General features: G+C 33.5%; 1 protein-coding gene across 1 annotated transcript; it reads right to left on the reverse strand.

Moving 5' to 3' along the window:
* Positions 1 to 97,021: 97,021 nt before the first annotated feature.
* On the reverse strand, positions 97,022 to 99,401 carry LOC149580033 (protein ASPARTIC PROTEASE IN GUARD CELL 1-like). Its single transcript, XM_089788605.1, has one exon. The coding sequence runs from the start codon at positions 98,772 to 98,774 to the stop codon at positions 97,308 to 97,310; it is 1,467 nt and encodes a 488-aa protein (XP_089644731.1). The 5' UTR covers positions 98,775 to 99,401; the 3' UTR covers positions 97,022 to 97,307.
* Between the last annotated feature and the right edge of the window lie 44,778 nt (positions 99,402 to 144,179).

Consider the following 144,179-nt stretch of genomic DNA (forward strand, 5'->3'; position numbering starts at 1 on the left):
TGTGTGGATTACTTGAGTAGCAAGTGCATCAAGTGGTAGAGTACTAAAGCTACAAAGAAACTATCCTACAAAGTTGTTCATCAAAAAAATAGATGTAAGCTATGTCCAAAGGACTGTAAGAAAATCTTAGAAATTAGTGATAAAATAATCAATTTCATACCCCAAAATTAGACATACATAGACAAGCATGTGATTCTTAAGATAAAAAGAAGTATATCCAAATTGCCACCGCATTAATTAAAGACATTAAAAATAAAAAGTGATTACAAAGATATCTTAAGATAATTTTACAATAGATAATGTAGAAAACTTTCTGGTAATGTATAATAAAAAATCAGGAGCTCCTATAGATATGTGTATTCTAATCCATACCCAAAACCAAAAGAATGAAGCCAGCTCAAATGCATTCTACAAAATCACACACCTAAGAGAACACATTGTTATCCCAACCCAATTCAATTCCATAGGGACTAAGAGTAAACACAAAGCAATATTTAGTATTTTATACCTAGAAAAGTATGAAATGGATTAGAGAAAGAAGCAACTCTGGCTTGTTAAACCAAAACAATTCATCCTATGGCTTGATCTTTGAACCAGACAAACATCCTCTTCCAGTCACATTCTCTAGTGCAAGTGTTACAATAACATGCTACAACTTTGTCTCCACAACAAGAACAAGCTACAATAGACACATAATATGTGGGAAAAGAATTAATTACGTCAAGAAGCAATATTTAAAAACCTACTTCCTTGTACTTATTAAAGATATGTTGTATTTGATATGCAATAAAATTTCTCATTTAATGGTACCATTCCAGCTATTGATATTTAGATATAAATTTTCCATATTATTATATTCTTCATTAGAGATATAACAATCAAATTAAAACACTTTTTCAGGTTGAAATTTATTAGTGAATTCCTCCTTATTGATTCAAAACAGTATGGATTTAAAAGAGTATGCAGTAGATCTTATTACTAACTCATTATTAATCTTCACTTTTTGGTATGTGGGGAAAGATTGGCTCATCTTGGATTTATTTATACTCAACATTATTAAGATTTTCTCTTTTCACTTTTTGAATAACCCCAGTCCCACATATGTGTTTCCTCCTTCTAGTAGTCCATAAGGAGATATTTAATCCTACTGATTTAAGAACTAATAGGATGGTATGTTTTCATCATTTCTATTACCCTCAACTTGTGCTAGCTATCATTTTGTTGTTAAGAACTCACCATTTTTCCAATGCTTATACATGAACAATAAACCACTAAAACACAACGTAGGCAAGATCTGAGGATCTTCCTATTGTGAAAACTCTAGAGGATTACAACTAATAGTATATCTGAAATACACATGCAAACATAGTCACACCCCTTTTCTTCCAAAGGAGGAAGAAAATAAGTAAATTTCCTTAAGGTCTAATCACCCAAAAGGTTTTCATCATCATCTTGCACCATTTTTAGTCCAATATTTCTTGTTATTTGGGAAAATAGAAAGAAAAATGAACCATAATTTAAAACTTCATCACACTGAATGCTAGTTCACATTACTAAGAATCCTTAGTGGACCTTACAAATCAAAATTATAGGCCATTGGAAAGATTTAACTTTTGAGTCCTTTACTACAAATTTTGTCAAAGGGTATTTGTGTTATAATACAACGCTAAAACATTATCAACCAAGTTCATACCATTATAGTTTTGGAACAGAGATATAGCTATGCCATATATTATATCAGTTATGATAGTTATAAGGAACTACTATAAATACAACAGGTTCTCGAATTGATTTCACAACTTGGTGGGAAACCAAAACCTTCTTTCAAGTAATGAAAATAGTCTATTTTTATGTAGTAAGAACCATTGATTAAAATCAAGTAGTCATAGTATTTTGTTTTTGATATAGCATTAATGAAATGTTTTAAGTCTATTTCAATAGATGCATTGACCAACATTTACTTTGCCAAGTTTGGTGACTTTACCCCAGTGGATTTTCTTTTCTCATACCATTACAGTTTTGAAATAGAGATATAGCTAGGCCATATATTACATTAGTTATGATACTTACAAGGAACTACTATAAATACAATAGATTCTTGAATTGATTTCACAACTTCGTGGGAAACCAAAACCTTCTTTCAAGTAATGAAAATAGTCTATTTTTATGTGGTAAGCACCATTGATTAAATTCAAGTATTCATAGTATTTTCTTCTTGATATAACATTAATGAAATGTTTTAAGTCTACTTCAATAGATGCATTGCTCAACATTTTCTTTGCCAAGTTTGGTGACTATACCCCAGTGTTTTTTCTTTTCAGTTTAAAAATAAAATAAAATATGAGAAATTTATTAAGTGTATTGGCAATTATAATACAACATTAAAGCATTATCAACCAAGTTCATACCATTACAATTTTGTAATAGAGATATAGCTAGCCATATATTACATCAGTTATGATACTTATAAGGAACTACAATAAATACAATGGATTCTCGAATTGATTTCACAACTTGGTGAAAAACCATAACCTTCTTTCAAGTAATGAAAATAGTCTATTTTTATGTAGTAAGCACCATTGACTAAATTCAAGTAGTCATGGTATTTTCTTCTTGATATAGCATTAATGAAATGTTTTAAGTCTACTTCAATAGATATATTTATCTCACATGAATTCACCTCTAGACTACATATCATAACCAACAACTTGTTTACTCAAGAATTAGATAAGGAGAGAAATCATTAGTGAAAATAAGAAATAAATTTAATCTTCTTTTATCCTCTCTTCCTTTGCTATTATGAAGATAATTGTAAGTCGTACAAAGATAAGTCTTTCTAGTTCCTTTCTCATCCTCATAGAAAATGAACGGAGGGTGTGGGAGATAGAGGGGAAAAAGGGCCGGCATAGATGGATAGACAACACATTGAATTTTGGGATCCAATATAATTGAGGAAACAATTTATGAAATTAGAGCATTGCTATAGTTCAATAGATGGAAGAACTACATTGAACAACTAGATTAATCAAATGCATGAGCTATCCTTTTGTGAAATTTATCATTGAAGGATGAGAAAGGATTACCTTGATCCTTTCTCATGACTTAGTAATTATGTTGTCTATCATTGCCATAAGATCATTATTTGGAGTAGGATGATTATTATTTTTAAGTCTTTCTCTTTGACAGTTGGAATTGGTCATAGGAATACATAGCTCAGCTCCATTTTTCTTTTTGTTTGTTTTCCATATCAAATTCTTGCCATTGTTTATGCCCTATCATTCCACTCACCATAAAGATAGAAACGTCTTTATTTTCTCCATATCTTGATTCCTTCCTTGCTATGGCATTGACATTAACTTGTCATAATTTTTCAACCTTGGATCTCCTCCAATATGTTGAAAATAATTTTTTTATTAAAATTCATTACAAGTTTTGGCTCCAAGGTGGACATGAAAAGAGGTTGTCCTATTGCTAGTGCCACAATCCTCAGCTTTAACACCTATATTTATATTGGAGGTGGGAAATGGTAGTGTTGGGTCTCCCACAACTTTACACAACTCCAGCTCTGACAAGGATGAAAAACAAGCAGATGGTGGAACTGAAGAGACACAAGATGGAAATATAAATGAATCACAAAAGTAATAATGTAAGGTGTTGCATCTGAATTATGCTAAGAGCAACTTGATTATGTAATACAAGATTACAATCAAAGAAATAAGTTGTTGCAGCTTTGATTTTCCTATATTACAGTTTTTTAACCTCGATGAACACTCTTTTTACTGATATATTTTTCCTCGAGTAAGATTTAATAAAATCATGCCATCATTGAATGCATAGTGTTATTTATAGTTTCCGTAATTAGTGCAATCAACTTTAAGATAGTTCTTTGGTAGTTTCTCCAAAATGTGGATAGTCTCAAACCATTTTTAGTAGTAACTAACATCACAATGTTTCATTTTACAAGCCAAACATATGTTTCAAATGCTTGTAATTAAATACCAACCACAATGTAAAGGTGAAGTCAACAACCCAAAGCATAATGAGCATAACTAAAGCAATTGAAAGTTAGACCAGATAGTGCATTATTCAAATTGGTTGAGTCCAATCTACTCTAGCTGCATGTGGTCCAAGTGTTTGTATGCAAGTAACTAACATTTGAAGTAGTAATAAATCAATTGAGCTATCTTTCACAAGATAAGATGCCAGAAGATTGGAATATAAGAACAAAAATAGAATCAATTGCTAAAAAGGAGTTGAATCTTGCATCACATAGCCAACTCACAGATCATAAAGCAAGGTATAAAATTGCAGTAGTTAGCTGGATGAAAGCTTTCATCTAAAAGAAACAAATATTAAACTAGTCAAACATGGACATTGGAGAAAGCTCAATGTTTCTCCATGTTTGAAAGAATTTCCAAACAATTTATGATGAGGCAAATCATTAATGACTTCAGGGCAATAGGGACCAAAATTTTGCTTCTTTAAAACAATCATCCAAGAATGATCGAAAGGCAATTGACACTGTTCTATATACCTAGATCAAAACAAAGTGAAACACAAATATAAGATGTCAAATTTAGTGCAAAATTTCCAAATAAAAATTAGCTAAAATTTTTTTTGGAAAAATCAAGATGCTGGATTATTTTCATCAACGTCAACACAGATCAATAGTAATTTTGAATTTAAATCAATCTTGGAGAAACACTATTCCTAGCCCATTTTCATCAACAAAAAAAATAGATCCATAAAAAATCTAAATTTCTTGAACTGAGTGGCATCAAAAGAAATTAGAATGAACCGAGGCATGTGTTATGATTAGAAATTTAAACTTGTAGCAAGTTTACTAGAAAGTCACAGTTGTATTTCCATAAGAATACTAAACTAACTATGTACATGTAGACTGCAAACTAGAAGAGAGATGAAACACTAGTACACATCCAATGACTTAGATTGGGTGGTCATAGAATCTAATTTTACTCGTAATTCTTGAACCTAACTTTCCATGTAGTGGTTAGCTAGTATCCTAGAAATTTCAACATAAATTCATAATTAGGTGGAGCAAAAACCTAAGCTTTCTTAATGCCATCAAATTCAACACATTCTATCAATATACACAAAATTTCACAACTACTTGTACCATAAAAAGTATTGAAAAGAAATCAATAATACAATTGATGAAACTAAAACCAAAAGCTAGAAAAGCATAAATAAGAGCAACCAAAACTCTTAATTTAGTAAAATTAAGCGACCCATATGTCTCTCTAGTCTAAAAGAAACTTGGTCAGAATAGTAGATACCTTAGTTTTTTGTGAGCTTTAACAAATCAGTCAGTCTACAGTGTTTTCTTCTCATCCCTACCATGGTTCCACTAAATTCTAAAGGTATGAAAAGATGAGCTTGATTTTAAAGTCCCTACCAAGGGTTACAAGTAAGAATTGTGCTAAAAACACTACTCGTTATGTGGTACGGTTACAAGTATGTAGAAGGCATGGCACAAAAATAAAAACACAGGATATTAGCAATTACAGTAAGCACACTATATAGTCATCTTTTACTATGCAAGCTCTACCCTAAAAACTTATGAATGGTTAAAACAATTTTATAAATCTAAAACCCTCTAAATAAAATAAACCCTAAAATGGGGAAACATGGGATGCCTGAAAATTACTAGAAGACCTTGACCCTAATCCAAACCCTATGTCAAATCTCCATTTACAAAATTTCTAAAATTCCAATGCCCACGACTTTGTGTTGTATTCACATAATATTTTCACCAAGAGAGGAGGAACTAAGAATTTTTTCACATGCGGTTCATCAGCAGGGAAAATTCAACACTATATAAGGGCCCAAAGACAACTGTGGTGGAAAGAAACTAAACCCCTCATCACTAGGCATTCACCAAGCACTCATCCTAAGTCTTTTCTCATGTGTTCCTTCTAGCTCATACAAATAGCCCAAGAAATCTAACATACCAGTCATGTGCCATGAGAGCAGCCATGTTATGAGATTGCCACAGAGACTATCACTCACACAATATGAATGAAACAAGATGTGAATCCTTGTGGTCATGAGTCTTCAACCACTCTTAGCACTCGAAAATAGGCATCCGTGAACCATGGGCCTGAGAATATTACAGGGAGAAACACTCATATAATTGAGCCACATATTCACAATCACGACCTAATTAATTATAAGGTCTCTCTCTTAAGTCAAGTAAATCCAATAACCCATGTTGAATAAAGACCTAATTAAGGTCTCAATTAATGTGTGTGAAATCAAATGAAGCTAGTGTTGGTAAAATTTAGACCAACACTTGTGTTGGTCAAATTTTCAACCAACACGAGATGAATTTTTTAAAAAAATATTTTCATTGCATATTTTGACCAATTTGACCCCATTTTAATAGATGGTCAAAAAATTTGGTCTAAAAATGAGGTCAAATGTACTGGTGAACTCTTTTGTCATGTTTTTTTTTTAAATATTAAATGCCACTGATGGTGCCAGATATAATTAAATGCTTCCAAGTGTCTTTTTGTCTAAAACATCCCATTTGTCATTTGACATAGATCCCCTATTCTTGGTTTTTCCTTCCAACAGCTTCCATAAATCCTTCTAATAAATATAGTCTTCCATTTGCATCTTCCATAACTAAAAGTTCTACCCATTAAACTTGTCAACCCTCAACTTACCCTCATCTAACATCAGTCCCACTTAACCATGAGACTCCCACTCAACCATGAGACTTTCCTGTAGAGGATAATTGAAAAAAAACCTTGCTCTGATATGACTTGTTAGGATTAAACCATAGATAGAAATAATAATTACATGCAAATATAAGTTCAATATCAGAAAATAATAGATCTCACAGAAAAGAATAGAAGATACCAAGATTTAACATAGTTCACCCAATCTCCAAGTTCCATCCACCAAACAGAAAGTCCAATATTATTACAATCCATTGATTACAACCTGATTACAATCTATAATCCCTTATTACTCAATACTACCACAAGAACCAATTTTTGCATCACACATTATAAAATAATCCCTAACCCTAAGCCCTTTTATAGAAGTATTTTTACCGCTTTAGGGTTAAAACATGTAGGCCATAAATTCTCAAATATAAGCAATAGCCAATTGGCTAATAGTAGAGTAAAATTTTGTGCCATTGGTGAATGGCGAATAGTAGCCCAAAATTTTGTGTCATTGGAAAATAATAGCCCAAAAAAAAAATTTGGAGTGATTCCTTGAACCCCAAAGAATTTATGAAGTATGTACAGTACTTCCCTGATCAATCACCAAAAACTAACAATCACTTCTAGCATCAAACTTACTAGTATCATCATCTCTTTTAATATAAAACTTACTGCCAAAAATTTTGAAATACTTAACTGTAGTTGAGTTACCAAACCACAATTCATAAGGGGTCTTGTTTGTGTCTTTCCTAACTTGCACTATGTTTATAGTGTAGACTGTTGTATTCAAAGCTTCTCTCCAAAACATCTTGGATACATCATTCTCAGCTAACATAGCTCTTGTTGCTTCTGTTACTAATTTGTTTCTTCTCTTTGCTATACCATTTTATTTAGGGGTTCTTGGAGCTAATAACTATCTTTTGATTCCATTTTCTTCACAGAAGATGTTAAACTCATTTGAAGTAAACTCTCATCCTCTATCTAATCTTAAACATATAATCTTCATACCTGATTCATTTTCAACTCTATTCTCAGATACCTTGAACTTATCAAATGCCACAAATTTTTCTTTAAGAAATGCAAACGACTTCATTCTATAAAAGTCATCAACTAAAATCATGAAATACCTTTCACCATAGAATCCTTTAGTCTTCATAGGACCATTGAGATCTGTATGTACAATCTCTAATTTTTCTACAATAGTAAACTTCCTGCTGGGAAAAGAAGGTCTATTATGCTTTACCAATACACACTCCTTATAAATTGTGTTAGTTGGCTTTATAATCTTCAGGAAATCTCTAATGGCAAACATACTAATAGTCTTCATAATACTATCAAAGTTTATATGACAAAATATCTTATGTCATAACCAATTGTCATCTACTTTTGTAACCAAACATGTCATTTTAGTAGGATTCAACTTAAATGCATTACCTCTAAATTTGGTTGATGTGTCAATTACTTTTCCATCTTTGTCTCCGATCATGCATGTCTTCTCTATGAACTACAACTAATAACCTTCATCCACTAGTTGTCTAACACTCAAAAGATTGTGCTTCAAACCATGAACAAAATATACATCCTCAGTGTTAGTCTTACCATCAAGAGTTATAGATCCAATACCTTTAACTTGGCATGTTGCATTGTTTCCAACTCTGAAAATGCCTCCATCATAACTTTTGAAGTTAACAAATCTATTCATATCACCAGTCATATGATGTGAACAACCACTATCAATTATCCAATCAGATTTCTTTTCAACTTGTGATACCAAAGACATTTTCTCTGGACTTTCTTCTTTAATAGCTACAAATCCTATTTCATCATCACTATCACTTACTACTTGTTCATTAGAATCATCTTCTTCATTTGCATATAGACATTCTCTATCTCTTCTAGGTTTGAAATTTCCTCTATACTTTTTCTCTCTTTTAGGACACTTAGATTCATAATGAGAAAATTCGTTACAAGTCCAACAATTAAATATTTTCTTATTGTTCTTTTCTGTTCTAACCAAAAGGGCTACTCCTTCAATCTTTTTATCTTCAACAAGTCTATGGCTGCTAGCAAAGTCTCCTCTAGCACTTATGCTCCTTGATAAACTAGGTCGAATATTCAAGGCACTGAAAGTTTTTTCTATTTAGGTAAATTCTTTAGACTATCTAAGCTTATTCTCAAGTGCTTCAAGTCTCCCAAGCAATGTCTCCTTTTGAAATATTTGGTACAAAAGATCAACAACTATATCATTTGAAGTGTTGGCTTAAATGGTAGTATTAAACTCTTCAATATTTTCCATATCACCTCATCATCTTCTTTGGTTCCTCCTTGAGATCTAATACTTGTAGTAATTTTTGATATCCTGCCTACATATGTCCTTATAGATTCATCTTCCATCATTTTAGCATCTTTAAATGCACAAATCTAGCTTTGTAACCTCAATTTATTATAATGTTCATCACCTTCAAAACTATTTTCCAAAGCTTTCGAAATCATATGAGAAGTAATAAGTGACTTTACCTGGTTGTACTCAATTTCAGGAAGTGTAGAAAATAGTGCTTCTCTAGCTCTCATGTCACACATAAAAAGATCTCTCTCTTCCTCAGTACAAGTTTCCAAATCTTTTTCAGCAATGGTCTTGTCTTTTCTAATTTTGTCAAATTCCAATATCCTGGACACATACACAGCAAATGTGTCTTCATATTTTCCTTCAAACTATCATAATTTGTTCCATAAAACTTCAAACTATCCCTTTTCAATATGTTGACCATGGATCTCCCAAAGTTGTTAAACTTTATCTTCAAGGACCTGAATCTCTAATACCAATTGCTAGAAATAATAGTCCACTAAGATATCTAGGGGGGTTGAATCAATTATCCAATAATTAAAACATTTATCAACCTTAAATAATCTTAAACATTCAACCAAATTAAATAGAAACCATAAAAAGATGCACATACACAATTACACTAGATATGTTAACTGGGAAAACCCTTGATCAGAGGGAAAACCCTGATGGGAATGATGACTATAAGATGATATATTAATATAAATATTCCTTGTTAGAGGATGGACCCTATTAGGAGTCTATTACAACATTTAGTACATATGAGTCCCTATTAGGAGAGTTTGAATCCTTGTTGGAAGATTCTAACCCTGGTAGGAGTTGTAGAAAATAGAAGGACCCACTGTCCAAACAGCTTCTGGGGCAAGATCACCAAACTCACTATCCAACTGATCTCTAAAATATTCCCTATAAAATAATTATATGTACTATACTTTAGCTTCTTTCCTCTATCCTATCAATCAAACCAATCATTTTCTAACCTTGTAGACTAGGTCATGAACCTCAGATCAAAATATCCAACTTCAAATCACACAATAAGACCTTGGCAATGAAGTTTTCTTCACTTTGCTCTACTCTGATTAACTTTTCATTTTTCTCTTCATGTTGCTTACAATAATTTGTACATCTCATACATCCATCATACATGATAAAGGAAAATGTCCTTCCTTTATACCAAATCCATAAAATAATTCCCTGAGTTAGTTGTCACACCTTCTCAATTAATTATTGTAGGACCACATTAAAAACACGTTACACTTAGCAATAACATTAATCTTTCACCTTGCAACTTAAATAAATTTATGTACACATAAAATTATGACGAGAAAGCATAGCTATGTCATTAGCAAAATTTCTTCTTCACATCTTTGACTTCATCTTCTCAGAATAACAACTCTGCTAAGAGATATAACAAGTTTACCAGAACATGCCTCTCTAAACTCTATCTCAGAATAGTCTTCACCAAAATTTTCATAAATTTTTTCTAGACTTAATATCTTATGCTTTCAAGGTTAACTATGTATACTAGACACATAGTATAATCTCCCTCTAACCTTTCTATTGAAAGTACTCAATGATATGTCTGTACCAACTTGATCTTTATCATTTTTCTTCTATTGTATACCATAGAAAATGGCTATGTTGACATCAATGAAAAACAGAGTCATGAATCTAACATATCATCATGATAATAAACTAATCATGTTTCTATAATACTCCCCCATAGGAATATCATCATCATTTATGCTTACAGTAGTTAAGGCTTATAATTGACCACTTCTAGTGATCTACCCTACTAGGAGCAATAAGGACTGTGAGGTCCACCTTGTTAAAGGATCTACAAACATACAATTAGTTATGCACTTTGTTAATAGATTTAGAAAAAAATTTAAGTCTACCATGTTAAAGGATTTGATTGATACACCTATTAGGATGAACCAATGGTTGATCTCTAATCTACAACTCTAATTTTTTGGTTGAGATTCCTTGTATTGTGATTATCACCTGACTGTGATAGATAAATCTGTGTTGTCCCTTATACTCCTTTCAGCCTTATTTAATTCACACTTCTTCTTAACATATATTTTTTGAATTCATACATGGATATGATACAATGCATTACATATATACCAATCCAAATCATAACTTATTGGAGTTAGATACAATACCAATTTCATCATAATTCACAAAGTCAGCCCAACTATTGTAACTCAGGTTCTGAAGACAAACTCAATGATGTTCTGATACATGGAAAAAAATTTCAATGCTCAAAAAACTTTTGCACTCAATTGAACTTGAAGCTCCGTCCTTACTAATCACTTCCAAGTAGCTTGAACTCAGTCAGCACTATGTGACTTGTTGAATAATGAGAAACTATGTGGTAACTAGATCACTTGGTTGACACTGGATGACTTGGTCTACACTAGATCCACTTTGTTAACCCTATGATCTTGGTAGACACCATTGGACTTGGTTAACATTATAGAGCTCAGTTAACACTGATCTTCTTTACTTCTACTAACTAGCTCAGTAGCCTCTGTATTTTGACTACTTGGCTTAGAAACAACTAAATCACTTGGTTAACACTACAAACTAAATGATAAGCTTGGTAGCAAGTATAGAGCTTAGTAGCAATGTAACTAATTGACTAAATGTTGAGTTATGGATAGACATATTTATGTTAATTTCAACAAGGGGTAGCATGAACAAAGCTCATGAAGGCTCGAACGATGAAGACTAAGTCAACCTCTTAAAATAAAATAGATTAGAGAAATACATTTTAGTTAATAATTTTTTTTAAATGTTGAAATAAGATTATAATGATAGAAAATTAGATCATCCTCTAAAAGAAATGAATAGACTAAAGCAATTCTAAAGAAAATGAATAGACTATAGCAATGCATTTTAGTTAGAAATGGATTTTAGTTAGGGGAGGGGATCAATAGTTAAGATGTAAATATTCTATTTGAAAATTTTAAATTACTCCTATTTTTTAATGATGGTTTCTTATTTGATAAGTCATTTACTTATAACTAAAAATTAAACTCATAGCCATCAATTATGTTGAACGTACATTAGCATTCCTTTTGTGAAGGGGTCCAAAACACCCTACATAAAAAGCCAAACCAAAGATTGTGCAAAAGGAGAACCCATACTTCTGCACTTGATGTGGGCACCACATTATTGGTTTTGTTGGTACCCTCAATTACCACTTCAAAAAAGCCCCAAAAAATTGATAACACATGTACTAACCAATCACACATGTACTAATAGTTCATCATTTCTTAGCTTTCTTTCTTTCTAATTGCTTTATTTGTGCCTAAACTATTGTTTTTTAGTAAGCCACTATTGAGGGGTGAGCATAACTAGCAATTTTTTTCAAAATGACATTTTTCAACTACTTCACACTTCATGGTCTCTACACCAAACCTTAACTTTAGGCTCTTGAATCACTTACAGGGGTACACCAAAAGAATCAACATAATTCAACTTACATATAAGAGATCTAATCCAATAGTTGGAGTACCCCCATTGCTAGTTTTTAATAATAGGAAAGGGATAATTTAGAATGTATCCCTACTTTAAACATGGGAGGCTAGAATAAGAAGCAACTGCTTATTGAGAAAAAAGAAAAATGAGTGCATAACATTTTTTCCTATATTTTATTATCTCCTACTTTTTCCAAAGAAACTTATCTACAAAATTTTTAATTTTTTTTTTATTTAAACATTCTATTTTAGATGGATGCTAGGAAATAAGTAGAAAACATTAGAAACTATGGGGCCACCAACTCCTTCCTAAAAATGTTGAGCAATGGCTACCCTAAGTGCACAAAATTAGTTTGGACAGCTACTAATCTCTTCCCCTATAGGTCATCCTCTAAAATAAATGTATTTTAATAAAATTAAAATTAAAAACACACTAGTCGTCATTTCTAGGATTAGAATGCAAGAATCACATTAATTTATTGTACACCTCCATCTCCAACTTAATATAGCTACTAAAAGCCATTTATTAAACCAATTTTCAAAATCACACTTTCTTAACTTATACAATTTCTAGAATTGTTTCCTCTTTCATTTGTTGCTCATCTACTCGATGCATTCAAAACTCTTCCTCATGTAGATCTACCTAAGCTTTTTGTATGAGCTTCCTCTCTTAGAATTACACCAATAACATCATCAAATAGTACTAGAACCAAAAAGAAAATTACTCACAATCATTACCAAGTCATTCTAACTTTCAAGAAAAGAACACAAAATCAAGAGATCCTTGATTTCTTCATCAAAATTTACATTTACAAAGGACAATTAATGACTAGTAACTATATTAAACTTGTTTAAATGATTAGTAATAGATCCACCTTCTCCCATCTGCATATTGAATAAATATTTCATGAGAAATACTCCATTTGAAGAAGAGGGCTTTCCATACAACTTTTCTAGGGTTTGCATCAACTCTTCACTTGTCTTAGCTTTCGTAATATTAAATTCTATTGATTATACCAGGCATAAACAAATACTTCCAAGTGCCTTTCTATCCAAAATCTCCTAGTCCTCATCTATCATAGCTACCATTTTCTCGACCTTTTCTTGCAATGAGCTCCACCAATCCTTGTGATAAAGATAGTCCTCCATTTGCATTTTCTATAACTTAAAGTTCTTCCCATTAAACTTCTCAAAATTCAATTTTTCCTCATATGCCATTGTTCCCACTTAGTTGTGAGACTATCACTCAACTTGAGAACTTCCTACAGAAGATAACTAAAATAACCTCTGTCTAATACCACTTTTTAGAATTAGAGAGACATAACTAACAATTACATGCAAATATAACCAATATCATAAAATAATAAACCACACAGAAGAGAACACAAGACACAAAGATTAAACATGGCTCACCCAATCCCTAGGCTAAGTCCACCAAATAATGACTCAAATAATCTTATTATCTAGTGATTAAAATCTGAAATCCCTTATAGCTCAATACCGCTATAGCAAGCTACTAAATCATACATTATAAAATCCCCAACTCTAAGCCATTTTATAGAATTTTTTTGTCACTTACAAAATCAAGGTGAGAATAAGTCTAATAGATATCAGTTGACATCTTTTACAATAATAAAGTCAAGGGTAAAAGCACAAACTTGTGTCACCTTTTATAAAGGAGAAGTGATATCAAAATTTAAAGTCTTCAACTTTAACAAAATAAAAGTGGCATTTGTGCTTAGAATTTGAAGATGATGTAAACTAATGAAATGTGTAAAATTGGATAAAGTTTATGTCTCCAATTTTTTTTAAAAAATTTGAGTTAAAATTTTATTTATTTTTGAATTTATAAAGTGTATTTTTTAATTTTTTAAAAATACTAAAAATATAGAGTTTTTTTCCCGTCAAACAAATATATGCAAATGTTCATATTTTGGTTTGATTTTGGAATATGTTAGAGTTAACATGTATACCTGGTGCACCAAAAAAGAAAAATTGAAATTTGGCTAATATTTTTGAAGTTATAATTGGTCAAAGTCAAAGTTATCAAAAATAGATAGTTTTTTTCTCCCGTCAAACTTTTTCCATCAAATCTACATTTTATTTTTTTTAAATTACATATTCTTGAAGAAGACTCTCTCCTCTAGTGCACCATAAAAAAAATTAACTTTTTAACATGATTTACTATTTTCTTCTTATTTTTGAATAGACGTCTTCCTGAATCTTAAGATACCTACTTGTAATATTTCAAATTATAACATATTATTCATAATCAAAACTTTAAAAAAATTATACAATCATAATCGTGACTCCAAGAACTAAAAAAGTATATTTTTAGTTTTAAAAAATACTTCAATTTAGTATGTCAAATTGGCCTTCAAAGTGAGATGTTTACAGAAGTTCTAATTTTTGCTTGTTTGGCTGCCACATAGACTATTTCGGCCGTAACTATTTCAGCCGGAAGAGTTTCGGCCAAAACAATTTCGACCAAAACCCCTGTCAACAGAATAAACCACTAGCAATTAATGCTACTATTTGATATAAAAAAATATTTTTTTTTCTTTTTTTTAAACTTAAATACACAGAGACAGCGGAAATTGGAAGAAGATTTTCAAAAAACAATTAATTTTGAAGCAATTTTCAACAACTATTCTGCGGATTTAATCAATATTGCAAAGGATCGAATATTTTGAAGGTGCTTTTTTTCTCTTCTAATTATTTTTATTTTTATGTATTATATATTGAACCATTAGCTGATATTTAGTGAAATCTAATTTTATTTTATTTTTTCTATAGATTGAAATATTCAATGGGTAGTAAAAGGAAAAGATCAAGGAAATATGATAGAAAAAGAGATGACAAAATGAAAGGCCATACAAAACATGCTCAAAACCAACCTACTAAAATTCCTGAACATGATGAGATTCATGAAGAAAATGAAAGTAATCAAAAGGAAGAAATTGGCAGTTCTATTGATAGAGACAAATTAGAAAGCATAAAAAATTTGATGGATTTGGATGAAGAACTACTTTTTAACCAAATTCCATCTAAAGATATGATAAATGATAACAATATCAGAAAGCATTGCCAGAACATGTGGGATGAATATTTCAAAGATTAAAGTATATTTGGACAGGCACAATTATTTGTCAAGTTATTTAGGAGAAAAGATATGAGACCTGTTTTAGAGTTGTTGGGTGTTGATAACAGGAAAAGCCATGCCCATAATATTAATAAGACAATAGTTGAAAATTTGCAAAATGCTTATAACAAAATTGACAACACAACTCGAGAAGGTGATTTGAGTAATGCACGCAGAGCATTGATGACTACTATATCTAGTAGAAAATTGACACATAGAAAATAGGTACGTGCAATTTCTGATGTACTACATATATCTAGAAGAACTGTCCCGAGATACATGAAGAGGAGAAATATGCTAGATGATAACATTGAAAATAACTGGGTGAATATTTGTAGAGTTCCTCAAAAAGACAGGATTTCTGAAGAAGTAAAAAGACAAGTTATTGAATTTTGGACCACACATTCTCATGTTTCTTTGAACAGGTGTGATACTATACAAATTAAAGATCAAGAAATAGGGGCCAAAATTGAACATCCAAAACATTTCATAGATATAACTCAAAGCGAACTTTTTGAAGCATTCAAACAAGAATTTTCAAATGTCAAAATATGTCAGAGAATGTTTGAGAGTTTACGTCCTTCCTTTGTATGCATAAATAAGATGCGAGAAACTTGTTGTTGTAGAAATCATGTTGAATTTGGTCTACACTTGCAATCATTTTAAAAAGTTATGGAAATACTTGATCCTAATTTGGTCATCCCTAGAAGTACAACACAATTTGTGAGGTCCATATTATGTGATAAATTAGAAGATTCAGATGAATTCAAAGTGCAATGCATCAAAAATCAGTGTGAAGATTGTGCAGATTTACAAAAAAAAATTGAAATTATGCAAGTTGAGAATATTAATGAATCCACACCAGTTTCATGGATGAGATATGAATATGAGACATACCAAAATAATAGAGGGGATGAATCCAAAAAAATTGTATTGAAGGAGAGTGAATTGCATTATGATGAGTTCATGGCCAAGTTCTATCCATTGATATATCCACATATCCAACATTGTCATGGTGCACAATGGCAAGCTAAACAGTTTCGTGATTCCAAAAATTGTTTTCCATCTAGTTGTATACTTTCAGTTGTAGATTTTTCTAAGAATTATACATTTGCACCTCATACAGAGCTCCAAAGCCAATATTATCATTCTGAACAAGTTGCAATATGTGTGCAAGTGACCTATAGACATGCACAAGTTGAGGTGGATAGGATAGAAAGATTGGATGAAATTGAATGCATCATCATCAAAGAGGTTCATTTCTATATTAGTGATGATAGAGTTCATGATAGGAGTTATGTGGCTCATTGTTTTGCAATGTTCTCTGAAGATCTTAGAAATCGTGGAATAAATGTTTTAGAGCACTGGATATGGTCTAATGGATGTGCAGGTTAGTATAGAAAAAATAATTACACATTTATTTAACTTTATTTTAACTTATATTTATTTGGACATGTCTATTTCTATTTGATATATGTACACCAATGTACATATAGAAAATAACTATACATATACATGTAAACTTGTTTATTGAAAATATGAATAACCTATAGAAACATGTGCATAACACATACATAAGTTACATAAAAGATGAAGACATGAAAAGATCAATAAAATAGACGTCTAATTAAAAGATCAATAACATACATGTGCATATATCTGGAGAATATAATGTACCCATATCAAATGTATAAAAATAGATCATGTATCAAATGTCTAGAAATAACATATATAAAACATCAAAATCTCCATATAAACATGTATCTAGAAATAACATATAAAACATCATTTAGTGTCCATGATATAAACAGTATCTAGAAATAACATATAAAACATCAAAGTGTCCATATAAACCATGTATCTAAAAATAACATATATGACATCAAAGTGTCTGGATATAAAATGTATGCATATGGAAATAACATATAAAACATCAAACTGTCCATATAAATAAAAAGCCTGCCACATATGATCTAATCACCTACATTCCCCCTCCTGATCCTGGGCCTTGTCCCCAAAAGGGTCTATCAGCTGCATCTGAACCCTGTGTCAAATGATAACTTGAACCATTTAATTATGTGTACAGACAAATTATATCAAGATCTACATATATATATATATATATATATATATATTGTAACATACCTGGGAATCACGACGTGTAGGATCTATTAGTGTCTGCAGATTAGCAAAACATAACATACTATCACTCAAACCCTATAACACATACACAAACACACACATATACATTAATTTAAACATATAGACATATTATTTACCATAATAAAAATAAATCTAAACATATAGAGATATTTACCGTAGCATTATGTAATGCTCTGTTGATCTGACTGATATCTGAATCATGTATTGAAAAAATAGTATCAGCATCCAAGTTAATAGTGTGGCCCTAATCTGAAAGCATGGAAGTAAATAGACCAAGCTGTATGGTGCCACTGAGATCCTGAGTAGCGAGGGTGCTGTAGGGTCCTGAGTAGTTGGGCCTGGTGCTGTAGCCTGGGCATGTGTAGCAGTAGGAGTAGTAGAAGGTGCAGGAATGTCCTCCTACCTTTGTGAATCCTCTGGGACTACTATACGTGAAAAAATATGTCTAATCTGAGAGCTCATGTCACAAAGTGGAATCTCTAATAGTGTAGATAATGCTCAATATGCATCTAAAAGATCAGATGCTAAATATGATGCCAAATGATGCAATGCATCCACCTCTAAGACTGCAAAAATGTCTACAAGAGAAGGTATGTCTACAACTCCATAATCATCATCAACAGGTGTGCTAGATGATGCAACTGTGGGAACGATACCTCAAGACCATAGCATATATCGACTACATCGATCAGAAGAAATCTCGTGTAACTGTGTGGTGATGGTGGCGATGCTCGAAAAAATTTGTGTCCTAATTGTGTCATCAGGAACACTCTCACCTACAATAGCCATCTATGGACCTCTCGGCATAACCAAAAGGTTTGGACCCACCATTGCCCATTTGTTAACGGGTGCAGGAGTGTCCGTGGGTCTAAATCTGTCAGAAAGTCTCCCTTGACCCTGTCCAACATGCCCTGGATAATCTATATAGTCAACATCATAGTGTAAATGAAATTTTGCAAACAATTTTTTGCAAAAATATAGTGGAAACTCATCCTTCTGTGGCCATCTATGATGAGTAGCCAACCAATGAGGATAAATCAATGGTGCGATGAGTGGATCAGTACACTTCATTGCAGAGTAGCCTCTAACTCTGTGACGATCTGCATAAGATGGAAACATGGATTTCACCATGCCGATGGAAACCTCAGTGTCAATCTGTGTGTACTTCACAGTGCCAGTGACACTGTGAGATAAACAAGAATAAAATGTCTAAATGCTCATATCATCAAAAGGTTTGTATGATTAAACTATCTAAATCGTATGAAATAACTCCTCTCACATCACTATGACCTTCTCCCTATTAGGGAGGGTCATAGAAGAGGAAAGTGAGGTATCCAATACCTACATAGCACGAGATAATCTTGCAACTATATCTCTAAATAACTATTGTCTATCATGAGTGGAGGAGTTCAATCTACATGATGTACTAGACTCAGCACTATGACCCCCACCACGAACACTAGCATCCCCTGAGGATGCAGAAGCACGATCCCCAGAACCAGATGTCATAATGTATATATGAAAATAAATATGAGGATATGAATGTGATAAATATCTAGAGATCTGCACATGCATATATATCAAATATAAAAATACAAGTGTATTTAAATTAAAATAATTAAAAGTTAAATTTAATTTGAAACACATGTACATATAAATACACAACATTAAATGTATGGTGCTAAATTCAATCATGTAACATACATATGTATTTTAAAACAAATAATCTTAGAGACCATATCTAATGTACATTGTAACGTGCTCATGCAAATGTGAAAAATAAATATTCATACATGTGCATGTATATGCAATAAAAATAAAATAAAATTTCTTGATTAAATGATAACTAAGTGTACACATGTACATACATGCAATAAAAAAATATAATTCTTGACTAAAATCTAGATTTTGATGTAAATGCTTTGATGATTATGGGGAGTGTAGATGAGAGTTAGGACATAGGGATAGAAAAATTTGTTACTAGATAAGTAAATGAGTTTAGTTAGCAAATGTTAGTTTACAATTTAGAACTCATGACTTAATTTAGTAGTTTCAATTAGAGTTAAGAATGTTAATAAAGTAAATGGGATATAGTTTTATTAAGGTTGATAGTAAGGTCAGTCTATTATGTGCTAGTAAACATATGAATACCTATTACAACCTATAACAAACGTAATGACCTAGTAGGAGTCCTTAGGTCCCCTTAACATATATATGGATAAAAATACCGAGAAATGTATCATAAGAAGTCGTTATGTGTCATTTGGTAATGTAAGAATTGTCATTACCTAATAAGACCTATTATATCCTAATAATACATATTAAGACTTATTAGAACCTATAAAAAATAGTATGACCTATTACGACTCCTATGTCCCCTTAAGACACACATGTATGGATAACGTATTGAAAAATGCAGTTGACATAAGTGATCTTAATGTGTTGTTTGGTAATGTAAGACTCATTATTACCTGAAAATACCTATTATGTGCTAGTAAACATATGAATACCTATTACAACCTATAACAGATGTAATGACCTAGTAGGAATCCCTAGGTCCCCTTAACATATATATGGATAAAAATACCTAGAAATGTATCATGAGCTCGTTATGTGTCATTTGGTAATGTAAGAATCATCATTACCTAATAAGACCTATTATATCCTAATAATACATATTAAGACTTATTAGAACCTATAAAAAATAGTCTGACCTATTACGACTCCTCTGTCCCGTACCTAAAAACATATCATTTAACTAATCTTAATGTGTTGTTTGGTAATGTAAGACTCATTATTACCTAACAATAACTAGTTGTTAAAATGAACATCATCAATATCTAAGTGTGGTTCATTCGGTTAGTAGAGGGCCTATGTTATGGTTAGAGTGTGGTATGGGTTATGATTGTAGTTAATATAGGGTTATGTTAGAAGGTTTATTTAATGTCAAAATTAATTTCACCATGAGATATTATTGTTTCACCTCTAGATCCATCAGGTTATATTAGAAACTGAATAATGTCCCCTAAAGGTTTGCTACATTTTTTACTAATATTTTTCTACATGTTTACCTCATGTTTTTCTAAATTTTTAAACTAATTTTTTTGACATTTTAACCTAATATTTTTATATGTTTTAACCTAATTTTTTTCCTAATGTTTTTCTATATTTTAACCTAATGTTTTTCCTAATGTTTTTCTATATTTTAACCTAATGTTTTTCCTAATATTTTTCTATATTTTAACTTAATATTTTTCTAGGTTTTTATCTCATGTTTAACTACATTTTTGCTAACAAATTAATTTAAATACTATTCTAAAACAATCTAAAATAATTTAAATAATTTAAACATATTAAAAAAAACAATTTTAAGCATTTCACTCACAAAATAGATCAAAAACAACTATTTTAAGTATAACTAACATCTATTAATCAAAAAATACATTTAAAAACTATTAAAAAATGGGGAGGAAAAAACCACTAACCAGTTACGACCGAAACCCTTGACCTGCTCTCCAAAAATCTAGGAACAGCTATAGTAACAATGATAGCCACTAGAGGTTTGCGGAAATTTTTATACCGGCTCGGGGTTTCGGCCGTAACAGTTTCGGCCGAACAGGTTTCAGCCGGAATGGTGTGAGCCACGTAGGCGCGCGAAATCGCCATGTATGTTCAGCTGGAACCATTACAACCGAAACTGTTACGGCCGAAAGGTTTTTGACCAAAACAGTGAAAGATATCACAAAGGGTGACATAGGTTTGTGCTTTTACCCTTCCATCCAATACTACATCCACATAAAATAATAATGAAAAGTCCAACGTTCTTAAATTACATTTCTGATTGCTCAATCATCCACTGTACAAGCCACAGGGTATGAAAAGCTTAAAAGAATATACATATGTGAAAAGTAAGTACATCATCCTGATCTAATCCATGATGCAATTGTAGTAAGTAAATGAAACCACATGTCATACATGATACATCATCATAGAAGATATAAACATCCATCATAAAAGATATCGATATAACACAAACATAACTAAATAAGTGCACGGTTCCTCCCAACCGTAAATAGCATCATTAAACCATCGTGGGCTCTAGCCATCCCTCCATGCATAACATTCCAAATCACCGAAGAGATCATCGGTATTATCATAGTAGGAATGTCACTCCTAAATCATACTACATCATATGCAGAAAATAAATCTAACATGCAAAGTAAAGCATAAGATAACATCATCTAACATATGCAAATCATCAATGTAAGGATACGTGTCCACCATCATAATCCATGAACAGAATGAAGATAGATGCCAACAAAGAGTGCATCAACCACAGTGTCTCAAATGGATATCAAATGGTAAGAGTGAAAAAGCACTACCACCCGATCGTGTGGAACCTAAATGGTCCACTCCCACCATGCTGAGGAGATAATCTCAAGTCCCAAACAGGCTATCAAATCACATAGCACAAATACTCTCTAAGTCCAGGAATTCTAAAAGTATACTAACTCAAAGGTTTCAATCACAAATTGACATCTAATTCCAGAGGCACACAAAGACATGTAGGGAACCTACTATGCAAGCCGAAAAGTGTCATCGCACGAATCATGCTAGAGTTACCCTAGTAGTCACCCAATAGACCTCAGACCCCTAGTGATCCCTATGCGGCCACTAGTATCCTCTCATACAGACGAGGCATACTACGGAATACAAGGTCGCAACCAAGCATTCTCTCTACTCCCATCCTAGTCTGTACTAGCACTCGAGGCATGGGCGAGAACAAACAATTATCTTATTAAGTCCATTTAAGTCAGTATTAGTTGTGAATGTTTTTTCTTATTAGAACAACTTATAATGAGTTACCCTGGCAACCACTTAGGGCCGCGACCCCCATTGCAAGCCACTCCTTGACACTACAAGTAGATAACCTACCCTAAGCTCATGGAATCATAAATCACAAAATCACCACAGTCCTATACAAGCGACTAGAAAAATACCAAAAAATAATCCATAATAAGAGCATCAAATTTCCATGAGCAACTACAAAGCATCCATCTATAATCATGACCATTAAAGTTCTCTATTGGCAACTAAAGGTATCACTGATAATTACAATATCCATTGGTTCTCAAAAAACAACCAAAAGCATCTCAAAGTAATACTGATCGAAGACTCCAAAAATGGTCAAGTTAAAACATGTCACAACATGACATCATCAAGATCAGATAAATAATTCAATCCCATCAAAGTGACTAGAAAGTAATCCAAAACACAGCTAATCGTTAACTAATAAATGGTTACATAAATCATAGCTTACACAAGAAGATTGAAGACAATATCAATCAGCATGCCATCACATAACCATGGTTGAGTTTAAAAAGATCAAGATCAAAAGACATCATCATGACATCACAATCATAACCCCCGAGCCTCTGGTAGACGTCTTATAACTGGTCAACAATCTAGTCAACTCAAAAACCCAAAACAGATAGCATAGAGAAAACACAAAATGCAAGCACATGTTTTGGTTTACTAAAATTACATAGTTGAATTAAGTGTGGAGGTCTCAGTTTTCCTTTTCAAATTTAGAGATCGAGAGGAGAAATTTATACATTTTACCTAACCCACGTATTTGTTTGATAGATAGAAGTATTCTCCCCAAAACCCATAGACTCAATTTTCTAATTGTTCTAATAATATACTGTTTATATAAACGTTGTTTGAAAATGACCCCCATCATGTTCCAATAGGACTCATTGTAGATTTTAACATGAGTAATTACCAATTCTTTTTCGTTAACATCTTTCCTTCATAATTCAAGTCAATTAAATAATTAAATTAAATCTATATCATTAGACTATAATATTACAAAATGATTAATTATTAAAAAAATGACCTATTAATACAATTCATTTATCAAATATAATAATTATTAATTATAAATAACATATATATATATATAATTATTAATATTCAATAATAATAATAATATTTTAAAATTATTACATAAAAAAATTGAAATATAAAAAATTTGATTTCGCAACACATAATAAATTTTTTTATAACAAACATAACTTATATACATATTATAACTGCTATCGCTGACGCGATACACGGTACCCTGCGGTCACAGGGCCTGCGACGACAGCGGTATAGAGTACTTGCTATCAACACAGTACGTGCGACACAGGTACTCTACGTTCAATGTAAATGGGGTACGGGCTTGCCCTCCCAATTTTAATTTTGTTTAATTTTTATTTATTTATTAAAAAACATTTCCAATACACATTTTTTTTAAACAACTTCATTAAAACGCTTTTTCAAAAGCAAAATCGCATATTATAAATGTTACTCCATTCTGTGTTTTATTAAAATAATATGTAGCACATTTTTTTTAGTAAACACACACACACACACACATGCAAATTTATAAGCATATATGCATATTTCAAACAGGAAACATTTACAATAATGTTTGCAAATAAAATATAGTTTTTCAAACAAATAGGGCTTTCCAATTTTATAAATAAAAACTCTCCCTATAATGATTGATCTCTAGATTTACCTATTAATCTTTCTAATAGGTTTGCCTATAAATTTTTAAACCCTAGCCCATAGAATGTTTTGATCTACGCATGTAGGGGTTTCTCATATGACAATTTAGATATCCATGACAAAATTGCATATAACTAGAACATTCATGCATAGAATCCTCAAAAAGCATTTAGAAGACACAAAGAAGACAGGAAGTGCAAGAAGCGAAATATCATATGCCAAAATCACAAGTGTCTACTTGGACACTGATGCTAAATCACTTCTCCTCAGAATCCGTAGAGCAAGCTCCTTCCTTCTCCAACGTTCTCGGGTTCTCCAAACATGCTCTCTAAGATTCTAAGAGTGCCTGAATATAAAAAACTCTCACGAAGCACCTAGAATGTCTCTAGAAACAACCAAAAAGTGTTGACAACTAAGCACGAGTCTTTTCCAACCTTCTAGATGAGTCACAAGGTTGTAGACACCATGTGCTTAATTTGTGCACTAACTCCTGTGTTGTTGACATATGTGCAATCAAGAGGTGTGTTTACTCCTAGGTAGTCTTATAACTTTTATTTTAATTCTTTTATTATTTCTATTATTATTATTTATTTATTACTTTATTATTAATAATTTTAATTTCTTTTATTTAATTCTTTTTCTCAATTGATTCCCCATTAATTAAAATCAAAATATCAAAAGATCATGATATTATATTAAATTTTTTCCAAAATAATTAAATTATTAATTAAATATTTTAATTTAAGACTTAATTAATAGAAAATTCACCATAGACTTCCAAGATAAAATATGAAAACCCATCATAGAACAATCCATGCAAAATCAGTCTAAAGGGTTTAAATCACGAATTATTCATTCGACACATTCGAAAGGTAAAATATCTCAGATACTTGTCCTACCTCTCTAGGACAAAAAGGTTTAAGGGTTTAGGATTTGGACTTGAAAATTTATCTCCCCTCTCTTACCATTGAGATAGTGCGATAGGCTACGCTCATCCTGAAAATTCAGGGAATTCGATACCTAGTACCTGCAACTTGCATAAAATCCATGTATGTACATACTATATATATATATATGCTAAGCTAAACAAGCAATGGCAAGAAGTAGTGCATTATGTAGATCCCGACTAGTAGGTGACTACGACTCCCTTCCTTAACCACATCAGAAATGCCATACAATAAGAGAACAAACATGCACACCATACACATGCAAGTATGGGGTAAGTATCCATAAGAAAACATGTGATAATAACCATCTAACTAATCATCATCAATAACTGAAAGTAAAGTAATAATCATCATGCATACATGAAATGTAGAGTCTAAGTAATCTCATCACATATCAACTGAATCCATAGCACAATATCTGATAATCTCAAAACAATGCTACTAACCATCAACACAAGACTAGCCCTAAAAGAGTTCAACAATGATAACAAAAATGCGACCTAGGGGCAGGCACTACATCTCACATAAGAATTTTGCATTTTTGACATGTGAGGAAGCATCTATAGACTTCAAAAATATGGTGGATTTTAAAAGTGAAATTTTTTTTTAAATAATTATCATTGAATAGTCAATAAAATAAAACTTTAGTTATTTAATAATACATTAAATTTTAGACTTCAAGAAGTAGAGAATGATGAATTACTTTAGCTAAAAACAAGAAAATTTAGGAGAGTCTTATTCCTCCTATCTGCCCATCCATCTGTCATAATGGTACACCCTCTTTGGCTCCAAATATTTCTATGGTCCTCCAACTCAAGTTTCATCTCCTCAACCATTTCTAGTTAGAGAGGGCCACTCAACTCATCTTTAGTGGGGGCTTTAAACCACGCACCATAGATGGAAACAACATCAATCATCCCCTACCAATAAGGAGTCTTGTTACATTTGTAAAAATATTTTAATTAGCATATTTCACCATCAAGTTAAAATTATAAAATTTTATTTAAAAATCAAATTTAAAACTTAAAATGTAAAACAATCAAATACAAATATAGTTGAAGCACCTGGCTGCTATAGATGGAATGTTGGAGAAATACTAAAACTTGCAAATCTTTCTTCTTCTAGCTTCATGGACCTCCCTATTTCAGGCCAATCTCTCAAGTGAGGGTTGTGCATCACGAGTGGAATGCGGTATAAAAAAATTATCCAACCTAAATTTTCTGACTCTAGGACAAAAGGTAACACTGGTACTATTAGTAGGGGCAATGTCACTAGCAGTGCAAGGAATAGATGTAGAAGAAATAAAACTAGCAAAAGCACTAGGACAATAGGGGGGAAGGGAAGCACCTTCTCCAACACAACCTATTGAACCTAGGGGTGTAAAATTGGATACATAAGTAGTTCCAGATCAGCGTGGAAGGGAAGTGGAACCAATCTGAACTAACTCTGCTAATTTTTTTTGTTTTAATTTCTTTTCTTGTTCATATTTTTCTAAAGAAACATAACAAAAATCTTGAGCCTCGAAATTTGCAACTTTATAAAGCTCAATATCATGCCAAAAATATGGTATTTCAATCTATTTATCCCCCCACTATTAATGACCTTACAAAATAGGCATTTTGTTTGAGTTTTACCTCTACCTAAAAAATCTATGGTGTACTTCCAACACTCATCTTTTTTATTACCTTTAGAGAGCTTGGGTTTTTAGTTGGAGGAGACATTATGAGTAAGAAAAAAATGTCAATGTTGCTATAATAAGACATTTTAGACCAAATATTACCATTTAAGCATTGTATTTTATGAAGATCTAAAGTAAAACAAAACCCATAAACATACAAAAAAAAACATCCAAAAATTCCACAAGCATAGAGAAAAAAATCAACAAAACCCAAAAAATCAACTCTTACCTCTTTGAAATGAGTTGAGAAGTGTTGAGAAGAGGTCCTATAAACTCCATGATGATCTAAATGCAAGTGTATAGTTGCTCCAATGTCACAAATGCAAGCTTTTCTCCTCTTCCTTTCAATTGGTTGCAAAATGATGACCCTCTCTCTCTCTCTCTCTCTCTCTCTCTCTCTCTCTCTCTCTCTCTCTGTGTGTCTCTCTCTCTCACACACACACACACACACACAATAGAGTCTTATGAAAGCCCTTTTAGGGTCTTAAGGATAAACAAGAACCAAAAAATATATTTTTAAAAAAGCATTTTTTAATGTTTTAACTCACCCAAACTTTGACTGCTACGGTCGAGTCATGACTGTTATGGCCTGTGAGTCATGCCTTCAGTCACAAGTCATGTGAGTTAGACGAGTCACCAACCCTGACCTACTGAGCCTGTTTCACCAGTCATTTTGACCCAGTAAATGCTCCCTGACTAGTTGACTCAGGAGACTCGCCCAATTTGCAGCAAGTCTCATTACTCTGCTATTATCCTCTCCCCTAACTAAAATGCATTGATGTAGTCAGTTCATTTTCTTTAGAATATCTCTAGTCTATTCATTTTCATTTAGAGGATGATCTAATTTTCTATCATTAGAATCATATTTCAATATTTAGAAAAAAACTATTAACTAAATTCATTGATCTAATCTATTTTCTTTTAAGAGGTCAACTTAGTCTTCATTGTTCGATCCTACACAAGATCCCTTCATGCTACCCCCTCTTTGTCAAATTTGTTCTGAAGGCTCAATTTCATATAGGAATGTGCTTTCTTCAACAAATGGGTTTTCAACAGTTTAAATGTTGAAAGAAATGGGCCCTTGTGTGTGTGTGTGTGTATATATATATATATATATATATATATATATATATATATATATATATATATAGTTTGTTTGTTTGTTTGTTTGTGGTGACTGATCAGGAAAGTATTGTACATACTTCATAAATTCTTTGGGGTTTGAGGCATCACCTCGAAAAAAATTTTGGGCCATGGCCGATGTGGTTGACATATTGTAACCCTAAATTGGCATAAAAATACTTGTATAAAAGGGCTTAGAGTCAGGTATTTTTCATTAAGTTGTGATGCAAAATTGGTTCTTGCAGTGGTATTCAGATGTAAGGGATTATAGATTTTAACTAGGTTTTAATCACTGGATTGTAATGATATTGGACTTGCTATTTTGTGGACATAGCCCAAGGATTGGGTGAACCACGTTAAATCTTGGTGCCTTGTGTTCTTTTTCTGTGTGATCTATTATTTTTTGTTATTGGTTATATTTGCATGTAATTGTTATTTTTTGTTTGTGGTTTAATCCTAACAAGTGATATCAGAGCGAGGTTGTTTTCAGTTATCCTATATAGGAAAGTCTCACGGTTGAGTGGGAGTGATGGCATACAAGGGTAAGCTGAGGGTTGACAGGTTTAACAGGCAGAACTTCCAATTATGGAAGATACAAATGGAAGACTATCTTTATCAGAAGGATTTATGGAAGTCTTTGGAACGCAAAGCCAAGAATTAGGGATCTATGTCAAATGATGAATGGGATCTTTTGGATAGAAAGGCACTTGGAAGCATTTGATTATGCCTAGCACCATCGGTGGCATTTAATATTATAAAAATGAAGACGACAGAAGAATTGATGAAAACCCTAGTGAAACTGTATGAAAAGCTCTCTGCTTCAAACAATGTATTTCTCATGAAGCATTTATTTAATATGAAAATGGCAGAAGGTGGATTTGTTACAGATCATTTAAATGAGTTTAATACTATTACTAATCAGTTATCTTCTGTGGATGTCAATTTCGATGAAGAAATTAGGGCTCTCTTAATTTTGTGTTCTTTTTCTGAAAGCTGGAATGGCTTGGTAATGGATGTGATCAATTTTGTTTCTAGATCTAGTACCCTAAAATATGATGATGTGATCAGTGTTGTTTTGAGTGAAGAAAACTCATAGGAAAACCTTAGGTGGATCTACATCAAGAAGTGCTTTGAATGCACAAAGTAGGGTGAATGACTGAGAGAGGAAGTAACTTTGGAAATTGTGGGAAATCAAGAGGAAAGTCAAAGGTGAGGAGGTCTCAGTTGAGAGGACCAAACGATTGTTGGTACTGTGGGAAACCAGGGCACAAAAAGAAAGATTGTTGAAATCAAAAGAGAAATGAAGGAGATAAACCAGATGGATACAAGGAGGCAAATGTGGTAAGTGACAAATCTAAAGATGATGCTTTGCGTTTGTCTTTAGAAAGTGTTGATGATTCATGGGTTTTAGATTTCAGTGCTTCATTTCATGCTACACCTCATAGAGGTTATTTCATTGATTATGTCCAAGGGGATTTTGGACTTATTTATTTGGGGGATAATGAAACCTATCAGATACTTGGAAAGGGAAAAGTTAAGATTAAGTTGCAGAATGGGAATCATTGGCTACTACATGAGGTAAGACATGTTCCAAGGCTAAGTAAGAATTTAATTTCAGTAGGGCAACTCAGTGATGAGGGTTGTGTAGTTACTTTTAACGATAAAAATTGGAAGGTTTCAAAAATTTCCCTTGTAGTAGCAAAAGGTGTGAAAGCAGGCACCTTATATCTTTGTATATGTCATATTGTTCCTACTACTTTAATTGTTTCAAAGAAAAATGAATGTTTAGGAATAGTTGTTGCAGTTGAGCAAGGAGAACAAATAGCTATTATAAATTTTAATATAGCGTTGTGGCACAATAGGCTTGGGCACATGAGTGAGAAACGTATGAAAGTACTTCATTCAAAGAAAGTTTTACCAGGTCTAAAATGTGTTAATATGGATTTCTATGAAAGTTGTGTGTATGGAAAACAAAAGAGAGTGAGTTTTGTGAAGACTGGGAAGCAAATCAAAAAGGAAAAATTAGAACTTGTGCATACCAATGTATGGGGACCAGCTCAGGTATCTTCCCTTGGAGGCTCTCATTATTATGTTACATTTATTGATGATGCAACAAGAAGTGTATGAGTTTATTTTCGCAAAGATAAATCTGATGTATTTCAAACTTTTAAGAAATGGAAATGCCTGGTTGAAAATGAGATTGGTAAGAAATTAAAATGTCTCAGATCTGATAATGGTGGTGAGTATTGTAGTCATAAATTTTAAGATTATTGCTCCACTAATGGTATTTGTAGACATAAAACTATTCCAAGGACTCCACAAAAAAATAGAGTGGCTAAACATATAAAAAGGACTATAATGGAGTGTGCAAGGAGCATGAGGTTGCATACTAGGTTGCTCTTACACATGCGGGCAGAGCCTATCAATATTGTTGTATATTTGATTAATAGAGGTCCCTCTACTCCTTTGGGTTGTGGTATTGCAGAGGAAACATGGACTGGTAAGAAGGTAAGTTATTCTTTTCTCAAAACCTTTGGTTGTGAATCATTTGCTCACATAGATTCTGAAAATAGAACTAAGCTAGAGGCTAAGTCAAAAAATGTGTATTTGTTGAATACAAAATTAATGAATTTGGTTATAGGCTTTGGAATTTTGAAAATAAGAAAATTGTAAGAAGCAGGGATGTCATATTCCATGAGAATGTGTTGTACAAAGATTTGTTGCAGCAACATCAGAAGAAAGAAGATGATTATGTACTGCTAGATGATACTCCACAAGATGATGTTCTAGCCATTCCTCATGATGTGCAAAAACTGCAACAACAAATACCACACACATTGGTGAATGCTAGAAAGTCAACAAGGCAAATTATACCTCTACAAAGATTTTCTCCCTCTTTGTATTCTATTTTACTTACTGATGCTGGTGAACTTGAATTATGATGAAGTTGTGTAGGTGGATACTAAGATTTAGTGGGAATCTGCAATGAAATATGAAATGGACTCTTTACTGAAGAATAAGACATGAGATTTATGCAAGTTTCCTGTCGATAGAAGAGCTTTATAGAATAATTGTGTTTACAGGTTGAAAGAAGAGGAAGGAGGTAAGACAAGATTTAAAGTCAAGTTAGTTGTCAAAGGATTTGCACAGAAAAAATGCATTGATTTTGATGAGATATTTTCTCATGTTGTTAAGATGACTTCTATCCATACTATTTTAAGTCTTGTGGCTACTAAAGACTTGCATTTAGAGAAGCTTGATGTTAAAACAACCTTCCTTCATGGTGATTTGGATGAAGAGATATATATGGATTAGCCATAGGGATTTGAGATCAAAGGTAAGGAGAACTTAGTGTGCAAATTGAAGAAAAGTTTATATGGATTGAAGCAAGCACCTCGGAAATGGTATCTAAAATTTGATAGTTTTATGCATGAGCATGGTTACAGTAGGTGTCATTCAGATCATTGTGTCTACCTTAAGAGTTTTGATGATGATAGCTACATTATTTTATGTTTATATGTTGATGATATGCTTGTAGCTGGGTCTAACATGGATCACATTAAGGGGTTGAAACACCAATTAGCACATGCATTTTCTATGAAGGATTTTGGGGCAGCAAAAAAAATCCTTGGTATGAAGATTTGCAAAGATAGGAAGAACATAATATTGATGCTATCTCAGGATGATTATGTTGAGAAGGTGTTGCAATGTTTCTCTATGGAGAATGCTAAAGCTGTCAGCACACCTTTACCTAGTCATTTGAAGTTGACTAAGGAGATGTGTCCTACTACATAAGAAGAGGAGGATAAGATGTCCAAGGTACCCTATGCTTCAGCTATAGAAAGCTTGATGTATGTTATGGTATGTATCAGGCTAGATGTTGCACATGCAGTGAGAGTTGTTAGCAGGTATATGAGTCATCCAGGAGTTGAGCATTAGAATGTAATCAAATGGATTCTCAAATATTTGAAAGGAACATCAATAAGTGTTTACACTTTGGGGGCTCTACTACTGATTTACAGGGCTATGTTGACTTAGATTTGGCAGGGGATATTGATACCAGGTGAAGTACTACAGGTTATGTCTTTACTATTGGTGGGGTAGTTGTGAGCTGGGTTTCTAGGTTAAAGAAGATTAATGCTCTATCCACTACAGAGGTAGAGTATGTTGCTGCTATAGAGGTAGCCAAGGAGATGATAAGGCTTTAGTTCTTCTTAGAAGAATTGTGACATCCTCAAAAGGATAATTATCTATTCATAGATAGTCAGAGTGTCATTCATCTTGCAAAGAATGCAACTTTGCATTCAAAGACCAAACACATATAGTTACAGTACCATTTTATTTGGTTAGTTTTGGAGGATGGAAAGTTAAAGTTGGATAAGATACATACACATGACAATCTAGTAGATATGTTGAAAAGGTAGTAATAAGGGAGAAGCTAAACTCCTCTTCAGCTTCAGTTGGTCTTCTAGACTTATCATGAAGAAAAGAACAATAGAGTCTAGGGTTGTTTGATCCAGTGGGAGCCTTATGGAGTAGCGGCATAGCTACTAGATCAGTCTCCAAGTGGGAGATTGTTGTTTAGTGTGGAGCCTGATTAGCCCTCAATTGGGAGATTGTTAGTTTGTGGTGACTGATTAGAAAAGTACTGTACATACTTCATAAATTCTTTGGGGCTCAAGGCATCACCCCAAATTTTTTTTGGGCCCTATTTAATCAAGATTCTAGGTTGATGTGTAATTATTAATTATAACCATAAAGTGGTAAAAATACTTGTATAAAAGAGCTTAGGGTTATGGATTGTTTCATAGTTATAATACAAAATTAGTTCTTGCGGCGGTATTGAGCTATAAGGGATTATGGATTGTAATCAGGTTGTAATAACTGGATTGTAATAATATTGGACTTGCTATTTGGTGGACGTAGCCTAGGGATTGGGTGAACCACGTTAAATCTTGGTGCCTTCTATTCTTTTTCTGTGTGATCTATTATTTTTTGTTATTGGTTATATTTTCATGTAATTGTTATTTTATGTCTGTGGTTTAATCCTAGTGTGTGTGTATATATATATATACATATATATATGTATATATATATACATATATATATATATGTATATATATATATACATATATATATATATATATGTATATATAAATACATATATATTTATATATATATATACATATATATTTATATATATACATATATATATACATATACATATATATATATATACATATACATATATATATGTATATATATATATATATGTATGTGTATATATGTGTATATATATATGTATATATATATAAATATATATGTATATATATATACATATATATATATATCTATACATATATATATATATATATATATGTATATATATGTATGTGTATATATATATATGTATATGTGTGTGTGTGTGTATATACACACACATATGTATATATATATGTATATATGTGTGTGTGTGTGTATACACACACACACATATATACATACATATAACACATATATATACATATATATATATATATATATACATACGTATATATATATATACATATATATATATACATATATATATATACATATATATATGTTGAAAGTTATCTTTCTCATTATATAACAACTTAATAAAAGCAATTGTGTCTTGAAGATATTTTAGTTGGTGTGTACTTGTTCCTATAGTTTTTCTATTAATTATAAATTAGATTAGAACATAGTTTACTATAGTTAAAATTTGGTTTGCTTTGAAATGTTGAGTTTAGCACAAATTTTTAATAGCAGTGAATTTATTGTTTGCCCATCTGTAACTCCATCAAAAATTTTAAAAAATTACTTTAATATTGAATACAACCATTATTTTTATATATACTTGAAATTCTTTGTTAGAAATAGGAACAATTGAATTTCAAAATGGTAAGAGATTAATTTGGCATTCATGAACTACATACAATATATCAAATAATTGTAAATAGAAAAGAAATATCTATATTAAATTTGAGAAAATCAATTGTTATAATATGTTAAGTTTATAACTAAACAAGTATGAGTGGCATGTACTTTCCATAATAGTTTTTATAATAATTAGAAATTTTAATTTAATATTGAATATTGTGAAGTATAATCAATAATTTACTTTTAGAAATATAAAGTTGTGATAATTAGAGTACTAGGTATGTAGTATATAATAATATTTTTAAGTATTTTAAATTGTGATAGTTTACTAATTTATATATAGAAAGAGTTAATATAATACTAGATATATATTATTTATTAATATTTTAAAGTATTTTAAATTATCATATTTTACTATTTTGTATATTATAAGTCTAGTATAAGAAATAGTTTAGAATGTATAATAGTTGTATATTATATAACATTAATATATTATTTAATTATCATCATATATCATAAACTTATAGAATTAATCATTATATGTAAATTGTTAATAGAGATATATTATTATATATAGTTCTATGAAATATAGTTATATATTTTAATAAAAAATTGTCATTTATAAGTTATGTACTAAAATTTTAATTGCATATTATTGTTCACATATAACTAGAGTATATTATTTAGGCAAGAGCCTACAACACAACGGTAACTTGTGAGCCTCTCATCCAAAAATATAGTATATTGCCAAGATAAACTATATTATTATAAATAAATGTGTGAAGTGGTGGTGAATGTAGTGAATACAATGTTAACATTGTATAATATATATAGTTTTGTATTTGTAATAGTTATCAAAATATTAAAATAATTACCTAACATGGGATTATACATATTTTATCTTAATGATTATGTTAAAAAATAAATCAAACTTAAAAGAGAACAAATCAGTTTAACATAAGTTTATATTTACATTCATTTTTATTTTACTTTAATTTAATTTAAAATTTTGGGTCAACACTTCTTTCATCAAAATATTAAATTATCATACATTTCTCTTTTTCCTTTGGTTTAAAATTTTGGTTCAACACTTCTTTCATCAAAATATTAAATTATCATACATTTCTCTTTTTCATTTGGTAAATAACATTATGCATATTTTCTTTTTCAATATTTTGGAAAAAGAGGGGTAAGCATTTATTAAGTTAGAAAGGATTACACCAAGGAAAGTTCAACAAGGAGCTCTTTCCTGAGCAACAAGTTCATCAAATTCTTGCTCTAGGTCAAAGGGAAGCTACCCCCTATCCATAATATTCTAGCCTGAAGCATGACCAAAAACCCACTTGACCAAACAATCAACAGCTTTGCTCCATTCACAAGGAATACAAGTAAACCTAATGAACTCAAGAGAGGTACAAAAGAGAAGAGTTTGATTAACAATAGTGGCCAGATGCCAACTAACATTCTCAAGCTCCTACAAGGAAAACAAGTTCACCACCACTTGGGAGTTAGACTCACAAATAATCTTGTGCCATCCCTGCAAACAACACTGTTCCACAACATATAAAATGGCTTGAGCCTCCATGAGATTTTTAGTGTAGTCACCCTTATGCATTGAGAAAAAGAATTTAACTTCACCAGAACTACAATGAGCCACTCTCCCAATACCAGCAGGGCCTGGATTCCCCTAGGAAGAGCCATGAGGAGGAGTCAAATGCTCCTCCTGATTCACACATCCTTTCCTCTACTACTGAGGCTGCTTGGGCACTCTTTGGTACCATTAAGCTATAACCCCATCCTGAAGATGAAAATTGAGGCGATTGCATATAACAAGATCAATCAAATTTGTACCCCCATCTAGTACACACTTCACTTGAATAGTGTGAGATTTTCCCTAGGAAAAAATTCATCCAAGATCATAGAACTCAAATACAAGCACAAATGTAGACAAAAAATGAGTATGATCAATATATCAGAGTATGTCCTCATGCATTTCTCTATATTGTATATGATCAATGTATACACTAGGAGTGGCTATATATAAAGGCCTCTTAAGGAGCACCTAGAATGTCTATAGAAAGAACTAGGAGATAAGATAAGAATGACAACTAAGCACACATTATCCATCATTCTAGATGAGAGGATAAGAATGACAAAGTGTATCTCAAGTAGAGATGTTGTAGACACCATGTGCTTAATTAGTGTGCTAACTCCTATGTTGTAGACACTATGTGCATAAAAGACTTGCGTACTTCTATGTTGTCAACATGACAACTCACAAGAGTGCACATACTCCTAGGAGACTAATAAATAAATATTAAAATAATGTATTAACCTAAGTAAACATAAGTAAGTGTAAATAGTAAATACTTATTTACACCAAAAAATAGTTTCTTAAAGAGAATGTGAGATCTTCCACCAAAGATGCATAACACCATTCTAAACGTCTTGGAAGATTCGACGATTCCTCTCTAGCTAGATATGCCAAAGAATGAATGATGGGCCAGCAATCCAAGTAGCATGGAGAGGAGAAGACCTAGAGGGAGTGCTACCCAGAACTTAGGAAAAGAGGAAGCATGCCTGTAAGAGAAACCCCAAGCACTCCACCAAAGGTGCCATAATTAAGTAGAAGAGATCCAATGGAAGAATAGTTGGGAGAATGACTCCTCCCCATTACCATACAAAACAAAATAAGAGAGGCCTTAAAATACACATTTATAAAGATTATCCCACATAAGAAAATGAATGTGAGCCACTAGCAACATGAAAAAATTGCACTTGGACCAAAAAACTTCATTTCAAACTTGCTTCCACCAAGGAACCTGAACATCCCCAGATAATTGTCTAGTTATCTCTTGATACCGAATAGAGAGATGATGTTTACTAGACATGGTACATCCCCAAGCCAAAAAATTTGGTCCTAGAAAAGAGAAACACTCCCTAGAGGCCAAAAAATACCTGATGATCCACCTCTATGCCTCCAAGAGGCCAATCAGAAGAGTGCTTCCATCTATAACCAACAACAGGTCCCAATTGATAAGGAGTCTTGTAATTAGCCATTTTATCCCATCCAACATCATGAAAAGAATCACAGAGAGTTTGAAGATGAGGGTACATGGATAATATGGATGGGAATCAATCCCAAGCATCAGACCAAAACAAAGCCTCAGAGCCTCCCTTACATACCCAGAACATACCTCTCTTGATTAACAGAGCACCAATCTTCAGAGTATACCAGATCACAGAGCCACGACCTTCAAGAGGAAGTGTAGAAATAAAGCATGGATCAACACCACTAAAATATTTATGGGTGATAATACAAGCCCAAAGTTGATGTTATTTAGAGCACCATTGCCAATAAAGCTTAGCAACCAACACTTGATTACTGAAGAGAGCCGATTGAAGACCATGACCATCCTCCCTTTTAGGCATGCAAAAAGTCTCCTAGCTAATCAAACTCCATTTAGTGCTACATAAATTACCACTCCAGAGAAATTTTCAAGAAAGAGCATCAAAATCCTTGAGAATGTAAATAGGAGCAACTTGAACCATGCTTTTATTAGTAGGAAGAGCTTGAATAATAGATTGACGAAGAGTAACTTGAGTAGTAGTAGAAAGCCATCTACAAGTCCAATGATTTACCTTATCTTGAAGCTTGGTAATCAAATTTTGCTAGAAAATTCATGGCTACTTAGGAACAACAATATAGATGCCAAGATACGTCAAAGGAAGCAACCCAATTTGAAACTACAAGATATCAGCAATCCTTTATTGAATAGATTCAGGAGTGTCAAAAAAGTAAATGGAAGATTTGTGCTCATTAATTTTTTGGCCTAAAGTTACCAAATAAATATCTAGAGTATGTTGAAAGGCTTCAACTTCCTTGATCCTAACAAGACCCGCAAGATTAGAATCATCAAAAAATTGAAGGTGAGAAAGAGTAGGTGAACCATTACCCCACTGCCACCCTTGAATAAAATTCTAGGACACTTGATACTTAATGAATCTACCCAAGCCCTGAGCCATGATGATGAAAAGATAGGGGGAGAGTGGATCACCTCGACGGAGACCTCTAGAGGCATCAAATAGCTGGGAAGGTTGACCATTAAGAAGAACTAAAAAAGAGGCAGAAGTAACACAACTCATAGTCCAACTCACCCAATCAGAGCTAAAGCCAAAGCTAAGAAGAATATTCCTCAGGAAACTCTATTTAACTCTATCATAGGCCTTAGCCATATCTAGCTTAACAAACATTGATCACTCTTTGAACTAGCCATAGAGTGAATAGCCTTAGTAGCAATAACCACCCCATCCAAAATTTGTCTTCTAGAAACAAAACCACCTTGTTCCTCTAAGATAATAATGGGGAGCCACTTTTAATTTTCTAAGCAATCAACTTAGTTATGACTTTGTAAACCACATTACATAAGGCAATTGGTCTAAAAATCTCCAATTGATCAGCCCCCTCTCTTTTTGGAATAAGAGTCAAGAAAGTAGAATTTAATGCCCAAAGCATCTACTTTCTAGAATAGGATTCCTTAACCACCTCCAACAAATCATGATTAATGATGTCCCAAAATTCCTAAAAGAATTCAACTACATAGGCATTAGGACCAGGAGCCTTTCCCTTAGGCATGCCAAAGACCACCTCCTCTAGCTCTTCCAAAGAGATAGGTCGCATGAGATAATCATTCATTTCTTGAGTAATAAGGGAAGGAATATAAGACAAAATAATATTTTCTTCATTATTAGTAGTAGGGGACTCCTCAGAGAAGAGGGTATAAAACTATTGAGTAGCCTCTTGGAACAAAGCTGGCAAGGAAGTTAGTTGGATACCTTGAGAATTAACCAATGAAGAGATATTGCTCTGATTCCAGTGAGATTGCATAATTTTATGAAAAAAAGCAATGTTCCTGTCACCTTCTTGGAGCCAATCAACTCTAGCCTTTTGCTTCCAAAAAAATTTCTCTCAAAGTTCCCATTCTTCTAAAACTCTAGAAGCTAGGGATGCAACCCTTCTAAGATCCTTCAAGAAACCTCAATCTCTAATATACTTGGTGATGACATCAAGATCTTCCTTAGCAAGCCTCTTCATAGAGTGAAGGTTCCCAAAACATTGTCTTTTCCATATCCTGAGCTTCCTTTTAACATATTGAAACCTTTTAGAAAATGAAAACATAGTAGTACCATATGCAAGAGCACCATCTCTCCACCAACATAATAGAAGATCACGAAGAGAGGAGTCATGAAGCTACATCAACTAGAACTTAAAAAGTGGATGCTTCAAAATAAAAGCCCTAGTAGTAGCAAATTTGATCGGCCAATGATCAAAACCCCTCCACTCCAGAATTTTCAAAGAGAGAGTAAGGGTGTCACGAACCTAGAAACTAGAAACAAGAAATTTTTCCAAACATTTTGAGATAGTTGTAGTGCCTACCCCTAGTTCGCATTTCTGTTATCATTGTCAAATTCTTTTAGGCTGATTTTATGCTTTGATTAGTTTTAGAGATACTAGATTTGTAATATTATGATATTATTTCATGATTTTGATTACAAATGTATCAGTTATTATTGCTTAGTTGATTTCATTCATGTGTTGTTAATGATATTTTGATGATCCTAGTTAGTAAATGTGATTTCTTTCATAAAAATGTTAACATGATGTCTTTAATGATGATTATGTTGTATTGATAGAGATGCATTATTATATGTACACATTTGATCTTAGATTTGTGATTTTTATACTTACCCCATACTTGCATGTGTATGGTGCATGTGTTTGTTTTATCTTTCTATCTGACATGTTTGATGTGGTTAAGGGAGGGAGTCATAGTCACCTGCTAGTCAGGATCTACACGATGAACCACTCCATGCCATTGTCTGTTTAGTTTAGATATATTATATACATGTAAATGCTCATCTTTTATGCAGGATGCAGGTACCGGGCATCGACTTCCCTGAATTGCCAGGATGAGCGTGCCCTATTACAAATACTCAAATGGTGAGAATGGGAAGATAATGATCAGGTCCAATCCTAGCCATAGCCTAAAATACTTGTCTTGCACGGAGGACTCGTAACAGACTGTCTACCCTTTTTAAACCCGTGAGTATTTTGTGCGTATGTTGTTTTGTGAGTCTTTGGTGAATTTTCTGTTAATTAAGTCTAATTAAAAGATTAAATTAATAACTTAATTTAATGGAAAATTATTATGACATTTTGAATATTTAATTATATTTAATTAATTGAGAAATTAATTAAATATAAAGAATTGAATTTGAAGATAAAAGTTTTAAGAATAAATTTAGAACATGATAATATTTATTTAATTTAATAATAATATATTTAGAGTTCATTTTTAAATAAATGTTAAATATTATTGTTATTTAAGGTAATAAATATTTATCAAATTAAATGTTCAAAAAAAAATTAAGAAGTTAAAAGATATTAATTTATGAAAAAGATCTAAGTTCGCATGAATGAATTTAAAATATAGAAAATTAATTAAAAGATAAATATGTGAACTTAATAAGGATATTTTAAAGTGTGCATGAGATTTAGAAAGTTAATAAATTAAATAAAGCAAAGTCTAGTGGAAAAATTAAATAAAGTAATTTAATAATTCACTTAAAGTGCATTAAGAAATAATAAAATAATATTTTAATTAAAAGAAAATTAATTGTGTTAAAGAATTAATTAAATAAAATAATTGTAATTTTAGAAGTGGTGGTGACAGAAACCCTAAAAAAGTAATTAGATTCTATATTAGAGGGTTTTCGGGTCATTATTGCACACACAGGTTTATGGAGAGCAACTCGAAGGGTTTGGAAAGAAAAGAATTTTACGTGGCTTGAAAGATTTTGCTTGCGGTAGGAATTTGCATCTAGTTGTTAGAGGTCAGCATCATATCCAGGTAGGATCTCATGGCTTGACTGTATAGTGGTTTTCACTCTTCAAGTTTCTATCTGCTCCATGTCTTTTGCATGTGTTGTTTTTCTGGTATACAATATTGTTCTTGTTTGAGAAATATCTATTCATGGCTTAGATGGATACTTTGTTGAGTATATTTTAGAGAATTGTATTTTAATATGAATAAGACCAAATAAGAAATCAAACAAATATGAGAATCTATTGGATATTGAAATCAGGCTTGAGGTTTAAAAGATAAACGTTGTCCATTTTCAATAGATTTTAAGAACATAAATTAATTTGGGAAAAAGTTTGAAATAAAAAGAAAATCGTAATTAAATATGGGGAGGGATGGAGATTTCAAAGAAAATTTTAAAATATGAAATTCGATTGGTTGAAAGTAATTTTTCTATCAGATTACATTTACAAATGATACAAAAGAAAAAATATATATATATATATATATTTGAATTTAAATTCTATTAATTTTTAATAAAATTTAAATTTAATATATATATAAATAAATTTATGATGTAATTTCAATGTTCATTAAATTAAATTTTTTAAAAATATATATATAAATTTAGGGGGGGAGGCAGGGCCACCACATCCCCACCTGCCACACCCTAGCCGCAGCCTTTAAGGCTAAGCGTGGTAGGCATGACTGCTACGCAGCAGCAGTACATAGTACTGCTGCCTGTGGCAGCAGTTGTAGCTGCAGTTGCAGGGGATAGGCCGGTGGGCCTCTAAATGCGCTTGCTAAAAGTTTTTTGTTTTAAAAAAGTTTTTTTTTTAATTATTATTTGTTTTAATAATTGTTAAATAAGTTTTTAATATATATATTATTTAATAAATATTTTATATTATTTGATATGTATTAAATACTCAATTATAATCTATAAAATATTAATGAGTTATTAATAATGGTAATTTAAATTATACTGTAATAAATTGCTATTATTAATTAATTGATTTAAATTTTGATAGTATTTAATTTAAATCTTAATTAAATTATTATCAAAGTGTTTTATAATCATGAGATTAAAATTTGATATGGATATTTATTAACCTAATTAAATATAATTTAATCAGAATTAGTTAATAATGAAAGTTGTTTAACTAAGTTATAAGTTTTACTTAATTATTGTAATATTAATTTGTAATAAAATCGTAGTATTATTAACAATTTAATTATTACCTTTGGGTTGTTTTGGGGACTTAACTTGAAATCAATTATGGGTAATTGTGTGTTTCATTTGGATATAGGAAAAGGATATTTTTGCAAGGGTAAACTATGGGTTTTATCTGATTAAAACATGGGTTTTATGGAGAACATGCTAGTGTGTCTTGGTTAGCTCTAAAGTTGTTATTGTAACTGAATGGTTTAAATGGTGATTAAGCTTGATGTTATTTTGAAAGAAATTGAAAGGTATGTACTTGTTCTATAGTGACTCTTGGACCCTTGCTTGAAAATCTTTCAGTTTCATGGTGCATTATTGCTTATGTTATGCTTAATTAATGAATTTATGAAAGAAAAGTAATGATGGTTTCAATGTATGATTTACCTTTCATTCCATGCCTTATGTTGTTTTGGGCATGTGTGCTCTTGTGTGGATTTGGACATTTCGTCTGTTTCTTGTCTTGGTGACCAAGGCTGTTGGTTTTGTCTTTGTTGTTTTGATTTGAGTGGTGGCTCAGATCGTAGATCTTGGTCTCTCTCTTAGCTTCTTCTTGTTGTAGTCCTTGTCGATATCTTTTCGACGCTTTTCAAATGGATTCAATCCGAGTTTGGCTATGAGGCTATGGCTTTTGGAGTTTTTGATCAATGTTCTGAGTACCTATTCGAGTAGAGGCGAATTCAATCATGACATATCGTATTCATGGCCATTGGAGAAGTTTAACTCCTCATGTTATTCATAACGGAAGAGTTATCTTGGCTTCATAAGCTACTAGGTACTTGTTGGAGTTCGTGCTTGGGTTTTTGTGTTCCCTATTGCATTGAACCACCCTTGTGAGGTGTAGTGTGGTTTGTGAGTGTTCCTTGTTGTGGATGATGTTGCCTTATCATTTGGGAGTGACTCAGTTCTTTGATGAGTCTACATTCTCCTTTCTGGATGTTGACCTTGGCACATCTCCGTATTCTTTCTCTCTTGGCAGAGTAGGCTAGTGTGGTTATGCCACTAGCTCAGTTAGTGTTCTCTTGTGAGTATGTTGATGGTTGGGGGAAATGTGAGTTCCTTAATGCATCTTGGACTGATTTTGTGTAGAGGTTGAGACTGACTCCCTCTCAGTCCTAATACTCTATAGTATCCTTCTCCCTAAGCTTATATCTTCATGTGGATTGTCTCAAGCAAGTTTTCTCTTTAACTGTTGACTTGAGGCTAGAGATTGAGTTTAGCAATAGTTTGGGTGTAGTTTTGCTAGCATGGTGCTGGAGGGACATGGTATTGTTGGACACATGTTACCATCTCGTGAGTTGGTATGCAGACATTTCGTGATTGTGTCCACTGATGAAAGTCTTTGAACCTTGTGAGAAGGTGATATCTTGTCTGGTTGGGTTTTGTTGCCCTAGTTTCCAATGGTAGTTGAGCTTTTGTGCCTTGGTGAGGTGTCGTGCTCCTACGCTTGGTGGTGAGTAGTCTTTTGGAGTGTGTCCTTTTGTTGGTAAACTTTCATCCTCTTTGTTCTAAAGGTGAGTTTACATGGATTCCAAAATGATCATGTGTGACATGATAGTATTCTTGGGAATTTTGGGATGGTTATTCCCCATGATTCCAACTTTTGTTGGAAGTGATTAGTGTTTTGACCTGGTTTTGTGGTCATGTGGTTGGTGCATGTCGTAGTTTGGGCACCCGTTGACAAGGTAGAGTAGCTTGTTCCTTACCTTGTATTGTTGTTGTTATGGCTAGTTGGTTTTTCCTAGCGCATAGAAGGTTCCTTGTTGGAGGACCTTGTGTCTTTGTGACACCCATTCTCTCGTGGTTAACCTATTTGGGGGTTAACGTGATGGTTTGAGAATGTGGAGTGATTTGGGTTTGATTTGTATAGAGTTGTTGAGTCATTCCTATTGCTCGCTTTTGATTTTGGTTCTTGTGTGTTTTGGGTTCTATTCTTGGATTGCAGGCTTCCAGGAGTAAGCCTAGTCTTTGGGGGGGATGATGTAGTGCCTCTCCCATTTGACTTTTGTAAGTCGTCCTGATGGATGCAACCTTGATGATCTTTTGTTGTGATGGGATCATGATTGTGACCCTGAGTGGTCTACACTGTTGAGGTGTTTGGATTTATGTTTATGTATCAGTTGCTTTGTTTATGCTTTTGACTGATCTTTGAGTTTACGATGTGATTTTTGGTTCACTGAGGTTTGTGCCAGTGGTTACTAGGATCGATTTGGTATCATGAGGTTGTTCCATGATTACCCAGAGATGTGTGTAGAGATTGCACTATGTTCTTTTACCATGCTACACTGGAGTAGGTTCTTGTAGCAGTGGTTAGTCATGTTTATGACTGTGTTTTCTTATGTGTTTTAAATGCCTTTTTAATGCAAAGTAATCAATCATTATTAAATGCTTAAGTAATTAGAATGGATTGTTCTTGTTGGATTATTTGGTTATTTGCTACGGACATTTGCCTTGTTTTATTTTGATGTGAGAGATATCTGTTCTCATGTTATGTTTACATTTGAGATGACCTGAGGGTCAAATGTTACTCTTTGATTCCAGTATCATAGATATTAGACTACTATGATGTTCAGTTAATCATATTGCATGATGATGCTATTTTGAGATGACAGTGTGTTTTGTGATGTTATCTGGTTATTTGGTATTTGGACATACCTCTGATTTTGTTATGTGATGGATTTAATGCTATGGTTATTTACTTCATTCCTGCGTTGCTATGCCTTTTGCGAATGTGAGTGATGTAAATAGATTATTTTAATATAATTAAATAAATGGTTAAATTAGGTGATTTAATGCATTTATTGCTTCGGCTATGTTATTATATGCAATTGCACTTGATCGTGTTGTTTAGTGTGCAGGATTCATATCCCTGGCAGTGGCACATGGAGTTAGTGATTCAACCGTTCATATTTTACCAATATCGTCCTTGTATGGTTGATGTATCCTTAATTAAATGTTTAATTTAAACCTTTCGATGATTATTAAATTCGAACTCATTTGCATTATGTGATTAGACCAGTAAGCGTGTCTGTGCATTTAGAGTTTCGCTTTGTCGCGAAATTTGTTTAGGAGATTTATGTGTTTTTGGGTTTTCGAGCTTTTTAATTGATTTATTTTAATTTATGGCAGCTTTGCCATAGATGAATTCCTATTTATAGGAATAGCCTGTTTTCATTTGGGTCGATTCGGGGTTTAGCTGGATTGGCTGGTTATTTGCCCTAATCAATTATTCACCCAAAAAGTGAATAAGTATCCAATGAGGAATTTAATTCCTCACTTCTCACTTCCAAATTGGAAAGTTGGAGAGTAAAACCCAAAAATCCTCTTCATGAGGATTTACTGTTTTGTTCGTTATGGGAGCTACGGGCGTGGGATCGTCGCGAGGTTGGGCTCATTGGATCTAGCTCAGGGAAACCTTGGATTGCCGCGATTTTCAACTACTTCTGCAGGATATTTATTTTATGGTTCAGATTCTCGTTTTGCCCTTTTGGCTGTGAGGTAGGGCTTTCCCGTTTTATTGTTTCTGCTCCATTTCAGCTTCTGTTTTTGGTAGCCGTTTGTTTGGAGGCTGAGAACTAGTGTTCCCCTCCGTTTTTGTATGCTAGTTCTACCCGGTTGGGCGGGTATATGAACATTTCCCTATTTTTTGGGATGAGGGTTTGAGATTTTGCACCGTTATGCTGGTCGTTTTTGCATACGGTGTCTGATTCCATTTATTTTTGGATTTTTGGGGTTTTTGAACCCAAAGGCCAAATGGGTTTTAAAGTTGAATTTTTTTTTCAAAATTTGAGATTTTTACCTCATTTTGCGTGCCACCCTATTTTCTCGGGTTTTCTTGGCACATTGTGGTTCGTGGACCTGGATGATCCATTTGGATATTAGTCAGACCACTTTTGTACTTTTATGTTGCATTGGGATGCATGTTGCATCCGTACTCCCGACGTGTTCGGTTGAGTGATTTTATACCTGTTATGGTTTTTGTTGGACCTTTGCTTTCGTTTCGTGAACCCTAGGATTCATGTAGAATCCATACTCTCAAATTGAGGCCGGTTGAGTAAGTTCATGACTTTTGGTCTTGTTGCATCATTAGGATTCGTGTAGAATCCATACTCTCAGATTGAGGCCGGTTGAGTGATTTCATGATGTATGATTTTATTAGCTTTGGGATTCGTGTAGAATCTGTCCTTCCCATGTTGCTTTCAGCTGGGTGTTTTCTTTGCATTGTGTTCTCATTCCTGTCCTTGTGTTATGATCTTCGTGATGGTGGTGCACTACACACGAGTACGTGCGCGTACATTTGTTGGGTGACTTGCGAGGCCCGATCTTCCGTGAATTTGCCGGAAGTTATGATCATTGGGGTTGGGATGGGAGTATGCATGCCCATGGGCACTTGTTGTAGTATGAGCATGGGTAGGGTAGGGTAGCATCTGGAGGGGGCTTCTATCTCGCAGCCCGACGATTATGGCGTCATGGGTTGGCAGAGGAAGCTTTATATAAGTTATAACTAAATAAAATGTGTGATTGTTAATAAAACTTAAGATAAGTAAAATGTGTGAGCACCCAATTAAGTTCGAGGACACAACGTGTGAGCACCTGTTTAAGTTTGAGGACACACGATCCGAGCTTGGGCTTTTTGATGCCAAGCGACTCTCCTGGATGTCAGCCCCTACATAGTAGCCTATTGAGTGTCTGACCAGGACCTTTACTCCTTGCATTTTCTTAGGTTCTTGGTTCAGCCATCATACTGTCTGGCATGAGTGTTAGCATTGGATGTTGTGCTTGATGTGTGTTTGTGGTTGGATCATTATCTCCATCAGCATGGTGGGTGTGGACCTACGGGTGCCACGTGGTTGGGAGGCATAGCTACCTTCACCACTGCTAGGGATCGATGTACAGAGACGATCTTTTGTCCTAGTGCGACTGTTGCTGGATGTTTTCACTTGGTACTTCAAGTTTGGAGTATGCTTTCTTGTGATTTATGCTTTCATTGGGATGCTTGTATATCATGTTTAGATGATGTTATTTTATTTGCCGCATTCTCTTATTATGATGTTTAGCATATGATTAGATGATGTGATTTGCTTTAGTAGTATATTTGTTGCTTACTACTGTTTAGCATGTGATAGGTGATGTTATCTACTATAGGATTATCTTATGCGTTATCACTAGCATGTTAGACTTTCTTATGCTATTATTATGCATGTTTTAGTAGTGACGTCCCTATTATGACAGTACTGACGATCGGGTTGGTGGCTTGGGATGTTACGCACGGGGGATGGCTAGGACCCACGATGGTCTTATGATGCTATTGACGGTTGGGAGGAACCGCATACTTAGTTTGGTTGTTTTGTTCCTGAGATGTATTTATGTACATTGCGATGTTGCTTTTGTTCTCTGCGATGTTTATTCAGTGTGCTCTTTGCTACGGTAGTTTAGATGGTAGACGTTCTTCTTTTTGTGTTGTTCTTGCACTCAAGTGTTCATTCCTCAAGCATTTGTGGATCCGGTACTCCCCGGTGTGGAGGTTCTTTTGTTGGTTTTTCCCCATTTTTGAGTTCTGGAAGTGTTTTTTCTTTCTATGGGTGACATTTGTTCAGCATTGTACAACACTGATAAAGTATCGCACGCCCATACAAATAATGTCGCACGAGACTGTAAAGTGTCGCACGCATTACTGAAGAAGTGTCGTATGACACTAGAAGAGTGTCGCACGGCTTTATGAGAAATTTCACGTGATACTTTTCTAGTATCGCACGCCTTCTTGAGAAGTGTTGCACTCAGTAAGGGAGAAGTGTCGCCCTCCCTTAGTAAAAAGTGTCGCACGGTTTTTGTGAAAAACCTGCGCGTGCCATCAGCGAGCACTTTTCTTCATGATCCGATCTTTTTGAGAGTGGATTTGGATACCCTTTTGGGCATTTTTCGAGCCTATGTTGTTGCATTTTGAATTCAGGAGGTTTCTTTTGAAATCCAATTTTTGGGTTTCTGTTGTAGTCCTTCGGGGTTTAAAATATATCGTTTAAGTATAAGTTGAACTTAAGATATATTTTAATATATGTGACAAATCATTTGAGATAGGTTTCAGACCTCTCAGAGATAAGTTATGGATTCTAGGAAATTTCAGGGCTTCAAAAATCTAGACTTAGCCAATTTTTAGGGCTTCAGGATTTCAGGCTTAGCCAAATTTCAGGATTCTGTATTTTACCCCAACTTGGTGTTTTGTTGATGAGTGATCATTTCTTATGCCCTCATCTTGTTGTTGTCATTGTTGGCTTTGTTTGTGTGTGTCAGTTTGGTAGTGGCATTCGGAGATTCGTTGGTTGTTGGGATTGTGTTGAAGTCTTCCATTGCAATCGTTGTGATCCCTGTATGATGTTGTCTTGTGCATTCATACTTGTAAAAAAAAAATATCTTGGCTTGATTTGCATCCTTGTTTCCAAGGATCTTCGGGCGAGGCATTGCACTGAGTCTCCTCTGTAGATTTTTGTACCTCTAGTGGTGTACTTATTGTTGGATGCGGTGTACTTATTGTTGGATGTGTTTATTGTGGTTATTACTTTCATTAAGGATGATTGGTGATTCATGGATGATGTACTCTTGATATGTGGTTTTTGACTTGAGGTGGTTATCTTTCGTTGACTTTATCTTATGATCTTGGTATTTGGCTTATACTTGGTTCGTGTATGATGTTGGTTATGTGGAGTCGATATTGGATTGAGTGTTCTTTCCTTTTGGATTATCTTATCTTCTTTAGTAGTATGTGTTACCTTTGAGATAGTTTTGGCTAGTAGGTATTCCATGCCTAGGAATGTTTTATGTTTGATAGCCGTATGTGGATCGTTCATTATCTTCCCTGCACGGTGGGAGTGGAAGCTTGACTAGGTAACCACGTGGTTGGTAGGTAGTGTCTTCTTACCATTTGGGTCCCCCTTCACATTGACAGTTGTTGGATGTTCATTGTAGAAGATGTATCTTTATCATTCTTATTTCTTATCTCAGAGACTTCTTTTCAGATGATGTATATATGTTATCATGTATTTTGAACTGTATTGTATCTATTTTTACATACCCTGTGACATGTGTAGTGGATGTTATTAATTGGATGTACTTTCATTGTATTAGTTATACTTATGCTTTGCTTATGCGAATATGTATCTGTCATTTCCTTATGATCATGTGGAATTGTACTTGGAACTTAAACTAATTAATTTAAAATTATTAAATGTGACTCAACATAAAGGAACCCTTGAGGGATTGAAACTAAATCTGTAATTGATTATGTGTATTTGATGTGTATGTTCATATTGCTTCCGCATTAATGTTATCTTGATGTTGTTTAAACTTTTTTTTTTAAATAGTTCAGTAAACATTGTAACATGTTAGGTTTATTTCTCTTGGGTTCCCGAGCAGGGTGTTACAATAGCATCAATCCCAGTCCTTCGATTATTCTAAGTATAGACACCATTAGAAGGCTTAACATCAGAGAGGTGCAAAAGTGATATGTGCTGCCAAAGAAGAGAAGAAGAAGGCCCCAATCTAACCAAACCACCTTGCTTCTCCTCTAGACTTAAAAATGAATTGATGTCCCCTACCAACACCTAAGGATGAAAAGGGTTACAATTTCTAACATATTGAATATGCCTACAAAGTTCCTCCTTTCCCACAAAATCAACAAGTGCATACACATTAGTAATCATCATTACCTCTCCTAACTCAAAAGTAGAAGCCATCATAGAAAGAGCAGAGTGAGAAGATACCCAGCTAAGGGGAGAAACTCTCAGTGGTTCCCAAAAGATAGCCAAACCACTAGTACTTCCCATAGCCCCAACACACTGGCATTTCCCATGAGGCCAAATACTAGAGGCATATTGGACCATAGAATCCATAGAGAGCTTAGTCTATTGGATATAAAAAAACATTTGGAGAATGAGCAACCACCAAACTCTAAATAACCTTTTGTTTAGGGGTGCTATTCAACCCCCTAACATTCTATGAGAGAATAATCATCATTGAGTAGAATGGGGAAAATGAGCATCTAATGGTTTCACTTACCCAAACTCTATCAATATATATCTTGTGAGTTTAATCTTCTCTTTCCCTATTTTGTGCCCACTTTTTAGAGGAGGAGACCCACTTAAATGGTCTATGCATCAACCCCAAGGGGAGAGGAGACCCCTTACCCTTACTAGATGCTAGCACATCCTTAACCAAATCTACCAGAATAATGTCATTATCCTCCAACATCACATGTGTCACCAAAGCATCTAACTCAAGATCATTAGGGACCTTACAATTCTGGTGTACCACAACCTAGGATGCCCCACAAGTGTCATGAGGTGAAAGTCTCTCATATGGGCAAACTAGGTCAGAAGAGATACTAGGAGGAATACCCTCCTCTAGAACCATACTATCTAGCACCTCAAAGTGATTAAAACCTGAGTCAGATTGTCTATCTTTCAAAGGCTTCTTCTAACCATGCCCCTTAGCTTGTGGACGAGTAGGGGTAAATCCATCCTTATCCTACATTTGAGCCTTTCCCTTTCCTATAGTTTCTGGTTGATTCTTCCCTTGGTTGTATTATCTATCTGAGCTTGTCCTTTCCCTACAAAATCTGCCAAACTGCTACCGTTGCTGGCTATAGAACCATCAACTCATTTAGAAGTCAAGTTGCGAGGACACTAATATTGTAAATGACCATACACATGACATATCTGGCATCGAAAAGGGAGGGATTCATAATCTAACTATTGCACCCAGGAAGAAGCCCCAAGACAAATTTTGAACAAATTTGGTAATGGGTTATTCAAATCAATTTCAAAAAAAATTCTAGCAAAAGAAATAACCTTTTTATTGAGGGATCATTGTGCAATCATAGTTGGCTTTCCTAGCAAAGCAACAATTTGATGGAGGATGCCTTCTTGCTAGAACTCCAGGGGAAGGTGAGGCAAGTGAAACCAAATTGACACTGTTGAAGGGAGATCCTCAACAAAATTTAATCCTGAATGTTAGGGTTTGACAAATATCCCCACATGGTTGTAGAAATAAGGCACTCCTTCAAAATCACAATCACGATCAGACATACATGAGAATACAACAAAAAATTAGCTATTCCTGGCCAGCATGAGCTCCATATCTCCTTCCACCTGCCATAATCGACAGATCCATTCCTCAAGAGTAGATAAGGAAATCTGAATTCCAAGAAATTTGTATATCAAAGCATGTTTGGTCCAATATTCAATGTCCTCCATCACCACCATCGGAGGAATAACTAGAATAGAGTGATCATGGCTATGTGGAAAACAACCATTAACTCTTGTCATCTTGGAGCTCTTCCCTGAACAAAATGATTTAGATCTCATTGCATGCACATTTGGAGAAGAACCATTTATCCTCACCAATGTAGAAGAAATCCCAAGCCTTGCCATGCAAACAATAAAAACCCCAATCCAAAATTGTTTGCAAATTCTCTCCAAAATTTGAAACCTACACCAACTTTGTCTAGCAACCGTCAATCCAAGAAGAACACGGAAGAATATCAGCAAAAAGGACAAACAACAAACACAAGCTAGGGATTGATCCCTAGCCCAACTGACATTCATCGCTCCTCATCACTGCCATTTTCTCCATCCAAAGCTCACCCCCGGTATATTCTTTTTCAATAGAAAAAATATAACAATAATTTATTAATTTAAAATTTGAAATTAAAAATTCTGTTGAATAAAAGATTAATCAATAGTTCAATTGTCAAAGGCTCCAGTTTTAAGCTCCAAAATTTAAAGATACAATTAAATTGAAATTTTGATAGTAAATTTTTTTAAACAACATTCAATTATTAGCAAATCTAAACAACAACAAAAAATTTAACACCATGTTGTATTGAATATGTAATAAGTCCAAATATATATTTTATTTTTATATTTTTAAAATACAAAAAAATGATCAAAGGGAAAAACCATCTTGATATTTATCTATTAAAATTTTGTCTTAATTTTACAAAGATAAAATATAAGTAAACATAAAACAAATTATACATAATAATAATAATGAATTATATATATTTTAAATTAGATAGATTTGATTTTTATTTTTTTAATTTGTTTGCATGAGATATTTTCTTTTAAGGAAGAATTTAAAACATTAAATGTTTGACAAATGATAAATAAATTTTCTAAGATGGTGGAACAAATTCTAGCCTTAGTATATATATATATATATATATATTTCTTAAATCTCACCTCTAAAATATTGGAGCTCCTATTTTTGTGGAGGAGATTCAAAATAATCTTGTAACAATTTAATTTCTTATTCATTAAACCTCTTCTATAATAATAAATATTTATATTTCAATAATATTTCACAATATATCAAATCTTCTATGATGATAATGCTATCATTATTATTAGTTTCTTGTCATAGGGAGGAAACAATATCATTCAATGTGTTGGCTTTTGAATTAACAACTTTTGAATAACCCAGCGATAGGAATAAATACAACTAGAGGCAGCTACTTCCCATCTACAACATACCTATTTAGACATTGGGGCCAACCATAAGGCTATACTCCTTCTTCTTCAGGCTCTGCAAAACCTAGGTGGGTGAACCTATAGATTCTTCATATGTACCAGTGCCAAAAGCATACAACTGAATCTAGACAAAGAAATTAAAACCCTTATTTCTCCTATACTTATGCAATAAAAAAGATGTGTAGTAAAAAATTACAAATCCTATGAAATCCACAAGCTGAGTGAGGGCATCCTTTTAGCTCTTAAATAGAAAGGGAAATGGATGATTATAAAATTTGATTTTAGCATATCCCAAATATGTAACAATAAGAAACATGTTGATCCTGTAGCTAATCAATGCCATATCTATTGGGTAGTTCCATAAATCACACACATACATCTATGATACCAGTGACATATTCCATACATCAAAAATTAGATCTATCCTATCACTTTGTGAATCAGACATCAGTGTTCATAAAGACCTCATACTCATCAAATATCCTTCTCAAATAACCAACAACCTTGTCAAATATATCAAGCATTTACTTGGCTCTTTGTTCCAACAACAAAACATACAAGACATACAACCTTAAGGGGATGCAAAAGGGTTTAAGTTCTTTGTCCCTAAACCAAAAAAAAATTGCAAATTATATAGTTAAGAGACAAGAATTAGAATGAAACTAAGAAGTTTGTTGTTCATTGTATTCATTTCTTTGAAATTATACATTCAAGATGCATACAAATAACTCATAGAACCACTAAATAGACTAGAACTATCTATATTAGCTTCATTACTACTATTCATACAAGAGAAAGTTGAGGAATGGTGGAAATACAACTCTAGATCCAACCTTGTGGTCTCACAAACAAATGACAACCAACCTTTACAATGAGAGAGAAAGAGGAAGATATAGAAGAGAAAGAAGGAACTATATCTGATCTGCCAATTGAACATATCCACTTGAATCTTCATTCCCTACTGATACAAAGTATCTCTCTTCTCTCTACAACCAAACTCTAAAAGGAATCTCATCACTGAGTGTAACAAACTCAAAATATCTCTTCCTAATGATGAAAAATCCTTGCTCTGATAGAATATCATATATGCATCTGAACTACTGATAAAATCCCCCACTAAACTAATCTAGAGATGAAAAAACCATCACTAACGATATTCCTAACAACCTTGGTGTATACCCAATTCATCATTTTTCCAAAAACCAACTCTAAATTGCTATACCTAAATGTGGTTTAAAAAAAGGCACCTAGGAAAAAACCACAAATAACTCCATTGTATTTCCTCTTGTGCAAATAAAAAACCTCAAAACTAGAAATTTTGCTCCAAGAGCTTTCCAACGGTATATGATAGTCATATATTTGATTATCGAAGATGCCCAAAATGTCCAGTTGAAGTTTAGGCTCAGATATGGCTCTTAGGTATGCATTATATTTTGCAAAAATTTAAAACATTTTTTAAAGTTAAAACTTTATAATATAACCTCTTTGATTTAAAATGGCCTTCTTGTTATAATTCTTTAGAATAACTGAGAGAGAGGGGTGGGGGGGGCGGGGTGTGAATCAGTTATCCAAGGTCCAATGATGTCCAATATAACTTTTTCTACAAATCCTTAATGGCACATAACTAAAATTATCATGCATGCAATTGAACATTAAACAATCATGAAAAGTAAACATGCATCACACCATAACACTAAGGATTTTATAACACAGAAACCCTCCAGGAATAAGAAGGTAAAACTGGAGTGGGAATGATACCCACAAAATAATTGCGCAATTGATTTCAACCACTTCTAACGGTCTACCCTATTAAAGGCCTGCCCTATTAAAGGCTACAACACATTGTTAAATGTGACCCTATTAAAGGATTTAATAACATTCAACTTATAATGTCACCCTGTTAAAGGATTTACATAGAGCTGTTAGGCTCACCCAAGTTTATGGGATTTACAGTCACCTTCTCAAAAGAATCTTTCATCCCTCTCTAAGGATCTCCTATCCTCCTCCTAAGGATCTCTTATCCTTCTTCTAAGGATCTCTTTATCCTTCTCCTGGGGATCTTCTATCCTTTTCTTGAGGCTTATCTACCTAGTTGTTAAGCTAACCTAGCAATGTAGGATTTCAATATCTAATACAATGGTAAGAAAGTATTAGAGGGGTTTTGACTTGATACAAATTGCAACTTCAACCTTGCAGATTTTAGATTGCTCTTCAGTCCTTTTCTTTTTTTGGCTTTCCTCCCTTGCAATGCTGACAGCTTGTTCACCCTTCAAGATTTGTCTCCTTGAGTTCTTCCACTCGTTATGCCAATGCAATCGCTGGTCACTTAATCAACTCAGAGTCTTGATGCTCTGTTCTTACTCCTCTAGGCTTCTTCGCATGATCACACTTATGACCAATTCCCTCTCATGCATGTGCACTTGATCTCTAACATGTAACTCCTTATAAAGAAGTTTTGTTCTTCATTTCCTGCTCAAATCTTAATTTTCTCTTGAGAAAATGATATTATTTTCCCTCCAAATTGTTTCTTCTAGAAACTTCATGACAAATCCATTAGTATTCACCTTGGATTGGTTTGCATGGATTACATAGAATTTTGTGACATCTCCTCATCATCCATATCATCCAACTAATTCACAAAATTTGATGTAACAACCTTATCACTGTTGATCTAGCAAATTTTTAACTTTAACAAATAATCCAACAACTCAGCATTATTGGTTTACTGATGCTCGGCTCCTTCTATGTTACTCAGCTTCTATTATTATTTACTAGTGCTCGGCACCTATAGCATTTTATGCTTTGCTTGGCACTTGAAGACTTACTCGACATCCATTATCTTTTTTTGCTACTCAGCACCTGAAGGATTTTGTGTTACTCAGCATTAGAATAATTACTCAAGTTACACTGAGGTTGAACTTGCTCGACTTCAACTGAGAATCTGTTCAGCTCTAACTAGCTAGCTCGGCTCTCTCTAATGAACTTAGTTAATCCTTACATCTTTGATGTGTCTTAGTGTGTCCATCCTCTGTGTCGTAGAGTATGTCATCAATGCACTATTTCATCAATGGCTTAGCTGATCCTTATACTTCATTACAACATCATAACTTCAACCTTCCTCTAGGTACTCTAGTTACATCTTATTGATTGCCACCTCCTTATCAATCAACTAACCGATAGTATTTGGATCACTTAAGCAATTGTCATTCCTGCAAGTAGAAAGTTTGACATCAATGACAAAGCAATAATTGAAACATTCTTTACCAATTCCATTTCTCTTCATTCATGATCTTTTCAATCATTTCAAACAATCTGCCTCTTTGGCATTGATGGCAAACCAAACTGATCAAATGATTAAGCTGGTCAACTTAGTTACCACCAAAATCTGAATCCTTTGTTTTGCTTTTCCCTCTAGACTATTGCATCATTACTCTGTATTCTTGATCCTTCATATGTATCTCCATATATATCTCCCTCTTACTTTGTATTGATTAGTTTCTCCTATATCTCCTTCTTTGACATAAATGCCAAAGATGTAGCATCTTTAACATGCTAAATAGAGGCTTTGCATCTTCATATTTTTCTCCCTCTATCACCATACTTGTGATTGATCTAGAGTTTTTTCTCCTGTTGTCATCCTCTATATCATTCTACTGATATTTTAATGATCTACTCCTATTGATGCAGGGCAACTTCTATGTTTCTTTAGACTGCTTGAGTTAGGGGCATCAACCTCAACTTGCCTCTAAGATATTCATAAGCATCCTTGGGCAATGGTTTGGTGAAGATATTTGCAATTTGTTCCTTTGTGTGAATGTATTCCATTTTCACTTGTTTTTCTTCCACCAATTCTCTGACATAGTGATACTTGATTGCAATATGCTTGGTTTTTGCATGCATCACTGGATTATTGGATATGTTTATTGCACTTGTATTATCACAAAACACTATCACAGGTTTGGTTACCTCTTCTTTCATTCTTTTCAATAGATGTTTAAGCCACACAATGTTTGTACAATCGATTGCTGCTGCCACATATTCTGCTTCTACAGTGGACTAAGATGTGCATGTTTTTTTCTTACTAGTCCAAGTAACTAGCCTTTTTTCTAAGAATAATGCTCCTCCACTTGTGCTTTTCCTATCATCAATGTTTCCTCCCCAATCTGCATCTGTGTATGCATTGAACTCAAACTTCTCATTATTTTTGTAATATAGGCCAAAATCATCAGTTCCTTTGAGATACCTCATTATCCTTTTTACTGCCATGAGATGATTTTCTCTAGGATTGACAGAGAATCTAGTCGTAATTCCAACTACTAGTGTTATGTCTGGTATGTTATGTACAACATATTATAGTTTTCCAATCATGGATCTATACATTGTTTGATTGACTTTAGCTGATTCATCATTTTTAGATAGCTTATGTCCTATTGCCATTGTTGTGATGACAGGTTTGGAGTCTTCCAATCCAAACTTCTTGAGTATCTCTTTGATGTATTTTGATTGTGTCACAAATATGCCATGTTTTATTTGATGTACTTGCAATCCTACAAAGAACTTGATTTCTCCAAACATAGACATCTCAAACTCATGTTTCATTTTGTCAGAAAAAATTTTGCACATTACTTCCTTTCCTCCAAAAACTATATCATCCACAAATATTTCAAATACAAGAATATCCTTACCTTCTTCTGATTTGATGTACATGTTTTTGTTATCATCAGTTCTTTCAAATCCTATTTACACCAAATACTTGTGAAGTCTCTCATACCAAGCTCTAGGGGCTTGCTTCAATCCATATAGAGCCTTATGCAGTTTACATACCTTATTTTTGTTCTTTTCATCAACAAAACCTTTTTGGTTGCTCTATGTAGACTTCCTCTTCAAGTATACCATTCAAAAATGTGGACTTTACATCCATCTGATAGACTTTAATTCCTTTGAATGTTGCATATGCCAGTAAGGTCCTTACTCCTTCCATTCTGGCAACTGGAGCAAAAGTTTTTCCATAATCTAGTCCTTCTTCTTGTGCATATCCTTTGCAAACTAGTCTTGCCTTGTTCCTTGTGATTTCACCATTATCATCTAACTTGTTTCTAAACACCCACTTGGTTCCAATCACATTTTTGTCAACTGGTCTTGAGACTAAGGTCCATGTCTTGTTTTTCTCAATTTGTTCTATTTCTTCTTTCATAGCATTATACCAGTCATCATCTGTTATGGCTTCACTTGCTATTTTTGGTTCTATTTTTCTGAACAGACATGTTTCATTTTTGAGTTTATTCCTTTTCATTGGTCTTGCCTCTTTGTTTCCAATAATTTGATCTACAAGATGATGTCTTTTCACATACTTTGCCAATACAGGTTTTTTCCTTGTTTGCATGTTGTCTTTTTCAGAATCTGCATCCTCGTGCATATTTTCATCAGGTATTTGTTCATTTTCTTCTTGTTGGATATTCTCATAATCTAAATGAACATTTTTTGTATTCTATAGCTCAGCTTCTGAATGTGTCTATTGTTCAACATTCACTGTCTGTGACTTGACAGATATTAGATTCTATTGTTGATTGTCATTCTGAGTTGCAACTTCACCATTATTAGGTATACCTTCATAAAAGTATAAAAAGGTTCTTGTATTCTTTTTCTTTCTTGGTGTTCTCAACACTTTGAACTTCTGCAAGCTCATCAAATTTCACATTTGTGCTTTCTACTACTTTGTTAGTGTTACCATTCAAGCACTTATAAGCTTTGCTTCTAGTGAATAACTAAGAAATGTGCCTTCCTCACTCTTTGCATCAAACTTTCCATTCCTAGACTCTTTATATATATAGCATTTGCATCCAAATATTTTGAAATATTTTACATTAGGAGAATGCCCATATCATAATTTAAAAAGTGTTACATTTGTACCTTTCTTGACTTGAACTCCGTTGAGTGTGTAGACTGCAGTACTTATAGCTTCTATCTAGTACTTGAGTGCAACATTTTTCTCCATCATTAAGGTCCTGGCACATTCAATAACTGATCTATTCCTTCTCTTTGCTATACCATTCTGAGGTGGAGTTCTGGGTGTTGATGTCTACCTTTTAATTCCTCTTTCATTGCAGAACTCTTCAAATTCTCTTGATGTGAATTCACCTCCTCTATTAGATTTGAGACATTTTAGGCTCTTTCTAGTTTCTTTCTCAACTCTGGCCAAGTGCCATTTGAACATTTGGAATGCATCTAATTTTTGTTTCAGAAACATGACTGTCATCATTCTTGAATAGTCATCTACAAATAGCATTACGTATCTGACACCTATGTACCTTTTTACTTCAGTAGGACCACACAAGTCAATATGAACTAGCTCTAATACTTCATTAGAAGTATAAGTCTTGCTTTTGAAAGTTGACTTGCTCATCTTCCCTAGTTGGCATTGTTTGCACATGGTGTTATTAGGCTTCTTCAACTTTGGTAGACCTCTGACTTTCTTCATTTTGCTGATGCTTATCAGATTGTCAAAATTTACATGACATAGCCTCTTGTGCCATAACCATACATCATTAGTTTGGAAAATAAGACAAGAAGCATCTTCCATGTCAAGGTAAAACAAATTACTCTTAGTCTGATAACCTTTTCCTAATAGACTTCCTTGAGAATCATAAATCTTAGCAACTCCTTTTTCAAATTCAACCTTACACCCTATGTTGCCTAACTGTGAGACACTTAACAAGTTATAATTTAGTCCTTCAACATAGTATGCATTATCACATGATATCTTTTTAGTAAGCTTGATACTACCTTTCCCTTTGATCTGACATGGTGCATTGTTACCAAATCTAACACTATTTCCTTCATATTGAATAAAGTTTATGAACTTACTTTTGTCTCCAATCATGTGATGAGAGCATCTGCTATCTATGATTCATCTATCATTCTTGTTCATGCAGGTTACTAGAGAAGTTGCTTCATCTTCATCTGATTTATCTTTCATAGCCACATAGACTACTTCATCATCATTCTCGTCAGAGTCTTCTTCAACAATGTAGTATCTTTTTCCTTTACCTTTGTAGTCCTTATTTTCCTCTTTCTTGTTCTTGAAGCTGCCTCCATCCTTTTAATTTTTCTTTTGTGTGCATCTGGTTGCAATGTGACCAACTTCATTACAATTGAAACAAATGATTGGTAGCTTACCTTTGAATTTGCCTCTTCCTCTATGAAATATTCTTGCTAGTAATGCCTCTAATTGGTCTACATCATCTTCATCAGTGCTACTATCATTGGATACATACTTTCCTTTTCCATTCATTTTCTTTGTTTGAACCTCCTCATTGTCTTTCATTTTCATCTTAGCTTTAAATGTAGATTCAAAATTTTTTGGCTTGTAGTTGTCGAAGTTGGATAGCTCAAAGGCAGTGAGTCTTCCAATTATTCCTTCAAATGTCACTGTGTTGCCTAGTACACACCTTAGCTCTTGGATGGCTGATACTCTTATAGCATAGATGGGAAGCAAAGTTCTCAATTATTTGCTACATACTATTTCTTCTGCTAACTGTCCTCGTAGGCTTCTTATGGCACTAACTACTTCCTTCATTCTTGCACCGTATCGAGCAGCATTCTCTCCTTCTTCCATTTGCATGTCATCAAATTTTCCTCTTAGGCTTTCTCTTTTAGCTCTCTTGACATTGTCATCTCCTCCATAGATTCTTGATAATGTATTCCACATCTGATGTGAAGTATCACATCCTTTGATGTCATCATACTCAACATAGCTTAGTGCTGAAGCAATATCTAACATTGCTTGATTGTGCTCCTTCTTCTTTTTCATGTCATCTGCAATAAGGGGTCCTACAGGTTCTACATGGTCAACTATGATTGAGGTCTGTGCATAGTCACCTATTGATCCGAGGTGTAGCTTCATTAGACTTTGCCATGCAACAAAGTTGTCTTTGTTTAGCTTGGGAACTTCTCTCTTGGACATCTTGATTATCCTGCTACTAGTACCTTGAAACAAATCAGTAGTGAGCTCTGATACCAATTGTTATAATTCTTTAGAATAACTGAGAGGGGGGGGGGGGGGGGGGGGGGGGAGGCTGTGAATCAGTTATCCAAGGTCTAATGATGTCCAATACAACTTTTTCTACAAATCCTTAATGGCACATAACTAAAATTATCATGCATGCAATTGAACATTAAATAATCATTAAAAGTAAACATGCATCACACCATAACACTAAGGATTTGATAACCCAGAAACCCTCCAGGAATAAGAAGGTAAAATTGGAGTGGGGATGATACCCATAAAATAACTGTGCAATTGATTTCAACCACTTTTGATGGTCTGCCCTGTTAAAGGCTACAACACATTGTTAAATGTGACCCTGTTAAAGGATTTAAGAACATTCAACTTAGAATGTCACCTTGTTAAAGGATTTACATAGAGTTGTTAGGCTCACCCAAGTCTATGGGATTTACAGTCACCTTCTCAAAAGAATCTTTCATCCCTCTCTAAGGATCTCCTAACCTACTCCTGAGGATCTCTTATCCTTCTCCTGAGGATCTCTTTATCCTTCTTCTGGGGATCTTCTATCCTTTTCCTGAGGCTTATCTACCTAGATGTTAAGCTAACCTAGCAATGTAGGATTATCTAATACAATGGTAAGAAAGTATTAGAGGGGTTTTGACCTGATACAAATTGCAACTTCAACCTTGCAGATTTTAGATCGCTCTTCAGTCCTTTTCTTTGCTTGGCTTTCCTCCCTTGTAGTGATGATAGCTTGTTCATCCTTCAAGATCTGTCTCCTTGAGTTCTTCCACTTGTTATGCCAATGCAATCTCTAGTCACTTAATCAACTCAAAGTCTTGATGCTCTGTTCTTACTCCTCTAGGCTTCTTCGCATGACCACACTTATGACCAATTCCCTCTCATGCATGCGCACTTGATCTTTGACCTATAACTCCTTATAAAGAAGTTTTGTTCTTCATTTCCTACTCAAATCTTAATTTTCTCTTGAGAAAATAGTATTGTTTATACTCCAAATTGTTTCTTCTAGAAATTTCATTATAAATCCATTAGCATTCGCCTTGGATTGGTTTGCATGGATTACATAGAATTCTATGACATCTACTCATCATCCATATCATCCAACTAATTCACAAAATTTGATGTAACAACCTTATCACTACTGATCTAGTGAATCTTTGACTTTAACAAATAATGCAACAACTCGACATTATTGGTTTACTGATGCTCAGCTCCTTCTATGTTACTCGACTTCTATTATTATTTAGTGGCGCTCGACACCTATAGCATTTTCTGCTTTTCTCGGCACTTGAAGAGTTACTCAGCATCCATTATCTTTTTCTGCTGCTCGGCACCTGAAGGATTTTGTGTTACTCGACATCAGAGTAATTACTTGGCTTACACTAAAGTTGAACTTGCTCGGCTTCAACTGAGAATCTGTTCGGCTCTAACTAGCTAGCTTGACTCTCTCTAATGAACTTAGTTAATCCTTACATCTTTGATGTGTCTTAGTGTGTCCATCCTCTGTGTCTTAGAGTATGTCATCAATGCACTATTTCATCAATGGCTTAGCTGATCCTTATACTTCATTACAACATCATAACTTCAACCTTTCTCTAGGTACTCTAGTTACATCTTATTGATTGCCACCTCCTTGTCAATCAATCAATTGATAGTATTTGGATCACTTAAGCAATTGTCATTCCTGCAATTAGCAAGTTTGACATCAATGACAAAACAATGATTGAAACATTCTTTACCAATTCCATTTCTCTTCATTCATGATCTTTTCAATCATTTCCAACACTTCTACATGTATTTTTAGAGGTAACTATTAAAAAATTAAAATTTATGGACTTTGGACTTTTCCCTCCAGATTTCCATTTAGGTCAAACTAATTTGACTACTTATGACATGTGTCATCATGTGACTGGTCAAGTTCTACACAATCATCCTCCTTTGATTGGTCCACTAATCTACCAACTATCACCTGACACATGCCATGTGGCAGTCTCCTATTGGATCTCCATGCATAGTCACTATGCCACATCATCACCTGCTAGGCTCCCTAACACATCATTTCCATGTAGCATCCTTTGACTGGCTAGAATACTCTGTCACTACCACCCACGCCCAATACCATGTGGTAGCTTCTTGCTACCCCACTTTCCTTATTGACTTTGCATCTTCAAAATGTGGGAATGTGTCATCCATTGGATCTTGCCACATGTTGACATCTAGAGAATCCATCTTGAAACTGCCATGTAACCTACTTGAAATATGTGCCACGTGACATGCTGTGATTTATCTAGCTCGCGACCATGTGTCCACTTTTGATTTGTTTGACAATCCACATCAGTGCCACCTCATTGTCCATGTGATCTTGTTTGTTTAAAATTAACTCACAATACCCACCAGCTAGCCTCGGGCCCACCACATGTTTTTAATAAGTCTCCTTTATGTCCAAAAGCACTTGCACTTCAGACATTTCATAAGGTAAATAATCCATAGTAAAAACATCTCAAAAACCTTTTGCATCGCCAATGTGGGATAAACAAACCCATTTAAAAATTGGTTTAGCTTGTGTTAGCTGTGGGACAAATGATAGGCCATGGGGAAAATGATGGCACTACCTTCCTCATGAGAGAAAACAAGAGACTATCTTCCTTTCTTTAATAGCTCATCCATGCAATCATATATGTTGTGGGGGAAAACAAGGACAACATCAAGTGATTGACCATGTTGTGCGAATGGGAACATATTGGACAATGCTAATGGAGTTTTTTTGCACATAGAGCTGCTACTTCCCCTCAAAAAACTAGGCCTATTGCCATTGACATCACTATCACTCCAAACAAAAATTTTCTTATCTATCATTCTAGGTGGTCTAAAAAAATTTCTATGATGCTCATCTATTAGAAATAGATAATACTGAGAGAGGGGGGTGGGGGCATGAATTAGTATTCTAGAACCTTTTGTCCACAATTAAATATTGTTAATTACTTTATATCTTGCATATGAAAGTAAACCAATAATGCTAAACAACAAATATAACCATACACATATAGAACTCATAACACCATTATTTTTTAACTAGGGAAACCATGGCTAAGGGAAAACCTTGGTGGGGATGATACCCACTAGATGATTTACTAAACAATAGGATTTGGTTAAGGATATTGACCTTGTTAAGAGTCTATGAAGTACATATAGTGTCTTCAGTCCTTGTCAGAGGACTAGGCCTTATTATAATCCTCAACCTTATTAGTGTAGACACCTAAAAACCTTTAGAAAATAAAGTATTTTTATTTTCTGAAGAAAATTTGATGACATCATCATTTATTAATTAATTAATTATTTAATTTATTTATTTATTTTTATGCCATTAAATCCCTTTATCTTAATTAAAAATATTTAATTAAGGAATCCCTCCCAAAAATGTTTAAATCTTATTTAAACATTATTTCTTTATTTATTAATTATTTAATTAATAAATTGACCAAAAAACCCAAAATAAATTAAAAATTTATTTTTTGCTCAAAACTTGGCCAATTTCCTTAAGACCACTAACCTCTTCCAAAATCTTCTAATCCTTCTTTAATTTTGATTAAAGGCTAATCCCATCATTTCCTACCCCTAATCCCAACTCAAAATATTTAATTAAGATTAAATATTAATCCTCATGTTTATTAAAAAAGTTTTAATAAATATCTCCTCAACCCAAACCCTTGAAATAAATAAAACTTTATTTATTTCCTAAAAATCTAATTCATCCTCATCCTAAGAAGTTCTAGACTCTTCTAGAAAGTCTTCATCCTCATCCTAGGAAATTCTAGACTATTCTAGAAAGTCTTTATCCTCATCCAAAGTCTAGACTCTTCTAGAAGATTTCTTTAAACCTAATCCTAATCCCCTCCTAACCTTGTCACATTCCTTAAAAATGGGTTAAAACTTACTAACCCAAGCCAAAGTTAACAAATATCTCCTCCTTCACCCACCCTCATTAAATGCCATCCACTTGCCTATCCCTAAGCTAATCCTAAACCATCCTAATCCATCCTCTAATCATTTGCACAATCCTAAGCAAGCTTAAAACCCTCCTAATCAAGCCCAAGTCGAAATTGCTCTCATCTCCCTCAAAATATCTCAACCATAAAGCTTTATGAAGTCCACTAGGCCATAAATGACTCTTACAAGCTCTTTTATTGCTCTTACAAGCCAATATGAGGGTCTTTATGAAGATTTTATCCCTTGAGCCTCTTTTGTTGACTCATCCTTCCCCTTTCCTCCATCCTCTCACCCTGTGACATGTGTCACTCCTTGATTGGCTGTAAGGAAGCACAATCCATGTGCTCTCTTCTCATGCAATCTGAGCCCTCCATGAGCTTTTTCCCATCCTTGCATCTTAGCCCTCAATCCCTCAAGCCTCTTGCCTATAAATTGGATCCTTCCCCTTTGCAAAATAACACAATCCATGAAGTAAAGTCATAATGCCATTTTGAGAAGCCATTTTACATCAAAACCATACACTCACACCCAAATTCCAACTCCATTTGAAGCCCTTTTTGAAGCATAAGCTTGAGCATACATCCTATCTATTTAGACAAAGCTACTCAACAAGAGAGCTTCTCATTGAGAGAGCCCATTAATGGTTCATATTCTCAATTGAGAGTTCATCTTAGTCTGTCTTGAAGTTTATGAATTTTGTTTAGTTTGTAGAAGCTTTATTTAAATTTGGTTTCTATTAGCATACTAACATTGCTCATATACAATTAGGAGTTGGTAGATCAATTACACTATACGCAAGAAGAACCCACTACCCTAACATGCAATTATACAATTCTATTCTTTCACAGAATAGATATACATACAATACTTGCTTGTCGCTGTAATTCACACTTGCCCTAACCTTTACATAAAATTTCACATCACATAAGCCTTGAAAATGGTTCTCACAATAGTTCACATGCCACATCTAATCTAGCAACTTCCATAGTACTTGCACATCACATCTATTTGTTGCACAACACACTTACACACTATTTGTGCAACATAAGATCTTTATTTATACCTTGCGCATTCACAAATCATTTCTTAGTCGACTTCCATGTCTTCACACATTTGAAACAATAAAATAATATCCACATAGTTAGCTTAACATGACTCAGTAATTATTTTGTAAAGAAAATAATCCTAATGTTGTACAACTTTGTTTTCTACTATGCTATGTTCTGCACTGTTAACTACCAACACAGCTAAACTTACTATAACTTGTGCCATACTAACTATACACACATGAACTCTAGTACACATCATCATTAAAATGATACAAACCTTCCTTAGCTATGCATAATCTTACCTCTCTATGCATCATCTATACTATTAAGATCTATACATTGTACTCCTGTAAATTGTCTAATACTTAGACAATTTTCTGTCTCTCAATGCATAAATGAAATGTTGAGTATATGTTGCCATAAATGAAAACCATCAATACATAAAAATAACTATATTGCCAACAATCTGCCCCTTTTGCATTGATAGAAACATTTGGGAAAATTGGCTAAGTCCAAAATGATGTCGTACACAACAAAAACAAAACAAAATAACTGTACTCAAATTGCCTTCAAAACATAACAATTTTATTCATGTTTTGATGGATCATTACATTCCCTATCACTCCTTTACATTGATACATACATAAGCTTCCCCTTACATATATATTTACATTTATACAATTTTATCTACATAATAATTCCCCTTTGACATCAATGGAAAAAGTGTCAAAAAGAAAATTATATCACAAAAACTTGCTATCTATTATTGATCAATTCATCATTCTAGATATGTAATCTGCAAAATTAATCTTCAACATGTTAAATTCCTTCTTCCAATTGCCTTTGACTTTATCTAATATATTGATGAGTGGGCAAAGCGCATAGGATGCCACTTCAACTGTGCTCAAGTTAGTATAGGTGAATTTGTCATAGGAATTCTTTGCTAAAAGATATTCTTCCAAATGCCCTTGCAAAATTGCAATTTTGGGTGCCAGATATTCTTTGAGAATAGAGAATCTTCTTATTACCTTCTCCCTATCAAATTAAATGCTTCAGAAAACATCATGGATCTTCTCAATCTCATTCTTAGAATCTTTAATTCTAATCTCAGTTTGCTATAATCTTGTAGTGAGTGACTGAATCTCACTTATATGGCCTTTGATCTTTGCATCAAAATTAGATAAGTAAGTATAGAACATTGCACACTATCCATATAACTTCTTACTTTTAGCAATACACTATCTTAATTCCTTTATGTTTCCATCAAGTGCCTTCAAATCATTACACACATTGGTGCACACTATGTTTAATAGTGTTGCATCATGATTGCTCTATGCTTGCATTGCTACTACTTCAGCTAGGGTTGTGAATTCCCCATCAAAGGTCTTCACCAACTCTTTTGCCTTATCTTGCAAGTTTTGATTAGCTATAGTTGTAGAAACAGTCTTTTGCATGCACTCCAAGACTTCAGCAAGGGTCTTCTCCAAAGACTTTACAAATTTATTTTTCTTAAACAATTTGCTCAAAGTACCCAATATCTCTTTCTAGTCTTCATCATTAGATGGAATAGGTACTGCTTTCGATGTTCCAACTACTAATAAAACTGAAGATATAGTAGTCTTTCTCATCTGTACCTTTGCACTTTTATTTTCCTCAACCTCTTTCTTCTTCTTCTCTTCTTTCTCTAACTTTTTCTTTTCTTCTTCTTCTTTCTAATTCTTCTCTTGTTCTTCTTTCCTCTTCTTTTCTTCAAGTTCCTTTTTCTCCTATTCTTCTTCTTCCTCCTTCTTTTTTTCTTCCTCTTCATTGTTAGAACTAGTATAGGTAGTGATATTTCCAACAATATTTTCTCCATATACTACAAATGGATTCAGTACCAATAGTTATATGTCCATAGTTATATGCATACTATCCACTTGCATGGATTTAGTACCAATAACAATGTGAGGTGGAGATAATGCTTTCTATGTCCCTTTTGCCTCTTCCTCTTCACTGGAAGGTATTTTTGTTTGTACATACACTAGACTGTTAACCTTTACTTGTGCACTCTCCTTAGGTACTGAGGACATATATTTCATCATAGCCTCCTTTGATTTTTGCCTAACTTCCTCATAGTTGCCTCCCATTAGAAGAATTTCTCTTCTTTTGTTCCTCAACAAGGGCTCAATACCCTTCAAAATTATCTCAGATTCCTCTTTTGATCCAACATCACATAACTTGTTTATGAATGAGATCCTCATAGTCAGATCTTCTTCTACTACCCTTGTCTTCCTATTGATCAACCTATTGTATAGGTCTTTTGGAATTTTATTCTGAATACTATCTAATCTTTTATTCCTCATAATCATATTTCTAATTAAGGCATTCTCTAATTGCCTCCTATCCATACTGCTATACATACTATAAAATTTTATTCAATTGAAAAAAATTGTCATCATTTATAATTTGCATGTTCAGATTTTCTACCTTAGGTTTCCATGCCTATGGCTATCTTGGCTTCCTATGCATCTTGCTCAATATGTCTATTTTTATCATCATCATCCTCTGAGATTTTAGAACTTCTCACTTGCATGGTTTTCTTCCTTTTTTTCTTTTTCTATGGTTGTCTTGGCTTCCTATGCATCTTGCTCAATAGGTCTATTTTCATCATCATCATCCTTTGAGATTTCAGAACTTCTCACTTGCATGGTTTTCTTCCTTTTTCTAGGCCCATTTCTAATTTTCTTCACTCTTTTCTTTTCTTGGGGTGCAGGCTTTTACTTAATCTTCACCAGTCTTTCTGACTTCCTCTGCGAAGTAGGTGCTTCCTTCTCTAACCACCTCCTAGGTTTCTCATAGCTTTCTCTTATAGGTTGCACTATCACAACTTCTTCATATGGTGTAATGGGAGCTTGCGCACATGGTTGTGCCACTATTACACCTTCTGAAGGTCCTTCCATTGTAGTAGGTGTTGCTTCCAACACTTCTATCTATCCACTAGATTTCATCTCCAGTGAAATTCCCTTTATCTCATTGAATTCTTGTTTGGTCATGCTAGATTCCTTGAGTATGGAATATATCTCCTCTACTTTCTTTCTACTCTCCTTTCTATAGAGCTTAGACTCTACAATTCTTGACCTTTCATCATATGTTTCCCATCTAGGACATTCTATATCCTACTCAAACTTGAGTATGATTTGTGCATACCCTTCAATAAGTTCTACACCCATCTCATAGCCCATAGGCTCAATGAGCTTCACTCTAGGTATCACTGCTTCCATGCATGTGTTATTAGTTTCCACCATAAACCATAGATCATCCTTATGCTTCTCTACCATAGAGGGAGGTACCCTATATCTCAATTTCATATCAGATTGAAAATGCTTCATCATTATGTCAATATCAATGTCTTTGACATTCTCAGGTTTAGATCTATAGCTTTGAGTTACAATCTTCATTGTGCACTCATTGCTATCCCAACTAATTACTCCAAGAAACTTCTTAGTAACATAAAATAATAAATGAGTCAATAGGGACTCAAATCTAAATACTACACTCTTAGTTTTCTTTATCTTCGCAATATTATCCAAAAATTGCACTTTGACAATGTTGTACAAATTAACTTTTCTCCTTTCAATGACCATCACATATGCTATATGAATGAATCTAGCTAGTACAAATTTTACCCTTGATCCATGGTTCAAGTTGTACCCTAAGAGTTTAGTCAACAACTTGACTGCTTTATCCTAAATAGGATCAACCTTCATATTTCTTTCATTAAACTTGGTTTTTGGTTTGTCTTCACTAATTTCTTGACATTTTTATCATTAACAGGATTACAACCATCAATTCTGAATCCTTTGACCTTATGGATTAGGTCATTGTCAATGACAATCTGTGCATCATCTAACTAGAACATATTGTCATGAACTCTGCTCAGTATAATTTAGGTCCACTCATGATTGTTGAATTCTATGTAGAACATATACTCTACCAAATTCAAATCTTCAAGGTACGCATACTCATACTTTAGGAATAAGTCATTAGCACACATAACTCCTAAGTCCTTGTGAATCTCCTCATCACCTATACTCTCGATTTTGCAATGTATATAATTCCTTATATCCTCTACATGTAACACAGTTTCTGGAACTTGCAAAAATGTGCCTACAAGATCATCAAGTAAAGAAACAAATGGATGTTTCTTGAACACATGCCTTGGTCTATCACTAACATTATGCACTCTTTAACTAGCCATTTTTCAATAACTATAAATACTTCAATCAATTGGATTCAATATTCTGTAAAATACCTCAAATTTGTGATTTAGGGCTTCTGCAACTTTTGACTTCGCAAACTTGCTTTGCACTTCAATTGCTATCAAATTGCTTCTTCAATTCACTGAAGACACTTCACATGAACAAATGGTACATCAAATCTTGTTTGTGATCCGTAAATCATTTCAAATCACATTGTACAATAAATGCATATCTACCACAAACTCAAAATACTGTCTCTGATTGTCAGTGACCTTGATCTCACAATTCTTTCTTACTACGATGTCATGCCCAAAATTTACTATAAAAATACAACATTTTTTTTTTCATCTTTTTTTTAAAAAAATAAACTACTGAGTTATAGATATACTACAGTGGATCCTATACTTAGCCCCTAGTCAGTGCTGAGACCAAATCTAGCATAAAATCATTGACATTCAAATACACAAATGTTGTTCTAATGTCTCAATAATAATGATAGTACATGATCATAGTTAAAACATAAGGTGCTAAATCACATATGTTAGTCACTAACCCAACACTTTACTAAATATTAGCAACATAAAGATACTACAATACTAATTCAAGAAAAAGCTTTATTAATTGAATGTGACTAATTTATAACATATTTCACAATTATTTTAATTCAAATAAATAAATAAATATCTATTAAGCAAAATAACAATCAACAATATACTCGTTGATGTGAATGACCATTCAAGTATTATAATTATAATTCTTCAGAAATGTTAGATAGACGAACTTGCTAATTAAAATAATTGTCTATCATACAATTAAATAACTTAATCAAATCTTTAATCTAAAAAAAAATACCAATACTCAAATTTAAGTATACTATCATCTAATGGTAACGTAATTCTAACTACCTTCATTTATTACGAAAATAAAAATTCTCACATTACCAAAACAATAATAATACATTTAATGACTAAAAATTTTAAACGTAATAATATTAATAAAATAAATTAATTAAATCTAATTCTAATGTGAACACAACATTAGAACACATGTTATTAACTTTTAAAAAAAAAAACATGACTAAGCCACTCATATTTAACATTATTAATTTTCTAAATACTATCTCCTACCCCTTAATCCTAACTAAACATTCCACTACCCAATTTAAATTCAAATCCCCTTTTCCCAAATTTGGATGATTTGGACATGGGGTCACGTGCTTCCTTCAATAATATTGCTAAGGCCACATTCTGAAAGAAAAACATGACAGCAAGTTAATCATAACAAAACCTACCTAGGAATTCGCTCACCCATGTTTACTTTGCCTTCCATACTTTCCAACGCATGGTTCACATAGCTAGGCATGAGGTGGTTGTTATGATGGAACCTTTTTAATATGTTTTGACAATAAACTTTTTGCCCTTTCCAAAGCATAGGCGACTAAGCAAGGAAGGTTCTAACTTGTGTCAGAAAGCTGGTCAACCTCAACACCTTACTCACATGCGCCAAAAGAGGTGGGGATAAGGTGAGGACGCCAAGTGGGGACCACTGTCTGCTTGGGAAGTTTGGAACATGGTCTCCCTTCCCTGTGCAAAATGGGTGCCTAGGTATGTTATGGATATATGTTAGTGCATTTATGTTTTCAAATCGTATTTATTTATTTTGTTTGTACTATGTTATGATTATATCATATGTGTCCCCTTTGAGAAATCATGTGACTTTTTTTTTGGAACAATTTTAGGAGACCTATTATTATTCATTTTATATTTTAACCTCTAAATTTATTGGCTCTTACTAGGAGTATCAAAGCATATTCTTTTATTATTTTATTGGCCTATAATTGGAATGGGAATTAGTTGTCCCTCCCATACAATTTCCAGAGAGTGGAAGTGTAGCTACAAGATGGTTTTCACTATAAGTTTAACACATTGCTTTCCTTTCTCATATTCAGAGATCTTGTTTATTGATCTGATTTCGACCTCCTTACCAATTTTTAATTTGCAAGTTTGTTGTTACTAAGGCATCTATCACATCTAAGGATATATTTGAACTTGAAAGCAAATAAATTGATTTCCATGTATATGCAATAAACTATCAGAATAAAAAGAAACTTTCCTTTCACTGTATCTAATGCATGATATATGATTTCACAATTCAATCACCTATGTTTTCAAATTGAGCCAACCATATCAATAAGGATATACAACAACCATGAAATGTTTCTACCAATTGATTTATATACCAACATAAGGAAGAATGTCTCATTATTTAACCTTTCCGTATTATATCAAATCACAAAATATGAAACTTACAACAATTTTACTCAATCTGCCTTGCATAGTTGATACTAGGATTATCCTACATAAATTCCTTGTGAGGTTTGGCTTTAACTAACAAGAAAAGTTCATATGTGCAGAAACTTGTGCATCAGATTTCAACATGTCTTCCTTCACAATCAATGTTTTCATACAAGAACATATTTCCATACAAGAACAATAGTATACAATTTTCTAATTGATTCCACAATCACAACTAATTACAATAGGAAGTAGTTTTTTTCTCTTTTAACCACATTACCAACTGACATATTCCTTCCACAATTATCCAATGGAACAATGATGCCAAGGTATTCTACTCTTCCATAACTCATGATCATTCCAATCTTGTTTCCATTGCTCCCTTGAGCACAAAATCTGTAAATGTGTCACAAATAAACAACAAGGACCATGGGTGCTTTCCACCCAACCATAGGCCTCCAAAGAGACCACCCCCATGCTAGGGGAACAAGGCTCAAACCGGGTTACATACATCACAAAATTTTGCATGAAGACACAACACAAAACACAATCAACACCCTTCCATGGCTTGCACAATGATTCACCATTGGAATCATAAAATGTTGGCTGAAGGTGGGCTCTTCAAGGAGGAGAAATTCATAAATATCATATTGCCAATACATTTTGCCTCTCAAGGCCACCACAACACAAACAACAAATTACCACTGCATTGCCTCCCAATGCCTTCAAAACAACCATCTTCTCCTCATCCAAGAAACCTCCTTGTACCTCCCAAACAACAAGATTCATGGCCATGAAGGAGCCCATGCTCCATAATAACAACCTCATCATGAGGTAAAAACAAAATTTTCTTTCTCACCTACAATGTCAAGCCCAACTTATGCCCTTCACCCAAGGCTTCTCTGCCCTCCCAAGGGTGAGTGAAGCCTTCACACCCATAATCACAATCAACACACACATTCAAACAAGAAAAATAGCAAAACAAATGGAGAACAACAAAACAAAACCAAGAAAGGATCTCCAAAAGCACAAAACGCATTCACTTTCCATTCCAACAAAAACAAAACCAAGAAGGTGAACCAAGAAATTTACAAGAACATCACACATTCTCGCATTGTCACAATACTAATCAATGCTCATAATGCAACAAGAACACCACACTTTCACACAATACCCAAAAATCCATATCACAAGATTTACAATGCAAATGCATACTCTATTAATGAACTCTCACACTTGTAGATTTGTTTAACCATGCTAAAAGAAAGAAATGAGAAAGAAACAAGTTTTGAGACACCAACCTTGGTCCAAGCTATGGTAAGGATAGTTGTAGTAGAGCTCCCTTAATCTCCCTCCAAAACCTAACAATCTCTAAAATTAGAGAGTGGGTAGACACCCCACTAGTTTGGCCAAGACCCACTAATAAAGCCTTCTCACTAACTTATTTTAGCAAAAACACTAAGCCACTACTTCTTACAAACTTGTCTCCTCTAACTTTTCTATTTTTGACTAAGTGGGAACATGGATATGACAACTCCAAATTCGAATTGATGGAAGAATGCATGGGTAAAGGGGCCCTCTAGGCTGTCTAGGCACTCACATGGTCAAAATTAGGCCTCTAACTTGTTGTACTATCATATGGATAACTTATTCTCACATAAAAGACACTTAGAGACCACCTAATGACCCCTAAAAACCCTAGCCAAGTCCAAATTCGAATTTCCTTTGATTGAGACTCCTCATGGCATTTTTCTATGTGAGGTTAACTTAGGTACTACATTGGGGTCAGGTTTGGGTTAGGTTACTTCTTGCCAAACCCTAAATGACATGGCATCTCTACATGGACAACACAAGTGTCAAAACACACACAAAACAACACATTACATTAAAAGTGACTTGACTCCAATAATACATGAACTAAGCTATTACACACATATATAGTTCACATACACGAAATAAAACACATTATAATGAGGTTTGAATCTTTTCCACTGATTCAACCTTGGCTATGTCATGTTTGTAGTAGTTTGAGCCTTAATTCCCCTTTAACCCCATGGTCAAATTCCTACACACTAAACTCAAGCATTAGTAGTCCAAGAAAATCATGTAAATAATAAGTACATAAGTGAAATAATCATTATCTCATTCAACATTAGACTTGCATATATTTCATCATCTCAATTTAACTTTCCCTTTCTCAATCATTTCAAATATAACCTTCAAAATATTAAAATATCAAAACTTACATATCACATTTCGACATTTGAGTTCCATACCTCATTCTTTTTAATTAAATTACTTTTTCTAATAATTTCCATGTAAAATGCTCAAAATACTATAACATCAAACTTTACTTATCAACCTAACATGGTCAATTTAATATTCTGAATAACTTCATAGTCTATTTTTTTTTATCATTGCAACAAGATGCTAAATTTCATAACTATTGAATCCCTAGGTATGCGAGTTAGGTCTCAACGCATAACAAAATTTATCTTTTAACTCTAATTTCAACTTTAAACATTACATTCTTACATTACAAGCATTTTCTACCATTCAATTTCTATTAAAGCAATGTCAATAGCTTAAAACATGAATAGAATCATTAAATGCATCAATTAGGTCATAATATGCAGAGGTAATTGTGGATCATCAAAATGCAGATATCTAAATGACATAACCCTATAGTCTCAAAAGTGTATAAATACATAGGATTAAAATCATCGTAATGCAATTGTCTCATTGGTACTATGACGGATTGGGTGAGGCCTTACATATGATCACATCAAGACTTGCACACTGAACCATAGATTTGTGTCTATGTCTTCTACCTTCTATTAATTGTACAATCTCTAACTCACTCTCTAACATCAGTTCTAACCATTGATGCTTTGCTACTTACTGCAAAAGCTTAACTCAGGCAGGTTGAGTCACAAACAATCTATGGCTTTAACTTTCCATCAGGCACGTCAAAGATTTTCTCTTCCAATACTATATGTGAACTCTCTGGATTACAAGCCTTCACAAATTCTTCTTTGAATTCCTCAACATGTTCCTTGACTACTTCTTTCTTACTATTCTTGCCTTCGTTTTCATTTCTTCTATCATTCCTATTGTTCCTTCTATGATTAGGGTTCCTATTAAAGTTCCCTCTATCCATTCTATAGAATCTTGTTGTGTTTCCAAAGTTATTGCATAATAGACATACATGTGCATTTTTCCTCTGATTGTTTCCATTTCGATTCTTAGGTGCTCTACAATTCCTTGCAATATGTCTAGGATTTTTACATTTGTAACAAACCAACTGCTTCCTTTTGCCATTAGGTTTCTCTCCATCATTTGATCTTCTTTGTGATCTACTTCTTCTATTACTTGTAGGGTTATATTTCTAAACATTCTACTATCCTTATTATCATCAATAAACTTAGGTTTCTTACATTCTACTGCCTTATGTCCATAACCATGACAATTATAACAATAGAAATTAGTAATGGGTTTAAAAGACTTACCTGCACAATCTCTCTTCATATGTCCAACTTCATTGCATGTTAAACATCTACCTTTGAATTCATGTCTTACGTCTTTGGATGAATCATCTTGCTTAGGTTCTTCAATTTGCTTTGCCATTCTAAGTTCATCAAATTTCTTTATCAATTTAGTTTTCTAAACTTCATCAGACCATTTGAACTTTTCTTTAGGGATTTCTACTATAGAATCTAGTTCTATTTTAATCTCATTTTTCTTTGCTGACTTCTCTCTAAGAAGATATCCAAGGCTTGTCTTGTCATAAGAAGGTCTTTGATGAAATATCTATTTATCAATTTTCTCAGAGCTCATGTAAAGTTTCTCTAATTGTTGTTTAGTTTGTGTCAACTCTCCTTTCAAAATGATGTTGTATTTTTCCAACTCTACATGCTCCATCTTAAAAGAATCTAATTCAGATGTCACTTGATGATGTAGCCAAAATTCCTCAAATAATTAACATAAACATAAGAGAGAAAGAACACAAAAATAAATATTAGAACTCTAAATTCTTCTTTATTATTCTTCCAAATCCTCCCCCCCACCCTACAATAAGAGAAATTACAATTTTAAATACAAATCTAAAATTACCATTTTTGGCAATTTTTTCATAAAACTATTTTTTGTCATTTTTGGTAATTTTTAAAACAACACGAAAAAACTTTTTTTTTTTGTGAAGCTTCCTAAAATTAAGGTAAGATGAACAACCAACTAACATTCAATTGGAAGTAATATTTTGAGGTTATTAGTAAAAACCAACTTTCTAAAAATTAAGAAAAACATTAAAAGTTTTAAAAAACTACTAAAAGCTCTTGCTTAGAAAGCCACTAAAGGCTCCTGCATCATTCTCCTCTAGTTGAAAGAACACAACTCCTACAATTTTTTTTAAAAAAAGAACAAAAAAGTGTATAGCTTCTTTTCTAGAACTTTTCTGCCAATGTATCAAATATTGATTTTATTGACTCAAAGGAATGCAAGTTTATTTGTTCTTCCTAGTCTTCTAATTTTTTGACATTCTATCATTCATCTTTACATATGTCACTAGATCCCTCTTCCTCTTATTTTTCTTAATCCATATTCTATTCAATATCTTCTCAACCTTTAAAATCCAAAATTATATTTCTTCTGTATAAATCTTTGTACAATAATTATTGATGTCTTCAACATATAATATATCAACATATCCATAATTTCCACAATTCATATAATACCTTTGGGAACATTCATATACCTCATTAAAAAATTTGAAACATCGTAATTACAAATCTCATTTTAAACAACCTTTTCTATTTGCTCATTCTAAACATGAGGCTGAAAATGACAAAAAGATGCTTCTACGACTATGTTTATCTTGGCTTCTTCAATTCTTGATGTCAAAAAAGTCATTGGTATACTCACCATTTTTTTTTTTATCTCTTCCTTTATTTTTTGTTTCTCTTCTTTCCTTTTCTTCTTATGAATAATCTTCTAAATAGGCCATGTGATCTTCTTCTTGACTGGTAGGTACCATTTTTGCATTTCCAATTCCATTAGCTTTCTTAATTGTTGAATAATTTCTTGTAATTTTCTTAACATTTCTTTCAACTCTAATTGTCTCTTCTCTTCCTCCTCCTTCTTCCTCTCTTTCTATTTTATTTTATTTTCTTCTCTCCTCTTACGCAAATACTTCATCAATAAATCTAGTTCTTCAAATGAGTCCATTAACCTTGCTTCTACTTTGCCTTTGCCTCAACCTAGCTATTTTATCTTCTCTACCTAGTCTTTCAAAAACTAGTTCCTCTTCTTAACCTGCATAAACATAAACTCAAAACTACACAACCACAAAATCTCCTTTTTCCAGACCTTCTGTGCTCTAATACTAGATGATGCAGCCAAAATTTCTTAAATAATTAACATAAACATAAAAGAGAAAGAACAAAAAAATAAATATTAGAACTCCAAATTCTTCTTTATTATTCTTCCAAATCCTCCTCCCCTGCAATGAGAGAAATTACAAATTTAAATACAAATCTGAAATTACCATTTTTGGTAGTTTTTTTATAAAACTATTTTTTTTTTTCATTTTTGGTAATTTTTAAAACAACTCGAAAAAAATTGATTTTTTTCATGAAGCTTCCTAAAACTAAGATAAGATGAACTGCCAACTAACATTCAAAAGTGAAAGTAATATTTCGAGGTTATTAATAAAAACCAACTTTCTAAAAACTAAGAAAAACATTACAAGTTTTAAAAAACCACTAAAAGCTCTTGCATCACTTGGCTTAACTAGCATCTAAGGTCTATATTCTGAGATTTTAGGTTAGGTTTACTCTTATTGCCACCAGTCTTAAGACTCAACTTAAGTTGAACAATTTTTAGCTCATGTTTCAAGATCTCATTCTACTTCATGAGATTTTTTGAATCATCATTAACATTAGTCTACACAAATGATTCCTTGCCAGATTTTAGATCATCAATATAATCTTTCAGTTTGCCAATGTAAACCTTTGCATCTTTGTATCTATCTTTCAAGTTGTCTCTCTCTTCAGTAAGAAGGTCAATCTATTCAAGAGCTTCTTCAAGATTCTTCTTAATTGTTCCATATTCACTGGGATTTTACTTAAGCTATTAATCCTTTTCAAAGTAACTATACTTTGATACCAATTTTTAGAAATAGATGATACCGAGGGGGTGGGGGGGTGAATCAATATTCTACAAACTTTTTCCCACAAATGAATATTGTTAATTACTTTATATATTGCATATGAAAGTAAACTAACAATGCTAAATAGTAAATATAACCATACACATAAAGAACTCATAACACCATTATTTTTTAACTAGGGAAACCCTGGCCAAGGGAAAAGCTTGGCGGGGATGATAAACACTAGATGATTCACTAAACAATAGGATTTGGTTAAGGATATTGACCCTGTTAGCAGTCTATGAAGTACATATAGTGTCTAGAGTCCTTGTTAGAGGACACGGCCTTGTTAAAAGCCTCAACCCTATTAGGAGTAGGTAGATCAATTACACTGTATGCAAGAAGAGCCCATTGCCCTAACATGCAATTATACAATTTAGTTCTTTCACAAAATATATATACATACAATACTTGCTTGTTGCTGTAATTCCCACTTGCTCTAACCTTTACACCAAATTTTGCATCACATAAGCCTTGCAAATGGTTCTCACAATAGTTCACATGTCACATCTAATCATGAAACTTCCACAATATCTGTGCATCGCATCTATTCATTGTGCAACACAATTGCATACTATTTGTGCAACATAAGATCTTTATTTATACCTTGTGTATTCACAAATTGTTGCTCACTCGACTTTCGTGCTTTCACACATTTGACATAATAAAATAATATCCACATAGTCGACTTAACATGACTTAGTAATCATTTTGTAAACAAAATAATTCTTGATGTTGTACAACTTTGTTTTTTGCTATGCCATGTTTTGCATTGTTAACTACCAACATAGTTAAACTTACTGCAACTTACACAATATTGACCATACACACATGTCCACTGGTACACATCATCATGAAAATTTTTTGAACCTTCCATAGCGTCACATAAGCTTACCTCTATGTGCATCATCCATACTATTAAGATCTACACTATACTCTTATAAACTGTCGAATACTTAGACACTTTTCTATCTTTGAATGCATAAATGAAATGTTAAGTATATGTTGCCATAAATGAAAACCATCAATACATCAAACTGACTATATTTCCAACACCATCCACCTACATATCCATCAATCTCCCTCACTTTCAAATTCCATCTTGGCTATGGTTAAGTTTGGAGGAAGTCACAATCACCTTCAAGCAATTTGGGCACTATGGAAGATGTTTTAGATGATCCAGCAATATTCTCCACAATTGGATGCAAGGACTAAACACAAAATTTGTAAAAGATATGAGTCAACCATTTTGATTTTACTTTTCTCTTCACAACACCACCAGAATTGTTTTATCTTTGAAATTATTTTGCACAACACAAACCAAATTGTCATTCCAAAACATGGATTCAACTTTGTCTCTAATGAAAAATCATTCTAACATGTGCATAACAAGTAGAAAAATCTCATTTCACATCTATTTTTAGTTCAACCATTGGGTACAACCATTGAAGATCACTCCATGTGTGCAACACTATTCCTTTCTATTCATATGTTGACGATCATCTTCACTCTCATCGGTCCCAACAAATGTGGCAAATTCTTTCTCTAGAATTGAAGCATAGGGCACATGGGGGGAATAGATGAATCTTTCATTAACCAGAGGGGCCCTAATGTCAAACAAACACTAGCCCTTCAACTTTACAATTCTCTTACTAAATTAGGAATACATGTATCTCTTGAATCTGAAGAGAAAGATCTTGGATACCACATTCCACAAGAAAACTCTAGAAAAAGTCTTAATCAAAGCCTTGCCCACTTTTTAAAACATTCACCTTACTTTTAAAAATATTTGAAACTCGTACTATTTTATCGAGCCACTAAATTCAGTTAGATCCCAAAGTGGATTCAGCTAAAAAAAATTTGAAGTAAAATAACTGACTCTTAGAAACTGATCAATTAAACCTCTGAGATGATTGGATTCAAATTGGATCAAAATATGCCATCAATTGATCACTTAAAACTTAATTTATCCATTTTTTGCAAATTATCAATTTCGTGCCAAGGATTCCTCTGACTGGCCTTAAGAACTGACTGAAAGACTAAGCTCTAAAAACATACATATTGATTCTTTGTTCTACATTATGTTACCCTGTCAGATTTGATCTCATAAAAAATTCAAGGTCAAAATATATTGACTGTCAAAGTTGCCTTCTCAGAAATGACTATAAGAAAATGTGTCAGAAAACCATAAAGTGCATTCGGTTTTGGTTTCGAAAATAGGTCAAACTAACACTTGGGGGCATGAAAACTAGGGCATTAGTTCACTGTTATGAGGAGAATATAAATCTATGATTAGGGCTCATGAAAAATAAATGGAAAAATTTGGAAAGCTATCAAAGTGGGCTACTTGGATTTGTAGAACTGGGAATAGTGGTAGAAAAGTGGTTTTCACAAATGGATTGAACCTCAGAAAGTATGCAGACGGATTTGTCAGGACTTGAAAATTGGCATATTTAAAGTATTTTTAGAGTAGAACACAATGGTACAATCCAATTGGTTCAAAAATTTGTAGATTTAGAGATATACCATCCCAAATAGGGGTACTAATCAATGTGCACTTCTTGACACTAGTAAAACATCATACATTGCATTTGGAATCGTGTTTGAAAACTGATCAAACAGATTCTTCATAAGCTCAAATCTGAAACATAACAAGTTTCTAAACTCTAGAATGAAACAAAAAAAGAAATTTCTCAATTTGGTCAACTAGGTCAAAGTTACAACTAGTCAAACAGAGCCTCCTAGAATTTTGAACAATTTACATTAGCATGACAACAATAAACAACTGACTTTGAGGTATCCAAAACCTAGTCAAAACATATTGAAACAACTTGAAAAATGAAACATAGGTTCTATGATATGTGTACTAAACACTTTCAAAGCAATGAGTCGTGAAACATTACTGGGTGCAACATATTAAATTGCAAACTAGGCTTCTTGTCATTGTTTGACACTTGGGCAAAAATGCAGTTTTAAACATTTCTCAAAACAAAACTTCTTAGAATGGAAATTTATCTTCATGGGATGCATGTATATTCTAAATGCAAGGTGTTAGAAACATTGAACACTTCTTAGGTGTCAACATGACAACTAGGCACACATGCATCAAATGTGTGTATAGGGCTCAATTCTTAGAAAGGTACCTCAAAATCAAGGCTTCAAATTTTGAGTCCCAACACAATGCACTTCAACTTTTTAATTTTTTTGTCCAACTAGAAAAATTATTATTCAAATACATTTTGAGCTATAAAGTTTTCATATTTATCGCATTACAAATAATTCAACACAATATATTTATTGACACTTTGATTGGTTTCTCTCTGCTACAGTAGGGAGTGCAAAATTTTCATATGTTTGTCCAATAAGAGCAATCTATTATTCATTTACTTTTTGCAACTATTAAGTTTTAATATATATTAGAATTGAAATAATTCACAAAAATATATTTATTGACAATTTGATTGGTTGTTTTGTGCTACAATAGGGCTTGCAATTTTTTTTACACAAAATACAACAAATTATTTTAGAGACTTTACACATTTTACTGTTGCATACAAAGACAAATGATAAATTAAAATTAAAAATGTAACACATTTAGCCTCACTCTTCTTCATTGTTTACATTTGAACCAACATAATATTTGACCTTATATTTCACTGCTGTTGTAAATTACAGAATCTATCCCAATTGTCTTAGAGCAATTGACTCTCATAACACTAAATCAATTGAAGAGATCGACTCAATACTATTTATTATATTTTTCATCACTTACAAAGTCTACTAACACCTATGTTGATAAAAATATTTACAAGTACAGGAAAGAAACAACTAACTCAAATTAATTTTTCAAGCTACATAGGAAACATACTTTATATTTTGTCTATGAAGTTCATAATTCATAATCTTTTCTTCTATCGACAGGAACTAGATGCTATGTGTCCTTGTTTATTGAGACTTAACAAGAGTTATTATAACCCTTGGTATAATTATTTATTGACACTTAACAAATTTATTACAATCCTAAAAAGAAATATATAATTGAAAGTTAGTCAAATAGTCTTACCCCTCTTAGGAGCTTCATTAATTTGTTTATAAATTGTAATTTTGTGATTATTTATCCCATTAATTATATGATAGGAATGAGATGAAATAATAATTATTATTATTGAAATAAATTTTACATAGTATATGATTTTTAATGAGTGATTTAGGGGACTCCTTTGCATACTTTCCATAAGGAAGGTGCTTGAATATTTTATAGTGATGTTAGGTTGATCATTTTCTTTCTTCATTTACTTTTGATTATTCCATATGATATTTTAAGCCTATAATTTTAGCAGTTGATTAAATCTAATTATTAAATTAGGTTATTTTTAAATTTTAAAAGATTATTATATTTTAATTTGTAGATGGAAATTAGTTGTGTATTTTTTATTTAATTAAGAATTATAAGTACAATCTTGGTTGAATATAAGGTTATATAGTTGACTTTGATTTTTTATATCTAATATTTAAATTAATTGTTGCTTGAGGTTTACCCTATTTTAAATAGTCGTTGCTTGTTGATTTTTGAATCAAAAATTTAAATTATGTACATATGATTTGTATAAAATGATGTCAATTCTAGATTAAAAGAATAATTTATTTTAATTAAAAAAAAACCATTTCTACTGGAACTTATAAAATGGACCAGTTTAGTAGTTACAAATGTATTTCCCATCAAACAATCCATATACATTTAGTTTTACATCAAAAATGTTAAAAACCTCAATTCTTACACACATTTTCTACTCTAGCCCATAATACACTTCATTTATTACACAATCTCAAACACTTACATTATCAATTTGTTGACCACTTCCAAATGTTAGGATGGGGGTGAATCACCATATACTAAAACTTAACAATTATTAACCATTCATTCTATTCAACTCATATTCAATTCTAAATAACTAAAATTGAAAGAGCACAACACTTAACACTGATATTTTTATATTTGAAACACAAAGTGGGGAACCATAATGAGAATCAAATTCATTATATGATAAACAATATTAAAATGACTAATTTAGGCACATTATCAAGGAAGCATACTACTCTCTGAAAGTAATGGTAGATTAAGGCGTGCTATCTTAGGACAAGGTACAATAGGCTTGCAAATAATGAAGATTACACTTTCTTTAGGGAAAGATACATAACAACTAATATCACAAAATAATACCAGTTGAACTGATTACAAGTGCATTCTTCAAAATGTTAATTATAGTTTGATATTCACGTATATGCAACTAGTTTCATCTTTGTCAATCTAGCCACTCTTGACAACATCCCATGTGGTGACACATACAACTAATTTGCATTACATATTACATATCCATACCATTCAAAAGAATATTTACAAATATATATCCATTGCAACATAAAATATCCATTAAGTCAACCAATCAAGATTTAGCATGTACCAAGAAGACCATTGTTGTGATGTGGAGCCTAATTAGACTCAGAGGTTAATTTTTTCCACTTTATTTGATGTATCTTTTCCCCAAATTATTTCTACAAGGGCTTGGGGGTAGTACCCCCACATGTTTTTCAGTGGCAGTGCCCCTGAAAGCTCAATTGAGGGTAAAAGCACAAACCTATGTCACCCTTTGTGATATCCTTCACTGTTTCGGCCATAACGCTTCCATCCGAACATACTTGGCAGTTTCGCGGGCCTATGTGGCTCGTACCATTTTGATCGAAACCCGTTCGACCGAAACTGTTACGGCCGAAACCCCGAGCCAGTATAAAAACTGTCGCAAACCTCTAGCGGCCATCATTGTTACTATAGTTGTTCCTAGATTTTTGGAGAGCGGGTCAAGGGTTTCGGCCATAACTGGTTAGTGGTTTTTTTTCCCCATTTTTTAATAGTTTTTAAATGTATTTTTTGATTAATAGATGTTAATTGTACTTAAAATAGTTGTTTTTGATCTATTTTGTGAGTGAAATGCTTAAAATTGTTTTTTTAATATGTTTAAATTATTTAAATTATTTTATATTGTTTTAGAATAGTATTTAAATTAATTTGTTAGCAAAAATGTAGTTAAACATGAGATAAAAATGTAGAAAAAAATTAAGTTAAAATATAGAAAAATATTAGGAAAAACATTAGGTTAAAATATAGAAAAACATTAGGAAAAACATTAGGTTAAAATATAGAAAAACATTAGGAAAAACATTAGGTTAAAATATAGAAAAACATTAGGTTAAAATGTCAAAAAAATTAGTTAACAAATATAGAAAAACATGAGGTAAACATGTAGAAAAATATTAGTAAAAAATGTAGCAAACCTTTAGGGGACATTATTTAGTTTCTAACATAACCTGATGGATCTAGAGGTGAAACAATAATATCTTATGGTGAAATTAATTTTGACATTAAATACACCTTCTAACATAACCCTATATTAACTACAATCATAACCCATACCACATTCTAACCATAACATAGGCACTCTACTAACCGAATGAACCACACTTAGATATTGATGATGTTCATTTTAACAACTAGTTATTGTTAGGTAATAATGAGTCTTACATTACCAAACAACACATTAAGATTAGTTAAATGATATGTTTTTAGGTACGTTATCCATGCATCTACTAGGTCATTACGTCTGTTATAGGTTGTAATAGGTATTCATATGTTTACTAGCACATAATAGGTATTGTTAGGTAATAATGAGTCTTATATTACCAAACAACACATTAAGATCACTTATGTCAACTGCATTTTTCAATACGTTATCCATACATGTGTGTCTTAAGGGGACATAGGAGTCATAATAGGTCATACTATTTTTTATAGGTTCTAATAAGTCTTAATATGTATTATTAGGATATAATAGGTCTTATTAGGTAATGATGATTCTTACATCACCAAATGACACATAACGACCTCTTATGATACATTTCTAGGTATTTTTATCCATATATATGTTAAGGGGACCTAAGGACTCCTACTAGGTCATTACGTTTGTTATAGGTTGTAATAGGTATTCATATGTTTACTAGCACATAATAGACTGACCTTACTATCAACCTTAATAAAACTATATCCCATTTACTTTATTAACATTCTTAACTCTAATTCAAATTACTAAATTAAGTCATGAGTTCTAAATTGTAAACTAACATTTGCTAACTAAACTCATTTACTTATCTAGTAACAAATTTTTCTATCCCTATGTCCTAACTCTCATCTACACTCCCCATAATCATCAAAGCATTTACATCAAAATCTAGATTTTAGTCAAGAATTATATTTTTTTATTGCATGTATGTACATGTGTACACTTAGTTATCATTTAATCAAGAAATTTTATTTTATTTTTATTTCATATACATGCACATGTACGAATATTTATTTTTCACATTTGCATGAGCACGTTACAATGTACATTAGATATGGTCTCTAAGATTATTTGTTTTAAAATACATATGTACGTTACATGATTAAATTTAGCACCATACATTTAATGTTGTGTATTTATATGTACATGTGTTTCAAATTAAATTTAACTTTTAATTATTTTAATTTAAATACACTTGTATGTTTATATTTGTATATATATGCATGTGCAAATCTCTAGATACTTATCACATTAATATCCTCATATTTATATCATATATACATTATAGCATCTAGTTCTAGGGATCATGCTCTTGCATCCTCAGGGGATGCCAGTGTTCGTGGTGGGGGTCAGAGTGTTGAGTCTAGTATAGCACGTAGCTCGACCTCCTCCACTCATGATAGATAGCAGTTATTTAGAGATACAGTTGTGAGATTATCTCGTACTATGCAGGTATTGGATACCTCACTTTCCTCTTCTACCACCCTCCCTAATAGGGAGAAGGTCACAGCGATGGGAGAGGAGTTATTTCGTATGATTCAGACAGTTGAATCATACAACCCTTTTGATGATGTCAGCATTGAGACATTTGATTCTTCTTTATCTCACAGTGTCATTGGCATTGTGAAGTACACACAGATTGGCACTGAGGTTTCCACTGGCATGGTGAAATCCATGTTTCTATCTTATGCAGATTGTCGCAGAGTCAGACGCTACTCTGCGACGAAGTGTACTGATCCACTCGTCGCACCATTGATGTATCCTCGTTGGTTGGCTACTCATCATAGATGGCCACAGAAGGATGAGTTCCCCCTATATTTCTGCAAACAATTGTTTGCAGAATTTCATTTACACTATGATGTTGACTATACAGATTATCCAAGGCATGTTGGGCAGGGTCAAGGGAGACTTTCGGACAGATTTAGACCCGCGGACACTCCTGCACCCGTTAACAAACTGGAAATGGTGGGTCCAAACCTTTTGGTTATGCCAAGAGGTCCACAGATGGCTACTGCAGGTGAGAGTGTTCCTAATGACACAATTAGGACACAGATTTTTTCGAGCATTGCCACTGTTGCCACACAGTTAACGAGATTTCTTCTGATCGATGTAGTCGATATATGCTACAGTCTCGAGGTACCGCTCCCACAGCTGCATCATTTAGCACACCTGTTGATGATGATTATGGAGTTGTAGACATACCTTCTCCTGTAGACATTTCTGCAGCCTTAGAGGTGGATGCATTGCATCGTTTGGCATCATATTTAGCATCTAATCTTTTAGATGCATATCGAGCATTATCTACACTCTCAGTGATTCCACTTCGTGACATGAGCTCTCAGATTAGACATATTTTGTCACGTATAGAAGTCCCAGAGGATTCACAGAGGTAGGAGGACATTCTTGCACCTTCTACTACTCCTACTGCTACACAGGCCCAAGCTACAGCACCAACCCTAGCTACTCAAGACCCTACAGCACCCCCCCTACTCAGGATCTTAGTGGCACCATACAGCTTGGTCTATTTACTTCCATGCTTTCAGATCAGGGCCGCACTATTGACTTGGATGCTGATACTATTTTTTCATTACATGATTCAGATATCAGTCAAATTGGTAGAGCATTACATAATGCTACGGTAAATATCTCTATATGTTTAGATTTATTTTTACTATAGTAAATAATATGTCTATATGTTTAAATTAATGTATATGTGTGTGTTTGTGTATGTGTTATAGGGTTTGAGTGATAGTATGTTACGTTTTGCTGATCTGCAGACACCGACAGATCCTACACGTCATGAGTCCAAGGTATGTTATTGATTTATATACATGTAGATCTTGATATAATTTGTCTATACACATAATTAAATGGTTCAAGTTATCATTTGACACAGGGTTCAGATGCAGCTGATAGACCCTTTTGGGGACAAGGCCCAGGATCAGGAGAGGGGATGTAGCTGATTAGATCATATGTGGCAGGCTTTTTATTTATATGGACAGTTTAATGTTTTATAAGTTATTTCCATATGCATACATTTTATATCCAGACACTTTGATGTCTTATATGTTATTTTTAGATACATGGTTTATATGGACACTTTGATGTTTTATATGTTATTTCTAGATACGTGTTTATATCATGGACACTAAATGATGTTTAATATTTTATTTCCATATACATGTTTATATGGAGATTTTGATGTTTTATATATGTCATTTCCAGACATTTGATACATGATCTATTTTTATACATTTGATATGGGTACATTATATTCTCCAGATATATGCACATGTATGTTATTGATCTTTTAATGTAGATGTCTATTTTATTGATCTTTTGATGTCTTCATCTTTTATGTAACTTATGTATGTGTTATGCACATGTTTCTATAGGTTATTCATATTTTCAATATTCAAGTTTACATGTATATGTATAGTTATTCATCTTAATGCCTTAATCTAAGTGTAATTAACTATCTAATTTTAATGGTCGATGTACATAACAATATAACATATATTTAATGACATGTCTTAATTAACTGTATAATTAACTATATTTAGTCTAATTATATTTAATGTAGATCATGTATTAACTATATTTAATGACATGCCTTAATTAACTATAATTAACTATATTAAATCTAATTATATTTAATGTCTTAATAATTAACTCTATTTAATGACATGCCTTAATTAACTATAATTAATTATATTTAACCTAATTAACTATAACTAACTATATTTAATCCTATTAACTATATTTAATCTAATTATATTTAATGTCTAAATAATTAACTCTATTTAATGACTTAATTAACTCTATTTAATGACATGCCTTAATTAAATATAATTAACTATATTTAACCTAAGTAACTATAACTAACTATATTTAATCTAATTATATTTAATGTCTTAATAATTAACTCTATTTAATGACATACATTCTTAATTAACTATAATTAACAGCATTTAATTAATAAAATATAATGTATGTAATATGTAACATAGTTCATATAACATATACATGTAAGAACATAATGATTATATACAAACATAAAGAATGTATCATATAAGAACATATAAAGATTATATGTACATAAATACATAACAACATTAACAATCATATGTAAGAAAACATAAACAATGTACATATAAATACATACAAATACTAAAAGGGTTGTCTTAAGGGGAGGTCCTAAGAGACCTGGTTTTAAATGAGATATCCATGTCGAATTTAAATAAAAATAACAATACATGTCTAATTTTGCATATGCAAGATAAATGATCCAATGTAAAAAAATTTATAAAACAAATATCCTGTCAATATTAAATATGAAAGTATAAGAGCTATACAGGCATAACTCAACTAGAGCTCCACAATAAGTACATAGGTAAACTAAAGCTCCATAAACAATGTATTGTTAGGATCCTCTCTACTTTTTATTATCTCTAGAAGTTTTTCATGTTCTTCAATAGGCAATTTTCACTTTTGATTTCCACGACGTCCTTTTCTTTGTATTGCTTCAAATTGTAATTTGGTTGCTATAACATGGTTACTGTAGTGTAAAACCTTTTCTCCAGGTTTGTATTCTATAAATTCAATACCACTACCAATTACCCTTGTCTGTTGATAATATGTTCCTTTAATAACAACTGATCCAATTTGATATGACTGTTCATCAGCATCTATAGTTCCTTCTAGCAACTTGTGTTTTTCTTTTGTGCATCTTAAAAGATAATAGTCCACATTTTCCGCATTATCTGGTAAGGCTTGAACTACAAAAATATCTACTACATTTATATAAAAAGATAAATATAAATTAATTTTAAAACAAATATACATGTATATTAATTTATATATATGTATATATGCACACAAACCTGCCATAACTAAATCAGAAATGCGCTCATAATCAGCTGAATATACAGGATCATGAATGTCAATGTCAATGTCAACATCTTCAAAAGGAGGCTTTCTAACTATCTCCTTCAAATCCCAACGTGAAACATATCCGTTCCCAATATTTTCACATGTACTCACTACACTATCCTTAATGCAATCATCACAAAAACATGTTTTCTCTCTTACTTTAATTACTGGAGGTTTATGGTTTCCTGTAGTCATCACTTGATGTAAACTTCTAATTCCAAGAATCGTTTGACAATTGTAAGGATTAGATCGATCTATATTTGTTACAAATACAAAAAATAATTGTCATATTTCAAAATAAATATTTAATTAAAAACTCAACTTGATTTGAAAAATACATTAAAAATAAATATAACTTAGTTCACCTTTCACCTCCCAAAAGTAATGCTTATTGTATTCAGCATCTCGAGTAGCAAAATGAACTTTGCACCATTCAACAATTTGATTTGCGCTCTCTATCCTATTCCATGTATGTACATACAATATGCATGTATATATAAAATTTAAAATATATGCTATTAGAGTATTAAACATGTACATTTTTAAAATGCATATATTTACCTACAAGTTCATGTTGTCGAAGTGCACATTTTATACATGCTCCTGCTCCATCATGCTCCCCTTTTCCGTGTCCACTTTCAAAGAAATTCCATAAAAACCTAACATTGGTTCTAGCATGTTGCATTGCTAACCAATTAAATGCTTTTGCAAATTTGAATTGTCCTGTGAACATGAAACATGATAAGTATCTACAATTATCGATGTACATATATCAAATAGAAATAGACATGTCCAAATAAATATAAGTTAAAATAAAGTTAAATAAATGTGTAACTATTTTGTGTACACTAACCTGCACATCCATCAGACCATATCCAGTGCTCTGAAACATTTATTCCACGATTTCTGAGATCTTCAGAGAACATTGCAAAACAATGAACCACATAACTTCTGTCATGAACTCTATCATCACTAATATAGAAATGAACCTCTTTGATGATGATGCGTTCATTTTCATCCAATCTTTCTATCTGATCCACCTCAAATTGTGCATGTCTATAGGTCACTTGCACAAATATTGCAACTTGTTCAGAATGATAATATTGGCTTTGGAGCTCTGTATGAGGTGCAAATGTATAATTCTCAGAAAAATCTACAACTGAAAGTATACAACCAGGTGGAAAACAATTTTTGGAATCACGAAATTGTTTAGCTTGCCATCGTGCACCATGACAATGTTGGATATGTGGATATATCAATGGACGGAACTTGGCCATGAACTCATCATAATGCAATTCACTCTCCTTCAATACAATTTTTCTGGATTCATCCCCTCTATTATTTTGGTATGTCTCATATTCATATCTCATCCATGAAACTGGTGTGGATTCATTAATATTCTCAACTTGCATAATTTCAGAATTTTTTTGTAAATCTACACAATCTTCACACTGATTTTTGATGCATTGCACTTTGAATTCATCTGAATCTTCTAATTTATCACATAATATGGACCTCACAAATTGTGTTGTACTGCTAGGGATGACCAAATTAGGATCAAGTATTGCCATAACTTTTTTAAATGATTGCAAGTGTAGACCAAATTCAACATGATTTCTACAACAAGAAGTTTCTCGCATCTTATTTATGCGTACAAAAGAAGGACGTAAACTCTCAAACATTCTCTGACATATTTTGACATTTGAAAATTCTTGTTTGAATGCTTCAAAAAGTTCACTTTGAGTTATATCTATAAAATGTTTTGGATGTTCAATTTTGGCCCCTGTTTCTTGATCTTTAATTTGTATAGTATCACGCCTGTTGGAAGAAACACGAGAATGTGTGGTCCAAAATTCAATAACTTGTCTTTTTACTTCTTCAAAAATCATGTATTTTCAAGGAACTCTACAAATATTCACCCAATTATTCTCAATGTTATCATCTAGCATATTTCTCCTCTTGATGTATCTTTGGACAGTTCTTCTAGATATATGTAGTACATCAAAAATTGCACGTACCTATTTTCTCTGTGTTAATTTTTTACTAGATATAGTAGTCATCAATGCTCTGCGTGCATTACTCAAATCACCTCCTCGAGTTGTGTTGTCAATTTTTTTATAAGCATTTTGCAAATTTTCAACTATTGTTTTTGTTATCAACACCCAACAACTCTAAAACAAGTCTCATATCTTTTCTCCTAAATAACTTGACAAATAATTGTGTCTGTCCAAATATACTTTTATCCTTGAAATATTCATCCCACATGTTCTGACAATGCTTTCTGATAGTGTTATCATTTATCATATCTTTAGATGGAATTTGGTTTAAAAGTAGTTCTTCATCCAAATCCATCAAATTTTTTATGCTTTCTAATTTGTCTCTATCAATAGAACTGTCAATTTCTTCCTTTTGATTACTTTCATTTTCTTCATGAATCTCATCATGTTCAGGAATTTCAGTAGGTTGGTTTTGAGCATGTTTTGTATGGCCTTTCATTTTGTCATCTCTTTTTCTATCATATTTCCTTGATCTTTTCCTTTTACTACCCATTGAATATTTCAATCTATAGAAAAAAAAAAAAAAATTAGATTTCACTAAATATCAGCTAATGGTTCAATATATAATACATAAAAATAAAAATAATTAGAAGAGAAAAAAAGCACCTTCAAAATATTCGATCCTTTGCAATATTGATTAAATCCGCAGAACAGTTGTTGAAAATTGCTTCAAAATTAATTGTTTTTTGAAAATCTTCTTCCAATTTTTGCTGTCCCTGTATATTTAATTTTTTAAAAAAGGAAAAACAATATTTTTTTTATATCAAATAGTAACATTAACCGCTAGCGGTTTATTCTGTCGACAGGGGTTTCGGCCGGAACTGTTTCGGCCGAAACTCTTCCGGCCGAAACAGTCTATGTGGCAGCCAAACAAGCAAAAATCAGAACTTCTGTAAACATCTCACTTTGAAGGCCAATTTGACCTACTAAATTGAAGTATTTTTTAAAACTAAAAATATACTTTTGTAGTTCTCAGAGTCACGATTATGATTGTATAATTTTTTTGAAGTTTTGATTATGAATAATATGTTATAATTTGAAAATATTACAAGTAGGTATCTTAAGATTCAGGAAGATGTCTATTCAAAAATAAGAAAAAAATAGTAAATCATGTTAAAAAATTTTTAAAAATTTATGGTGCACTAGAGGAGAGAGTCTTCTTCAAGAATATGTAATTTTTTTTAAAAAATATGTAGATTTGATGGAAAAAGTTTGACGGGAGAAAAAAACTGTCTATTTTTTATAACTTCGACTTTGACCAATTATAACTTCAAAAATATTAGCCGAATTTCAATTTTTCTTTTTTGGTGCACCAGGTATACATGTTAACTCTAACATATTCCAAAATCAAACCAAAATATGAACATTTGCATATATTTGTTTGACGGGAAAAAAACTCTATATTTTTAGTATTTTTAAAAAATTAAAAAATACATTTTAAAAATTCAAAAATAAATAAAATTTTAATTCAATTTTTAAAAAAAAATTATAGACATAAACTTCATCCAATTTTACACATTTCATTAGTTTACATCATCTTCAAATTCTAAGCACAAATGCCACTTTTATTTCGTTAAAGTTGAAGACTTTAAATTCTGATATCACTTCTCCTTTATAAAAGGTGACACAGGTTTGTGCTTTTACCCGGAATCATTAATATTAGTTGATTTAGATGTAATTCAACATTAAAGGATCCATGAAGAATGTAACTTGTTATATTTACTTTCAGCGAAATGTTGTTATTGCTTCCGTTACTATGTGTATGTTGTGAATAGTTTAACTTTCATGTTTCAATAAAAATAAAATGCTAACAAACTTAGTGAAACTTTAGGTTAATTCTTTGGATCCCTTGGCGGGGCATTACATGAGACTATTGAGGAGGTCATAAGGGAGGGGGGGGAAGAGAGTGTTGTCCAAGTGGTGACTAATAATGCAGCTAATTATGTTGCTACAGGTAAAATTTTAACTTCTAAGTTCTAAAAATTTTATTTTAGTTTTTCATTAAAATTTAAAATTTAATTTTAAACACGTCTAATTTTTTTATTGTTTACTCGCTAATTTAAAATTGTTGTAGGAAAACTTTTGATGGAGAGACACCTAAGAATCTTTTGGACTCTATATGTGGCCCATTGCCTCGACCTCATGTTAAAGGATATTGGCAAGGTTGAATGGGTGAAATCATGTGTTGCTAAGGCCAAAAATCTTTGTAAGTTCATCTATAATCATGCCTTGGTTCTTAGCATTATGAGAGAATACATGAAGGAAAGGAGTTGGCTCGTCCCAATATCACAAGATTTGCCTCTAATTTTATCACACTAAAATCTTTGTTGAGTTCAAGGTTAGCTTTGAGATGCATGTTTGTTGGTCCACAATGGAGTTCCTCCTCCTTTGCCACCACCCCTAAAAGGATAGATGCAACAAAATGCATTTATGATGAAGAAGGTTTTTGAGAGCAATGTAAGGAGTGGATGTAATTAAAATTTTAAAAGCTTAAGTCTTAAAATTTTATAAATTAATTTATCTCATACATATTTTTGTTTTATTTTCATTATGCAACTTTGCAAAGTTTCATCATTGACTAAATCCTTTTTTGTTTAATTGTTTTGTAGATTATTAAGCCCCTTGTAGCCCTCCTATGAGTTGTTGATGGGGAGAAGCTCGCTATGGGCTACATATATGAGCGCATGGATAGGGCCAAGGAGGCTATTAAGGTCAAATATATAGGAGTTGAGGACAAGTATGGCCCTATTTGGGACATAATTGATAGAAGATGGCAAAATCAACTTCATAAACCCATCCACGCAGAGTCTATTACCTCAATTCGATATACCGTTTCCATGAATATTTCAAGGCAGATGAGGAAGTTCTTAGTGGCCTATACACTGTAATATCAAAGATGGCCACTAATGCCATAGATATATTGCTTGAAATGGATACCTATACTAATGCATTAGTGCTCATTTTTTCAAGTCAAATTTACAAAGAAGGTCGTACAAAATTGGAGCCAAATAAAAATTGCAACTTAAGCCTTATACAATCTAGTTTTTAAATTTCTAGCTTTAAAGTTCAAATTTTGAAATGAGAATGATATTTTTTTCTTTTCTTTTTTTCAAAATTCAAATAGATGGTGGCAAATGTTTGGGCTTTCAACCAAAACCTTTCAACAAATCGCCCTCTGCATAATGAGCCAGCGAAGTAGTTCTTCTAGATGTGAGCGCAATTGGAGCATGTTGAAGCACATCCACTCAAAGAGGCGTAATAGGGTGTCTATGGAGAAAATGAATAAGCTAGTATTTGTGCATTACAACTTGCGCATTAGGACCAGGGAGATTTTGGATAGTGATACCTCTCTGACTACTCTAGAGGAGGTTGATCCAGAGTCTAAGTGGATCGTTGAGGCTATTGATCATGTCTTTGATTGTGAGGAGCTCAAGTGGGTTGACGAGGTAGATAGAGAGACTAAGGTTGTGGCTATAGCAGCAGAGGACCAGAGAGCTACAGTTGTTCCTAGTGGCACCTCATAGGCACTAGTAGACACCACAGTTAATCCTAAAGGCACCTCGCAAGTTGATGCTATGGCTAATCAATCATCCAGGACTTACCTTAGACGCCTTACTAAGAGGCATTTTATAGATTATATTAAGCCTGAGGTTGAGGTTGGGTATGAGGATGGGGATGACGATGACGATGACGACAACGATGATGACTACGACTAGAAGTCATAGCTATAGTCTTGTTTTAACTTTTTGGTTAGCTTAACATATGATCAAAATTTGGAACATTTGATGATGACTATTGATGTGTTGGATTTCTTGGATTTGATATACATTTTGATGAGTTTCATGGATTTATTATTTTATATATCTATGTTTTACTTCTCTATTTTCTTCAACTACTATTTAGTATTTAGCAATTTGCCTTTGTACTTATGTAATTGATGTATGTTTAACTTTTAAGTATGTGCATTGTGATCAAATTGGCTTTATTTCATGATGTTATTGTGTCTTTAAACTTTATTTAATAATGGGTGCATGGAATGTTTAAATCTTAAAAAATCTCAAAATTTCAAAAAAAAATTCACTTTGTGGAGTCTGAGATGGGTCAAGAATCAAGTTACCCTTGCTAAGTTCGAGCTGGTCGAAGTCACATTACTTTGGATAATAGTGAAGATGCAAATACTTTTATTTTGCACTTAAAAAATTAAAATTTAAAGCACGACCAATGATTGTGCAAAAAGAGAACTCATCCTTGTGCACTTGATGTGGCATCATGTTTATTGGTTTTGTTGATACCCTCAATTACCACTTTTAAAATGCCACAAAAAATGGTAACACATGTACTAAGGGTGTCTAGGTAGCCAACCAAATTCTCAAAATAAATATTTTTTATGACTTAATGATTAATTTTAAAATCATTTTACAATAGTATGTGTTTTTTTATTTATTAAAAAATGACAATAAATGAAATTCTATAAGCTAGTTAGCCACTAGTTGTGTGTACTAATAGCGTACTGCAAAAACTACAATTTTTTAGTAAGCCACTATTGAAGACTGAATATAACTAGCAAAGTGTTTTAAAATAACATTTTTCAACTACTCACACTCGACACAATTTTTTATTAAAATTTTTATTTAAACATTCTATTTTAGATCTATGTTAAGAAATAAGCAGCAAATATCAGAAACCATGGGACCACCAACTCCACATATCCTAAAAATATTGAGTAGTGGCTTCCCTAAGTGCACAAAATTAGTTTGGACAGCTAATTGTCTCTTCCCCTGTAACTCATCCTCCAAAACAAATGTATTTTAAAAAAAATTAAAACACACTAGTCGTCGTTTGTAGGATTAGAATGCAAGAAACAGGTTAATTTATTGTACACCTCCCCCTCCACCTTAATATAGCTATTGAAAGCCATTTATTAAACCGATTATCAAAATGTTCGGCAGACATGGAGTATCGTATAAAGTAACGTGTGCCACTGCCATAAAAACTAATCTAAATGGGTTCAAATTTTGACTTCTGAAAGATATTTTCCTGCCACGGGAATAAACGGTCACTGTATTTCTTACTCTGAATTCACGGCTGCTGGTCTCCAACGACTGTAAATCTATTAAAAAGAAGGGTTTCCATTCGTCACAAGCACAATTGAGAAAAAAACTAGTGCTATTTCACAGCATGAATATTTCAGTGTATACCAACGTCAATATTTAGGTGTCATTTCATTAATTTAATGAAGAAAACAAAAGAGGCCTGGGATTCATTTCTGCAAATTCCTGCCAAAAATGGAGAGATCCAACGGGCAAATCACTCACAAAATGACAGCTTACAACAAACCACACATATGTGATATTCTTCTACGCCGCTAGGTGCAGCAATTCAGTTAAATTACAATTACTAAGCTTTACCTTAAACAGTAAAGAGCCATAAATACTACACTTAAATAACAACAAGGAAGCGTATACAGGGGGAAATTGTTCCCTAGCACTTATTGGCAGCAAATCCCACCTGGTTATTCGCAGGATCAAACGAAACCCTAATCCCCTGCTGCTGAATATTCCCGATAATTGACAGACTAGAGGACACCGCCGCAAACGCGAAACAGAAAGTTCCGGCAGAATCCACCGGCACAAGATAATTCTTCGGCGGCAGAGACAGGCTTCCGCCGCTCGGAAAATGGAAGGCAACGGTAGGAACACTGACGGAATCCCTGTTGGAAAGATCGTAACAGGTATCGAACAGAGAAACTCCGTTAGCTGACGGCAAATCTTTGGTCCCGGCGACGAAAGCATCACGCAGGGTGTCGTAGGCCTCCGTCTGGAGCCTGGTAACGGCGGTGCCGGAATCCACAATAATGCCGCCGTTACCAGAGGCATCCACCTGGAAAACCGCCTGCGGTATTGAGAGCTTGTTCCCGCCGACGCTGAGGCCGGAAAGTGAGACGTAGTAGAAGGTGTCCATACGGCTGTTTTTCAGCATCGGTGCGAAAACCGCTCCCCGCGGAACCGCTTGCCGGCCGAACTGGAGCGTACTGGAGGAGCTCGAATCCCTGTCGACGAGGCAGTAAGAGAAGATCTTTGAGTCGGAATCCGGCAATTGAGATGGAAATGACAGAGGTCCGCCGCCGAGGCCGAGCAATCCTGCAGCGCCGACGAAAAGCCCTTCATTGTCATGGCCGCAGCCTATGGCGATGTTCTGGACGGGGGTTTTGCCCAGGGTTATGACGTCCGTCGCAAAGCTTCCGATCGTGTACGATCCGTCGCCGTAATTCACCTGGTAAATGCAGGATCCGCTTCTGCTGCAGCCGGAAACATCGAGCTCCTGGCACTGGTTCGAATCGCACTTGAGGCCGTTGTAGGTCGAGGACATGGAAGGGTTAAAGATCGGGTCGGTCTGGCTGTAGCAGTCGCTGCAGGGCTGGCACTGGATCCAGAAAATGTCGGATCCTGTGTCGAGGACTACGAGCTGATCTTTCGCCGGACTTCCCACGCCGACGCGAGTAAAATACTCCCCGCTTCCTTGCTGCACGCCGGAAACCACAGGACTCGAGAAATCTGCAAGAGAAGCGACTTCTGTGGCCGTTCCCTGGGGTTTCAGGTCCTTCGTGCTCAGTCCGCTCACGGCGAGCTCCAGGCGAGCGTTAATGGCCGCCACGCGAGCCGCGTCGCGATTCAGGCGCTGCTTCAGCAGTTCCTCAAAGCTCGCATTTGAGGATGACTTCAGCACAGTGTGTCTGTGCACCAGGGGAAGAGTCATCGCCGCCAGGGTTTCATCTAGTCCTAGGGTTTCTTCAAATTTCTTCTCCTCCGCTTCTCCTCTCACTACGGCCAGAGCGGCGCGCACGTCCAGAACACTCCGCAACTTCAAATCCCTCGCCGCTTCCACTGAAACCAGAGCCAGAAACAACACCAGCGCCAAAAAGCTCAAAGATGGAATCTTTAACTCCATTGCGACCCAAAAAAACACTACAGTTTCTCCAAAATCTCCCGCTTTTTGCAGTTGCGATTCAAAGCTTTAATTATAACAGAGCAAAATGTGTAACTGAAATCTTAGTTGGAGGCGCATTCATGTCGAGGATTTAATTCACGCTACTCCGGCCAGCGGCAATATTTTCCGCTTTGCTTTCGCATTTCCTTTCAACTGCAAACACGGCTACTTATCGAACTCCATTAATGCGTACCGCGTGGGTAGCGACTGTCACGGAAAGCATAAAAGTAAAGCGTAAAATAATTAAACAAATCCGTGACCGAGAATTTTTCGCGTTTTATATTTTGTTGGGAAGCGCGCACTTGAAAGAAATGAAAAGACTCTTGTTGTTCTTTGGATTTAGCTCACCCAACTCGTGACTTTCCTTTCTCCTTCCTTCCATGTTCTTGGTTGTTTGCCTGCTTCCACAATATCTATAATAAAAACGAAAAACATTATATACGAATAATTTTAAGCCGTAAACGTGACAATCGCCACATGAAAATCTGTCTACTGTATATCAGAGGATATGATATCTCAACAGCCCATTGCAATAGATATTGGCAACACACTTGTTGTTTCTCACTTCTTACCAATATAAACTCTCTCTTCTTGTTGGCTTAATGCATGGGGATCTTATTATAATCTTACACGCGTCATGTACTTTTTCTTCCATTGCTGTGACAAGAGGTACAATCCTATGATAATTCCACAGTTAAATTTAGTGGGATTTCTCCAGTAGATTCAGAATATTAGGAAAAGGAGTTCAGTTAGCAATTAATATAATATTAAATTTAATTATATGGAATCTATTTTAGTGCACTTCTTCAGTTTAGGGTCAATGACTCCGCCGAATCAATTTTAAATTTTGTAATAAGTGATAAAATTAGTGTGATTTTTCAAGTAGTCTTAAAAATTAGAAAAAAAAAGAAAAAAAAAAGTTGAAATATAATTTAATACAATATTACATTCAATTATATGGATTTTATTTTAGATATTCTTGATTTTTTATAGTCAATTTTTAATTTTATAAGAAGTATAAAATTTAGCTTGATTTATGAATATTGAAAAGAGGAGTTGAAATAGTAATTAATATAATATCCAATTCAATTATTGGGGGTCACCTCTTTTGATTTAGACTTTATAGTCAATTTTTTAGTTTATGATAGCTATATGAGTTGTCACACATTTGGTCATTTATATAGTTTTATTTCTATTTCATTTCTAGTCAATTTTTTAGATTTAAATAGATTTATGAGTTGTCACACATATAGTCATTTATATAGTTTTATGTCTATTTCAACTTTTATAGTGTTGGGTGTTAAGAAATTTAATTGTGATTATTGAGAGATCATAATGATCATCTCTAAGACCTACTTTTCGTTTCATCTATTGTTTCTTTTGGGAAAATGAATTTGTTAATTAAAATAAAAAAGAATGTGGAAGATAGGACAATTGTCTAATACAACTTCCAAGCACTCACCTTTACCCTCTTTACATAATCATTTCTTCTATTTGTAATTCTTTTTCTTTTTTATAATATACAAGATAAATAATTAAATATTAAGCCAAGAAAGATATTGTCCAATTAAACATTGGCCATAAGAGTGCATGATATAATGTAAAGAGGATAAGATGTGAGGGTCTAAAGAAAATACAAATAGAGAACACTATCTAAAGAAAAATACAAATGCCTAGCACATCTTTAAAAAAATACAAATACAATGCAATATCTAAAAAAAATACAAATGTACAAATAGACTATTTGTATTTTTCTTTAAATATGTCCTTTAGATACACTTTATCCTTTTTACATTGTATCCTCTTAAACCTTATGGTCTAATCTACCCTCAATTTTAAACATAAATTTAAGACAAGTATGGAGTAATCTAGTGACTAGCTTGTAGATCTTATTTGGATCTCATGAGTCCATGAAGCATCAAAAGCTATGATTTGTTTTCATATGTATGAACTTATTGGTCGTTGTTTTCTTTGATGAAGATTACTAAATTGGACATGAACTCCTCATTTTTCATTGCTTTTATATTCTTCCAAACCAATTTTTTATCCAAGGAATGTGAGTTATAAATAGGAAGTAAAATAATGTTAAATTCAATCAATCAGTGCATTTTTTTGTTTTATTTTTCTAGTCAATTTTTAAGTTTATAATATGCTTATGAGTTGTCACACATTTAGTCATTCATATAATCTTATGTCTATTTCACATTTTATAGTGTTGGGTGTGGAGAAATTTAACTAGAGAGATTATAAGGATCATCTCTAGAAACTACTTATCCTTTTTTTCTTTTTTTGGAAAAATGTGTACATAATTAAAAATAATAATGTGCAAGAGTAAACAATCATCTAGTGAAACTTCCAAGCACTTACCCTTTTTACATTTTCCTTTCTTCTATTTGTATTTTTCCTTTTTATTTTATTTATATTAAACAAAGAGAATAATTTAATAATGAGCCAAGATAGCTAGAAAAAGCTATCCAATCAAACATTAGCCACAAGACTGTGATATAATGCAAAGAGGATAAGGTGTGTGCAAGGACACATTTAAAGAAAAATGCAAATACAACATATATAAAGGAAAATACAAAGAGACTAGTGTGCATTTATAAACACACGCATTGAAAGTGGTTTTATATATTGCATGACCGACCTTTCTTAAAAATTGTAACATTCAAATATGTCTCACAAAATAATAATCATATGAATTGCCTATGACATTTGAGAGAATATTGTTTAATAGACTTTTAGCCACCATCTTGTGAATGGTGGCCCTTGAACACACTTTATCCTCTTTAAGTTATATTTTCTTAAACCTTATGGACTAGTTTTGGTCAACCCTCAATTTTAAGACATAAATATAAGACCTCGTAGAGTGTTATCTTGTAACTAGCTTGTATATCTCATGGGATCTATGGAACATCAAAAGTTTTGATTTATTTCCATGTACTTTCTCTCAAATACACATACTTATTATTATTTTGATTCAATCTTACTAAATTGCACATGCACTCATTATTTTATTACTTTTGAACTCTCATAACATGAAGATCTATGAAATGTCAAAAGTTTGTGATTTTTTCATTTACTTTCTCTCAAGTATACACCCTTATTATTTTTTCTTTCAAGTTTACTAAATTAGGTGTGCACTCTTTAATTTTTATTTTTAAAAATTATCATAAACCAATTTCTTATTAGAAAAATGTGAGTTATAGATATGAATATGGAGTCTAAGATTGCAAGAAGATCTATGAAGTGTCAAAATGTACGCTTCACTTTCAAGTATTTTTGCTTAAATACACACCCTTATTTATTTTTCATTTTCTTTCAAGTTTACTGACATGGGGTTTGAATTCTCATAAATCATTTTGTTATCAAAGGAATGAAAGTACAAAGAGGAATATGAATTCTATGACTATAAGAAGATCCACGAAATGTCAAAAGGTGTATTTTTTCATGTACGTTGCCTCAGGTATAGACAGCTTTATTATTTTTTGTTTGCTTTCATGTTTACTAAATTGGGTGTGTACTCTCCATTCTTCATTACTTTTGAATTCTCATAAACCAATTTTGATATCTATAAATCTTATATTCTCTTTATTGGTTACTTGTGCTAGCAATTTTGAGACAAACATCAACACTAAGAAAATGACAAATATAGTGGGGCCAAAAAAGAAAAGGTAAAAAAAAAAATCTCCTTTTATACTTCTCCTTAGAGTTTAATAGGCTCATGTCATTCACCAAAATATAAATGAACAATCTAAAGGTCCATATATGTATATATGCAAGCATCCCTATTTGTACCATAGCTCAACCTCTATCTAGATCATCTCCTTACTAGCTTAATTATATGCCAAGATCCCCTTTGAATGTCAAGGTATTTTATTTTTTCTATGGTAAGAGTTGCACCGCCTAAGCTAACTATCCTTTTCAAGTATATGTTTATTACCCTTTTTAACATATATCCTCGTCAACTAGGTTTAGAATGCCACAACCACTACTTAGTGATGTGTTTTTAAATTTAAATTATAAAAATAAAAAGCTCATGTATGATGTTCTAAAGTTAAATCATTATATATCTACTAATTATTCTCCACTTCTAATTATTCGATTATTTGCATTCCTCCTCAATTATTTGAAGTCAATTACCATATTTTGTACCAAATAGATTTATTACCCACTCCAAACATAGGGTAGAGAGCTTTGAAAGTAGAGCTAAAGCATCATTTTTCTTTGTACACACTCTCCGTAATTAAATTTTCTTAATATACTATACAATGGATAGACTAGAAAGAGGGCTACCTCTTTTTAGCTTGGTATTTATTTTCCTATCCTTGTCTGACCATTCTTCTACACTTGATGCAAACTAAATTACATATAAGTCATTTTTTGGCCTATAATGGGTCTTACAATTAATATCACCAACCCTTCTCATTCTATCACTCATTTTTAATAAATTATATTGTTCTACCATATAGCTAGGAGATCTCAAGTCATATCAATCTCAAGCTTATTTGTTGAAAGATATTTTCCCTTTATCTACCATTTTTGTACATATAATAGATATTGGGCACTTAGAAGGAAGTGTTTACAATACACGATGATCCTAAGACTAGATAAACACTAATTATCAACTTGTGATATTGCTATCAGGATTTAACTGTGTGATTTTGAGTCAAACTCATTGAGCCATGTTTCATGAGTAGTGATTCAACATGAATCCATCTCTCATGAGAATAAATGGAACACTTAGCACTCATTGGATCTAGGTGATACTCACAAGGGTGAAGCACCGAGACTTCTTAGAAGGCCACCCATCTTAGTACTACTCCAGGATCTAGGTGATGCTCATAGGGGTGAAGCATCAAGACTTCCCGGGAGGTCACCCATCTTAGTACTACTCCAACCTGAGTGCACTTAACTATGGAGTTTCCTCCATGGTTAAACCCAAAGCTTGCAAACCCATTTGCAAAACCTTCACCAAGTGTTGTACCTTATGAACCATTCAGCATCGAGCCTTGTTAAATCCCACACATTGAAAAGTGTATTTAATAGATTGTGCATGTGATGTCTAGTGCTTGAACATGCTCATAAGAGATCTTGATGTCTATCAAGGATAATGGAATAAAAATAAATAACCTCTTTTGACTAGGGGATGACCCAATAGCCACCCAGGTTGTTATTGTTGTGGAGTCTAATCAATCTCCAAGTGGGAGATTGTTGTGATGTGGAGCCTTATTAGACTTGGAGATTATTTTTTCCCCACTTTATTTGTTGTGGTTTCCCCCTAGATTATTGCTATAGGGTTTTGGGAGCAACACCCCAAAGATGGGTTAAAGGGGCAATGCCCCTTGTAGGGTCCTAGGGTAGATCCCTAGGTGCACTCTCTGTCACAGTACAGGGTTGTTCGAGTAAATGCCCTATGAGGATTTTAATGGGTAGCACCTCTGAAAGCTTAACTAACTTTATTATTATAAATGACATTAGCTGCTATTTTTCTATTGGATGACTTATTCTAGCCCTAATTTTGTAAGCAACAAAAAGCTTGTATAAAATGGCATAGGATTAGGGATTTCATAATGTATGATGATGATTGTAACTTCTTACAATGGTATTGAGCTGTGAGGGATTACAGATTGTAATCATTGGATAATAAGAATATTGGACTCATTGCTTGTGGACATAGCCTAGGGATTGGATGAACCATGTTAAATCTTTGTGTCTTATGTTCTCTTCTGTGTGGTTTATTATTTTAAGATATTGGTCATATTTGGATGTAATTTTTTTTTTTCTTGTTAATCAGGTAACATAGGATAACTTTGGGCACCTAAAACTCCTAATCCATACATCGAAATTTGCAAAAAAAATTGGTGAACATCATAAGTGAGTGAAGAGCTTTAAGCTAGTATTTCAACTTTTCTGTATTTACATAGCTCTTTGTAGAACTTGTAGAGTGCAAGATGGTCTAAAAGTACCATTTTAAAACATTCACCAGGAACCCTTTATGTTCACCCCCCAATGCTGCTCACTAAAAAAATAGTACTTTTTGCACAAATGGAGCAATCAACAACCAAGAAAAGGACTTTTGGATAATTGATAGTGGTTGTTCTAAACACATGACAAGATATAGAACAAAGTTTGACAAATTGATTAAATACAAAAGAGGACTATGTTAGATGAATCTAAAGTGCCAAACAAGTATTGGAAAGAAGCAGTTCAAACAACAATATATATTTTAAACAGGGCACAACTAAGGGTAAAAACTAAGTACACTCCTTATGAGTTATGGTATGGAAATCCTGCATCTATTAAGCATTTTCAAATTTTTGGAAGTAGATGCTTCATTAAGAATTTTGATGATAAAATAGGAAGCTTTGATTCAAGATGTGATGAAGGAATCTTTTTAGGATATTCTTCTCAAAGTAAACCTTACAAATGTTTTAATACAAGGTTGAATAAACTTACTGAAACTGTACATGTGAAAGTGGATGAAGTTGTGCAAGATAAAAGGGTCAGTGCAAGAAGTTGGGTCTCACTTTTGGCCAAAAAGTGGAAGTGTTTTTCCTGTTTTTGAAATATTTTGTCAATTGATGCCAAAATTTGAGCCATTTAGAAATTAAATATAAAAACACTTCAGAAATAAAAATTGTAGTGCCTAGAATCTTCTTTTTGAATATATAATTTATTTCTATACCCATATGATAGATTTTTTTTTGGTATGGATCTTTAAAAACCACTTTTTCAAAATGCCTGTTTCAGGACCATACCACGCTCATGTACGGACACCATAATTTGACACAAATGAATGAATTTTTGCAAATCCTTTTAAATGGAGTTACCTAACACACCAAAGATTGATGAGAATATTTTTCTTGAATTTTTTAATGAATATTTTTTTTTAAATTAATTTTTAATTGGCTATAAAAGAAAATTTTAAAACCTCTCGTGTACGGACACCATAATTTGATCAAAATTTCACCTTTTTCAAAAAAAAAAAATTTAACTTCAAAAGAATTGAATGTAGATTGATGACATATAAATTAATTTAAGAAAAAATATAAAATAAAAAAGTTATTAAAGTTTTAGTGAACATTGCTATTTTACATTTAGGTACCACCTTTGATTAAAAAATAATAAAAATATAGTAAATAAAATCATAACTCTATAAAATTTATATTTCTGAAATCAAGACAGTGAGAGCTCTAATGGATTTTTGTTTCGTAGAAAAATTTGATCGGGAAGACCCTCTAAAAATTATGGCAAGGCATGAATTTGTCAGTTCAATGCCTTAGGCAAATCTTGAGAGGCCAAGGCATAGGCTTGGTCTCACCAAGCCTGTCCCAAACCAAAATCCAAGGTAGGAAAAAAAAATCTCGCCTCATGTTGTAAGAAACGGGCACCCGTTATTTGAATTTCAAAAAATGGTACCCGTTTTGAAAAGCTAAAAGCGGCATGTAAAATCGGCTGAAAACTTAAAAAAATGAATTTTTAAGAAATGGGCACCCGTTTTTTATTTTTAAAAAACAGGTGCCCATTTCTTAAAAATTTAAATTTTTAATTTTTTGCGAAATGGGTACCCATTTTTTGAAAATAAAAAACGGGTACCTGATTTTTAAAAATAATGGGTGCCCATTTTTTAAATTTAGGGTCGGGCACCCGAGCCAAAAACGGGTGCACATTTTTTAAAATCGGGTACCTATTTCTAAGAGGTCTCATTTCACGGATTTGACTTCCGCGGAATTGCGACCCAACTTTGTGCATTCACCCAAAAAGGAAATAAGAATGGATAATACTTTCCTACAAGATAGTGATAAAGACTTGAAAGAAGTAGATAATAAAGTTGTTTAAGGTGAAGAAGAGATAAAAGATCAAATCGAAACACTAGAACCCACAGGCACAAAGGCTACAAGAACAAGATTGAAGAAGTATCATCTTCAAGAACAGATTATAGGGGATAAAGAATTGGTATCATAGCCTTGGGTCATGAGTTCGAATCTTAGGAGATCTCCTTCATTCCGTCAGTACGGGACCCTCAGTTGCTACTGAGGGGGAGATTGTTGACTTGGTGGTCAGCACCTCCTTCGGGGTTCACGGCATGACTTAACTACCTCTCATGGATCTGGGTAAGTCTAGTGTTCGTGACATTCATTGAAAGCTCGAGCTTTTGGTACAACAACAAACATACCAACAAAACATTATATAGGAACTACAATCACATGAATAAATAAAGTAGAAGATATAAAACATAAAGACATGTAAACAATATGACATAGAGAAATATCATCACAAGGAGGTACCATGCCATCCTCTGTAGGTACATCATGTGCAAATGAGGTGTTCTCAAAGGCATAACATTGTAACTCTCAATATTAGAATGGTGTGAACTATTATAATCATAAAGAAGGAAAGTAAGAATTTCTACTAAGAATGGAAATAAAGCAATCAAATACATAAGAAATGGATAGGAATACAAATGACCACGAAATACTTCTAGACATACATTACAATTTCATTAGAAAGATAAAAATGTTGTACATAAATCATAAAAGTTAGGATTATATATCACAAAATATTTTATGATATCAAAATCACCAATGATAACATAAAGAAAGGCCAAGGATAAAAATCTCAAAGAATTTACAATGTGAGCAAGGATCTACAGTTTTATAACTATATACAAGGAAAGTGTTCAAAACCATATCAAAGTAATGAATATGATTAATTAGTGTACTAGAATATTAGCCTCAAATTCAATATGAAATATGAATAGACATGAAACCATAATTGCCAATGGTGGGTAGGTGAAGTAATATGTAACTAAGAAATGTGACACTAATCTCTAAAAGAAGGATATACAAAATAATATGCATATATTAGAGTTGAAAGATCTAAATGACAAAGTATGAAATAAATGTAGATCTATAAACTTGATTGAGGTTTTAAGTTTGGGTAATTTTATTCACAAAAATAATAAAGGGAAAATAATATTTTCTTAAGGTGTAATCTATTCAATTAATCAAATTCAATACGTAGACACGAATCAACCTAGATTAAATTAAATTGTTCAATTGGAGTGCATTGAATCAAAGCTACTTGTTAGATATAGATAAAATCATGTCAGAAATAATATTAAATGAATGAGAGTGGTCATCTAATTTTGTTATTGAAGAATGAGAGCTAGTTGATGAAAGATGCTGAGATCTATGTACCTCAAAATCTAGTGATGCGCTACGTAGTCACGTTTAGAGATTGTAATAAAAAGATTCTTCTTAGCTTCATCTTGGGTTGACTTCATAGTTTCGTATTTGGGTCACACCTATAAACTTGATCTATACCTACAACTTTGCCTTTGATGATATATGGACTCTACCCTTTGAATTCCTAGAAAAGTAAACATTTGGACAACAATATTCTTTGTCATACTTTTAAATGTCTTTCTATGAACTTGGCAATATTTAAAAATATATACATTGAGCAACCTGCTTAAAACATGAACATACATTATAGAATGATTGTTAAGTGTTCCAAAAGCACTAAGATGAGTGTGTGATCACAAATGGTAGATGCAAGTGTGAATGGGTTATTCTTGTGTTGATGAAATCTTAGATTTTATGAGATGTTGACTTATTGTTTATATTTTGAGAAAAAATAAATTAATTTATATATTAAGCTTTAAGAGTAAAAAAATTGATTTTTTGAATTTGACAACATAGATTATGTCAATAGGTTATGTACAAGAGTAGGTACATCAAACCCTACCTAACAAGAAAGAAAATGATCCCTTAATATACACACCTTCCTATTATTTATTATCTTTTTCCTTCCTAATCCTTTTTGAAAAGTATGGGAGAGACCAACCCAAGTCCACAAGCAAGGGTATAATTTGTAATGGAAGCTCTCTTAAAAGAAGAGAATTGTTTTCATTAAAGATTTTCTTTTGTATTATAGAAGATTTGAACTTAGTCCCATCTAGAGACTTGCAAAATGCCTAAAGTTATATTTAGCGTGTGATTTAAGTCTCAACTACAATCTTTATATGAACACTTGATTGTATATATGACCCATTGATAAAAATAAAGAATCCTTTTATTGGTTTACTAGATAGTAGTTTTCATCCACTTCCATGGAACTTTTATTTTCCTTTCATATTTGCTATCCTCTTTTGAGCTGCTATTCATTCTTTAATTCAACATTATTCAATTAAAAAAAAGTGGATATTACTTTTTTTTTCTAAAGTTCTTATAATCACGCAACTTCCGATGCCCTCCTAAATGCTTAGGATAAAGATTAATATACTTTATCAAAGTACTAATTTGTACTTACCCTTCCTGGATAAGATAAATCCCCTTTGTCCGTTGGTAAATGCACATACATCATTATCATGCAAAATGATGTAATCTAGGAGTACACGTGTGCGTCAGAGATTTTCGGAGTCAATGTGGATCAACGGTCACGGCCACATTCGTGATATAGTTTTACGTGACGTTACTGTGAAGTGGAAGTACGTGGATTATGTTAATCAACAAAACTTTTTGCATAATTAGATCTTAATTTACCCGTGTTTTGCGGCCCATGCAAAACGGCACAAAGATCATGTTTGACATGAACAAGAAAACATCCCATCAGATCTCCGTCTCCACATTATTAATGGTTTTAAGTTGGAATATGTTTGTTGCCGTTCAACTTCACCACCCTAATTATAGGGCGCCCGACAATCAATGCATTGGGAATGGTGATAACTCTTGACAAGGATGGAGGACTTTTTCTAGTGTAAATAGAGTTTTCTTGGTATTTTTTTAAATTTGTTGTGAATAAAGTTTTCTCGGTATCTTTTTTAATTTGTTGTGAATAAGGTTTTCTTGGTATCTTTTTTAATTTGTTGTAAATAGAGTTTTCTTGGTATCTTTTTTAATTTGTTGTTTAATGAAGTGTTTGTTTATCTTGGGTTTAAAAAGAGTTTTTAAGTTCATCTTTATTTCTTTATTTTAGTTTTTGGGTGTGAAGGAGTTTTTCCAATTAATACTTGTTAGTGTGAATAGAGTGTTTTAAAATCTGGTATGAACAAAATTTTGAAGGTTTTGAAACATTGATTGGAATAATATGATTTTCTTTTAGGACGATAAATCCCTTTCGACTCGTATGAAAAATGTAGGAGGAAGATGATGTAGTACAAAGCATTCTTACTAATGAATGTATAGTGGCCAGAGATATTGTTGAGAGTTCTGTCTTAAAGCTATGTACCTATGAAGACTGTGTCTACCTAGCAAGCCCTGAGCTAATTGATCAATTGCTGCCAAGTGAAGTAGCTACAAGTCCAGTACTAGAAGTGTCAATGGTAGAGTTAACAACTAGTGTGGAACTTTCTCCTGATCATAATCTTTATGTAAACAATAAGTTGTCCCAATCACAATTGGGATTGTTAATCAAACTCCTCAATCAACATGAAGAAGCCTTTGCTTGGGATTATGGGAATATGGTAGGATTGAAACCTAAACTCTACACCCATATGATATACATCAATGATGGAAGCTTACCACTCTCTCAGCCTCAAAGGATAATAAATCTAGCATTGCATGAGATAGTTAAGACTGAGTTGCAAAAGTTGTTAGATTCTGGATTCATCTATCCAATCTCTAATAGAAAGTGGGTATCACCATTAGTTATTGTGCTTAAGGTGGTAAGTGGCAGATATATGTAGATTACAGAGAGTTAAATAATGCCATAAAGAAGGATCACTTTCCTTTTCCCTTTATTGATCAAATTTTGGATACTTTACCTGGGAAGAAATACTTCTCATTTCTGGATGGATACAGTGGTTATAATAAGATAAGTATTGCTTCAGAAGATCAAGAGAAGACCACATTTATATGTCCTTGGGGTACCTATGCCTATTTTGTATTACCATTTGGCTTATGCAATGCACTTGCTACCTTTCAGAGAGCTACAATCAACATCTTTGCTAACATATCACATGATTGCATGGAGATATACATGGACGAATTCACTACATTTGGTGTCACATTTGAGGAAGCCCTAAAGAACTTGGAGAAAGTACTAATCTGATGTGAAGAACACAACCTATCTCTCAATAGTGAGAAATTCTTTCTGATGATGTAGGAAGGTGTGGTCTTGGGACATTTTATCTCTGAAGCTGGAATCCAGGTAGACCTTGTAAAAATAGAGGTAATTCTCACACTTCTTATTCCCACAAAGCAAAAAGAAGTCAGATCTTTCCTAGGACATGCTGGCTATTATAGAAGGTTTATCAAAAAAATTAGACAGATAGCTAGTCCTCTATATACTTTGCTTACCAAAGAGACTAAATTTTCTTGGACAAAAGAATGTGATGACTCCTTTTGGTAGCTCAAGTCACTGTTAACAACTACACCAATACTTAGGAGTCCTAATTGGAAATTTCCTTTTCAAATATATGCAAATGCTTCTGACTATGCCATAGGTGTAGTCCTAGGACAAAAATCTCAAAACCTTGAAAATGCAATCTACTATATCGACAAGAGCCTTCATGGACTAGAGTTAAACTATATAGTGATTGAAAAAGAACTATTAGCTGTTGTTTGTGTTTTGAACAAATTTTGACATTATGTAAGTAGTTATCCCATATTTGTTCATATTGACCATGTAGCAATTTAGCATCTCATGAACAAACCTACCATCATAGGCAGGTTAGCAAGATGGCTACTTCTTCTATAGGAATTTGATATCACAATCATTAACAAACGTAGGAAAGCGAATGTGGTAGCTGATTATCTATCTAGAATCCACCATGATGAAGAAGATACTATTTTGATAGATGATACATTTCCAGATGAGCATTTATTTCATATTGTTGTCCAAACTCCATGGTATGTAGACATAGCTAATTACATTATAGTTAACCAAATGTCTACACATTTATCTTACAAGGATAAGAGACTACTTGTAGAAAAAAGCTTCCATTTCTCTTGAATTTATAACACACTATTTTACATCGGACCTAATCAAGTTACAAGGAGATGTGTGTGAGAAGATCAAACATATGACATTCTACATGCATGTCATAATGAACCATGTGGGGGGCACTTTGCAGCAAAAAGAATAAAATTGAAGACTTTAACAACTGGTTACTATTGGCTTACACTTTATAAAGATGCAACTAATTATACATAAAAGTGTGATAAATGTCAGAGGATGGGCCAACCAAAAAGATCAGATGAAATGCCTCTCAATCCATAGGTGGTGGTAACACCATTTGACAAATGGGGCATGGACTTCATTGGTCCAAAAGATCCTCCATCTAATGGGAAATCATACATCCTTGTATGCACTGACTACTTGACAAAATGGGTTGAAGTCAAAGCCATGAAGCATGCCCACGACCATAAAGTTGTCGAATTTCTATATGAAGAAATCTTTACTCAATATGGTGTACCCAAAGAACTTATTATTGACCAGGGTGCTCAATTCACTTCCAATTTGATAACATAACTCATGAAGGTGCTAGAAATACAGAAGGAGTAACTGAGAGTGGGGGTGAATCAGTTACCACTAAAATAAATTCTAGATCCCTTAGATGTCAACAATAAAGTTTAGACTGAGAAAACTGATTGCTGGTGATGCTCGGTAAACAAACAGAAATTGTTGTAACTTGGTAAATGCAGAGTGAATTACTTTTAGCAGATCTTAAAAGATTATTAGTAATAAACATGCAAGAATAAGATTATAGTTAACCAAATGTTCACACATTTATCTTACAAGGATAAGAGATTGCTTATAGAGAAAAGCTTCCATTTCTCTTGAATTTATAACACACTATTTTACACTGGACTTGATCAAGTTATGAGGAGATGTGTGTGAGAAGATCACACATATGACATTCTACATGCATGTCATAATGAACCATGTGGGGGGCACTTTGCAGCAAAAAGAATAGCATTGAAGATTTTAACAATTGGTTACTATAGGCTTACACTTCATAAAGATGTAGCCATTTATACATGAAAATGTGATAAATGTCAGAGGATGGGCCAACCAAAAAGATAAGATGAAATGCCTCTCAATCCACAGGTTGTGGTAACACCATTTGACAAATGGGACATGGACTTCATTGGTCCAATAGATCCTCCATCTAATGGGAAATCATACATCCTTGTATGTACTGACTACCCGAAAAAATGGGTTGAAGTCAAAGCCATGAAGCATGCCTGTGACCATAAAGTTGTCAAATTTTGTATGAATAAATCTTTACTTGATATGGTGTACCCAGAGAACTTGTTATTGACCAGGGTGCTCAATTCACTTCCAATCTAATAACAGAACTCATGAAGGTGTTGGAAATACAAAAGGAGTAACTGAGGGGGGGGTGAATCAGTTACCACTAAAATAAATCCCAAATCCCTTAGATGTCAACAATAAAATTTAGACTTAGAAAACTAATTACTGATGATGCTTGATAAACTGTAATGACCCTTTTTTCATCCTTTGACCTGGTAATCAAAATTTAATATAGGTTTAGGAAGTCATTCAAGGTAAACATGCCTTGGATCCTTGTTGAGCATTATAATTTAATTAGTTTAATTTATTTAAGAAGTTTCATCCTATAGTGCCAAGCAATCTTCTCTCTCTGGGTATGACTATCCGGAGATGGTAGATTGATGATGCAAAGGGTGCATGAAACAAGCTATAAGCGGCTCCCTGGAAGATACCGTTAGGTGCTCAAATTTACTCTGCCTCTCCCTTCACCCACTCCCTATCTAAAGATGTCATAGCTCAGAGGAGAGCAAGCTTCCTGGACTATAGTTGAAGATACATTTAATGGTAATCCTTAAGATTATTGTAATGGAACGATATCTCATTATTGTTATACACATTCTTACAATTAAAATATTTAACATTGTGTGTGTGTGTATATATATATATGTCTAAATGTTTAACTGATTTCATCTTAAGTAAATTCATGAATCATTTCTATCAACTAAAGTTGATGGAGGAAGAGCTTTTATCTTTGATTGAGCTTTATGATACATATGTTCCCCATCGACAATATGCGTGGCTCATAATAACTTTATATATAATGAAATTCATCAGCGATAATATAAATGTTTACTACAAACTTGGAAACATATTATTGTGGGCAGAATTCAACTATCGTACCTGATGGAATATGTGTGCAGTGTGGTCAGCCCGAGGTACAAAGATTAGTTATCTCTCGTATGCTGTGCAATCGGTTTCCAGAGGGAAGATCTTCAGACATTGAGAAAGGTTTATGATATTATTAGTCTTCCTTCTTTGTCGAGTATTTGATACCATGTTCACTTCAATTTCTCTCACTTTATCACTTGATTTGTATATGTTGTATTCCACGTCCTCTCTGTCTTCCCTAACCTAACCCTAATAAGGGTATTTATGTATCATTTGGTAGTCACGATTGTAAAGTCATGACTTATATATATGATTTATAGTTTTAACTTTCTTATGTGCATAATGCTTATATTATGTTTATTTAATTAGTGTTATTATATTTATGTAGTAAGCACTTTGTAATCATGTGTAAGTATTAAAATACTAATAATGAGTAGATTAGGGTTTTCTTTAAAAGATTGTTTGTAATAATCAAATTAGATTTATTAAGCATTGATAATATTTATAATAACAAGATTAATATATTGGAAGTTAATATATCTTGAAATAATAATATATTTATAATTGTGAATGTTTACATGGGACTTGGAGATTATGAATTTAATATTAATAATATTTATTATATCTTGTATGCTATTTGATTGATATAATTGAACAATATTGCTATATTTATATATATGCATTCTTAGGTCATCCCATAATGAATATTAATTATATTATATCAATAATATAATTATATTGATTATATTTTATTAATAATATAATAATATTAATTATATATTATATTATTAATATAAAAATATATATTTTTTATTAATATTAATACTAATACATATAATACACAATGTATCTATTTTATGTATTTACATTATTAATCTGAATATTATATTTTATCACTTAATATGATATTTAATATTTAATTTTCATATTAATATACTACACTATTATTAATATTATACTATTATTTATTTATTTAATTATATGGATCTTATCGATGGGGACATTACATAAACAAACAGAAATTACTGTAACTCGGTAAATGTAGAGTGAATTACTTTTAGCAAATCTTAAAATAGTATCAGTAATTAATTTGCAAGCATAAGATAAATAACATGAACACATGAGAAACTGGGATTTAACGTAGAAACTCAATTTGGAAAAAACCACCAATGTAACTAGTTATTATTTTTCACTCTTTTGAAGTGAGCCCTGTTAGGAGCCAACCCTGTTAAAGGTTATAAAACACACTGTTAGGTGTGACCCACCCTATTAGAGGATTTAATTGCCCTACTAGGAGTGGCTTTGCAAGAGGTCTTAAAACAATTCAATGGAATTGCCACCTTGTTAGAGGATTTACAACTGGCTGTTAAACCAACTCTGTTAAGAGATTTTAGATCACTACTACAATGGTTAGAAAGTAACAATGAAATGACCTAATTGTGATGCAATTGAATTGCTGAATCCAGATCTCTTTTATGGTTAAACTTGATCCTTCTTGATCGAATATTACTTTTCTACTCCATAAGTATACCTGCTTATCCTTCAAGTTCACTCCCTCTCTTTTCTTTTCAATTCAATCAATACAATTGCACACACACTAGAAATATCTACTTGACCTTTTATTTATACCTTCTAGATCATCAAGTTGGCCCAAATTCAAATTACAATAATTAATATTCATCATCATTGTCAGCTAGAATCAATACATAAATTAATTAAGCTTCATATGCCAAAATAAGAAAAATCCTTTGTAAGCCAACCCTACTTGGTAGAAACTAACTTTGGAATGATTTCCTATGTTAACCAATAGAAGTTCGGTTAACACTGTGAACTTGTGAAAATCCATTGGCAACTGACTGAACTCAGTGAATACTAACTTTGTCCAACTTTCCCTTCATTAACTGAGTGAGCTCGGTTAACACTCTTTTCTGCTTAAATTCCTTCGATGCCCAAGTGAGCTCAGTAGACACTGTCATCTATTTAGAGTAAACCTGTGAATGCTCGGTAGAAAAGGAAAACTATCTTCATTGACCAAGTGAGCTCGATAAGCACTGTTTGTCAATTGATATTACATTTGTGTAACATCAAAGACAACACACAATTAATCAATTGTATCCAACAATCTCCCTCTTTGGCATTGATGGCAACACAACATGTCATAGCATAATAAAATTTGAGAATAAGACTCCCTTTGATAGAAACTTTCTCCCTCTTTGATTTTACACAAGAACTTCTTTATGCTATATTCTCCCTTTGTGAGGGAACTGGATAACTTCTTTTCAAACTTCTCCTTCTACAAAATTTTAGAAAGATAAAGATATGATAGTAAACTTCTACCTCTTTGACAACACATGCTAGAGACAACACATGTCAATTTGTATCAATGTACCTTGAGTACTGATTCATATGCAATATTCTCTCAATTATGTTGCATCAACTAATTGATCTTTAACTTGGTTCTTGTTGATGCATCACTAAACTTTATTTAGTGAGCTTTAGATAGGGGAATGACCCCTAGCTTACTTCTTAGATATAAGAATGCATCCTTAAGTAATGGCTTGGTGAATATGTCTGCAATTTGTTCTTTTGTATGGACATATTCCAATCTGATTTCTTTGTCCTACACCAGTTCTTTGACAAAGTGATATTTTATAGCCATGTGCTTTGTTTTGGAATGCATCACTGGGTTCTTTGATATGTTAATGGCACTGGTGTTATCACAATACATGACTACAGGCTCTTTGATTTCAACCTTGATTCCTTCTAGCAATTATTTGAACCAAACAATGTTAGAACAATTTACTACTACTGCCACATACTCTGCTTCTGCTATGGATTGGGATGTGCAGTTTTGCTTCTTGATTTTCCAAGATACTAGCCTTTTACCAAGAGAGAAACCTCCACCACTTGTGCTTTTTCTATCATCAAGATTTCCTGCCTAATCAGCATCAGTAAATACCTTTAGGTCTAGGTTTCCTCCAAGTTTGTACCATAAACCATAGTCGTCCGTACCTTTCAGATATCTCAAGATTCTTTTCATTGCCATAGTGTGATTTTCTCTAGGTTTAGCCAAGAATATTGCCACTATCCCAACTGTTAAGGCAATATCAGGCCTTGTGTGAACTACATACTATAATTTTCCAATCATTGATCTGTATAAGGTCTGATCTACTTCTTTGGAGTCATCATCTTTGGTAAGCTTGAGTCTAGGACACATGGGGGTACCAACTAGTTTAGAATCTTCCATACCAAACTTCTTGAGTATTTCTTTTACATACTTTGATTGAGTGATATAGATACCATTTCTATTCTGCTATATCTACAATCCAAAAAAGAATTTTATTTCACCAAACATGGACATCTCAAACTCTTTGTTCATTTGTTCTAAAAATGCTTTGTATAGATCATCATTTCCTGTAAATAGGAGGTCATCCACAAATATCTCTACCAACACAATTTTGTTATCTAGTTCTTCCTTGATGTATAAACTATTGTTATCATTTGTTCTATGAAAACCAATCTGTATCAAGTAGTTATGTAGTCTTTTATACCAAGCTCTAGGAGCTTATTTGAGATCATACAGTGCTTTGTGTAATTTATAGACCATGTCCCTTTTGTCAGGATCAATAAAACCTTTTGACTATTCAATGTAGACTTCTTCATCAAGAATTCCATTCAGGAATGCAGATTTAACATCCATTTGATAAACTTTGAATCCTCTGTGAGTTGCATATGCAAGTAGGGTCCTAACACCTTCTAATCTTGCAACAGGGGAAAAATTCTCACCATAATCAATTCCTTCTTCTTGAGAATAGCCTTTACACATTAATCTAGCTTTGTTTCTTGATACTTGTCCATCTTCATTCGACTTATTTCTAAATACCCATTTTGTTCCAATCACATTTTTATCTTTAGGCCTAGGAGAAAGAGTCCAAGTTTTGTTCTTTTCTATCTGTTCTATTTCTTTATTCATTGCCTCAATCCAACTTTCATTTTCTAGAGCATCCTTAATACTTCTAGGTTCAAAATTAGCAAGTAAACATGTACCTTTTATTTTTTTGCTTGTCATAGTACCTTCTGATTTATCTCCAATAATCTGATCAGGTGCATGATGCCTTCTAACATACTTGACCAATACAAGTTCTTTGTCTTTTGAATGAATTGCACTATCATCATTTTGAATTTCAACTTTAGGCTCGGGTCGTTCAGACTTGGTAGGCATTGACTCGGTAGCTTCAGAATGTGACTTGGGTCCCTATGACTTAGTTTGTACTTCTTGCAACTTGATAACTGTAGAAGACTTGAGAGGTGAAGTCTCCTTATTATTAGATATGCCTGGTAATGTATCATGTTTGAAGTAAACAAATCTTTTTTAATCTTCTAGTTAATTTTTGCTTTCTTCTTTAGTCTTTTCTACAAACTTGTGAATTCTCACATGTGCACTTTTTATGATTTTATGAGTAGAAAAATTCAAACATTTATATGCCTTACTTCTGTAGGAATATCCTAAGAATATACCTTCATTACTTTTCACATCAAAATTTCCTTTTCTAGACTCTTTCAAGATATAACATTTACTGCCAAATACTTTCATGCAACTTACATTGGGTTTGTAGCCATACCATAATTCATAGGGAGTTTTATCTGAGTCCTTATTCAACTATACTCAGTTCAAAGTATGGACTGCTGCGCTGATGGCTTCCTTCCAGTATTTGATAGCAACATTCTTTTCAATCATTAGAGTCCTTGCACAATCCATGATGGATCTATTTCTTCCTTCAACTATTCCATTATGTTTAGGTGTGCCAGGGGTTGATACTTGCCTTTTGATTCCTCTTTCAATGCAAAAATTATTGAATTCATTGGAGATGAAATCACCATCTTTGTCTAATCTTAAGCATTTCAATCTTTTTCCTATTTCTTTTTCTACTCTTGCCAGATACCATTTGAATTTTTCAAATGCTTCTGACTTTTCTATTAGATACATAATAGTCATCATTCTAGAGTAGTCATCAACAAAAAGAATAAACAATTTTTATCCACTATAACTTTCTATTCCAATCGGTCCACACAAATTAGTATGCACAATTTCCAAGACATCTTTTGACTGATAGTTTTTGCTTTTAAAACTAGTCTTTCCCATTTTTCCAATCTGACAATTTTTGCATAAACCAACATCTAGTTTCTTCAAACTAGGGATACCTCTTACTTTTTTGAATTTTCTTATCTTGACCATATTATCAAAGTTTACATGACATAGTCTTGTGTGCCATAACCAAATTTCTTCCATTTGAGGAATAAAACATGAGCAATCACCAAGATCAAGATAAAATAGGTTACCTCTTGTTTGTTTGCCTGATCCAATCAGATTCCCTTTGTCATCCATTAGTCTTAACTTGCCATGCATGAATTCTACCTTGAATCCAATGTTGATTAGTTGTGCCACACTTAGTAGGTCATGTTTTAGTCCTTCAACCCAATAGGTATTGTCACATACAAGTTCATTGGTTAATGAGACGTGACCTTTCTCTTTTATGCAATAAGGTTCATTGTTTCCAAACCTTACACTACCTCCATCATAGTGTTCAAAGTGTTCAATTTTTTTTTTTGTCTCTAGTCATATGATGTGAACATCCACTATCTATGATCTATGTATATTTTAACGAACATGAGAGATAAGTGCCATCTTATCTTCTTCTTCATCAGATTCATCTTTTACAACAATGTACGCTATTTCATCTTCACTATTATCAGAATCTTTAGCCATAAAACAAGTCTTCTTACCTTTGTCTTTGAAGTATTTGTAGCTTTTGGATTCCTTCTTGCCTTTGTACTTGTGGCTCTTCTTCTCATCCATTCTTTCTCTATTTGGACACCTAGTGGCAATATGACCAATTTCTTCGCATGAAAAACAAATTAAAGGAACTTTACCTTTGTACTTTCGTCTACCTCTAGAATATTTCTTTGCAAGTAAAGCTTCAACAACTTCAAGATGACTATCAGAACTTTTCTATGTTTCCTCTTCACTTTCTGACTGATTGTCCTTTGTTTTCTTGCCTTTTTCTTTGAGTGAAATTTTAGCTTCAAATGCAGACTCAACATTTTTGGAAGCTGGAACATAATTGTCAAAGTTGTGTAGATCAAAAGTAGTCAATCTTCCTACTAGGGGATCCAAGCCTAGCTTGCTATTTAAATCACATCTCTTTTCTTGAATAGCAGACACTCTAATTGCATAGATGGGAAGCAAAGTTCTGAGAACTTTTTTTACAACAATTTCTTCCTTGTTTTTTTCTCTAGAAGCTCTGATTGCATTAACACTAGCTTTGATTCTTTCCACATATTTGGCAACATTTTCATCTTCTCTCACTCTCATCTCATCAATTTTTCCTCTAAGGCTTTTTGGTTTGGCTCTCCTTACATTTTCATCACTACCATAGATATCCTTTAGCTTGTTCCACATATCAAAAGCAATTTTACAATCTTTGATCTCATCAAATTCATCCTAGCTGAGAGTAGATGCAATATCAATCATCATGATGTTATGGTTCTTTTTCTTAGCAAGATCCCAATAGATAATGTACTAGTAGGAGTTTTGTATTCTTCATCAAGGTATTTGCAGCCTAAATCACTAATGGTGGCCAAATGAAGTCTCATGAGTCCCTGTCATGCTGAAAAGTTGTCTCTGTTTAGTTTTGAAATCTCTCTTTTGTAAGACATCCTGATCTTTAGCTTAGGTCCTTGAAACCTTTCCTACAAGTACCAAAAGCTATGATACCAATTGTTGGAAATACAAAAGGAGTAACTAGGTGGGGGGGAGGGGGGGGGGGGTGGTGTGAATCAGTTACCACTAAAATAAATCCAAGATCCCTTAGATGTCAACAATAAAATTTAGACTGAGAAAATTGATTTCTATTGATGCTTAGTAAACAAACAGAAACTATTTTAACTTAGTAAATGTAGAGTGAATTAATTTTAGTAGATCTTAAAACATTATTAGTAATTAACTTGCAAGCATAAGATAAATAACATGAACACATGAGACACCAGGATTTAACATGGAAACCCAATTTGGGGAAAAACCACCAATGTAACTAGTTACTGTTTTTCAATCTTCTGAAGTGAGCCCTATTAGGAGCCAACCTTGTTAAAGGTTACAAAACACAGAGTTAGGTGTGACCCTATTTGAGGATTTAATCACCCTAGTAGGAGTGACCTTGCAAGAGGTCTTGAAACAATTTGATGGAATTGCTACCTTGTTAGAGGATTTATAATTGGCTATTAAACCAACTTTGTTAAGAGATTTTAGATCATTGCTACAATGGTTAGAGAGTAACAATGAAATAACCTAATTGTGATGCAACTAAATTTCCGAAACCAGATATCTTTTCTGCTTAAACTTGATCCTTCCTGATCGAATATTACTTTTCTATTTCATAAGGATACCTGCTTATCTTTCAAGTTCACTCCCTCTCTTTTCTTTTCAATTCAATCAATATAATTGCACACACACTAGAAATATCAACTTGACCTTTTATTTATACCTTACAGACACTAATACATTAGGGGTCAATTTGCGATGCCAATTTGTGACAGCGAGCAAATGTTATGTGTTTTGGGCTTTTTTTTTCAAATGTAGCGCGAGTTTTATTCCGCGGCATACAATATATGCCATTTCAAACATTTGCGCCCTTATTCTATTGCGTTATATTGATTTGGAGAAGGGTGCACCACCAACGTACTGACAAAACCAGAGGATATAATGACAGCATAACAAAGAGGGCATAACAAAGAGGATATAATTTTTTTGCACTAACCCTCCAGTACCAGCTACGAAATGGCCAACATACATTTCTTCCTCCAGAACCTCAGACATACTCATATTCTTCATAGAAATCAAGAGCATCTTCAGGAAAAGGGAACAATCTATGGATGAGCTGTGAGGATGTTGGTGCTATCTCCATTATGATATTTTGTAATTACTCTATCAACGGTCCACATGACATGGGTATGTTTTCTTCTATGCCTATGAGGACAATTGCAATCAATACTTCCAATGAAATTTCCTCTTTGTTATGCCTTGTTCGATATCCATACTTTATCCCAAAGCTTCCATTCAGGTTGCAAGAGTTTGAAAAAAATGTGAAGCTAGGCTTAGGCCGATGTTTGTTAATGATATTTACACATTTGGCTTAGGCTGCACTTTTGGTTTGTGGTTCTCTTATCAACACAGGATGACAACGTAGGCTTATTAGTCCGATTGGCCAAGGAAGATACTTTTGTTTTAAGTTTTAACCAATATAAAAAATATCTTTCTATATCAACACTTCTCCGTTTCATTTCTTTCAGATATGTGTTTCAAGTGTGATTATTAAATTCGATAAAGCTGGCATATACAATATCCATGCATAATAGCGCTGATGAGCATAAAAGAAATATATGCATTCAATTTCTTGAGTACAAAGGCAAATATTGAAATGCTCAGTCCATCCATCTCACAAGAATAGGATTATAGAACATGAATAATGTCTATTTTAAAATATTGAAGAATTTGACCTCAAGTTTGAAACCTATAGTAGCTAGACTACTGATATTATTTGAATTTTACATGCATTTTGGTTTTCAGTCAAGTCAGAGTTATTTGCTACAATTTTAGAACAACAATATCTCTCACTCTGAAGGTTATAAATTTCCTTAGAAGTTCATCTTATTCCAAGGCTTAAAGTCATAGTTGCATCAACAAATTTCATAGGGTATATCTTACATTAATCTTAAGAAAGGATCGAACACATGAACATGCATAACTGTTCACAAAATCATTGCATAATCGTTCACAAAACAACCATTTTTACATTTTCCTTGTTGATGGTTGTTTGATTTCACATTCCATGACATGTAAATGGTCTAAGGACATTAGTAGATCTCTATAAAAGCACTGTGAATGTTTTGAAACCATTGTTGCTACCTTGGTTCATTTATTTGTTGACAAGGTTAAGGAATTTGCTTTCTTTTTCTAACCAGTTTTGAGTTTCTACATGGAAGAATGATCATTCCATGGATGTGAGAGTTTAATCCTCATGGAATGATGAAGAATTAATTTGTAAAATGTGTAACTAATAGTAATTTTGCAAAAAGTTTTGAGGAAGTTGGTGATATCTCACTGTCTAAGAGATGCATACTTTCTTAAAGCACTATTGATATCACTATTACATTGAATATCACTGTTCTATTGAATATCACTATTTTCTGTCTTCGACATATTTCAAATCAATGGTTTGATCTTCATTTTACGACTGCACATTGCCCTTCACCCTAAGACCCCACGAATCAACTTTGATCCATTGCTACCAAGAGAAATAAATGTTGATGTTAAAAAAGAGCCACATTCAAGTTCACGTAAATTAATAATACTTTCCCTAAAAATATTTTAAGATTACAAAAGGAAGTTACTTGGTGGGGATCATTTGGGGTTCCTAAAGAAAGGACAGCAAGCTGGCCATGGGTAGCCATAAAAAATTTGGGGTTGGCTTCACAATAAATCCTAACCATAGCACCCCAAGGTTCTTCCTCTTCAACTTGAGGGTATAATGAATGATGCTCAGACCCTCCATGAGATAAGCTTACTTATCACATTTAGAAAAATATAATTAAAGGCCAATCCTCATAAATAAGAACATATAACAGTTAGAGAAATAAATCAAATATTTTGCAATAGATATTAGAGACATTATATAATACTTTCAGAAATATACAGGTTTCTATTGGAAATGTTCAGATGACCTTTCTTTGATCAGATCACTTGATTCAATAGAGACATAATACAACATATAAAATGATGCAGGAGCATCCAGAGGTATAAGGGCAATCCTGTGTCACCCAAAAAAATGTACTTAGACTTAGTTTCTGTTTCATGTGTTTTCATTTTTGGATACCCATTTGGGCCAAATAAAGGTTCCAACTCTCACAGTTCCACTATCAGTGTTCGTATAAATCTCAAAAAAATAGGAGTATGTAATTGAGCCATCATTTTGGTGAACTAGGAGGCATAAATTGGCTAGATGAATGTAATTGTAATTTAGAGCATTCTAGAAAAAGAATTGGGTCAAAAGGCCCCACGGTTTGAAAGTTATTGCAATTTTTTGGGTTTTGGAGACCTCCTAAGAATGCTTCAAAGTTAGGTTAGGGGCATTAAATGACCTTGAAAAGGGTCAAAAAATGGGGGACGAGCAAAGCTTGTCCATACAGCTATAGAGTGCTTTGAGAGCTTTTCGAAAATGTAAACGGTTCGTCAATTGGAGCTACGATTCAAAAGTTATGCCTCCCGAAAGTTCGGTTACTGTTTCTAGATTCTTCTAGATTTGCACCGACTTCTAATGCAACTTTTGGAACCTTTTATTTGGTTGGTGGATGCCTACTAGCACTTTCTAGAATCTACTCCTAGTCCTTAACCCTCCGAGGTCTATTTAAGGAGATTTTTGGCATTGTGAAAGGCAGTTCAGAGTGGAGTTTGAGAGGAGGTACTGTAAGGAGAAATTATCTCCAGATTTATGCTATTGTAATCCCTTAGGGCATGTTTTGAAGTTTATTTTCTTGTACTATTGTACTAGCTTATTTTCTTAGTTAATATAATTTTCCCTTTTCTGTTGTGTCCATTTTGTTCTTGGGTTGTGTCCCCATCAAGTGGTATCAGAGCTGGTTTTCCTAAGTGTGTAGACAGAGCACCGACTATGAGGCAGTTTGCACCAGGACTGTGTGGTTGTGGGATCGAGTTAGAAGATGCCTCCATGAAGAGAGCGTGGTGGAAGGGCTAGAGCTATTAATCCTGAGGAGGTTAGAGCACTCCAAAGGCAGGTGCAGGCATTGCAAGAGGAGCTCCGTAGAGGAGCAAATGTTGCCGTAGGTGACGACAGTGAGGATGACAATGAAGAAGAAGTAATGGAACCAGAAGGGGAATTTGACGGGGGAGTTCTGAATCATGTAGAGGAAAGGCTTTTTAGGGCCATTACTAAGTTTGGGAAAAGACCTACAATTGAAGTGGGTGTATTTTCAAGAAATCTGAAACCAGATGAGTTGATCGATTGGATCAATGAACTGGAAGAATACTTTGAGTATGAGGATATCAGGGACCTAGATAGGGTTAAGTTTGCAAATGCAAAACTGAAAGGCCATGCCAAAATCTGGTGGCAAGAGGTCCAATTGGAAAGAAACAGAAGAGGAAGGGAGAAGATCACAAGATGGGATCACATGGTGGACAAATTGAAGAAGCAGTTCATTCATGTGGACTATGAGCTTGATTTGTTTAAGAAGATGCATGGGTTAAAGCAAGCAGGAAGATCAGTCCAAGAATATACAGAGGAATTTTACCGACTCTTGATTAGTGCAGGGCATGCAGAAGCAAATAAGGAGAAGGTTGCTCGTTATATCAGTGGGTTGCGACCTAGCATCCAGGAGGAATTGAGTCTGGTAAGAATGACCAACATTGAAGAGGCATACCAGTTTTCCCTATGAGTTGAAGAGAAGCTAAATAAAAGGTTTGAAGGAAGACAAAGAGGGCACGGTCAAGGAGGAAGGGGAAGCGGTAGATCATTTGGAGGCCGCAATGAAACCCAAAAGAAAAATGAAGATGTGGGTACTAGCAGGAACCAAAGGAATGAGGGTTTCAATCACTCCCATGACCAACACTTTGGAAATCAGAGAGGAAGAGGTAGAGGACTTGGACAAGGTAGAGGAGGCTTCCGTGGTACCTGTTTCCATTGCAATGAAGAAGGTCATCGTGCCTTTGAATGCCCTCAACGAAAATGAAGGACAGATAGGAGAGCTGAGGGCCAAGCTAGGGTTGCTCATGTGGATGAGGATGCACAATCATCACATTTAGAGGATGCAGAAAGAGGAGAGACCTTGGTAAATGAAAGAGTCCTACTAAGTGGTGAGATTGAACCAGGACAATGGAGGAGTTTGTTTCATACCAGATGCAAGTGTGAGGATAAATGTTGTGACGTGATCATTGATGGTGGTAGCACTGATAACTTGGTATCAGAAGAGATGGTCTCTAAGTTGAAGCTCAAGAGGGAGAAACATCCCCAGCCCTATCAGATTGCTTGGGTAAAAGATGATCATAAGGTCCTGGTAAGTGAACAATGTTTAGTGAAATTCAAAATTGGGAGTTACCATGATGAAGTTCTCTGTGATATTATTTTGATGGATTTTTGCCATCTATTATTGGGTAGACCATGGCAGTTTGATAGACATGCAGTGCATGATGGACATGCAAACACATACTCTCCGACAAAGGATGGAGTTTGCCACAAATTCAAGCCCATGAAAAAGGAAGGTGAAAAGGTATGTAGCAATGCTAGGATTTGTCTTGTTGATGGAAGGAAGTTTTTAGATGGCATGAAACATCAGCATATGTGCTATGCTTTGATTCCTAGGAAAGATAAAGAAGGTAGTAGTGAAATACCACTTGAAGTTTCAAATTTACTAGGGGAATTTGGAGATATTATCTCTGATAATGTTCCAGATGGATTGCCACCAATAAGGCAAATCAGTCATCAGATAGATTTGATTCCAGGAGCTAGTTTGCCTAACAAGGCTGCTCACAGGATGACTCCTACTGAAACAAAGGAGCTAAATAGACAGGTTCAGGAGCTATTGAGTGGTTAGTCATGCCCTTTGGATTGACAAACGCCCCAAGCACCTTCTGCGGCTCATGAATGAGGTACTTAAGAAGTTCTTGGGAAAAATTGTTATTGTTTATTTGGATGATATTTTAATTTTCAGCAAGATTTTGGAAGAACATTTACTGCATATTCGTAGTGTCCTTGAAAGGCTAAGGGAAGAGAAACTGTTAATTAATCTGAAGAAGTGTAACTTTGCAAAAAGGGAGTTAGTCTATTTGGGGTTTGTTATATCACCTGAAGGTCTCAAAATGGATTCGGAGAAGGTAAAAGCCATCTTGGAATGGCCTACTCCAAGGTCTGCTACTGAGGTAAGATCATTTCATGGTCTGGTTAGTTTTTACAGGAAGTTTATTAAGAATTTCAGTGGCATATGTGCACCCCTAACTGATACAATAAGAGGGGATAGAAAAGAGTTCAAATAGACAGCAGTAGCTACGAGAAGTTTTGAATTGCTGAAGAAGAAGGTGACAGAACAGCCTGTGTTGGCACTTCCAGATTTTAGAAAGGTTTTCCAGGTGGATTGTGATGCTAGTGGCAGCACTATTGGGGCTGTATTAAGCCAAGAAGGTAAGCCTATTGCATATTTTAGTGAAAAATTGAATGATGCAAAGAAGAAGTATTCTGTTTATGATCAAGAGTTCTATGCAATAGTTCAGGCCTTAAAGAAATGGAGGCATTATTTATTGCCAAAAGAATTTGTTTTGTATACTGATCATCAGGCATTACAGTACCTAAATAGCCAAGGTAAATTGAATCAGAGGCATATGAAGTGGGTAGAGTTCTTGTGGAGTTATACATTTCTGTTGAAGCATAGAAGTGGAAAATCTAACAGGGTTGCAGATGCACTAAGTAGGAGGCAGTTGTTGCCTACAGTAATGTAGGTTGAAGTAGTTGGATTTGATGAACTCAAGAATTTGTACCCCGAGGATCTTGATTTTGCTGAAGCATGGAAAGCTTGTAAAGAACCTGTTGCTGTAGATAGAACCAAGTGGTTAGACTATTTGATTTAGCATGGCATGTTGTTCAAAGGTAGCCAATTATGCATTCCAAGGAGTTCCATGAGGGAAAATCTGATTAAGGAGAAACATAGTGGAGGGATGGCAGGACATTTTGGTTGAGATAAGACCATTGCCATTCTTAGAGAACACTATTTTTGGCCTCAAATTTCACGCATACAGACTTGAAATTCAGTTCCAAGGAGTCAGACTACATGGTCAAACAGACTACATGGTCTTCCAAGGAGTATAGTTTCTAACAGAGATACTAAATTTGTGGGGTATTTCTGGAGGACATTGTGGAAAAAGTTGAGAACAGACTTGAAATTTAGTTCCACGCATCATCCACAAACTAACGGTCAAACAGAAGTGGTAAACAGAAGTTTGGGCAATTTGCTGAGATGTTTAGTCGGGGATAAGCCCAAGGGATGGGATTTGATTCTACCACAAGCAGAGTTTTCTTACAATAACTCTATAAATAGGAGTACTGGAAAATCACCATTCCAAATTGTATATGGGAATAGCCCAAGGACTGCACCAGAGCTGAGGAAGATAGAACAAGGGGAGAAGACAAGTGCTAAAGCTGAGGAATTTGCTGAACATATCAAGTGTCTACATGAGGAGGTTCAGGCACACATAACCAAGATGAATCAAGAGTATAAAGCTAGGGCTGATCAAAGAAGAAGACATAAGGAATTCCAAGTAGGGGATTTCATCATGGTGCACTTACGAAAAGAAATATTTCTAGCCGGTACTTACAACAAGCTGAAAATGAAGAAATTTGGCCCCTGCAAAATTCTGAAGAAACATGACTCAGGAAATGGATATGAGGTGGAGCTTCCAGATGGTATTCACATTTCTCCCATTTTCAACATTGCAGATTTAACAGAGTATCATGATGATGGTGCAGATGAGGAGCTGGTGTTAGAGCCATGTCCAATTCCTGCTTCTAAGAAGGAGGAGATAGAAGACATTCTAGATCATCGTGTGGGTAGGAGTACCAGAAATAGGTAGTATGAAGAGTATTTGGTGAAGTGGAAAGGACGGCCGATCGAGGACTCAACTTGGATTTCAACAATTGAGGTTTTCCATTTAGGATTTCCTCTACCATTCATAAAGTGACAAGGTCACTTTTCAATCTACCATGGGTGTCTGATGCAGGAGCATCCAGAGGTATAAGGGCAATCCTGTTTCACCCAAAAAAATGTACTTAGACTTAGTTTCTGTTTCATGTGTTTTCATTTTTGGATACCCATTTGGGCCAAATAAAGGTTCCAACTCTCATAGTTCCACTATCAGTGTTCGTATAAATCCTGAAAAAATAGGAGTATGTAATTGAGCCATCATTTTGGTGAACTAGGAGGCGTAAATTGGCCAGATGAATGTAATTGTAATTTAGAGCATTCCAAAAAAGGAATCTGGTCAAAAGGCCCCACGGTTTGAAAGTTATTGTAGTTTTTTGGGTTTTGGAGACCTCCTAAGAATGCTTTAAAGTTAGGTTAGGGGCATTAAATGACCTCAAAAAGGGCTGAAAAATGGGGACAAGCAAAGCTTGTCCATACGGCTATAGAGAGATTTGAGAGCTTTCCAAAAATGTAAACGGTTCGTCAATCGGAGCTACAGTTCAAAAGTTATGCCTCCCAGAAGTTCGGTTACCATTTCTGGATTCTTCTAGATTTGCACCGACTTCTAACGCAACTTCTGGAACCTTCTATTTGGTCGATGGATGCCTACTAGCACTTTCTAGAATCTACTCCTAGTCCTTAACCCTCTGGGGTCTATTTAAGGAGATTTCTGGCATTGTAAAAGGCAGTTCGGAGTGGAGTTTGAGAGGAGGTACTGTAAGGAGAAATTATCTCCAGATTTATGCTATTGTAAGCCCTTAGGGCATGTTTTGAAGTTTATTTTCCTGTACTATTGCACTAGCTTATTTTCTCAGTTAATATAATTTTCCCTTTTCTGTTGTGTCCATTTTGTTCTTGGGTTGTGTCCCCATCATAAAAAATTAGATAAGACTTTCTTTAAGATTTTGCAATATTCTCTCCTTGATCGGACCACTTGATCCAATGCAGACATTATTGAACATAGAACACTTCCTTGATTAGACCACTTGATCCAATGGAGACATTATTGAACATGGAACATTTTCTTGATTAGACCACTTGATTTGATAGAGACATCATAGAACATATAGAGAAATCAATAAACCTCTTTGGAATTTTGAGATAACCTCTCTTTGATGCTTAATCCAAGAGAGACATGTTGGACCATTTAGAAAAATTGGTAAAACTTCTTTGAGATTTTCTGATGAGCTCTCCTTGATCATTGATCTAATTGAGACATCATAGAACATTTAGAGGAAAGGTAAAACCCTCTTTGAGATTTTGTGATGGCATCTCCTTGATTAGACCACTTGATCCAATGGAAATAACACAAAATATATAGAATGATAGAACCCTTCTTAATTTTGTGATGAATTGTTCTTGATTTTGGTCCAATAGAAACATTAGAGAATATTTAGAAAAATAGATAAAACCCTCATTATAATTTCCTAATGATTTCTCATTAAATATATGACTTGATCCAATAGAAAATAATCCAATGAAAGAAAATTAAATGAAAATAGTTTTTCGATTGAAAATATATATTTAAAAAATTTAAAAAATATAGACTATAGAGAAGAACTAATATCACTTCTTAAATAAACTCTCTAATTTTAGACGAGGATACATAAAACTAAAGAAGATGGCTCAGCCAACGTTGATTTTGGTGTCTAATTTAAATTTTCTATCATTTCTTCAGAGGGCAAGACAAATTCCAAATGTGTAGAACCTTCACCTTGCATTTCACGCTTATCCTCATCATGAGATACTAGCTCAATATCTCCTGTGAAACTATCCAAATTACTTGAAGCAATCTCAACATCATCTAATTCAACAAGAATCTCTCCCTCTTCAATATCTGGTGTATCAAAGATCTGGCTACCTTCAATGGCTTCAACAGAAAAGTTATGTCACATTTTTTTCATTCTGAACATCAACACCAGAATGTACCCCTTGAGACTCAGGTTCTTTAGAAGCAGAAGCATTAGCATCAACTCCAGCAACCAGCTCCACAATTAGCAACCCTTCTTCTTGCTGCTTCACAATATCATCACTCTGAGATAGTGGTGTAGAGCACCTAAACAATTTTTTTTGTTTTGTTTTATGCTTTATGCAATGTTATAAGGCCTAGGATTAATAAATATCCTCAAGGCCATCCACCATTGTAACAGACACAAGACCCCAGGTAACAATATGAACCTGGGCATCAATTGGTCCTAGGGTGGAGTTGGATTTATTCCTTGTTTTCTAGGTTGTTTTAGGGGTCTAAAGTCTTAGAATAAGCATTTGGAAGGTTTAGAACCTTTTTAGAATGGTGGGTAGTTAAAATATTAAAAAATGCATAAAATTGCAAAAGTTGCATTAGCAACTTTTTGCAAAATGTTATAACTCCTAATGAAAACCGCTCCCAACGGCTACAACTGCCATGGGGTGGTTCTGCCCGCATTGTACAAGCCTATAAAGCCTTAAAACACCCATTGGATGCACGAGAATCGATGTACTTGCTTTGAAATCAATAAAATCTGCTATTTCTGGGCCATTTTAACTATTTTTTCTATACTGTACGAACTCTTGAAGGTTGTACGGTGGCTATTTTGCATTGAAAAGTTGGAGGTTGAATTTTAAGAGGTTTTGGCATTGGTTTCAAGGAAAGATAAGTTTTCATTTGCAAGATATCTATTTTTCTTCCTTGCTGCCTGTGAAACCCTCAAAAAAAGGGTTTTGGCCAAAGAAATGACCCTAGTTTGAATTCCCACCATTGGAATTTTCTCCAATTTGGCATGGAGCAAACTAGGGCAGTGTATTATCAAATGTCAAAAGCCCAGAGGCAGGAGATTGCAACAGGCATTTTTTAGAGCAAGCCCTAGGTCTAATAAGACACATGTATTAGACCTTGTTTTTGCAATTTGATGAGTTATAGTGAAAAGGGGAACTTGGGACTTGGTGTGGAGGCAAGGCATCTTAAACTTGACCAGGGGAACATACTGGAGTTCAAGAACTAATCCATGCACCCATATTTTTAGCCTTTTCATTGTAGACCAAGCCTAAAGTTACTAATTAGGCCTGAGTGCAAGATTAAGGTTATGGTATGCTGGAGTGGAGTTGGGTTTTGAAACTTTGGAGTCTTTTGGTACTTTGAAAATGGTGTTTCAATGTGTCTTTTGTTTTCCTGGTCCTTTGTAAACAATTTGAGTTATTGGTGAAAAATAATGCTAAGAAACCTAGGTACTTGTTTGGTTGGTTGCAACAGTTTGCATGGTAAGTGATTGGCAGGGTTTCCAACCTTTGTTTCACCTTATTTTGGTCATGTTGGAATTTTTTTAACTGTCCAAGGTGTTTAGAAGCCCTAAAGTGTCCAATTGCATTCTTGGTGTGTGTATGGTATAAGAGTCAAGTGCTGCAATTTACCTTATGACTGGTAACAACAGGTTTGTCATAAGACCTGATTTGTTTGGGTGTATTGATGTTTGTTTTGGTTTCCATTTATGCTAGGAAGGTTGGGGTTTCTTTATCACCTTGTGCCAAGGTTGGTGTGTGATGCTTTGGTTGTATAAGTGAGAAGAAGAAGAGTTGCAGCATTTCATGAAGTGTTAGGTCTGTGAGTTCAAGCAGCAGTAGCAAACATCAATAAGGTCCTCCTTGTAAGGTGAGTCAAGCCTTGTATAACTTGGTGGAGGTTGTAGAAGACTGGGTGGTGATTTTAGTTGCTTTGTTGTTCCAAGGTGCCAAAAGTTTGTTGGTTCTTCCAAAGCATTTTACTCTGCATCAGACAAGATCTCAATTGATGATTGAACTATGGTTGGAGATTCCTACTTTTCCACCAGGTGCATCTCAACCTCTTCAGTTATATCTTGTTGCACGGGAGTTTCAAAAATTTCAAGTCTTTTTTCACTAGAATCAACCTTAATAGAGTCATTATGATTATGTGAATGGATTCTTTTCCTTAGAACACTAACATCTTCAAAATCCCATATGAAATCTATATGACCATTTCATTTCTTCAATATGTCCTATGGATGTCAGTATCTAACTATATATCTTTTAATTGCATATAATAACTAATTTATGTGCTTTTTAATAACTATGTTTGACTCATATAATTGTGATCTCTCTAGCACTATGATGTCGTTTAATATGTCTTGCTAAAGCTTGTAAATTTTGTTCCTTTTTCCATGTCATGTAATATGTCTTGCCTTGTACGTAGCTTATATGTTTTGAAATTGTTGTTAGGCCTTGTAGCTTGTATAATTTGATTTTTGGAGAGCTTCTGCAGCTAAGAAAAAAGGTCGTTGCACAAGTTATAGCCACGCGCTCGGCCGGTATGAAAATTGTATATTTTTTTTATCTAATGCATATTTTAACTAGACTTGTAGCTTATATGTTTTGAAATTGCTGTTAGGCCTTGTAGCTTGTATAATTTGATTGCTAGAGAGCTTCTACAATTAAGAAAGAAGGTTGTTGCATGAGTTATAGCCGCGCGCTCAGGTATGAAAATTGTATATTTTTTAATCTAATGTATATTTTAACTAGACTTGTAGCTTATATGTTTTGAAATTGTTGTTAGGCCTTGTAGCTTGTATAATTTGATTGATGTTAGGCCTTGTAGCTTGTATAATTTAACTAGACGTGTAGCCAATTCAAAATAATGTTGAAAGAAACATAGAACTGGAATGAAAAGGAACAAACTCAAAGCAAATGTTTTTGGTTGATTCAAGATTGCCAAGAACCACTTATGCTCCTACGTCACTTTTATAAACTTCTAAATTTGGCATGAGCTTTAATGGACATCCACTCATCGAAATTCCCATTTGGCACAAGCATAGATTAAATTTATGAGAATAAAACAATCATGTGTCCCACAAGATGACATATAGTGAAGAAACCTTTCAAATACTTCATACAAACATGTGTCCCACAAGATGACATCTACTAAAGAAACCTTTCAAATACTTCATAGGCTTGCAACTCCCATTCCACATCTAGTAAAGAAACCTTTCAAATATTTCACAGGCTTACAACTCTAATTCCACATGCTCTAATAATGGTCAAAAGGTTGTAGAACTTGGCTTTATTCTTGCTAATGGCATTTGATTGTTAGTTTACCATTAACTTGGTGAGTGAACTTTTTGGGTTGGGTTAGGTGTTTGAGGACCTTGGAAACCATAGTAGAACCCTCGTGAAGTTGAGTCCTTGTATTTGTATATGTGAGCCATTAGTAGCCCTAAGGAACATTGCCAGTTTGGATTGCAATTTGATCTTTTGGCAAGACTGCCTAATAGTTGATAAAGAGCCCTTACCCATCTTTGCATCATTCTCCTCATCCTTAGTAAGGATGAATCTTCTATATAGTACCACGTAGATTTTTTTGAGACAAAACATATGAAAAGATCAGATAAATTCCATCTAAATTAACCAAAGTAGATATATAAATCCTATTTTAACTATAAGTTTGCACATAATTATAGAAAAAGACTATATTCATATCTCCTTCCTAAAGCCAATCAACCCTTACCTTCTACTTCCTAAAAATAGTTCTCATTACTTACTTAAGTTCTCAAACAACTTGAGAATCCTCTCTACTCAAATCCTATGAAAAGACAAGATCTTGAATTTTTGTAAGTGACAACACACGATCTTGTGCCTACCTCTTCCTAGCATAAATATTACCAATACATGACCATTTCTTGATATGCCATTTAAACATATTGCAATTTCTTACTTCTATCATATGCTCATATGGCAGGGCTCCATCTCAGAACCATGAAGCCATGAAATGAAGCCACATTGGTTGGAACTTAAAAGGAGGATTCTTAGGAAGTACAACTCGAGTAGCATAAAACTTAATAGGCCAATTATCTAAACCCCTCCAATGAAGAACTTCAAAAACTGGATAATGTACCCAATTTTGTTGTATTACTAATCTCTGACTACTGTTTTCAATCTTCCTATCCTCTGATATCGATATTCCTATTTACTCACTATTTCCATGTCACTATTATTCACATTCATTTTTTTATAATTTATTCATAACATTAATCACTATTTTGCATGTATATTCACCACTATCTTTCTCTCTGATGTCACTATTTTTTTCATTGCAGTAGCACTATTTGGATGCATATTTGCTCATTGTTTCCTTACATTGTTTGATCACTATTTTTTCTCTTATACATATATTATTGCTCCTTTTATATGGCACACACATTGTTGCTACCCTTGGCCACAACACTGCTCTTTGTTGTCTGATGGCCATCATAATATTCTTACTACGTTTCTAGGTCTACTTTGTGTAACCAAGAGCATCATTTCATACAATCACAGATATTGTATCTTCACCAAAAGTGTTGTACCATTATTAACAGAAAATGGTCTTTGACATTAGTGCTTGGACCCCTTAGACAAGAAAATAAATTGATGATCATTATATGGTGAATATCCTTCAAATAAAAGCTGTGAATGTATCCAAGGATAGTGAATTGCCTTGCAAACACTCTAAATACCTTTAACAAAAAGGTGAAATTATCTCTCTTTCTACCCCTCATCATATGAGTCATGCTCTCTAATATTTATCATAGTTTTGATCTTCTTCTTCACTAAAATTAATTGCGATCATGCTGTTTTAATGTCATTAAATCTACTCATATCATTGTTGATAACTCTTCTATAACCTCTAATGATGATGCTCCTCTAGACAATGGTAAATGTACATCTTGTCATGTCCTATCATCTTTGAGTTTCTATAACAGTCCATCTCACTGTCTCGTCGTCACTGTTATGGATTCCATTTGATGACATATCTGTTTTGTTATTTTCAACATTTACCATTGTTCTTGATCTGTGCTCACTGAACATACATATAAAAGTGTGTCAACATTTCTTCATCACTGTCCTTTAATGTCGTATTTCTTTATCATTGTCCTTTAACATTGTTCCTAGATAACAGTGACTGATTTTGATGACTTCTAATTGATCTCTGCTCAAGATATCTCCAATTCTTTCTCATTTTTTTTAGTCTTTTGCAGCACTTGTGTTTGTCTTTGAATGAGCACCATTTAATGACTTGGCTCTTGTCCATTAAATTTCTTTTTACTATCTTAATTGCATGATTCTTGACTGCTATTGTCCTTTAATTTGTTGATCACTATTTTGCACTGGAATTCTCGTTCTTTGGGCTTTCCTTTTAGATTTTAGTATTTGTCTTTTCAACAACAATGTTCTTGTCTTATTTTATGTAATGCTTTGCTCTTAGACAAACTTCTATCTTTGTCTCTAAGACACGTGCCTTCCATTATCTCTTTCTTACTGCTATAATATTCACAAGACCTTATGCTCTGTTGAACATCCTTTTGACTGAGTTGTCATGACCATCACTTTTTTTTTCAAAATTCTATAGTGGTAAATATCATTTAGGACCTAATATTCATGTAAAATCCCTCTGAGTCACAATATTTTCCATGGATGTCTAGATCAACCTAATGATCCTACATTTGATGTAAGGTGCCATTCTTACCCAACTACCAATAGTAAATTTACTAGAATCATAAAGATTTTCTTTGCAAGCAATGCAGCCTAGATAGATCTTCATTTATATAATGAAAGTTAATAAAAATGGAAAACTATTATAAGAACTCCTATACTGGAAAAATTTGTGTTAAAATGTATTTCATCTGCTTCGTATCTTCTCTAACAACTATCACATTCTTTCGATGTTTTCATTAGCACCCTTGATATTGTCTTCATTTCTTAGTTTTTTTCCTTTTTTCATGACTCTTCATAATGTTGCTCCTAACTGCTCTTATCATCTTCAAGATCTCTGTAATATAAAAGACCTTTCTTATCATAGCAGTGACATCTATTGAGCATCACTGTCTTTTATTGATATCTCACTGTCTAAGAGATGCGTACTATCTTCAAGCACTATTGATATCATTTTTACATTGAATATCACTGTTCCATTGAATATCACTGTTATCTGTCACATTTTTTTCCTTCTAAACATCAACACTAGAATGTACCCCTTGAGACTCGGGTTCTTTAGAAGCAGAAGCATTAGCATCAACTCTAGCAACCAACTCCACAATTAGCAACCCTTCTTCTTGCTGCTTCACAATATCATCACTCCGAGAGAGGATCTCAATTGATGATTGAACTATGGTTGGAGATTCCTACTTTTCCACTAGGTTCATCTCAACCTCTTTAGTTATATCTTGTTGCATGGGAGTTTCAAAATTTTCAAGTCTTTTTTCACTAGAATCAACCTTACCTAACTGGCATCCATCTTCCTCAAGTGGTTCATTCGTTTCCTTTGGTTTTTCTGAAGACTCTAGTTTCTCTACTTCACCATGTTCCTCAATAGCACTTGGATGAATGGTTGGCATATCAGCGGCTATAGAATTTGAGGCCTCTTTAATCATGGCTCTCTCATCTAACTGAGCCTTAGTAGAAATCTCACCAAGTGATGAAGCACATACCTGTGACAGACCATTCAATATCATTCTTCAGAAAAAGCATAACCTTAATTTTCATTGAAATTAACTGTAATAAAATTAGAACAAAAGTGAATATAACAGATTTGAGAGCATTTGGCATCCCCAGATTTTCATAACAGAAAATGAATTATCTCTTGACATATAAACATAACTCTCCTGTACTAAACGATAATTGTGTGGTTTATTTTATTTAATAAGTATAATTATGGAGAGGCAAAATTGATAAAAAATTTTGGGAAAATTTTGGTAAAAGTCTTAGATGATACTCATCAATGGCAAGTTAAAGCAATGCAAAGTTCTTCTTTTCTTACAACACATATAACAACAATGTAAACTTATCTTGAAACTTCTTCTTTTCTAGCAACACATATAACAACAATTATAAGTGCTTGCAAGGTATATACTTATGAATAAATATTACATCCTGATTTAAATGTATGAAAACAATTTTCATTCCTTTTAAGCTTCATTCATCTCGAGGTGCAATTCACAAACTCAAGAATAGTGGCTTTTGTTCTTTAGGATACCTTTAGGGGAAGAGTATGTGAATGCCCCCTCGTGTCTGGAGTCTATTTTAGAGGAGATGGCTATTTACACTACTAAGGTTTGTTGAATCTAATTCTGAATAACATTGCTTGCTATTGTTGAATCTAATCTAATGTATATTTTAACTAGACTTGTACCTTATATGTTTTGATATTGCTGTTAGGCCTTGTAGTTTGTATAATTTGATTGCTGGAGAGCTTCTATAGCTAAGCAAGAAGGCCGTTGCATGAGTTATAGCCGCGCGCTCGGGTATGAAAATTGTATATCTTTTATTCTAATGTATATTTTAACTAGACTTTTAGCTTATATGTTTTGAAATTGCTTTTAGTGGCTTAATATTGTAAGGTCTCTTGAAATAAGACCTTCAGGTGGTTGGTCAAAGTTTTACAAATAATCTTATCCACAAATTTGCCTAGAGCAATTGATTGAATGTTATAAAAGGTGATTGGGTTAAATGTCTTAGGAATAAAGTCAAAGAAAGTATTTTTAAAATATTAAAGTATTTAGCTAGGTCTAAGAAGATTTGTGTACTTTCAACAGTTTTTCTTAGTTTTTGAAAGTTGTAGACCGAAGTTTTCATAGCTCAATTTTTGCTTCCTACAAAGAACGATCATGTCAGATAATATAAGTGAAGAACAAAACAAGGAGACAATCACTAGATTGTGGTCTAACTTGAAAAGAAAAGGTGATGGAAAATGTTATTGTCCTTGCAATATTTGTAAGGGCTTAAACTGTAGAAGACTGCTAATCAAAACAGTTAAGAGACATTGTAGGGAGAATGGCCACATTGAAGGGGGGCATGACTATCATCCATTGGTAAGTCATTCATTATATCATTTTAACAATTTATATACATATGAAATCACTTGATGATGAGTTGATGATCATGGTTTATTTATGTTAATAAATTTTATATAGGTTGATCTCCCCAGGGAAGTACATGATATGAAACACAACAATCTAAAGAATATGGTTTTCAAAGTGGAGGAACATGGAGGTGCAAATATCCAAGGTGAAGATAATGATCCCATGGAAGATGATGATCATGCACCAAAAAAAACAATTGAAGATGATGGTATAAATACATTGATCCATGACACATTTAGTCCAAGCGTATCTGATCATGATGATGATGATAGCCTCGATGTACCTCTACTTGAGAAGGCATACGAGCCCCTATACAAAGACTCCCAAACAACTCTTCTCTCTATTATATTGTTGTTGTTGAACTTCAAGGTCATGAATGGTTTATCCAACATAACAATGTCACGTATGTTAAGGTATGTCATATATGTCTTTATAGTTAACAAAGGGTGAATAATGTACCACTAATATTGTTTATATTAACAAATTATATTTTTTGCTGTAGATTGATAGGCGAGTTTCTATTACCATCATCAAATATTCTACCTTGCTCATATCGAGAATTATCTATTTTTATGAAAGATATTGGAATGGAGTATGAAGCAATACATGCTTGTCCCAATGATCATATTATATATTATAAAGAACATGAATTTGCTACACAATGCCCTGTATGTCATATGAGTAGATATCGAACAGATTGACTAACAAAAAAGGTGCCTCAAAAGGTTCTTCGTTACATCCCCATTATTCCACGAATGCGACAATTATTCAGGTGTATTAGCTTGGCTCAATTTATGGATTATCATGCACACAATAGAAGTCGAGATGACATTATTTGAATCCCTGTGGATGGTTCGACATTTATGGACATAGAGGGAAAGTGGCAACACTTCAAAGAAGGACCTCGTAATCTTAGGCTTTCATTGGCAGCGAACGGTGTCAATCCATTTGGAGAGATGAGATCTATTTACTCAGTGTAGCCTATTTTTGTTATCAAAAATAACATTCCTCCGTGGATGTCAATAAAGAGGGAGCACATTATGTTGGCAATGATTGTTCCAAGTATCTTATCATTTGATAGTTATTAATTTACATGTACTTACAAATCTTGCAGTAAAATGGTCACAATAATTATGTAATCTTACTGTTCATTCAAGTAGGTAAATATCAAGTAAAAGATATGAATGTATGTATTGAGCCTCTTATCGACGAGTTGGTGGAGTTATGGAATGGTCTCACTATGTATGACATGTCTAGACCAATAGGACAAAGACAATTTCAATTCCATGCAATACTTGCATGGACAATACATGATGCCCCAGGGCTAACACATTCTTGTGGTATGTTATAGTGAATTCAAGTTGCGCACGATAATTCTAATTATAAAAATCAACATATTTAATAATCTAATTATATCATTATCTTGTAGGTCTTCAAGCAAAGGAAAAATTTGCATGTCCAGTTTGTGGTCCAAAGATGAAATCTTGTCATTCAAAAAGTTTAGGAAAGCAGGTGTTTGATGAGTGTAAACACTTCCTCCATAGGAATCATAAGTATCGAAGTATGGAAAAACATTTTTTCAATGGGAAGGAAGAGACTACATCAAAGCCACGAAGAATGACACCTCGCCTATGGAAGTTGGAATACAATAGAATTAATCGTCGAGGTAATGCCATTCCACCTAATGGTTTATGTTTGTAATTTGTATATTTCTATTGTGATTTTTGTTTACTAATTGTGTAATTGATGATCATGAAGGTTGTCAAGGTAATATTGACAACCTTCCAAAGGGACTAAAAAGCTATCCCAAACAATTTAGTAGGTTGCCCTACTATGAGCACTTACAATTTGTGCATTTGTTTGATACTATGCATATTGGAAAGAATATAATAGAGACATTGTGGAAAATATTGCATGGAAGGCGTGACAAAGAAAAAATTGTCAAAATTTGTAATGACATACATGAATCCAATCATGCATTGAAAAATTTCATTCACTCAAATAACAACAGAGATCAGATTAATATAAGTACCCTTCCTTGGTTATTAATAGAGTAGCAAAGTGATGCCATAAAAGAAGTCATATGAAAAATTCGATTTCCCATAGGATTTGCTGCGAACATAAACAATCTCATATAAAAAAAAAATGAATTTGGGCCAGGGCTCAAAATGCATGATTGGCATACTTTCATCAAGGTAAGTTATGTTCTTATGTATTTACAATATATTCATAAACTATGTGTAATGTTCATTATGTTATGTTAGAAAACAATAAAATGATTGGTTTATAATTACTGCAGTATGTGCTTCCTCTATCTCTCCTAGAGCACTTCAACAATAACATCAAACAAGTGATATACGATCTTGGAAAATATATGAGTTACGCAGTAATATCTGTTCAATTTTTTGTATATATTTATTATATTCACGATTTATTTTTCTTGCTATGTAATCTATTGTATATTATTTTGTAAAGTCTCGTATCTATATATTTTTTGTGACTTGAAACTCTTAATGTAGCTGGTTTTCATCTAAAGAAATCCATAAAGAAGATATAAACTATTGGAAGAGAAGAATTTCTCATTTACTATGTGAAATGCAAAAGTGTCTACCTCCAACTTTCTTCAATGCATAGGAACACTACCTCATACACCTAGTTGAGGAGATTGAATTGTGCGGACCTGTACACACTAGGTCAATGTGGATGGTTGAGAGGCATTTGAAATCTTTGAAGGCTTTGGTTTGACAAAGAGCACATCCTAAGGGTTCTATGGTATACCAGACTATGGTGTACATTACTGAATATCTTCCTAAGTTTGCATCAAATATCCATGTAGATCACATTTGGGATCTCGAGTGTTTTAAAAAATTAGAAGGGGAGTACTTGATGGGGAAAGGTACATTAAGGAAAGTGAGAGCTAATAAATTATAAGATGTTATTGTAATAAATTATTTCTTAATCTTCAAAATAAATTGCTTATAAGTTGTCTATTTTTTTTTGTACAGGTGCTCGAGAGTGGGATGCACTACATTTATATATTGCAAACAATATTGATTGGATGACGGTATGAATTGAACAATGTCAACATTCTGGTCGCACATTAACATGGGAAGGTGTATCTTCATTGGTTAAAGAAGCTCATCATAATGGAGATTCCAATGTTATGCAAATGGAAATAGATTTAGCACGTGGTTCAAGAGATTTCTAGGTACATACAAATTTATTAATCACCTATATGTTTATCAACTCACGATACGATGATTTTGACATGTTTCACATATTATTGCAGGTTAAACACCACAAGGCTATGTTCTGTAATGGTCAGAAATTTTGCATCAAAGTGTTGGATGACATGAAGAAAACTTGTGATTCAGGAATAACTGTAGTCTTTCAAGTGACAATTGGGTATACTGTCAACATGATCTCAAGAGCAGTTTCCTAGGTTTGTAAGAAGAAGATTACAAGGAAGCACATTGAACAATATGGAAAACAATCTGGTATTATAGAATCTGAGGTAATGTTTTTATTTTCTCCAATCCATCTCCAACAATATACTGCAATGCTCAATGTTTTGAAGATGGTGAAGAATCCACCGATGTATGAATGATTCAAACACATTAAGTTTTATTTTCATTAACATGTACTACTTGATTAAATGTTTGTTGTTGGATTCACATTGGATGACATTTACATCTTATTCTAGACTGGTTCTGGCAAGACATACACCATGGGCAGTAGTTATGCAGAAGATGAGGAGATAGGAATTATTCCTCAAGTTATGGAGGCGATATTCAAAAAAATTGAAACATTGAAAAATCAAGCAGAATTTTAGTTAAGAGTTTCATTCATTGAGGTATGCTTCAATGCTCCTTTTTTGTACTGTTTGTTCCAGTTTTCTTCCTTATCTTCATCAGTCATGATACTCAATTTGTTTATCCTTGTTTATCTCTCCTTTCTATATGTTGTTATTTAAACCTCAGAAAATTACTTTATTACATCAGCTGCATTCCTCTTGGGCTAAAGAGAGACACTTCTTGTCATGTGGCCCTTCTCTACATGTTATAGTATTATTTCTTGAGAAATGTAAATTAGGCTCCTAATGTATTTAGTATTTATTATTTAATTGGTGAATTTAAGCAGGAATAATCAATGTTTCCTTTCACTTGCCCTTTTCTTTGTGCTAAGAGGCACAATTTAAATCCCAAATCAGCTTGGGCTTTTTTTGTGTATAGGTGAAGGTATGCGTGGATAACTTTGAAGGTCAAAATTAATAGGGGTAAAATGAGTAGAAAAAATTCAAATAGGATAGCATATTCAAGCCTCAATGGAAACCTAGAATATATCAAAAAGAAAGTAGAATCTTAGTGACAGTCCCACCATAATGTATGTGTAAGAGCACAGGGATTGGACAACACAAGGCATCACATATCTTTCAAAGCATATTATATTCATGTTAAGACATGTTTGTGCTAGTTTTTACTTATATTGAATTTTGATAAAGTGGATAATCTACATTCTATCTTCTCTTGTTTAACTAAAGTATCTATTTTTGTTTGGATTACCAGCTTTCTATCTACTCATTACTAACTAAAACATATAGTATATTTGTATGCATATTACTTAGGACCACCTGTCAGTGTCTATCCTGTAGTATAAGTCTCTTATTTTCTAATGACCAAAATTGTTGTAGTTGTGCATTAAAACCTAAAAAGACCTATGATAACAATATCATTCCTTGCCACTGTACCCTAGAAATAATCTAAGATATTTCTGTATGAGGCTTTTCAGTATTTATTTTTTGGGGGTATAGTGGTTTTGTACAAATTGAGTCAAACCTTCATTTTTGAAAATTCTCAAGTTGCAATTGTTTTACAGTGGAAAGGGGACAAAAGGTCCCCTGGGTGAATATTATTAGCCCTTATCACTATAGACTAAGATTTTCCTAATCAGACTATGATTTAGGTGAAGAATTCTTGGATTGTAGTGTTTGTCTCATCCTTGGCCCTTGAGGCAGTGGCCTATTATCCATATCCATATTTTTTTTGAGAGAAAACAAGATTGCCTCTATTAAAATAATATCCTCACTTAGTTCAAATAATTGAAGTTATATAACCTCAGAAATGCTTGATCCTTTAACATTTACTAAATTTGGATGGTGCATTCACCAAATGGATGTGAAGATGCATTTTTGAGTTGGAATCTCCAAGAGGAAGTAAATATGTAAGTACTTGAAGGATTTGAATTTCAAGAAAGAAAGAAGTAAATATGTTAGTGTCCACAGATTATCAAAAATAGGTCAATGTATCTCAAGAGTATAGTAGATTATAAAGAAAGTTCAAGGAGATTCCTAGAGCATCAGTTATGTCAATTGGTCAAATCATTGTATGGGTTGAAGTAAACTCCTTGTGCAGGGTACAACATAGATTGATTAGCACCTTTGAGCTCATGAATTATGTCAAAGTCTTTTAGACAACAACTGAGATTGTCATCTTGATTGTTTATGTTGACAATCTTGTGACCACTGTAAGAAGTGAAAAATTGACTTTTGGTGGATCAT

Source organism: Cupressus sempervirens, chromosome 1, assembly GCF_028749045.1.
Source record: "Cupressus sempervirens isolate cs-2001-9-10 chromosome 1, ASM2874904v1, whole genome shotgun sequence".
NCBI classification, from domain to species: domain Eukaryota; kingdom Viridiplantae; phylum Streptophyta; class Pinopsida; order Cupressales; family Cupressaceae; genus Cupressus; species Cupressus sempervirens.

Coding starts and splice junctions, on each gene's coding strand:
- LOC149580033 (XM_089788605.1), bottom strand. CDS start 98,774: ATGGAGTTAAAGATTCCATCTTTGAGCTTTTTGGCGCTGGTGTTGTTT.